The sequence below is a fragment of the Antennarius striatus genome, chromosome 21 (assembly GCF_040054535.1).
Source record: "Antennarius striatus isolate MH-2024 chromosome 21, ASM4005453v1, whole genome shotgun sequence".
In the NCBI taxonomy this organism is placed as follows: Eukaryota; Metazoa; Chordata; class Actinopteri; order Lophiiformes; family Antennariidae; genus Antennarius; species Antennarius striatus.
The window spans coordinates 17458323-17601433 of NC_090796.1; the positions used below are offsets into that span (position 1 = coordinate 17458323).

Consider the following 143111-nt stretch of genomic DNA (forward strand, 5'->3'; position numbering starts at 1 on the left):
TTTAATGAGACGTGCATCTAAAGCAGTCATATATCAGTTTGATGAGGACAGGTCGGTAATTGTGCTCACAGGCGATCAATCAAGATCAGCCTGTTGGTCATAATTGGCTCATTGAGATCGACTTATTGATCGTTTTTATTCAGGCTTCTTGTGATTGGAGTTTTCCCATCCTGCCATGTCTTCCTCATCTTCATCCCTACTCCACCTGATGACCTCATGTTCCTGACAACTACTGGGCTTCTAGACTGGTCGGTTATGGGATGGTTTATCATGTAACACAAATTCCTGGACCTTTTTTTCAACAGCACAGTAAATATTCCAGTGTTTGAGTGAAACCGAGAGCTTTTTTTAACACCGTGATGAATGACTCATGTGGAAATCTGCCATTATTTGACAGCGGCGGACACATCTTCCTCCTGGGCATCAGAGATAAGGTGGATTATTTTACATCTCTACGGTGGCGGCGACGTCGTTCCTTTTCTGGTGTCGAGACTCAATCGAGAGAATTTTATACTCCCAATCATTTGATACAGTAAAGTACCTGTCTGACCCAAATGAAGGTGTGATACTTTATGGCCTTCCAGACGTCAGACAGCCGTGGAGATTGGTTTGCAGAAATATGATGAGGGGGCATAAACCGGCTGAACTCACCGTCCTTTTTGGAAAAGAGCTTTTTGACTTATGGCTGTTTTTTCAACAGGACCATTAATCCACTTTTCACAGGAATCTTTATTCCTGAGCCAGATAAAGCGTCCCATCCAAACTACCCTTTTTAATCAAGCTGCTCTAATTGGTCTTCACAAGGCTAACAGGGTTGACTACCAGTATCCTTCAGTACCTTTAATATTCTGTCGTCTGAGGGAACAAAAATGTTATTTCAGGTGTAAAAATAAATCACTAATTGGGTTCTAATAGGAGATTGGGATCAGCTGGAAAAACGTTTCGTCCAAATCAGAGCTTGCTTTTTCCTCATTTCTGAAGTGTCATGAATGCAGCACATGACCGACACCTTTTAATGATGTCTGCGGTGATGCTTTAGCGCTGGAACGAAACTCAAACAAAGTCTCTGCGACCTCAGCAGGTTCATCCAGAGGGTTCTTTACGTTATGTGGTGCTTTTGATTCAAACGATCACAGCCAGACTGCTTTTTTAGTCGATACCCTCTCTGGCTCCTCTTGGGTGGTCTCTCAAGTAGACGTTCTGTGTGCCTACCTCCGGCGTGACGGCCATTGTACAACGCCGACAGACCACGACAGCGAGGCGTACACTCCTGAGGAGACAACCACAAAAACACTCTGAAGCTTGAATCCTTTGGCGTCTGCCGCCCTCCTTTAAAGAGACGGTTAAATATGAGTCAGCTGTTCTGTGCTCAGGACTCCGACAACAGCTTTAATTCCTCTGCCTCCCCCTCCTTTGCTTAGAAAGGGGGCTTTGTGCCTGTAGGGCCCCCATCAGTTACCTGCTGACAGGCCGAGCATGACTGATGAGCTGCCCGAGGCGTCACAGTATACTTTGTCAGCTGCTCATAATTTATACATCTTATCTCCGTCAGAACAAAAGACAGAGCGCGGCTTTATGGAAATGAAAACACAGACTTGTTTAGACTCCATCATGTGGAGTGAAGTGGAGTGATCCCACCGATAGCTGCTTCTCCCTGGAAGCAGAGCGAGGAGCTCCACACCCATTCCGTCGCCCACACCTTGACTCTGTGAGTGTTTTGTGGTGACCCTGAGCGGAGCAGAGGACCCACTCTGGTTGTGTGTCCGTAGGTGGTGGGTGACGTTTTTTATTCAGGGTCACATCGGTTCCGGGTCAGGGTAGCTCTCACGAGGAGCGAAAGCTTTCACCCTGACCTTGAGTCAGTTTTTTCAGGTGAGTTGGATGGTCGGTTGGTTGGTCGGCTGTTTGTCTGGTTGGCTGTTTGAGTGGTTGTTGATGAAAGAACAGACGTGGGCCACCAGCAAAGTTTAGTGCAGATGGTTATCAAGGGACAACTCCGATCCTTTGTGGAGGTGTGTGTTCACCAACGTGCCATTCTTGTTGTTTTTGTTGCCTATATCCACAAATGTAAAGCATGGTTGCCTAAATTGTTCAGTGGAGAGAGCTAGCTTAGCATAGAGACAGGAGTAGCTTTAATTGTTTTTCACCAAAAATGAGGCCAGCTCCCTCCAGCTTTAATGCTATGCTAAGCTAACCATGTGCTTTTTTGTTCTCTAATAACAACCTGGTGATTTACACCTACAACAAGCCACAAAATATAAAATTCTCAGAAATAAAAAAAAAAGAAATTCCTAATTTAAGAATGAAGTCAAAAAGTTTGAGCAAAATTTTTGCCATGGCAACACTGAACAGAAAATGGTCAGCACGCACACATCTACTAAATGCAGTTGAAATGCTGACTTTACAAGTTGGTGGAGCTCGTGTTGAAGTAGTTACCCACAATGAATTTGTTCTCACCTTCACCCTGCAGAAATGTTTGCCCAGGTTTGTTTCAGCTGCTTCCTGCCCCCTAGTGGTCAATTTTAGCATTAATAACATTCAAAACCAAAGAAGTCAACTGTTACCCAGTTTATTGATACAGTTAAAATCTATCTTCCACAAAGCAAACTAAGATGAATGAATGGAAATCTGGCTTTCTAAACCATTGGAAATATCCTAAAATACACATTAGCAGTACATGTGATGGCAGTCGATACATCATAATAAATGGGATATTGATGTAAACCATGTGGAAGACACTGCAGAGAAAGGCCATTTATCACTGCCAATGGAGAACGCCCCTGCTAATGGTGGAGTTCTCTCCAAACGCTGTGCTTTGGTCTGTGATATTGAGAGTGATTCATTCACTGACTCATCCTCAACTACTTTGTCAGATTCCAATTGTCCTGCCAACTCTTTTTGTTTTGGTTTTCACATGGCCTTGAACAAAACGTGGGATACGCAGCGATTGACGCCACTGCCAAAACACATCCTGCCTTTGTTTCGCGTTGGATTTTGTGCCTCGTCTGTAATGAGATCCTCAGACGGCAACGGCATTCGTGGCCTATGGGCTAATGGTTACAAAAGCAGGAGTGAAAACACAATATTAACATTTTGCACGACCAAACTTTTTGTTTCCACCTTCGTAGAGGTTCTGCAAATTATATTTGCTTTGTCTTTGCTGAATTTTCTGTCCTTCCTCGCTCTGAGGTGAGAATGAATAACAAAGATGTAGCTCTTGCAATGAGAGAGCAGCGCGATGAAGGACTGCATTATCCAGCTTCCCCCCCCCCCCCCTCAAGACCTCTTTTTGTGTTTTATCTGAGACAGCTCATTATATGCTGCGGGAGTCTTCGTACAGTTTCCTGGTTCAGAGCTGTAACAAGCGAGCTGGTTGCAGCTATCAAGCAGAGGAATGAGCTGATATCTAAACTGTTCTGCTGATATCCATATCTTCGTGGGGATTCTATTCATCCGTGCATTCGGAGCTGGCCGGGCAGTGGATCATTTGCACCCCAGTGACAAGTACATCATCATCCGCCTGTAACCTTAGCTTCAAGAGACGATGCGGGCTTTGTTCTCCGCCAGGCTCACTTGGGGATGTTTGGCAGTGCGCTGATAGATATGATTATCCTTAATGTCAGTGCATAGCACCATCCCTGATAACAGATTCTCTCTGTAGAATCCACCCTGCTTATCTCGGTGCCGTGTTGTAAGGCGGCGGCTGCCTTTCTGTGTGAGGAGATGCAGAGCAGACATTTTTTTTAAGAGTTTGTCCGATGCGCAATTCAAGAGGAATGTTTACGGGAAAGACTTGCATATGAAATTACTCTGAAATGTACAAAAAAAACATTAAACAGTTCACCCACAAATACAAAATTCATACATCATCTACAAAAATCCACATCTGATGGGAAGCTTGGTAAAGTTTCTTAGTTTGCAAATTATTTCTTGAGATTGCAGACTAAGAAATCATTTGTGGAGATACTTTGGTGTCGAGCCCCGACATCGAAGTATCTTTTAATTCAATCTAAATGTACAAGCTGAAAAAGGACAACTCCTCTTGTGAAAATAGATTTAATTCTGCAAGATTCAAAGTTTGGTTTGGATTTGCCACACATTGTGCACACACGTAATCCCCAACCCACTAAATACATCTGATTTACTTGTTGAAATCCTTGAAGAATCCATTAAATTATAACCTGCATGTCATTGTTAAATACTCAACCAATCAGCAAGAACTGTTATCCTCCTGCAACACCGTTTGTTTCTATGTTAGGAGGAGACACGAGTCATCCTCACTTGACGGTCGTGATGGGGTGGAGGATGGGTGTTGACGCTGTCGCCGTGGTAAAGGGGACGAGGAGGAGGCCCAAAGGGGAGGAGAGGATCCTCTTCAGCTCCACTCAGCAGCTCCGTGATGAGCCTGCAGGAGAGGACTGTGTCTGCAGATTAGAGCCAGGAGATGAGACGGGAACCTGCAGGGAGGGGGGCACAGACCTGGGAATGCCAGCTGCCAGACAGTTCACTGTGTGCAACACATGTCTCTCAGCACCCACTGTTCCCCTATGCAAAGCCCCCTTCACCATTAAGATGACAGAACAGTTCATATCCTGCACCGGGATGATAGATATGACATATCTATGAAAACCCTGTTTGTCTTCCACAGGTGTATGAGACCTTTTATTCTCCCAGCAGACAGCGCACACGGCACTTTTCGACACTCTTTTCCCTGATAGTGATTTGGCATGCAGATGGTATCAAAGGGGAGATCTTTCCCATGCAATTATGGTAGAAAATAAAGGTGATGAGGTGTGTCAGACAAAAGAAAGCAAGGGATCAAAAGGGCTGGAATGAAAGCTGGTAACAATAAAGGCACAAGCTTCTGAACGCCACGACGTGAGTGAGTCGGCAAATAACCTTAGTGTCTTTATTCAAGTTCTTTCATCGCTTTAAGTCTCCTGATCACAAAGTGATTTCAAATGAACAATCAGGAAATATCCACAACTTTTAACCAATGAAATCTCCATTTGCGTTGGCTTTTTGCTCTTGATTAGCACTGAAACCGGACTGCACCGTCCAAATGAGTCAATGCCACCAATCAAACGACCTCACGCTGGCTTGTGAGCGCAGCCCGGTGTAAAACCTGTTGGTGTAACGCGTGATTGATCGACACGAGTGGGTGTCGCAGTTTGATGAATAAAATGAGTGTTTGCACCATCAGAAAGCCCGAGTGTGTTTCTGCTGTGTGGTTTCTCTCTCGCTGTCAGAGTCGGCGAGTAATTGGTCATGAGCCAAAGCCGATTCTGTACTTTTCATCTTTTAAATCCTAATAATGCATGATTGTTCTCTGTAATCTCTCTTTCATCTCCACGATGGCATTAGAAAGGGAGATTTGTTGGCCGGGCAGCCCCATGCCATGCTCACAGGCTGAGCCCTCGACTGGATTTATCCACTGTTGTTATGACTAAAGCTCTGTGGATTACCAGCTGAGAGCTCACCTATCCTTCCTGTTTCCTACAAGTGAGACTCAAAAAATGTGCCACTCCTCAAAGTGGTGAGAGTAACGACAGGTCGTTGTGTTCTTCTTCTCCTTTGAACTCAAACTTGTCACTTTCTGTAATTTGGAGCCAAAATCTTCACCTGCTGAAATAAGGGATTATGATGACGGACAGATTATAGCGGGCTGGCCACCCGGCCGTCCCCCCCTTTTCATCCACTCCCTAACCCTACCGGTGATTTAGCACCTCACCCGGGCAAAATGAGGGAATTGAATTTATTCTCAGCCTTTATGCAGCGGAGCACGTCCCAATTCATCAACAGGCATGTCCTCCCTGAAAGGGCAGAGGAAGTTCATAGTCAGCAAATAGTTACTTATTTATGAGATAAGATTCAGATGGTGGTAACAAACCGGCTCCAGCGCCGCGATGCTCCATGTACGTTGCATTAAAATCGACCTCGCACCCGATTCGCATTTAAATATGTAGTTTTTATTTAATGGATTTATGAATTCTGTTGGTGCTGAAACAGTGGAGTGGCTGGCCTCTAGTAAACCTACCTACCCCCCCTCAAAAATAGTAAAGTCCTTAAAGGGTTGATAGGTTTTCGACTGATGCTTAGCAACAGCATTCCTGCGCCTTAAGTAGCAGTAAGCCCTTCACTGCACCCTTTGATGTGGCTGTCAAGGCAGATTTATTTCCTGCTAACACATTGTCTTCTTGTCCACATACATAAAGGGATGAAAGGAGGTGATGTTTACACTCTTTTAGTCGTAATTAAATTGTGTTGCTCATGATTTTTCAGGTGATGTGAGACATACATGTTGGCGGATCGTAGGGGGAGGTCTGACAAAGCGGCTTAATTTGATTTGACCAGCTGACATTCATTCATTTGAAAACAGGCTCCTTTAAGGTCGGCTGTTGTTCACGGTGGCCACGGAAATAGAGTTTTAGTCGTTTGCTTTAGTCGTGTCGACGTACTGGAATAAGCCTGATGAGAACATGATGATGATGAAGATGATGGGACGACATCGATGGCATTTATCACCAGCTGCCATGAAAAGAACATGAAATATTGTCGAGGAAAAAGATAAAAGTTTTCTTTAAAAATGTGAAAATGAGCAAAATCTTGGCATTTTGCACACAAAAAAGTGTAACGGAGCTGTCTAGTAGCTGGCTCCCTCCTAATGGACCCATCTAGTAGCTGGCTCCCTCGTAATGGGCCCATCTAATAGCTGGCTCCCTCCTGATGGACCTATCTACTATATTGTAACGTGACGCTGCAGACGGTCCTTGCTACTTTCTTGGAGCCTCTGGTGGACGTCTTGTTGGACGTCCTTCGCGCCGCCGTCTCTGGCGACCTCTGGACGGTGTCATCACCCACGCATGGGACCCAGGCAGCTGGAGGAGCGCTTAGTGTTTAGTCCTCGTCTGCATGTCTGTAGAATGGATGTCCGAGATGTCCGTGGCAACGCACCAGGAGCTTCCCAGAAGGCCTCACTAGCAGCGAACCTCCTGTCTTCAAGTCCGTCTTTGTTTGTGTGGAAAATAAGGAGGTTTATCTGATCTGAATCACTGTTTTATGTCTAAATCTGGAGCAGGACCGTGAGATAATAAGTTTTATTCCATTGTATCTGCAACTTGTTACCCAGAAAGTTTTTCAGTTTAAGGCAACAGGGGGCAAAAAAACTAATATTACTGGTTCTAGTGTATTTATCTGGATGCTACGTGATACCATGCATATGCAGAATATAAGTTTAAAATTACTTATACTTGTGGTTTCATCCTAAACCAGAGAAATATATCTGCAGCCACCAGATGTTCAGCTTCTCCTACTTCCTGGAAATCTGGTGGATGAAACCAGAGAGGTGGAACCGAGTTTACTAATCTGCCGTTAAACAGAATAAATGAACCAAATAAAACCAAAAAAGGTTGTTCTTACCAGGTTCACATTCGCTGTTGCTTCATTAAGGCTGGAGTTGGCGGCGATGGCGACACGAGAGAAAGTACGTTCTCCGTCTCAGAGCTCCTCACATGAAATGGTCCCAAATGATCAAACGTTCATGGTCTTATTATCGTCATGAATTAAAATCAGCTGATGAAATCCAGATTTTGGATCCTAGAGTGACACCAACACCCGAGGGAACGGTTGTGGAGGATGATTCAAGGGGCCCACAGCTGGCTGGGGGCCCCGGAACATGCCAAACACAGATAGTCAGAGATGCTATTGAGCTGTTCTCAATGCCGGTTTATTGACGAGCATCAACAGGTCTGGGTTTTATCTTAGCATCTAAACAGACAGCTACTGAAATGCTATCTGCTTTAAAACAAAGCAGGTGTATGGCATTTCGCTCCGGAGCAATCCTAGTTTGTGGTTCAGGTCATCAGATACAGTTTGTTATTCACATCGTCTCCTCCGTCTCCCGGGAGTTCCTTCAAGTTTGAAACACTATCACATATTTCACTGACAGACAATCTTATCCCAAATCCAAGGCCTTGATATATCACTGTGAGAATTTCTGCGTCTGCAGAGAAATGGTTTCTTCATTCTCTCCGATAATAACTTTGATCCCTGACAGCGAGCCGAGCCCGGCCTCCTGAATTTCTCTGAAATGCGAGGATGTTCTCTTTGCGTGAGAAAAGAGAGGGAAACATCATGACAGCTGGAAACGAGTGAGCGTCGTCTTTATTGTTTCTCACGTCACCAAACAAACACAAGTGTTTCTCAGAAACGACAAAGCTGATGTACCGTCAGAACACTTGTCCACCCTTCTATGTTAGCGCCGTTAGCCTCGGAGCTGGTGGCCCAGTGATGACGTGACCAGGACCTAGCTAGGAGCTACAGCACCTTGCACTTCCTCCAGCTTCCTGCTAGCTGCCGCTAACTGCTAGCTGTCTTTTACATCTCCTGGTTGTTATCTCCCACCGATAGCGTCATGAAAGCGTCACGCCCGTCTCATCCTGACCATTCATTGACTTGGTGTTGCACAGAAATTGATTTCTGTTAATTCCTCAGCTGCTGGCTCAGAGGCAGAAAAACAATTCCTCAAAGGCACTAAAACGGCCCTACCCTGATCAGGCTGCGGAAAACTGGCTTCTCGCCACTTTCACTTGCTGACTTTGGCTGTCAGACAGCCTATTTCTCAAGCTTTTCCTTGTGTTACAGCTCTTCCTGCCAACCAGAGGGTGAAACTGCAGGACAAAAAAATTAAAAAATGCTGGAAGTTACCACAGAGGAACTCGTTTAGGTGTTTGACGTAATCGTGTTTCTCTTGGCCTCGGTTCAGGTCGAACTTCATCTTTAACGTGTGACGATTCACCGCTGACTCTCCGGCGGGTCGACGGCCGAAGACGATCTGGTATCCCAGTGGGATTCACTGGTAAAGCGCCGCAGCTCAACGGCACTGGGCTGTGGACCCCGCCACAATAAAAGCTCTTGTTTGGAGACATCTCGTTCTCAGTTGGGACATCCCCAGTAATTTCTCACCGCTAACAAAGCTGCCTGCTGCCTTCTGTGCTGAGATTTAGGTCTATTTGAAAGTGCTGCTCATGCATGCAAACAAGGAGGTGCTACGAAACGCTGGCCTTTGTGTGGGGGACAATAGCATCTCCACCACTGGGGAACAGCTTGGAGCCCCATAGAAGTGGCATTACTTTCATGTCAAGTGACACTGAAGGCAATAGAGTGACCAACATTCAGGCCTTTCTCCTGTCGGCTCTTTGAGAGCTGCTGGATCGAGACCCTATTCCATATTCTTTGAAAGCGGCGCCAAGCTTTGATCAGAATTTACGTTGGAGCATAAGACTGGTAGCGCCTGCAAGGTAATCCCACGTTTGACGCAACAACACAAGCAAAAGCGTTTGTGTTTCCTCTGCGGTTGTGTAATTCATAACCAAAGCACCGACTGGCCTTTTATTACCAGACATGAGACCCATTCATAACCCAGCAGCGCGCCTGAAAGCACTTTGTTTTCACACATCAGCCGAAGCGGCGGGATCAATCACGTTGATCCAACGCCCTGACTGATGCTTCTCATCCGTCACACACCGGAGAGCATTGTTCCGTTCTCAGATGCTTTTCTTTTCCACCTGTTTCAGGTTGTAGAGACATTTAACACACATTCAATGGAAACACGTTGTTAGGAGTAAACCCGTTCTCGATTAAACGTCAGTGGTCCCCCCAAAAAATACAGCAAAATAAAAATCACGTCAGTTTACGTCATTTTACTCAACTTCATGTCTGTCTGCCACAAATATTGGAATCATAAAATCACTAGTAAATCGTTGAAAGCACATAATATCATGTTAATGTACAAAAAATCTGAATAAAACATAATATATCATTAGCCTTAGCAACCCCTGTGACCCACAATGAGGGAGAAGCAGCTGAGGTTGAGACAAAGACATTTTCTCTGTGCTATAAAAAAATAAAAAAATAAAATAATATAAAAAAATATAATAGATTGGTATTAACCAAATATTGTCAAAAATGCATTCATTAATAAAGTTCAGTACAGAACTGGTTACCTACAGTTTAGTCTGGAGACGAGTTCATTCACTGAAAAAAAAATTCAACTGATGATATAAGCCGAGGTTTAGCTGTAAAATTCCTTTTCTTCTGTATTCAACTGAAAGCGTAAAGGAACAGTTCACCCAAGAATGGGTGCCAGCATCAAGAAGAAGCATACTAACTCATTTAGCTTAGCAGCTGTAATCACTATTCACACTGTTATGAAGGGATAAATGTATTTTAAAATGAGTGGAATTTCATTTCAATTTGGATTAATTTATAATAAACACATATAATGAATTCTGCGTCTTCTTCAGTTGGGGTGTTGACGCTCCAGAAATGTTTAGAGCCATGAAGACAAGCAGGTAGAGCCTTAAATCAATCATATTTTTCGAGGTGAACTCTCAGAAATTTAAATTTTTTTATCCAGAGCTCCAGTTTTCACAAAGAAAAAGAATACGTTTGGAGTTTTTCCAGCCTAATTAGAGTGAAGGACGGCTGGGGTGGAGGCACAGGAAAGATTAGAGGGACTAAGAGACAGACGGGTGAAGGTATGGAGAAAGAAGTCAAAGGGGGGGACTCAACTGTTTGATCAGCACACAAGGGGGGAGGCTGAGAGGCCCTTGATGCTGATAGTGGGCAGCGGTTTAACCCCCGTGGTGATTGACACTCCTGCCACTCAGCTGTGGGCTGGGGCGGGGGTCGCACACAGAGAGGCCTGTTCCTGGCTTTGCATTTGCATCCTCCGCCCGTGGGTGGTTGTGTTAATAATATGGCAACTGGGAAGATTAATTGTGGACAAGCAGCAGGATTACGAGGGTCTTTGTGGGAGCAAAGGGAGCACTGGGAGGGAAAGGCCTGTGATCTGTGAGGCTGAGAGGAAATTAGTCAGGGCAGGCTGGAGCTGCCTTTTAACGGCGTACCTAAGGAAATGAAAGCCGTGTGCAAAGAGGATATTGAAATAAGTAGGCAGAAAATTGTTGACATTCTTGAGAGGCTAATATCGTTAATATTCATGGCGCGAACCGCTACATACAAAATCATAACAGAGAGGAAACATTCTGAATTCTGATTTCACTTGTATTTTCTATTAGGACAAAAAAAAGTGGCTCCTATGAGTAAAAGATATAGAAAAGAGCTCCGGTGTCTCGTAACTGGCGTCGTCCAGTTAGGAGAAATCACAAGACTTGAGTTGAGCCTCTCCTGTTCCTTAAGGATCTCATGCCACCTGTTGGATTATCTTCACATGACACACAAACCCACACAGGTACTTCCTGACCCTCCTCTGACCTCGTCCTCACCACGTTTTATGGAAATGAAAGGATTTTATCCAATGCTACTTGAGAGCGGCCCACACCCTGGATCTTCTGACGAGAGCTTCCTGCCGGATTGACGCTGAAAACCTCAGGATCATCCCTTCTCGACCTCCTCGCCCACATCGACGTTTGGCTGCTTTCACATCAGTAATCATTAAAGGAAATAGGTACGCGTCTGGGCATCGGAGCCTCTAAATTAAAATACTGCTGGGTTTTTTCTTTACAAAGGGAGAGAAATCATGAAAAATGGCCTGTCAGGGCGAGTTTCCCAAACCGGATGACGAATCCGAGCGGCTGGCGGGGGACTTTCCCACCAGAAACACCAGACTTAATAGTTGTTAATTAAATTTAATTGTTCACAAAGCATGAAAAACAAAGTGCTGCTTAAACAGGAAGGCTGCAGCGTTGACTTATTCAAAGAGAGATGGTTGTTTACCTGCTTATTCTTGATTAATTTCAGACGCATTAACCGTCTCCAGTCAGAAAATGATCTACGGTTTCATTTAAATGAGCTCCATGAGGGAACAAATGTGCTCTTTATTAATAATACCGGTCATTCACATGCATGATGTGATGCTACGGCGTTCTCTCCTCCACCTATGAGCATTTCCAGACTTCAGCGTCTGCCTGCAAGGATATACAGTCACAAATGTGTGTGTGACGACGCTTTGAAATAGATTCCTAATACGCCGAGCCGCTGTGATTTGTGGTCTCAGAGGTCGGCATCTGAGATGAATTCTTGTATTTCAAGTGCATTTTTTTTGTCGTGCCAAGATGTTGCACCAGTCATTATTTCCCTGGGTTTTGTGAAGCACCGTCATTCATCAGGGAGATTTATTGGCAGATGGACCGCCAGATGTTTTGAGTATCTTTCACAGCAAGACGGAGGGGATGTTTTAAAAGTTAGGCTGAAGACGTTTGGAGTTTTCCAGGAGAAACATGTGCGCCGGATTTGGTTTGAGTTGTTATCCTGATACTTAATCCTAATTAAGTAAAATCCAAAAACTCTGTTTCACGGCGTCTGGCTTGATCGTCTCTCTGGTTTGTGTCGTAACAGAGCTGCCTCCTTCACAGCATGGTGAGGCTGCTCTCCAGCTCTGAAGGCTCCATCCACTCACATCACAAACATTAAGGAGATTGATATCACAGCTCACGCATCCAAAAAGGTCTGCTGAGCTCCGCCAGAACGTCCCACAATCCTCCACCAAGTTCCATGGAGTATTTCTAGCACAATCAGCAGAAAAACGATAACAGTTAAATTGCTAAAGATAAGATGGGAGACAAACAGGAAGTCATGTGATGTAGAAGGCGAAGGCGCCGCTCAGTAGTTTGATTCACATCCGTCGGCACAATCCATCCTGTCTTAATCGATTTAACCGATCATTATTGACGATAAAGCTCCGCTAACGTTAGCATTTCTCCTTTAAAAGCAATTAAATGAACGTAATCGAGTCGTTTTGTGGCCTCCTGACATGACACAACTTAAACCACAGAAAAATAAAGATGTCCACATGAATGTAATGAGGTGAGTATTCCTATTCAACCTTAACAAGCCTGCTGCTTTTTTTTCCCATTTGGGATGAAGGATATTTAAGCAGGACGTTAAATAACTCTTCTCCGCTGCAGCTAATAGAGTTCAGACCAGTAATATTCATTGGAATAAGTGAATGCATATTATATTAATCGATCTCTGAAGCAATAGATCCTGACGGTGTCAGAGGGAAGTGAACATCTGACCTCTGTGATGAGATAATAAAGCATCGGGAAGAGAACAGATCGTGGTGTTTGATTCGATTCTTCTCTTTGGAGGTAAACGTCGGCCTCAGAGGAGGCGAAACAGAAGAAATAACCTCGGCGTCGGAGATAAGAAGCCACGGGGCCCGCTTTTTGTTGTCGCTAACTAAATGTGACATTTGGGCATTTGAGCCGCTTCTTACGGAAATTTGTATTTGAACAACTGGCTGTTTCCATCCGGCGCCTGGTGAATGAGCAGAAACAGCTTTGTCGCGGCGCTTCTAGTGGATGTATCCATAAATTATCATCAGAGCCGGCTGCTGTTATTGCAGCGCTCAGCCCCGCTTCGCATTGAGTTTCAGCTCATGCTCCTCTCTCCCCTCATATCTCAGCTGCGACTTTGTCACGCAGCCAAGCACGTAATACGCTCTGAGCTCTGTATCATGTCCAATTATAATTAGCTTTGTCAGGCCTGAGCCCTACAACCCTCATGCAGATAATATGATAATATGTCTTCATAACCAAGTGACCTTACACGCGCAATATTTCTCCCCTTCTTTAGATTGCATGTCAATAAAGTAATGGAGTCTGGGAGGCGCTGGCGGGGGGAGATTTAGATGATTGGGCTCTCAGGTGCACTGATGTATAACCGTTATTATTTTACCTGTCTGACTTGTATACACAGCTGGGCGCAGCATGGCGGCGACCGGGGGAGCGCGCCGCGCTTTCAGGGAGACGCCTTAGTTAATAAGCCTTTAATCCGTGGTTAAAGCTCACCGCCGAGGGACGGCGTCTCCGTCTGTCTGCATAGAGAGCAGAAATAATGAGTCCTGTGATGAAAGGCCGTCGTCAGAGGTGTGACAGCGACGACACTCGTCCCATCGATTATTTGGAGTGTCAGGAGGATCGGACGGTTGACAGCCGCTGCAGAAAAGTGAGGTTGTTAGTCAATCCTCATCCATCCAGCCTCTTTCCTGATCCTCCAGGCTTGCGATGGGGGGGCTGGAGGGTAGACGTAGGAGCAGAGGTGGGCTGCAGACACACCACTGCTAACAACGTAAGACACGTCTGACAATCAGCTGATGTTAAAGGAGCATTTCTTGACTGGTGTCGCCAACGACGACCAACACTTCCTGTCTGTCCGACTCGAAAACGCCTGTTTTCATCCGGCGGATCTGGATTAAAGTCCAGGTTTCAGGATTATTTCATCTCGTATGAAAGAAAACGTGCAGGAAAGTTACCTTCAGCTGACGTTTATGTGTTTACCTGACACAAATACATCTGTCCTGGACTAACAAACAAGTAAACAAACAAGTAAACATTTGGACAACTGCATTGAGGATGTCAGCACCTTCACATTAAATTAACTAATTTGCGCAAACAGAGTCAATCTTCAAACCGATGAGGACTAAGTCATTCGTTTAAGCAGCCGTGAAGCTTCACCATGTCATAACCGTGGGCTCGTCTTCGTCGTGAGGCTCATGGGCGGCGACGGGTGCAGCCATGCGGACGCCGTGCGTCGCTCTCGCAGCAGAGGTCGCCTGCAACACCCAGCACATCCACGTATTTGTAATCGCTGCTGCGTCGGCGCCCTGGTGTCGGTAGAAACTACCGGACCAGAGACTCTTTCAGAGAACGACGACAGCGACTTTCTGACAGGCCAAGGTTTCACTAACACTGACGCAACGTAATGAGGGAGCCAGAGGTGAGGCCCGTCGCTGCACGTCGGAGCCCATCTCCCTGAGTGATTGATGTGTTCCAGTCAAATGAAACGGCGGGCTGAGTGATATGACACTTGTCTCGCTGTGACACGCGTGTTTGCTGCTAACGGTTATTGGTGTTGATGGGCCGCGCTCCACTCAGCAAGGCAGGCACAGTTATTTTGATCCCTTGTTCTTTTATTTCTGTCCCCCTCTTCCCTGTTTTCTGTCTCCTTGCCACATCACATTACAGTTTGGAGATGGAGGCCGGACCCTCAGGTGTTTGCTTATTAAGCAGCAGGAGTGGAGATGAAAGTAATAACGGGGACCAGACAGCCGGGTGGGCATCCAGCGTCTCAGGTGGGAAGTGACATCAGGGGTGTTTCGGGTGAAAGCAGGGCGAGCTAATGTGGCTAAAATATACAGAGATACGAGTTTAATCCGTTCTGAGCTGTAAGTCAAATGACATTCCTCATTTAAAATCATTTCAAATCATTCCAGCTTTCTAAAAAAGCCCCAAACCTCCAAATTATGAAAAAAAAATGGACGCTCCGTCTCTTCAGCTTTGGTCATAATTAAAAGAAAGTTGCTTTTACAGTTTTACTTGGTAAAAATTCAGACTTAAAATCGTATCTTAAAAGTGTTCTTGGCTCCACCTCTCGGTCTGGATCCACTCTGTCATTGGACGGTTTCCTCCTCGGCACTCGCCCCTCACTTCCCCCCTGGTTTCACGCTAATCTGTCAAGTAGTTTGATTACATTATGGGCATCTTTCCAGCCTGTTATCTTGTTGCCGTGACGCCGGAGCATCCTTCATGTCAGTAACCGTGCATCAAACACGAACGTTCTAATGACTAATAATTGGATTAAATTGGTTCCAGATTGATCGACATGAGATTCACTTCTTTGGCACCAAGTCTGGGGACCTTAGCGGTTTTTTGTTTTGTTTTCGCTCCGTCATAGATTGCGGACGTGGGCGATGCTGGTCACATGATGGCCGCCATCAGGCGCTCCCCGCCTCTGGTCTCAGTGACAGCTTTCATTATTGGAGGCCACAGAATAGTTCCCAACTGATAAAAGCATATCACACCGCGGAGGAAATTGAATTCTGGAGGACATAAATTCTGACTGTGAGCGCTGGTAGTCAGAAGCTAATTTAAGGAAGATTAAATTAATTTCAATGACATCCATTCTATCTTGACGAAGTCGCTGCATAATATAATGCAGCTCTGTTGCCTTGAGATAAGAGGATCGTCTTTCTGACTGGGCACAGCAGCAGCCGAGGATCGAGCCCTAATCCCATTGCTGCAACCTTTTTCACCGAACATCACGGAGGATACAGAGTGTCTGACAACCATTATTCACTAAGGGGATTTTAAAAGTCTTTCACTTAAGTGTGATAATTTAATTGACTGCTGACCCAAAGCCTCAGGACACAACAAGCCGTCACACTCAGCCGGCTCAGCTCTCGTCTTCAGTCGCACTTCCTGTTCCCCGTTTCCTCTCCAGACGCCGGTGATGTTACACGAAGAAATCAAAGCATGTGTCGATCCAACCGTCCATCCATCCTCATCACCATGGGGAGGGGGTTCAAACATATGATGTCCTGCATCACTGCTGACCCGTCAACTCAGAGCGATCAATCCAAATCCATCCATCCCGTAAGGATCCACTTCACTTCCTGTTCTTTATTAGCATTAATTCTGTAACTTCATTCAGAATCTGATGCATATGTTCTTCTATTTATATCTGGAAAATAAACATCTTCCTGAGGTTCGCTGCCCAAATCCCATAAATGAGAGTTAAATGTTCTGCAACACTTGTTAAAGAAATCAAGCTTTGAAAATGACTTTTTATTGAATGGCAGCATCCAATAAAAGCTGCAATCAGTATCAGTGGAAACACTTTCTTCATGTAATCACATTATATATTTAACAGGAATAAACCGGCAGCAGGTTGACTACATTAAACAGTCAATTATTTATTTCTATTTCACAGATAAATTAATGTAGGCTAACAAGAAAAAGTCTTACATTTCATCCATAATCCTCGCAGCACGTCGTCTATGGGGTGTTTCTGGTGAAAAATGGCCTTTTCTCTCAGCGCTGAGTCCTTGTGGTTGAGCTGCATCAGCGGCTAATGAATCGCAGATGAAAGCTGACGTAAATTAATCTCCCAGAAGTCCCTGAGTAATATGGAAACCATTTAAAACTTTAATCAATAACCCTGAACTTAGAAGCGTGCGAGCGCTGCACTTGTTTGGTCACAATAAACAGAAAGCAGACTGTAGCCTCCTGTAAATCACGGTGACAGGCTGAGTCGCGCTAAATCACTGCGAGTGAAAAATAAATGTCTGCATAACTTTATCAGCTGGGCCTCCATGTTTCCTTTGGGAACAGCAGAAACAACAGTGGAAATGAATCATTTATCATCCAAACTAATACCTCAGCCCATTATATCACTGCTTTAGGATAATCAATGATGAAAAATGTGTTGTGTATAAATACTGAGCAGGTCAAGCTAACATCTCACCAAGTATAAAACTCCTGGGTAGCATTGAAAGCTACGCTGGCATAACTTTTTAACTTCATACATTTAAATAATGAGGACGTGCACATCCGCGTCAGAAAATAGTTTCCAGACTGTGTGAATGTTACATGCATTACATTTTACATCACCATGAGCTCATCGGTAGTTCCACTCCACCCAGGATGCACACATGACGGTGATGTCACCACGATGATGTCACTTCACTCCAACACCACCTAAATCTGGAATCACGTTTGTCATCGTTTAAGGGTTGTCGAGTGGACTTGGGCTTTCCTGTTGTTGATTTTCTATCATTCGATGTGTGAAGTGACGCTGCAGTATCTCAGCTACCTGTGGGGGGCAGTGTCACATCTGTACCCCTGTTACAAAACCACAACCCTGATCGAGTTTATGATCTGGATCAGGATCCGGTTGTGCCTGATGTCTAGTCCCTGATTTCAGCGATAGCTGGACTGTAAGTTCTTAATTAAAGACAAATAAAACCACAGATGATTGAAATCATATATAAAACAATAATAACTAAAATCAGTCAAATACAGTCACACTAAAACATATAGCCTCTTATTTGTCAATCCAAACACATTATATATATTTATGGATGTCATTTATCACTGTAGAGGACACTTCTCTGAATTAAATTATCATTTTTGGCTTCTGCTCGGTGATGAAACCATTAGCACCGACCCGACTCTTGCTGATTGCTCTGCTAGCTCAACGCTAGCTTCCGCGCCAAACGTCTGTGTTTGGGCGTAACGCCTGTCGACGCCATAATGACCCCGGAGAGCCAAAAGCCATTTGAACCTAAATCTGTTGAGCGGGTGAGGTTTTGTTCTCGTGAACATCGTCTTGAATGACTTCCATGAGGAAGACGGTTCCGCGCAGGAAGCCTCGTTTAATATCCGTCCTGTTGTTACATCATTAACAAACAAGGAGGTGTTATTATTATTATTTACCCTCTTCGCACCCCTCAGCCTAAATTGCTTCCATGCTTCTGTGATTGTAGACAGACGCCCTTGGAAGTGAGATAAGTGTTCCCTCTTCCTGTCGTAACCTGACAGCGTTTTCTTGCCCTCCTGCTCTTCCTCTTCCTCCCCCTCCTCATAAACCTTCATCCTCCTCGCCGCCTCAGACAGATGATGTGTGGCTGTGAGTCCTGCCTTCCTCTCATCCCTCTCTCTTTCTCCCATCATCCCTTTCCTGCACTCCATCTTTGTTGTGTGTAACCTACGCTCACCAGCTGTGCAGGGAGCCCCAGAGTGTATTTACGCTGAGCTGCACTTTATCACACGCAGACGCACCGCTGACGACTGCGCCGGGGGCGCCGTCCGGCCTCCCCGCCTCCGGCCATACTGTTTTTTACCGTTTTGGTTTTTTTTGCACTGGTGCGCTGCTGCCTGCTTCCTTTGCGCCGCCCTGCTGGAGGCGGTGGGGTGACCCGTTAGCGGCCAAAATGAAATCATTCGTTCATCCGATATTAAAATATTTCCTGCATGTTTGACCTGCAGCGGCTCCCTCCGTCCTCTGATTGGGTCCTGGGGGTCTTCTGCATCCTATCAGGGCGTGTCCCTCCCCTCACCCCCCCTCTCTGAGCACATCCACGCCCTAACATCCTCCTCCAGTGCGGATCTTGATGCGAGGTGACAGCTCCTCACACTTCAGTGTTCGGATCACCTCAAGTAGCTCAGATATCGGGAAAAATGAGCACACTTCCCGCTGCGGTGACCAAATGTAGATTGACTGGGGGTGTCCGCGGGCCGCCGCGCCCCCGCCCGCCCCGTCCTGACAGAACAGGCCTGCTGGTGACTCCACATAAGAGAGAGAGTCTGGAGACACATCAGAGGGGAGCGCTGGCGTCAGATAGCGGCGGGGGGGTGCAGGTGGTGGTGGGGGTGTCGGGGAGCGAACGCTTTGAAGCCATCGGAGGTGATGTCACGTTCGCTTACACTCAAGGGGGGTGTTTGAATATGCCGGCCACTAATACGGCACCAGTATCTCTGTCCTCATCTCTGTTTCCTGTCACTCGGTACAATCCGGGCTCGTCTCCTCGCCTCCTGACGATGTCCTTTCACATCACGTTACCGCGCAGCCGGCGCCGCAGTCAGCACGCCGTCACTCAGACGCTTTGTCTGAACGTCAGGCCATTCACCGCGTTAATGCACTCTTCTTTTTAGAAGGGACGCCATCAGGAGGAAACGCCTGATCTGATCTGCATCCTCTGGAGCCACTGGCCGCACAAATATGCATCAAAACATCAGCCGGCTTTTTATCCTGAGCGCACACACACAAATGTTCCCCCCCGGTTTGTGCGTAAGCATCAAAAACAAAAAAAGATGAGCGACTGTAACGCAGCAACGTGATTTTCCTCTGATCATGAAGTGTATGTTAGCGTCACGCTTCATCCAGACGTATTCTGAAGGTTAGACGAGGAGAATTGTTTACGTCCTGTCTGATGCTAACCAGAGCCGCCGCTAATGGATTCCTGTCATGTGTGGAATTATGATTTATGGAGTGAAAGCAGTGGGTTTTTTATCTTTGCAGCTGTGTTTACACACAGGTTGTGTGTCTGTTTGCTGCATCTCCATTCTTTTTCAGTTCATCCTGTCGGTCGCTCAGGGAAGATGGAATCAGCCGTGGCTCCGCGGCCCTCCGGTGTCTCCTGCCTGACTCTCCTGGCCTTGTCAAGTCCTCCTTCAATCTGGGAGTCTGAGCAGTCGCGTGGAGGTTGACATGATTGCCTTTAAGCAGCCCCTCTTAGCCGGTGACACACAGCTGCAGCCAGGCACCTCTTCTGACAGTAAGAGCACCATGATGGATTGCCTTGCCAAAACTGCTGATCAAAGAAGGTCAGAGGTCAGGTGTGTGTCTGGCTGCACGAGGCTTGTGCAATCACCAGAGACGCTTCTGCTCGGCGTCCGGCTGAACTTTTATTCCTCCACTTGAGTTGCAGTAATTATGTTATTTATTACCAAGACTTGATCAGATCATAAAACCGATGTAGGGAATCTTTGCCGGTGTTTGAATCCTATTTCCTTCTCCAGGCTGCGGCGCTCTGCTGAAAAGAGCAGACATGTAAAAGTTTCTGACATGTGTCGCACAAGCATCGAGACGCCGCCGCTGATGTAGGCGGAGCTGACAGCATCCCGCCATCCGAGATGGCCGTGGGACATTCCAAGTTTGGTAGGTGTCAGCTCGCATTGGCGTCAGGACGTCCTAAGTGAAGTCTGAATATGTAAACAGCATCATTAAAGTGAAAATGTTCTTCCTGTTTCCTTCACTCTCCTCCGAATGCTGGGATGGGGAATTAATCCTGATCTGGATTCAACAAATTCTGATCCAGACTGACCTGAGATCGGATTGAAATGGATTCAGTGAGCAGTCAAAATGATCTTCTGAAGTTCCTGATCCAGATTCCTCCTGATTCTGGGGGCAGGAGTCACATGATCATCATCATCCAATCAGGGACTGTGATTTAACAGATCTAGAGTTTACACAGAAAACCTTTGAGAGGAGGATGGAATGTGAAAGATTCCATTCCATTTTTATAATTTATTCCATCTTCTCGGGATCAGGAACACTCATGTGATTTATGGTGGATTCCGTTTCCTTCAGTCCACCTGATTCAGGATGAAATGAAGCGGGGTCTGAAGATCCTGTCTGGCGAGGAGGTTTTTGCGGTGGAGGTGACTAAGGAGTCTTATTTCTGGGCCAGACTCACATTAGTGACATTTATCACTGAGAGGGAAGATGGTATAATTAGCTTGTCAGTCTACTTTAGGCTGAGCAGGCTCTCCTGGTGAAGAGGGATGGACTGCGAGCCCAAGGAGCCGACAGCCAGTCGATAATGTGGCAATTAATGTCATAAATAATTCTAAAGCCAATTATATTAAAATGGACCTCACCCCCTAAAACAGCACTTTATTCCCTATCATTTTATGATGTATTCAGTATCAAACAGCAGGAGCACATTTCCTTTACGTCTACATATGGCCGACATATGGCGGGGCCATAATGTGAGGCATAAAAACGAGACGGGCCGCGTCGGAGATTTATCTGTTGATTTAGTTTGCTTTTGACTTACGAGCGTCTTCCTTATTGCTAAAACATCACCTGTGGTAAAAGGCAAACACAAAGTGTGAAACCACTTTTAATCAAAACGGTATTGCCTCGGCATCGTGAGCGATATAAACCATCTTAAAGAATGCGAGTCATTTAACAGCAGTAGCGGTTGAATATATCAAGCGCTCCTCCTGGCCTTGGGAGGGTCAAGCCCGGTGTGATATATGAGGAAGTGATGGCTGAAGGTCGTGTCAGCTTCTTCTGCATAATGTATGAGTCCTGTAACTCTCTGACTCCAATCTTCTGAACCTTGGAATGAAAATTTTACTAAGTAAATCAGCCGGCATGCTGGCATTTCTATTAACCTCCAGTGTGGAGCTGACAGAAACATGAATCACAGTAAATAATATCTTGCAAATTGTAAATCATGTTTACAACTCGGGCTGAGAAGTCATATTTCGGGGTGGTGCCATCTGTTTGCTGTATGGTACCGCTAATTTCTTTGCACAGAAGCAACAGAGAGGCTGTTTAAATGTGGAAAATTGCAATAAAGCACCGCAGAAATGGAAAGAGAAGCTCCTCTGCTACCAGAATTTACGTCTCCACGTCAAATTGTGTTGGGTTGGGTTTTTTTTAAATCAAACTGTTTCCTAGTCGTGCTATCATGTTATCTTACAGGTTAGTTTTTGATTCCAATGAAGGTTCCCACTTAAAAGACCAAAACAGCCGAGAGCTGTGATTTATGCATGCATGGAGTGAAACAAAAGGAAGGGAAATGTTGACCTTTACAGGGAACATAAAGGGTCAACGCGGCAACCGTGCCTCACGGGCAAATTGCCTTTCTGAGCCGGCAATCTGTCCTTACAACAGGGGTGAAAACCTTATCTTTTGCCATTTATTTTCTTCTGGTCGACATGAGGAGAGGCGCTGCACAGGTCACCTCGCGGGGAAGAACAACAGGAACAAATAAAGTGATGGAGAAAAGTTTCTCCAGATTTATATCAAATTCAGAGAAATATTCAAGAATTTGTTTGAGGCGCTGCGTGCGAGGCTACGAGCTCCCCTGCCCCGCTTCATTTCTGTATCAAAGGGTAAACTAATGCAAAATGTATATGGCCCTTGGCACAAAGGATGGTGCTGCGCTCGGTACAGGAAGATATGTGTGCTAAAAGCTGGAAACATCTGTGTAAACACATGGCCTTTTTCCAACGTTGTAGACAATGTTCTCATAGCCTTAAGATAGATGTCCAAGGCAATATACCTTGCCCCGGGGCCATGCTGGAATGGCTTTGAACATCTGAAAAACCTTGAGCTTCAAGCAATATCCACTTTCAATATTCCAGCCTGACAGCGAAGCAGGGAAGATTTCAACCCGTGGCTTCTCTTTGTTGTTCTCTGGTTTTGATCGATGGGACCAGTTGTTCCCAATGTTTTGAAAAATGATGAAAAATACACGAGTTTTAATGATGCAGTTAAATCTGCTGCTTTTTTCTGTTTCTGCTTTCAGATTTAGAGATTTGGGGTTTTTTTAAATCGTGTTTGGAAAAAGCAAAAAAAAACAAAACCCAAAAAACCCAAAACAACAGATACCTTTGTTGTTGTTGTTTAATTCTGTTAATAGCCCAAGGTAAAGATTTATCTGCTCTTGTCAATTTACCTCAGCCTCAGCACCAAGGTCACTTTTTCCTTGCCTGGCCCACAGGATTAAATTGTCATGTCACTCTAATAGGCAGCACAGGGAATCATTAGTCCAGCTCAGCTGCCTGACTGATAGGCATTTCAGTCCAATCATGGGAGTGTGCCGCCACGGGCCAGCCGGTATCGACACTGTGTCAGGCCTGAGCGGGGACGCCTTAATCAGCGAGGACACTCTCAGCATTGATTTGACAAGCTGCCGTAATGACCCCCTTGTTTTGGTAAAGGATCGCTGTTTATCCAGGCTGGCATTGATGCACTCGGAGTGCTGCATTGTCATGGAAACCATGATCACCAGCCAGGCCGGTTCTGAAGGGACCCGGGGTTTGGTGGGGACGTGAAGAACCCCTGTTCTTATTACAATTCAGTCAGGTTTCACCCACAAAACCAGTGTGAACAGGTCAACACAAGAGGGAATCTCATCTAAACCCTCATAAATAACAGAAATATATTTAAACTGTTAGGGAACTGGTCCTGCATTTATATTATTATGTGTTATTTTTAGTGCTGTTCCATGTGGATCAACCATAAATCTGTTTACGCCCCTGCTGGTGTTTCTGTTCTTTCAATTTCATTCCTGTTCTTTCAATTTCTTCTTCTATTGAATTAGATGCTAACCGCTACCAGCTACCCAACTTTCCCATTGGTTGGTTGTATTCGAAACGCTATCAAACATCTTTTTGTTATTGATCCTTTACCATCCCTCATTATCATAGCATCTCTCATCCTCTCTATTGCTATGCCTTTAGCCAACTTCCAGCTAATTAACCAGCTAATTTAGCCTGAGGATACCGAAGATTATCGTCAATTTTTAATCAGAATTTTTTTTCTAAACAACGTGGATATTTGTTGATCTGATCAACTAAATCAGTCCTTTTCTGTTTCAGCCTTCATATTGCTATTAATAATAATCTTTCTCATTACATTCCTCCTTAAAATTTTTATTAAAGACCCAATAAAAATGTCCAACTATTGGCTCAGTTGAACAATAAGAGTTTATGGTGTGTTCGGGTGCCGTCGGAGACGCCGCCGCCGGCACTCAACCAGGCTTCTCTGGGAGGTGTTAGCACGCCAATAATATTAACAGACCGACGGCCTCCCACAATGCCAAGGCGTGTAAAATCATTAAGGATGAACACGACGGACCCCTCCATCCAGGAGGTGAGAACATGGGCGAACCGACGCGTCACATGATCAGGAAAACATTCCAGAACGCCGTAGAACACAATACATCAGCTTTTAATCTGTGAAAATACAAAATAATATCATGTACAATTTATGTACAAGACTATTTGTACAAGACAATAAACTGTGTTTATTATTGGGTGTTAGAAATGTTGATTTAGCACTGTCATCGTATCCAACGTGCTAAAGTAAAACCACAAAATAATACAAACTAGACTGAAAAGCTGAGCATGTGCCAACCCCAAAGTAATTCTAAAACATCTGCCAAACAGGAACACACTAGAAAGAAATATTGTACATTAAGATTTACACCTTACATTAAAAGCACATATACAGCAACGGGTCGGTTAAAAAATAGCTTTAAGACTTTGACTTGGTTTCCAGTTGCCTCCAGGGAAACACAGAGAGATGTTGAGGGAAGGATGGTTTCTGGGATGGATGGAGTCTGGTTCTGAAGCCTCTTCTCGCAGTAGTGGGTCTTCTGGAGTCCTCCGTTTGGCTTCAGCACTGCCTGCCACATCACCGGCGCCGGGGCCGCCGGGCTGGACGGTCCCCGCGCCGGTGAAAATGTCACAACCCGTCTTCCGATTTACGACGTAAATCCTAGGCTCGACTGACGCATCCGTTCTTTCTCAGTAAGGATTTCACGGCGGTCACGTTCCCCTTCGCTGATCCTGATCTAAAGTGACAACAGTGCCAATGTAGCTGTGTTGTATTGTTCCAACACGATGATAAATGGCATACAAACTGAAAGAGATGTGAACACACTGGATATTGATCATCTAGAAAAGCCAAACCCTCGATAGAGCTGTTTTTTTTTATGTGATTATGGCGTTTAGATTGGTCGTGGAGCACAAACGAGCTCATGTGGCCTCCAGGACCATCCTGTGTCAGGCAGTGCTTCCAGCCAAAGGAGGACATGAAGAAGCCCACTTCATGCGATACGTGGCTTCTGACATTCAACATTCATTCATTCACCTACAGGCTTTTCTTACGGCATCAGCTGTTATGCTCTGTCGCAAACTGGGAGGTTTTTGGCTGCATTCTCAGCAAAAAAACAGCTCTATCATATTTGGCTGTGGACAATTTTACCCCCGGAGAAACTGCACCGGTAGCGAAAAGCTGTACTTCATGAGATGTCTCGGGTTTTTGGACGCTGCAACCAAATGGCGACGTGAACATTTACAACAGAAGAAAAGGCAAAGATATGACAAATAGAAGTGGATAAGAGATAAGGCTGGAGCCAGACGCCATTTACACATGGACACTGGCCTTGTTAACGTCACAAATGTTGTGAATTAGCTCCAAATGGCAAAGAGAGTCTGTCGCTGACGCTGCCATCGTGGTGGGATACGCGTTAAACGTACTGTACACAATGACGGGATGTAAAAGCAGTAGAAGAAGAAGTCGTTCATCCGTGGATAAAAAGGCAACTTTTACAGTTGATCCAGTCGTTTTGTTTCCCGATCGATCGATCGCCGCTCAACACGAGTCGTGCAAACTGATATGGGAGTAGCTGCGGCGGTGATTGTTTTCACGTACGACTCGAGGTTAGCTTCCTGCGGCGGCCAATGAGGAAAGCAGTCTGATGGTTTGCAGAAGAGAAGCTCAGCACTCGTCCTCCGCTTCTCTGATGGGGGGGATCAAGCTGCTCGTGGATTTATGTTGACTGACGTGGTTGACGGCGAGAGTATTCACAGGCTTGGTCTGGACGGTCCTCAGGTGGGCTTTGTCCGGCTCATCTGTAAACCACGTCTTTTCTGAGGGGGGGGAGACAAAAAGGAGGGACACGAGGCAGGAAGTCAAAAACAATTTCAAGACATTAGGAAGAGAGTTTACACTCAAGGGATTCAGAAGACGCACGCTCGGAGGTCGTGTTTTGTGAAGATAGCACAGATTTGTTCTTTATTTACAGTTTGTCATGTGACACAACTGGAGGATAAAACAAATGTGTGTGGACACAGTGAACTATAGAGAACCTCTATTCTCATGTCTCAGTGGAGCTGACCTCACAATCCACCTTTGCTACCATCACTTATTACTTGACACTTTTTCACAACATCCTCCAACTGTTGTCATAGTTACCGTCGAACATTGACATGATGCTTCCCCGACCTCACATAGTTGTATTCATGTCATAAAGGACGTACAAAAGTACGTTGGCGTTGATGGATGGGAGCATCCGTTTACATACGTAGAGGAAGCGTTTTTAAAATCCCTTGAGAGTAAAAATCAAACATCATAGAAAGAAACAGTGACTTTATTTTAAAAATTCTGAGATGTTTTGTTTTAAGCGCCAGCTTCGTCTTCGACTCCTGTAACACCACTCATCTCACTATCCTGCCGTTGAAGCATGCTGATTGGTTGGTGAGCAGACATGCAGAAAACCAGATGAAGTCTGCTGTCATAGTTGACAAATTAAAAGTTAACACTTTTAACTTATAATAATTCAGACTCTGGAAGTTTCTGGGGGGCTTCAGGCTTTTGGCTTGATGCAACTTTTCTTATGGAGGATAATATCTCACTATTGATTCATCCACTTGGCAGTGTCCATGTTCATACATTTTTATCAAGTTGACTTAAGATTGCGGTGCTACACATGCACCAGTGAAAACAAGTTGCCAATATTAAAACTTCACTCGATATAGAATAAAGTGCATCAAACCATCGTGTTGCAATAACTCTCTCTACAGTGAAATGCACCACGTAGGTCAGAACCATGCAGTTCTGATGCAGTCACTCGGAAACACGGAACTACTTGGCTTTCATTCAGGGGGCAAAATGTCAGAAAGGACACGACCGTGTTCGATGCATTATTTAACATCATGCATAATCATTCACTTCCATACCTTGGCTCACTCTATTCATCCTTGTTGCACTTTGGGAAAAGAGAGTAGTACACTAGATGTAAGCTAAATATGAAACACTAGCACAACGGCTAAAAGAAAATGCACAGCATGATGATCAGAGGTATGAAAACTGCTGATGCTCTGGATGCAGATTAGAGCCGGGTGCAACCAATGGCTGAAAATAAATGAAAAAAAGCATGTACCTTCACTGATACGCATGGAGCTACTATCGCATATGTAAAGCAGCCATATCGCGTCCATGCCCGCCGCCAAAGCAAGTGGAAGGAGGGTGTTCAAGGTGTAATTCATGCATGCAGTTACCAGATGTGTTATGTCTAAGAGTTTTCAGCAACTTAAAGCAGAGGTAAAATCATTTCTGTGCATGAGTTTGTGGAGCAGAAATTTTAACTTCAGGTAGGTGCTGATTACTAACCATAGAATGCTTGTAGTGTTCATTCAGCAGCTGTTCAAAGGGAGCTCATTCATGTTTTTGAATGAACAATGAAAGAATATTAAATATTTTCCCATAGCAACAATATTATATTATATAAGTGCATGGAGAATGCATACCTGCGCCAATCCTCCAAAATCCTTTAAACACATTAAAACGGGCAAAAAGAATTGACGGCTGCTTGAACTGGATAATGAGTTAAACCATTTAATTCATCCAGGGATCGGTCTTTTGTGTTTCCAACAAGTCTGGCTCCACCAAAATGTAGAAATGTCCTTGTTTGGTGAAATCCAGGACTATTTCTCTGCATTTACGTTGATAATGCACTATTATTTGCTTCTTTGACATGAGCACACAACACATCATTTTGTAGAGAATGTAAAAACACATGCACTTATGTAGGCTGTACTAAAAACTGGCAATCCTCCACAATAATAACAATAACACAATGTAATGGATCTATATTAACACTTTAAATGACTTAAATACCTTCACACAAGTAATACTTTATTTCAACATCTTAAGTTCCCAGGGTTGCCTTTATGTGTATAAACAACCAATGGCGTGCAATACACGTGTTGTACATACGTACAACGCCGCTTTGTAAACAAAATAACATGGTAACAACCATCACTTACCATCCTCGCTGCTCGTCAGCTGACCTCGTCCTCCACTCTGAGGGGGAGGAGCTTCCTGATCTCCTCCTGCTGTCTGTTTTTGATTGTATTTCTCTGAGTTAACTCCTAATTGTTGTAGCTGCTTTTTCTTAAATTTCAGGCTGTGTGAAAGATACTAAGAGGTTGTCTGTTGATTTGGATGTTAGAATTGAATAATTGTTCTTGGCATAAACTATAGGCATCAAATTTCTCCCCCTAAAAATATTTCAGTTAAAAAAAAGGCTCCCAGGATTCAGGGTTTATGGTTCCTCCCAGGAAAAACAGAAGCCCTTTGTGTAGTTGCTGTATTTGTCCGTTATACAACGATGTGGTCCTACTCCAACCACATTCAACTGTAGTGTTTGAAACTTTGAAAAAAACTAAGACATCCCAGTAATAGACATTCACATTCATACAAATACACACACATCATCTGCAAAAGGACACACCAGACAAAAACGTTTGCAGGCACTGTTGACGTACAGAGATGGTCAGACAGCTTTAGAGGGGCACATACTTTTGTTTGTCCCTGCTTTTGGTGCGGTTGGTGCGGTTGGTGCGGTTGGTGGTCGGGATGGAGTGGGCGGAGGAGCTCTTTTTGCTGGAGGAATGTGACGAATGTGACGAATGGGAGAGGCTGGTTCGAGACTGGCCAGCGTTGTGGTCAAACTGCATCAGGCAGAATATCAGGTCTGAGGGAACCAGCTCGAATGCATACGGTGGGTTGGTGATGACATACCTGGAAGACCAACATCAGGACAGGATTGTGAATCTAAAGCACTTTGTGTTAGTTTTGCATGTTTTGATCTGTACCCACCGTTTGGTGCATTGGCTTTGGGTGTTCAGGTGTGCATCTCGTAATCGGTAGATGCCAAAGCACAGCATGTTGTACGTCTTCAGGGCTTTGCAAAACAGGTCACCATAACAGCCGCCATCCTGAAAGACAAGAAAAAAATTCAGTTAATATGTTACTCAGTAGTTCTAGCTTTCAAAAAACATAAATACCACTCATGGCTGAACCTAACCAACCATAATCCACCAGGGCAACAATTACTAGTCAATCAGAGGCTGAGTGACATGGGTCATGACACCTGGTATGTTGAATGACACGGTCAATTTAACTGAAGATTTTTTGTAATTAATCACAAGTTAATTGTGATTAATCATGAACTATCAGAGTCTATTATTGTGATTGTACACAGACATGAAGTTAGCCTCAGGCGACAGTGGCTTACCCCCAGGTCGGCAAAGGGTCCGTCGTATAAGGCCAGCTGCGCCACGCGGCACCTGTCCCTGTTCGCCAGCGTCTGTGGCGTGCTGTAGCCACCCCGTAGGGCATTCTCTTCTGCTAACAGCCCCTCCAGCTCCGGCGTCGCCCCGCCTGTTACCAGCGTCCGGATCAGGGTGAGGATATTATCATTGAAGTATGTCTGAAGGAATGAATTTAGACATGAGAATCTTTCATGAAAGCCAAAGTCTGCTCTGTTGTGTTGTGCCGTGAAGGAACACGTACACAATGCACACGTTGATACCAACCCGGCTTTGTCTTAAAACATTGGAACCATTGGTTCTATCGACTGCATGTTCAGCCCCATGATAGACTTCCCTTTGATGATTCTTTAATCCCAGCACATTAGTGTTGTGTGGACACTTCCTCTGCAGTCTTTTGTCACGCTCTGCAGTGACATCTCACTTGGTCGCTGACAACACTATTGACTAAAATGATGGATGGGGCTGTCCATTAGGTAGCATTACCTTTGTCTAGACTCCAGTGCACTTGAAGACAGCTTTGTTCTAACCTCGCTCACAGGCGGACGGGTGAAGGCATCTCAAGTACTACAAGTCCTAGGCTTGTCATGTGTTGTTTTAACATCAGCAGAGAGAACAGACATTATTGGTTAGAGCTGCTCTGCTTCCTGTTCTGTCTGACTTACAGCGCTCATCAAGGAATCCAGGACACTGACTGCGAAGGCCGTCCCACAGGCAAAGGGCTGAGTGAGGTATAACTCTGTGTCCGGGTCGTCATCGTCGTCTTGGTCCAGGAACTGAACATTCGAGTCGTTCACTGCGAGGGGAAACATGTAATCTTCATTATTATGTTAAATTTCTCCACTGCCATCTAGATCTCAAGGGATTGTTCTGAAAATAGATGGATTGTGTGCTCAAAAAAGCATCAGGCAAATAGTTGAGGACAAAGAGGTACAGTGATTGTGCACAACAATCAGTAGCAGCAGATATGGACTGTATTAGAAATCTCCTTAATTTCCTGTTTCCGAATTGAAAAACCTGTTGATTTTTATTTTGAATGTCTGGTACAGGCCTTGTGGCCAACTTGCCTCTGCCCACATTCCATATCCAGGCCATTCATGCACACTCATGACATCATGCATATTGTCCAACCCCCCCAGAAGTCAGTATCAGTAGCACCAATATGTCATTGTTTGTCTTGTAAATCCAAGACAGAACCTCCAATTACTTGCACTTGCACGTCAAAACAAATGAAAGTATCTCATTGCCCCAGAACCTTCTTTGAAGATGTCTTTGAGCACAAAAACACATGCAGTAGCTGGAAGAAAGTAATGATGTAAAATTTAGTTGGAGAACTGCTACGTCTGCGAGGACAGAAGTAAATGTCAGTCATATCAACGTGGCTGAGATGAAAGAAAGGCACGGGCCGCAGAATTTGATCCGACAGAAGATGCTGCAAAAACAGCCACGAGGACTTTAGAGGGATCAAAGGCCTTGCAATTCTTAGAAAAATAAAAGGGAAAATTTTGCTTTGTGATCAGGGGCCAAAACAAGACAGGCAATTTCATCCAGAACCGAGGGTGAAATGTGCTCAAAGTGATGCCATGGGAATGGACTGAGCCTCTTGTGCAGTGAGAGAAATCAAAAGGAAGCTGATATGAAGGCAGCAGCGGTTACAACACTGCAGTACAGGACAGAGGCACTTCTTACCCAGCTCTGTTATCATTTGTATGCTGGTCCCACTGCTTTTATCCTGACTGAATGAAATCACTGGCAGTATTTTGCCTGGCTTTGCTAATGGTGCTAGACAAGTGTTGAGGAGAAACAGTTACGGGAGCAAGTCAGCAAGGGACAAACACATAAATACTCCACTTTTATCTCATCAATCAGTTCACCATTAGCTGCTAGCTGTCACCAAACTACTGGTAAAACTATCTGCTCTTTAGTTTAGTCTAAGTGCACTGATAAATGTCCTAGCATCCTGTCTTTTTAATCTTATGAACCTGAATTAACATGCAACTCCAGAGCTACACATCCAGCATACCGAGTTCTGTTATGATGGGAATATTTGCCCCGGTGGTGACAGACGTCTGCCTTACTAATCCATGGACCGGACTGTTTTCAGGAGAGGATCTGTCCATTCCTGGAGGCGTGAAACCTGATTGGGCATAAAGCACACATTCAACAGATTAGCTGTGAGGCTAAAGCACCACAAGATCCTGCATTAGCCCATACTGTATATAATAGATGTGATGTAATACTGGAAAAGTGTTTTAGATGCACTCAAAAAGAAACTCCAGTCCAGAGCCATGAAATAGAAGAAGACTGAATCCAAATTGAATTGACATTCCTTGCTTTCTGCAGAATGACAAGTAAGCACATTAAATCAGCAATGCTTATGTATTATACATAGGCCATGTTTTGACATCCATCACTTACAGCTGACTCAGGCGAACTCGAGGTCATACATGTATTAGAGAAATAATGACATTGGCTGGGAGTTTTCTTTTTCTCCTCGGGTCAAATGGTTTCTAAGAGCATTCCTGTCAGTGCAGTAGGATGACCATCATGTAGAGCTTCCGTCGCTTTTTCACTCATAAATTATACATACATCATTTCACAAATACTGGAAAACAGATACATGCAGGGCAGGTAAGGTATTCTCTTGTTGCCACCAATTAGTCTTGAAAAGAAAGCAGTTGTTACGGTAACCTGAGGAAGAGTCAGTTGGGTTTACTGTCAAACGCTTTGACACCAGGTCAGCCAGGCGGCATCCGGTGAGGGATATTCTTTGTGCCAGGGCCCTGTCCCTCCCAGGCGGAGCATTGAACTATGATAGGGCGCTCCTTACCTTGGGAATTAGCCTGCAAGACTCCGATGCTGTCGTCAAACTGCATGGATTTGATGTTGAGCGACGCCAAGATGCATTCCTTGTCCTGCAGTGATGCATCATCAATGTTGTTCTGATTGGCTGACAGGATGACACACATGTCACAGAGGTTGATGTTGACGGCCCTCAGATCCGCCCGACTCAACGGCGTGCCCTTTGAAGAGAAGCCAAGGAGAACATTGGTTATCTCAGCTGAGATAACAAATCTCAGTCTTCCTCCAATGAAGACCAGCTTCAGTGTGGTTGTTCTTGTTGGGGCATCTTCTTCACCCCACCCTCGCTGAATTAATTTGGATGTTTGCTGTCGTCACACTTACTGGTAAAATGGAGACTTTGGGAAAGTTGTGAAGCGTTTCCCACTCCCGTTTCAGATACTCCAGTGAGCCGACGAACACGATGTGCTTCAGCTCGTGGTAGTGGAAGTTGCTGGCCCTCAGAGGCATGACGAAGTTTCGTAAACCGATCAATGCCGACTTCACGTCACCGAATATGCACACGACCACGTGACCGCTCAGCACGGTCATGGCCGCCTCGCTGCGGGTCTGAGGAGGAAAGAAATGTGATGTTAGTGCTTTCTCTCCTTCTGGTGACGAGAGAAATCCATCAAGCTGTTCATGACTGTGAGAGTGAAACATGGCACACAAGAAATGTTCTATACACAGGGCCCCCATAAAGCAAATGACATGTCCAACACCTCATTACGGAGTGTTTAAGTGCCCTGTCAACCTATGATGGCGCTATGTGACACGACACATCTGTCACTGGGGGAGGGGAGTGCCAGGGACCAATGACGTGAGAGGAGCGTAGCGGCAGAACCCACCAGGATGACCTTCTCGATGTCTTTGGACGGGCACCAGTGGAACATCCCCGTGGAGTCGTATTTCTTCACGTTCTCGTCCATACTCTCAATCTGCTCGTTCCCCGGGATGAGGAGGGGGTCGTGTCTGCTTGAACAGAGGGGGGAGGGGGGAGACGCTGTGAATCAAATAGACTCCTTCTTTTCATTTCAACTAATAAAGTAAAATGATGTGCTTTTAAATCCATTTTTAGAGGCTGGGAGACAGAATCCTCCAGGTAGTAGAGTTTCGTACTGTCATATAGATTCTGTTTTGTTTGGCATCATTCATTTTGTGCACAGCCTATTAAAAACAGAATCCCTTGAGGATCAGCGGTACCCATCCTGATTAAATATAATAATAATAATTCACGCAGCAGAGACAATTAAGATGGTTTAAAACAACTAACATGAGGAAAATCAGTTAACCGAATGAGCACAAAATGAAAAACAAACAATCATGACCGATCATGACGACGTCCAAAGCATTTATCAATAGAATATTTATGGATCTCAAAAGAAATTAGGAGGTAGCTTTCCTCCTTTTCTCCCTGACTGCTCGTTGCTGTCGGCAGACATCTGCTGGAATGCCAACTAAACTGCCATGTCATCAAGCGGAGCGACATCGGCGGCGGCAGCCAGGCGGAAGGAGATGGCAGCGACACACTGCGATGACTGGCACCAGCGCCGAGCTACAAGAACGCCCCCTTAACGTATAGAGCATCGGACGGCGTAATGAAAGCTATAACAGAACACACTTTAAATATTTTTAAATATATTGTATTTGCTTTTCAAGTGAAGGGCATTAATATGTAAACTACCCCCCAACACTGACCGTAGGAGGTCAGACGGATGGAGTCTGGTCCTAAAGAGAAGTATCACATGATCGTATCATCACCAGATGATGGGCAAAGGAAGGAGCTTTATGAGGGTGGAGTTAAACACCATCAGGTCCAGGGGCTTGTAGTCCTCCCCCTCAAAATAAAACTCCATTTGCACTAAATGGACCCTGTCAGATTCAGATCAGAGCTGATCTCCTGTGAAACCAGACAGACTTCAGTCTCTGTCAAAAACATTTTAAATGCTGCGGGTCCTGGTAAGAAGGGCGTCTCTTTAATCCGATGCGAGCGCTTTAAAGGAACGCTCCTCTAAGTAACATGTTAGCTATGCATGACGGTGTCAGGGGGAGCCGCGTCCCTCAGGCTCTAAAGACACCAAAGCCAAAAAAGCCTGCCTTGGGCTCTTTTACCCCGAGGCAAGACCTGGATGTCCTTTCAAGAAGACAGGGAGGGGGAGGAGGAGGAAACGTCTTCTTCTGGTTAGCAGTCCGTTAGCAGAATCACAAAAAGTACTGGATAAAGTTTTGATGGAAGCGTGGGCCTCGTCTGGGATCCTTGAACCCCAACCCTCAACCGGACAGTCATTTTCTAGTTTCAAGAACTTTGAGATAGGGTTTAATTTCATTAAAAGTGAATTTGAGTGTTTTTTTTTTTCTTTTGAGGTGAAAATTTCATTTCAGCAGGACTTACGATAACAAAGTACGAGGGCGCAACCCGACCTCTGTGGCTGGGCAACGCTCCAAAACTCAAATATATCTAATTTAAAAATGTAAGAATAATCCTCACATTTACCAGAAAACCTTTCACATTCTTAACTTGATGAACTGTTGTTATTCCGTCTCCTGTAAATCAACACAAAGAGGTAAAGTCTCAGTCTCTTGTCGTGTTTTGCGTCACCGGCTCGCGTTCGGCTCTTAAATTCACTTTCCAATAAGAGTGAAAGCATTTAGTGGTTTTACACCTCGGCTAAATATTTCATCAGAAGTGGAATGTTTCAGCGCTCGCTCAGCGGAGCTGCTGTCACGGCGGTTTGTCCTTGTGGAGATGACTGGTGAGGCAGAGCTCTGCCAAGATAGCTATCGCTCACTGTCAGCCATGACGGCCTGTCACCATCCTGCACTGCCAATTGCCTCGGCGGCGTGGCGGCAGGCGTGACGCGGATGTCACGGCGTGGTCCGATGTGACCGAATGCATTGTGACATCCCACAATTAGATGTGTCTTTGACCCATCAAGGAGCCCGTGGAAATGGTGTTAATTTCATCGAGGTCGTCGTTGCTGAGTCCCAGACAGGACCTGTTAGTTTCCTGAAGCGGCTCTGCCTCCGCAGCCGAACGCTTTCCTCCTTTGTGTTCCATTAGACGGAGCAGAGGCGTATGCGGGTGTCATTCCTGTTCAGCGCGCTTCTAAACATTCAAGATGATCAGCAGCATAATTCACTACTTTAGTGGTAAGATGACATGTTTGACAAGACTTCACGCGTCACGGCCACAAAACATAAAGCCAGGTGTTTTCCCGAGGAGCTCGCTGACAGCTGAGAGAGACGTAAAGTAGAAGCTAAACATGCATATTATGTAAATTTTCCGTTTCAGCGTGGCTGCGGTAGCCGAGTGCAGCGGTGCAGGAGCGGAGAGGACGGCCAAGTCTTTGAAAATCCTCCTCATCATGCAAACTGACAAAGGCTTGCTCTTCAAAACCCACAGCCAATCTGTTGATCATTACTTATTTACAAAGGCCTTGAGGCCGCAGGTCCTGTAAAAACACATTTGATATAGTATACACCCAGATGTTTTTTTTTCTCCGCGTGTTGCAATGAAGTATCCCCGAGGCTACGGCAGCGAATCCCTCTCCAGCTCGTCTGCTGCCTACACGCTGGATGAAATAACACATCCACCTGTATTGTGGAGTGTATTAGCATGACAAGTAGATGGATGGGTTCAGCGGGCTGGTATTTAGCTGGTGGCTATAGCATCAGAGAGCCTGCTTTTGTTACCCAGGAGTCCGGAGATGACCCGCAGCGGTTCAACTCTGGCTCCACTTTGAACCAAATCAAACGGATCAAACGCCCACCTGAAGCAGCAGAGGCCATAGATCAGAAGGGAAAGATGCACACACGGCGCCTTTTATGGTTGTTTGTATAATTTATTACGTAGGTTTAAACAATGCAGACGATTGTAGGTTTAATTTTTAAATGTCAAACGAATAGCAGCCACATTAGCGGTGGGCTCATCAAGTCATCTGTCCGTTTCAATCCAATTCCGTCCATACAATTCCACTTCGTATACATAAGCCTGCTTACTGACGACGGTTTTTAATGACGATGACTCTCCCCATCATCGTCCCTGTAATGGCCCCTTGTTGAATAACATTGTTATCCTCAGTCAAAATCAATGAGCGTCGATTTAATTTCACGGGACAAGATAAAAGCAAGGTAGCATTTGAACTCGCCTTTCATTGTGATGATACATATCATCTGTGGCCTTACGTGCAGGAAAGAGCATAGAGGGATCCGACAATAGATGAATGGCCCTGGGCTATCTATCCTTTAGAGCCTCTCAGCTCGCTGCTGCTGTCATTAGTGCCAGGCCTGTTTAGGAGCTGCAGACTGCGGTTGTCACTTGAAACCTCGTGGCAAAGCGTCGTTCTGCAAGTCTGACAGGTTCACCTCCGAAACGGGACCACACAAACACGATCTTTAAAGTTGAACCGGAGTGAGAAATGTCGTTTTAATTTAAACTCGCCTCCCTTTCCAGTTTAAACCAATAACATTACTTGGCTTCTTAGCAGCACAGAGCTAGCATTAGCATCCCACATCAAAAAGACAAATTAAGCTGGTCGTGTTGAAGCTGGATCTTATTTTCTAGTTTCAGAGATTCTTGAGGAACAAGTTTTATTCGTGCATTACTGAATCATAACAAAATTTATTGTCCTGAAATAAAAATCTACACCAGGAATGGGCAAACTATGGCCCGCGGGCCATGTATGGCCCATTAGACTTCATAATCCAGCCCGCCAAACTTTTTTAAACAATATAATTAAATGTAGTTATTACCATATTGCATTATTTTGAATTTATATAATGATTTTTTGATGTCATTTGCATTAATACAAATAAACACTAGTCACATTTTAGGACAAGACAAGAGAGGTGATGGAGTCTCCTGTATTCAGAGAGCTTTATGAGTTGGTCATGCAGCTAACAGAAACAGCATTCCTACCTCATTATCTTTGGAGAGGAGTTTGGAGAGTTTCTCATGCCTCCATTGCCCCCTTTTTTTTTAGGCGATAGCGCCAGCTGTTGGTCCTCTTCAACTGCAAGAGAAAGCAACAGCGTGAGGGAAGCGAATCATCGGAAGACGTGCAGAAGTCCAAACGTTAGAAGGATGACACGGCACGACAGGAGGTCAGTGAACTCAGAGCTAATGGAAGATTGGAAATGTTTGCACGGCACAACAGGAAACATGTGATCGATGCCGGCTTGATTGTATGGAGATGCAGACATGCAACAGTGTCATCATCAACCATCACGCCAGTGGCTTTAAAACACATCAACACATTTATGCTGGTATCATGTGAGCAGAGAGGATACTCTGATTTCAAATCCCCTGTTAGTTTATTCCCCCAGCCTTGGATAGAGTCTCTTTCGGCCATGCTAATCACTCACATTAGTCTCATTTAATTAAGGACATAACCTATAAACAACATTATAAATAAGGCGTCTTCATGCCAATATTGGCTCCAGCCTAGATTGCTGGTCTTTCTTCATCTTGGAAGTGACGCCATTGGCTCATATAATTAGTTTGGTTCTTGTGCCAGAGTGATTTATGTACAGCTGAGATGCCCCTTGGACATTGTCTCCATCACCGCACGAAGCTCCACCGAGCTCTTCACGGGGAACGGGTTTTACCCTGGAGTAAAGTAATCAGGAAAATATTTTCACGAGCTAATATCGCAGCCGACGAGAAGAACTCTGTGGCAGCTGTTAAAATAAACAAGCGGCAATAAATGTGATTTTGCTAATTGCATTTTAATAGTCGTTGTTTACAGTCGGAATGGCTTGTTACAGGTCATAGGGAATATATTTTAAAGCTGCAAACGGTTCTTCATAATGAAATTAAAAAGTCAAAGACCTCGCTCCTCTGCAGATGTGCTGCTAGCATGTCCAAGAGTGACACCATAATGGAAAATGTTGAAGTATGGGGGGCTTCCTGCGGAGAGGGGATGCTCCAACACACTGGCCTTTCACATCTTGCTTGGCCTGTTCAATATTTAATGTTTCGCAGCTGACAGCTGCACACACTGGGTCATTAGTAAGGAATGCTACACATGCAACCACTCCAGCCTGGCAAGCCCATGCTTCGGTTGTGCTGTCGTTGAGCTCAGGCCTGCCAAACACGCCAAAGGGAGGTGGGTGGGTGTGTGGGGGGAGCAGCCCTTACGGTTCCTGTAACTGAGCGTGGCGTTGCTGGAGTGGCTGGGGCGGTATCTGTACTTCACTGGGAGGCTTCGTGCCCTCTGGAGCCGGCTGCTGGATTCCAGTGGACCCGGCTGGCCCAGGTCCCCGGAACCGACGAAGTTCAGCCTCAGCGCCGACGGCAACAGGCTTCCCTTGCGGTTGTTAACTAGTGGGACAGACACCGCGGCGACTCCGCTACGAGGCCCCCTAGTGGCCGGGCTGTGGTTCGGTTTGGAGGAGTTGTTTTGATACGGGGACGGCGGGGCTAGGGGACCGTCTGGGTGAAGAGGGGTCAAGATTAGCTTCTGTTCAACGGAATCCTGATCATTCAAGTCAGAATAAATATATTCCATCGCTCTAACTCAAAGTTAAGCACCTAAACTAGAAGTTGTAAACGTCCAACGGGTGTGAAACAGCGTGTCTTCGTAATCCTCTGGGAATCGTGTGTGTGTGTGTGTGTGTGTGTTTATGTGAAATTCTTGCATTGTGATTTGAACGGCCTTTGTGTTAATAAAAGATCTTATAATTAAAGAGCAATCGGTGCTTTTTGGGGACTGATCCGTTCTGGCACAAGAATGCTAATAACTGAATAATTTCATAAAAAACTCTTTTCTATTAAATAACACTGAAGCACTTGGTCCAGCGACCAATCAAATGCTGGATTGCCACTCGCTGTGATATTTATAATAAACATGAATTAATAAATATCTTTCCAGGTGTTCCAGCGACTGTTAACCTAAAACAACCAGGAGGCAGCGACGTGAATGGACAACCGCTGGCTGCTCCGTGATGCCTGATGAGGAGGAGCTGGTCAGTATTTGAGCTCTGAGCTCCATTAGAGGTGAAACTGGTGAAGATAAGATGTTAAAACAGACAAGAGGAACCAGAGGGAAAGAGTTCTTGTTACTCTGAAGAATGGCTAGGGGCTAAAACCGGAGAAGGGAGATGATTATTTCAACCGTCAGCTGTCGAGCAGATTATCCTCCCTGCTTCAGACCTCCTCTCTTCATCTGCCCCGTGTCCAACACGCTGCAATTCTCCACGACAACATGTTGTGGCAGTTCTGCTGCCGATCACGGATCCCGACCCACAGAGGAAAATATTACACCCTTCGTTTTAAATTCCTCCTGTCTGAATCTCTATTAGAACGTCCTGAATGCATTCACTCCGGATTAATTCCCCCTGTGCTCAATGAAGCTGTAGCGCCATCTACTGCTGAGTCAGAATCCCCCCCACCCCTCGTCTGTACACTATAATGATGGATGATGATGGACAGGTTGGGGCAATGAGCAGCAAACAGTGAAATACATCAGGTTAGAGACGGCGATGGGTGGAGGGGAGAAAAAGAGAGAGAGAAACTTACTTGACTTGATATATCCATTATAGCTATTTTTAGCTGAGGAGAATATAGAGACAGATGAGAGGTTAGAGGTTGTAAGAGAAGCAAATCATCAACGGCAAGCGGCAGGTTGTCTTAAGGCGCTTTAATATCTGAGCGGTGCCTGAAGGCAGCACGAGCAAAGCGTGAGAACTCAAACACTGGTCAGGTAGGAGCGTTAGTATCAGCCATCCAGTCAGTAAAGCATCATCATCTTCACCTCCTGAACACAAACAGTCAGTCTGGTTCCTGACCCGGGACCCCGCCCGCTACGTTTAGAAAGTGGTCCTAGAGTTTTTGCATAATCAGGGAGGAAAATAGAACGCTGTAAAGAAGTCAGGTGTTATTCTTTCTTAAAATGTCAGAAACTAGAATGACGCCCATTTCAGTTTTTACTTAATTCAGAAAAAATTATATTCATATAAAATATCAGGTGGGCGTCGGCTTTAAATGGCTGGCTTTGATTCGCTATTAAAATAAATAAAATTGTGGGAGGAGCCACAAATGCTGCATTTTCATGTATAACCCTAGAAATAAATGCAGATTCGATTGATTTAATTTGAATTTATAATTGCAGATCTGTCAATGCAGTGATTATTACTTGTTTTTATTCATGTCATTAAATTCTGAGCTGCAGCCATTAAAATATCATCTAGAAATCTTCTGGCGTGTGGCTGGAGACTGTTCTTAAATCAGTAACATATTTATTCCTGCTCTTCTTCTGCGCTGTCACACTCGACCTGCACAGGTACTTCCTGTGAGGCCACACGTGCTCATTACTACCTTATTCCAGCCCCGTGCTCATAATAAAGGTCATGCATTGAGCTCAAGGCAGGACAGTGACAGCAGTGTTCAAACAGGGACCTTGCTGGTCCTGGCATCTGTCGCCTGCAATCGGGGGGGCGCGAGCAGAGTCGCAGGACTAACAGGCTAGCATCTGTCCCGCAACAAGAGAGGAGGAGAGGGGCGGGGCGCTGGGCTGCCTGGTGGTTAGGAACTGTCAGGCTGAGTTTCATGACAACCGGTAGCACTCCAAAAATGAAAATGCAAACATAATTTCCATGTCAGGGCGTATAAGGCCTCGCTCCGTGCACCTCCTGCGCCGCGTCGACAGCGACTCCGGCTCCAGCTCGGCCTGCCAGGCGACGCTCACAGCAGCGCGCGAGCCTGGAAGACGTGTCGAGGGGTGGAAATGCCCAGCGATGCTCGACTACACAGGATGGTGTTTGATCAAGGAGCGTTCTCTAAAAGTGTGTGACAGTCTGCAGCAAATTCTATCAACGCCCTGCGCGCTTTCCCATGATGCATCAGTGTGATTTAACACGGCCTGCAGCTCAGGGGGGAACAACACGAACATGAAGGATCCACGCGATCCAGAGTGATCCAGCACCACTTCATACTCTGAATTCTCCTGCATACATCCCGGTTCTATTCCCCTTCCTGTCATCTTATCGTAGGATTTCATCGGCAGCACGAGACTCGACACTCGGAGCTTCTCTCCTGGCGGTGAATTTGTTTTAGAGATTTTACACCCCGTGGTGGTTCAAGTGTTTGATCCTAATTTAATGAAATCAGTACATTAACCTCAATATGTAGCGCTGCCCTCAGGAAATCCCCCCAGGTGCTCTCAAAACTGCCCTTTTTAATCGTCGGTGGCATTTATTTGTATAAATATTTCAAATCCTATCCTCCTCGCCCCTTTCTGGATGCTGTGCATTCAAGATTCTACACATTATTTAGCTTCCCCTCTCCAGTGACACGCCTATCAACACTAATCATTTAAAGAGATGCTGATTCTCCACCAGCTTTACGTTCTCCTAGTGAGGTCACTGGATGGAGGGGGGCGGGGCACCTCGGAACACATTTAGCATTAATGATCCGATTTGCAGCTAAAACAGTCAACCGGCTTTCTCAGGCATCGCCTCCAGAAGCAACAACACAAGCCAAGCCACATCCATATCCACGACAGCACGCACACACACTGCACGGTTAGCACGTTTAGCACGGCGTCGGCTACGAACACTGAAGAGCACGTGTCATGGCGACAACTTACAGGCACGTAAAGTGGCTGAGCAATCATTAACAGAGACAGCAGAGAGTGGGATGTCGCGTTGAGGGGACTCCGTGTTACAACGTACATTAACCGGCATGCACGAGCAGTCCCGCTCTGAGCGGCCGCAATCAAAACAACATGCCAGTCTCATTTTCTTGTAGGCGGCCGTCTTGGCTACAGTCACGGGTCGAGATGAGAGGAGAGGAAGAGCAGGTTAATGTCGAGGGTCGCTCTGGAGGAAGAGTGGACAAAGGCAAAGACAGGGCACAGAGGAAGGCTGCTGCTGGTCAGGACAGCGTGCAAATATCAGATTAGTGTCTCGGTTCGTTCACTTTAGGGTCATTTCAGGGGGAAATATCACACGGTGCTGGAGTCATGTGGCTCTAGGTCAGAAACGGTTCCAGCACTTCATGTAACAGAAACTCCCTCTTGATTTTCTGGCTTTACAGGTACCTTTCACCTCAGGAAGACCCCTGCCGTGTTACTGCATGTCTGCTGCATGGCTGCAACCTGTTAAAAGGCCCTGCGGTGTTCTAATCCCAGCTGAAGCAAAGGTAATAAATAAACTAGTTTTCTGGACTCAAGTAAATCTATAAAACATCCAAATCAGACAGGAACAAATAATTCCTCTCCAAAAAAAACTCTCAATTTAATTCACAATTCTGCAAAGAAAATTTTGTCTTGTTTGGGTTTGTGTCCAGAGATTAGAAATATTGCAGGGCTGCAGTGACACCTGGTGGTCATGTGGAGCACTGCATACAACGAATTTAAAAATTCACTACTCACATTTGTTTATTCTCCCTGATCGGGTTTTTGGGAAATATCAATGAGTTTCTGCCACTTTCAACAAGTTAAATGTCTTTAACTTTATAAGACCTTCATGACTGAAATTAAAGATTTAAAATTAAAATTAATCCACACCAGCAGAAACAATGTGAATGAATATCAGGTTACTTGAAAACTAAATCAATTTAATTTATTTATGTCATGTTGAGACACGACAGAAGCCTTTAAATGATTCTCAAACCTTTGTAAACAGTTTTTAGAGCCTTTACAGCAGCATTTTGAAGAATAATAGAGCTACACCCAGAATCTAGATTCCCCTTTTTCTGTTTTTTAACTTGAGTAAATTAAAATTATCATTACAAATATCAGATAATTTTCTCCAGGAATCCATATTGGTGGTTTTTTAATCCCTTGATTGTTTTTTAATCTTCAGATTTGCTTTTTTTGAATCTTTTAAAATAATATTGAGCACCAGAATCATTTCTAAAGTCACATTTTTTTTCTCATTTTGAAAGTGACATGCACATTACAACGGGAGGGGTGGGGGGGTTCCAGGCAGCATTGACCCCTCTACATGCAGCAGGCTGTTTTCAGATCCATGTTACTCACAATATGACACTATAAAGGGAATATTAAAGGAAGTGTGTCCCGAGCAGCAGGAAGAGAATACATCAAATGTTAGGATTATCTGTAACACAAATGAAACAAGCAACACGTGATGTTTTCACAGTCAGAGACGTCATCTATCCTCCTGCCTGTGCTGTTAACAGCACAAAGCTATCAGATCCACTGCAACACAGCATCCACACACACAAACCCACAGAACACACACTGAGGCTGTGTTCACAGGTGTTGCGGCGCTTCGGTTCTCACTTCTCTGTTTGCAGAGCAGGTGAAAATCACATGGAGAACTGGAGGTGTTTTAAACAGCCAGGAATTCTCTCCATCCTCTGATCGTGAGCAAAAATTCCTGAAAGAATCAGTTCACCCAAACCTCCAGTTCACACGCGTGTGCGTCCACACTGACATAACTCATAATAATTTAATAATATGAGCCTTTCATGAAGAAGCAGTAGCAGCCAATCGGCTACAGGCGCTTTCCTGAACTGGATTATAATTTTAGATATTTTAATCTTGAGGTTTCAAAACCTAATCTCAAAGTTGTTTTGATGATTTCTATTTACCTTAAAACCAAAATATGCTCACAGAAACTTTCCACACCTCTAGAGATGAACAGTCGGTGGCGCTAGAGGCTAATTTAACTCTCCACCAGATGATGTCATAAAATAGTGATGAGATGTTTCACCAGCTGTTTCTGTCCTGATCAGGCTTCAGAACGGTAAGCTGAGAACAGAATCTCTCATTCAGTAGAAAAACATCAGCCAGTAAAAAGGAAACGATCCAGTAATGGGAACCAGTGGAGCCGTTTGGGGGAAGAGACTCCTAATGAGGAGGGAAACTGGGAGCACACCAGTTTGATTTGGTGCCACAAAGATATCCAGTGGCCTTTCTTCACACACAAGTGATGGGTTTGAATAATGAATGCAGGAACTAAGTGGTTTGGACACATGTGGGTCAGGTAAACACAGCATCCCATCGTCAGACTGACGTCAGTTACGGTTTCTAACACAGCTCCTTACCTTTCTTGCATCCGCATTTCTTGATCCGTTTGGGGTCAGTGATGTCATCGTGGCAGGCTTTGCAGTAAAACAGAGCCCTGTGGAAGAGAAGTGACGTTCAGGCGCCTCCAAAGCTTTCTAGAATTTTATCTCTGGTCTAAAACAAGCTAACAACTAGCGACAGCACTTAGAAACCTGGTAACACACAGAAGGAGGATTTTTTAATTAGTTCAAATGGGAACAAGTAACAGACACATTCATGTGGAATTAATAACAGTTAAACCTCAGCTTACGTGGTTAATCGGTTCCAGGAGACGCAACGTAAGTTGGATGAACTCGTCTCCAGGCTAAACTGAAAAGAACTGTTCCCTGTTCTGTAATGAACTTTATTTAAGAATGCATTGTAATAATATTTGATTAATATAAATCTATCTTCATATAGTAGAAAGAAAACAATTCCATTTGTCGTCTTCATCCTGCTCTTCCTCATTGTGGGTCACGGGGGTTGCCATGGGCTAATAACATGATGATGTATGTTTTATTCTCATTTATTCTACAGTAACATGATATTATATCATTAAATCACTAGTTTACTGGTGATTTAATGATTCCACTATTTGTGGCAGACAGACGTCAAGGGGAGTAAAATAACGTAAACTTGACTTTTATTTATTTTTTGTTTTTTTTAACTAATACATAATTAAGAACTGAAATTAAGAGGTAAGCCAGACAGGCTCAGAATTAACCAATCAGATGACGCCTTGGTTGTTCCTACGTTTTATAAGCGTAGATGAAAATGCTGAATGACGTGACGGCCAATGAACTGGAAAACCCAACTTTGCTTTCTGATGTCACTCGTTACCTTTTGACTTCTTTGGCGTCACTGGCGATGAAGAAGCCCAGCGTTCCCTCCTGCATCTTCACGTGGTTTCCGGGGTTGATCAAAGTGCTGCAAAGATTTATCAAATGATCAGAAGTTACGTGAGAGTTCTGCACCAATCTCCTGCCACAATGCATGATGGGATCAGGGTGAACCCACCTGCTCTCCCTCTGGTCGGACTTGTACTCGATAGCGATCAGCAGTAGCTTTAGCTTCACGTAGCAGAGCCTGCAAAGAATGAAAGGAAAACAACATTCTAGCTACGTGACTCTTTTTCCAAACCTTTTCTGATTCATCCTAGTTTTTCTGAGACTTTAAATAATTCAACAGTTAAAAATGAAATTTATTCAGAGTATTAAATCGTTCTTGAGAAGTGGCTGGTAAATGTATGGATGTGTTATTATAAACCTGAATCACACCATCTCAAGGTCACATTTATTAGTCATTCTAATTATTATCACTATGGTGATTCTGTTACTGGTTCAAAAATCAAACTTAAAACCCTCTAAAATAAAAACAGCTGCCATAGAAACCTAATTCTTTAAGGATGACCCATAATTCTAAATTTAAAGTTGATATTCTTACTCGCAAATTACTGGGAAGGACAAGCCCACGAAGGCACTGGACAGGTACTCAGTGTACATCTCATTGGCGACGCCCTCCAGGTAATACTTCTGCCAGGTGTCCTCTTCGATCTAGAACCAAGAGCGCAGAAAGCTTCTTGACACGTTTAATTTCTTCTTGTCTCTTCTGTGTTCATTCCAGGAGCACAGATGGAAGAGTCGTACCTTGATGAAGGACCTCATGGAGAAAAGGTTGGCCAGCATGGTGGAGAGGCCCTGAGCCAGGCAGCTCTGGGCGATGAAACCCAGCTTCAGCTCGGCCAGACAGATGGCGTCGTCGCCCTCCTTCCAGGTCCAGCTTGGAATGTTCAGAAGGTGGGCCTGAAGGTGGGGGGCAAGCAGAGCCGCATGCGAGCTTTGACCGAAAAAGCATCTTCAGAACGACTGACGGAGGAAACACCTTAAAGGTTCTTCTCAGGTGAGAACGTCAGGGAAAACGTGATCCAATAAAAGCTCAAAATAAATAACATTGACAACTAAATCCATCAGTTGATCTATATTGTAGTTAAAAGAACAGATTTACTTGTTTGTATTTACCTTATTGTGGTACTGCAGCATCTGAGTGATGATTCTGATCTTTGGATGGTAGTTCTTGATGGAGATCACCCTGGTTCAGTGAAAAAAGTTTTTTTTCCAGGCATCAGACATAAAACCATCCGTCAGCCATGAGAAATCTCCCTAAAAGTCCTTCTCTCTGATTGTGTTGCATTTGAGTGACAGGACATGTTTTAGAAAAGCTCATCCAAAAGTTACCACATCAAATATTAACCACACAACAATCCCCGAAATGCATTACAATCAGAGCAGCCCCCCCCACCCCACCCCACCCATGCTACAAAACAACGACAAACCTCATGATGTTGGAGGCGTCCTCAGCGTCGGGGTCAGCGCAGTATTTGTTGGCGAGGATTAAACAGGCGTCAGCTGATTCGATCTGTAAACAAACAGAAAATCATCCAATCAGAGGCGGCGTAAGGCGGGCCCTTCGATGACTCAGAGGGACCAGGAACCCTGAGGGCTGAATCTGGAGCAGCTGGACTAGATGCTGGTCCAGATGCTTCTGAGTCAGCCTCATCAGGATGAACTAGTCGAGCCCAGAGGAGGCGTTACCTTCACGCGGGCCAGGTCATGTGGGTTGAGCACCGACCCCTGGTAGAACTCCACCTGGGTGAAGTGACGCTTGAACAAGGCTTCCAGCTCAAGATTAGGGGAAATACTGAGAGAACAAAAGAGAGGCTCTTCAATCTGAGGAGGAAGACGTCCTCTGAGGAGACAACAGTGTTCTCTTTCACAATAAAATGCACTTTTCCTACTTACTTATGGAGAAAAACAATTTCTACATTGACATCGTCCCTGTCCTTGTGTAGGAAGTCTTTTAGAAAGTTGGACACACTCTCAAGCGTTATGTGGCCACACACCACGATGTGCCTGGAAAACGAGGTGCAGAAGGAAAGTAAAACCAAAACATTCAGCCTCTATTGCTTCATCGTCTTCGTCCTGAAACCAAAAAAGGTGAGATGAGGGCAATGATGGATGTGAGAAGTAATGAGGAAGGCCTGACGTTCCTGTCGTGAACGAGCCGCTCGGAGAGCAGCCAGGATTTCAGGATCAGGTTATAAAGGGTCAGAGATGATGAAATCAGCTCACAGTCGATCTCCACTTCCCTCACATCACAGATCCTTCATGAAAGAAACCCTCTGCAGAGTGTGTGTGTGTGTGTGCACGGTTTATTGGTCAGATAGACTATCAGTCAGTTTGTGGTAACCAAATCAAACTAGAACAGATTAAACAGCACATTTATGAAATACTGAAGTCTAAAACCACTCTAATCCCTTCAGTAACATGAAATCATTTCTCTTACTCTGAAACTCAGTTTCAGAATAAAAGCACCACCTACTACAGTACAGACACAGATTTGGAGTATTTGCTCATAACTACGGATAATTCTGTCCAGCTAATGATAAAATAAAGCATTAAAAATAAATGTGCATTATTATTATTTACATATTTAACATATTTAAACATAACAAACACAAAATTATAAGAGACGGACAAAAAACATGACAAGATGAGTTGTTTTAATAAACCAACAAAAGAAGCAAAGATTTGGCTTTTTAGTGCTAGAAGCGAGAAGTAGTTTGTTTGGAGGCATCCATCTCTAGAAACGCCGCAGAGCTTCGGACGCAGACGCCTGAGTGTTAAAGTCATTTTAGAAAAGACGCTCTTTTATTTTATCGCCTGGATTAGATGAGAAGATGGAGGTCTGACGGATGACTCGTCTGCAGAGCTGGAGCCAGCCAGGTTCAACAACAACAACAATTATTTACAACCCTGCACTGCTTGTCGGACACCATCTTTCAACAAGGGTGACAGAGTGGCTGTCGTGGTCGTTACTGGCCGACGCCCATCTGTACACCCATTGGTGTGCTGGGTTTACAACAGGGTGTGGCCTGGCGCGGAGTTCCTACGTTGCTGTATTAACAAACATGGACTAAGGTCAAGGGAGCAGTGTTTCACAGACCAGCTCTACGATGACATCAGCGCTGACATCATCTAAAGATCTTTTCATCCACTCACCTGGAGAAATTATTAGATCCAATGTACAGCTGTAATGCATTTTTACATAAAGATACATGCTAAACTAAGCTAAGCTAATCGTCTCCTGGATGTAGCTACACGTTTATTCTTAAGAGCATCGATCTTCTCATCCAACTCCGGGCTAAAAGGTTTAAATAGTTTCTCAGAGTCTCCGATCTGGTGGACCCAGGACTCGGTTCGGTCCTGAGGGTGTAGGTCGGACTGAAGACGAAGGCCAAGAATGCACGAAGCAAAGCGAAGACAAAACACGGCCACAAACATTTTTCTACAAGAGAAAAACTCAATTCAAGCAAGAAGCAAGCGATGACACACGGCACTGGATGTGTGAGCGCTTCATCGAGACCGAAATTATTGTGTTGTCAATTTTTATCCTAAATTCACAATAATTATCGTTCACCTTCCAAATACCAGACACACACACACACACACACACACACACACACACACACACACACACACACACACATAGTTTAAAGGTAACTGGTGAGATGTATTGGCAGAGGTGACTAAATCCTTTGATTGGATATTTCTTTTATTTTTCCTGTATAACCATGTGAGGGAGGGGTGAACACAACGACACTTGATACACAAACACAAATGTATTTTGACAATAAGCAGCAAAACATGTAGGATTTTTATCTGATGCTCCAGGTAGAATAACTGACACACACGTCTCTTATTATCTGTCTATTAGGATTGTTTGGGGAGGAGTGATGAGAAGCTGCACATGCAGTGCTCCCACCAGGAGAGGGCGCTACAGTCCAGTAAAGGTGAGCTCCATTACAAATTTATTTAGAAATAAAGGTGTACCACAGGGAGAATGGAGGAGGGATCTTTTTAGGGGGAACTGAGCTCCCTCAGTGGAAGTTTGTGTTTTCTGAGTGTTTTAAATAGTTATTTTTATTTAACCAGGAAAAGTCACGCCTGTCCCTAAGCAAACATTTAGATTGTGTATATAGGGTCCTATAACATAATTACAGTTTTTAGTCTAGTGAAAAAATCCTACATGTCATCTGATGATCAACAAAACATTAGAACACGACGACACTGCAAAAACATCGTCGAGCATCAGCTTTAATGTCAGGTGCCATCACACACGCTCAGAATCTCCAGATTATAATCTCTTCAATCTGAAACACCAATGACAAGACTAGAAATGAGTGTTTCATCGCACGCGACGGGATCTCATTAAGAGTCTCGTGTCGGAGGGAGCATGAACACACCGCCTCTTGAACTGTAGAAGCAGCTGTGTGATGTAAACAAAGTGGAACCAAAAGCGTTGTCATAGCGATGGATAAAAAGGAAAAAAAGATGTGAAGAATTGATCAACGTGGGTTGTTGAGTAGCTAATCCTAACTGTCGCTTAACTGTTTTGGGATGATGTGAAAGTACAGGTAAACCTCAACCTCGTCGTTTTAAGTAACATGTTTTTTCTATCATATGTTCGTTTTCAAAAAAATACACGGAAAAATAAATTTTACAAATACTGGAATTGTAAAATCACTAGTAATCGTTAAAAGCATATCATATCATTATCAATATTTTTAGGCTCTCAAGGTCCAAATGTCTCAAAACAAATGAAAAAAGACGGGCGGTGAGCTTTAAAGGTAGGAGAAGTTCTAAAAAAAAAAGTTCTAGGAGTATTTGAACCACGGCCTGGAAAGCAATTTAAAATGTATTCATTTGTTTTTGTCTTAAAAACAGACATTAGGACTGGACGACATCGTAAATCACAGGCTGAGATGTTTTTGCAGTGTAGCAGCAAACATTCGCTCACAACGCTGACAGCACACAGTCAAAGCAGCGATCGGTTCTGCACATGAATCAAGGCCCAGTTCTTCAGTCACCGTGTGACTTGAGTGACATCACTACATCTCAGATGACATCATCACGTCTGAGGCTACAACCACTTGAGTCACACAAAACCACACCAGGAAAAGTTTGCCGTTCTGGATCGTTTGTTTGACTTACTTTCTGCCTCTGGTCGAGTTATAACTCCCGCCATATTTCTTCCGATTTAGGATGAGAGCAGCAATTTCTGGCACGTAGCGAGCAAACATGGCCTACATGCATGGAAAAGACAAAGAAAAGGGCATGCAGAGAAGGCTCTACTGCGGCGGAGGCAGCACAGCCTCCTTGAATACTTACTTTCTCCCATTAACAGCACTATAGGAACCACCATATTTCTTGCGGTTTCCTATTAACTCTATGATTTCAGGGACGTAGCTTGCAAACATGGCCTAAGGAAGAGATAGGAGACAGAAGAAGAGACTAAAAAATAGAAAAGCAAAGGAGAGCAGGTCCTTTCATTTGTGTCAGGATCATACGTGAAGTCAACGTGGCCACGTGGATGGAAATGAAATGGAAACCGTCAGACCGATATTTACGGGTATTTGGAGGAATAAAGGAGAGAAATGAAGCTCGTGAGCGTTTTGTGGATCTGTGACAGAAAATAAAAGTCAGAGGAATATAGAGAAGCCTTATGCGCCATGTTTCATCCAACAAACACGCGTCAGGTTGATTTGAGCAGCGCTGACAAATGGATGGCAGAAGTGAACTCTAAAGCAGCATCGCTTTTTGTTTTACGCTGTAGGATTTATTGTAGCATGTTTAATAAAAACACCATGAGAAGCAGATTATGGATTATAATTTAATGAAAGGAGTCCGTTAGTCTTCGGTTAATAGTAACTGTAATAATTATTAACTCCTCTCATGTTTGTTTTATCTTAACTTTCTCTCTCACTCGTTCTGGGTTTCAGAAACTGGCTGTTTAACCGTGACGCTCACGCTGACCTTCCCTCGCTGTGGAGGTGAGTTGACCTTAAAGTCTTCTGCCTCGTCTTAAAGTGTCTCACATACTTAAGGTGTTAAAGATGAAGTTTAAAATCCATTTGAGTCGTAGAACTTTAGTCGTGGTCGGTGCATTCTGATGAGGCGATTCAAGGACATCTAAAAGTCTCTTCGACCCTGTGATATTACGGGATGTCGGGGCGCTGCTAATCCAGTCCTGAGTAATACTTTATGATCCGGATAACGGCGTCCTCCAAACGATCTTTGTCTCCGTCCTTTATCAGGAGACTCTGGCAAATCCCAGAGAGGATGTTTTCTATTATTATTCCACAAAATATCTGCTTCCTGTTTAATATTAGTGAGTCTGATAACTTCGCTGCATCCATTAAGCCAGGCTTTAATAAATCACCCCTGTCTGGCTGTGTTTGTTGGAGGGGGGGGGGGGGTTAAACCACAAAATACGTAAAAGTTCTACATGTGACAACAGAATCAGGAAATAAGACAATAAAACAACAACATGCAACATCCAGCCGTCTCCTGGGACCGGATCACACCTGTACAGGTAGCAGGGGGGGTTTAAGGTGGAAGAAGAGGGATTTTTACCAAACCACCGAGGATGAAGAAGACCATGAACAGACGGCCCAGAGTGGTTTTAGCGTAAACGTCTCCGTAGCCAACGGTAGACATGGTGACCATAAGTAAGTAGACACATTCCCAGTAGGAAAGCGCCTGGGAATTTTGGAAGTTTTCCCATGGATCCCCTGAGTTTTCCACCTGGAACAGAGGAAGAACATTGGTAACCACAACCAGGAGAAAGTCTTTGATTACAAAACGTGACGCTCCGCCGTCTCACCAAATGAATGAAGCCCGCTGCCGTTAGCCATGTGCTAATGAAGATGGAACACAGGTTCACCAGCTTGATGGAGTTACTGTTCAAAAAAGAAGAACCAGAAGTAAGACATGAAAACAGGCTGTTGAAAAGGAAAAAGAAATCAATAACACTGTGAAAAGCTGCTGCATTTAATTAGAAGTTCAGTTTTCATTTAATTTCTACAGAACGGATGCCATTAAACTATATAAATATATTTATATAGACTAATGTAGATTTAAATGCATGCATTATCGTGCATCCCTGCATGAGTGCCGTTCTGTCTTTAGGTCTGAGCCAATGAGATTATGCTAAAAGAACTTCCTGACATCTGTGCAAAAAGCTTTGGTTCTAAGCGGCGAGGCGTCAAACGGAAAGCCGCCTCAATGTCAGACTTTATCAGACGGATCATACAACACAACACGCTACAGAACATACAGCGTATTCATGCTGCATTACATGCAAAGAAGGGAAGAAATATTCACTCACCTTGTTTTCAGAATATTCAAAAACTGTAATATTTCTGAGAACTGTATCAGCCTTAAGGCCCTTAAAAACCTCAAGCCTGTGAGGAAGAAAACATAAATGAGTTACTTCAAGATGGTTTAAAAAACAACAGCGTTCAGCAAACGCATCATCGGACGTACCTTTAATACTTTCATCCATGTTTGGCAACTTCATTGGATTCATATTGATTAAAAAATGTAATATTAAGTCTCTAATTTCATTAAAATCAAACAAGCTCAGCAATAGATTTCTGCTGGTCAGCCCTCAGCAGCGTTATTGACCCGATTGGCTCCCGACATGGACGAGATGAAAACCAGGATTAGAGGCAGGTGGACGCCGCCACGCCATCGATTCAGCAAACAGACGTGACGTCAAATCCAGATTTAGAACGCATTTAACGGAAGAATGAACAGATTCTGCTTCCAGAACACCTCAACCTGACATGTTTAAAATGTTCACACCCGCCGCAGTAAAACGACCCGTTCCAAAGCCAAACCGCACAAACCAGCGGCGTCACAGGAACCACTCAGCTGGAGAAAGGGAAGTAAATAATCTTTTCTAAAGCGACGTGTCTTTTCAAAGCTCACGTCTCGTTTCTAGTGAGCGTTTGCCAGATGGGTGACGTAAAACAAATCCTGAACCTGCTCCGGCTGACACGGCCCAAAGCCTCCGGACATGCCAGTTTTAGCGGAGATTCCCCTCCGATCACACGCCCTGCAGGTCTTACCCCAGTAGGAGATCACGTGGAAACACGCGCCCAGGTTGTACCAGATGCTGTCCTGGTCTTTCTCGCTTGCGTGGCCGTGACCCATCCTGACCCGGTAGCCCTTCTGGAAGAGCTCCCCGGTGGATTTCCTGCGCCTTCTTGTGTTGGAGACCGTCTGGGTGTGCGTCCCCCCATCCGGCCCTCTGTACACCAGCATCTTAGTGGGAATCATGTCTGGAGGTGAATGTCTGTCTTGGCTGTCCGGCTCTCGACTAAACCCACCGTCACGCTGGCAGCAGCCGACAGGTTGGCATCTTTTTTTTTTTTTTTTCAGAATGTGATTTCAGACCTTCATAGCATCCTCCCAGAGATGAGGCGTGTTCGGCCAGCTTAGAGCAAACCCTTTTCCCATCAGGATATTAGAGTTTAAGCTCCTTTAGGATTCATTCAGGGAAACGAAGAGGCCAGGCGGGTCTGTCCGTCAGCTGGCTCCACATCCCATAACCCCCCAACTGCTCTTCACAAACCAAATTTCATCCTCTAATCTTGGACGGGAACAGCCTGTGTCTTTGTCCCGTCGTGATGCGGACAGCCGGGAATGTTGAGTGTGGAAAAAAGACTCGCTCGGGCAACAAGAGTGTTTTTGTGTGGATTTAAAATCATTACAATAATCCCAAAATTAATCACAGTTGATGCAAAAGCTGCTTTTTGTTGTCGAGGCTACAATTAAAAGTGCAGCTTAAAAACAAGGCAGAAAAAAAACACAGAAACTGATGGAAAGTCTAGGAAGATGCGAGTGTGAAGATTATCAGATTATTACATTTAAATTTGCAGAAATTCTCATTTTTCCTCACTAGATTGTTTCATTTGAATCATTTATGCTGAAAGAAAAATAGAGAAAAGCATGAAAACTACATTTTAATTTATCCAAATGTTGAATCGTTTCCTATAAATTTAATCTGCATTAAATTCAGATTCAGATTAAATCCAATAACCTTAGATTATAACTCCAGGACTCTGAGTTTGATGAAATTAAAGGGAAGGAAGACTGATCAGAGACGTTCCAGTCAGTTCTGCCTCAAAGAGTTATTTTAATCTGTCAAGTTTTTCAAGTTTGGATCATTCTGTTTACTTTTTAAAAACAATTGAGAAAGAAAAAACGTCCTCCGGCATGACGGTGATGTAAACGGTCAAACCGTCATGAAAGATAACCTCCAGCGATCAGAACATGCAAAAATCACACCTGATGTTCCCATGATGACAGCTTCAGTTGGATTCAAACAGCCTGGAGGTAAAAACAGCCTGCAAACAACAAACTGACTCCTGACTGGGAGTCACTTTCCTCCCCTCTAAAGTACACCCTGTTTCCCCTCCATTCATCATCCGGCAGACGATTAACTTCTGACATTTAGTTTCAATTTAACGCTAAAAGCCACTTCCTGTTTCCGAAACCACCAAGACAAGAATCTCTTATCTGGGAAGTGATGTTCTTCTGAAACACATTCATCTCCTGTCAGACGAATGTTCCGCTTCTTTTCACACCTGCAGTAAAAATCGATGCTCAGCTTTATCATTTATTCACTGGGTGAGCCGTTGGTAAAAACTAGCCCAACAGTCAATAAGCGGCTCATCCGACGTTACCGATCGATGCAGGTTACGCTGTTTTCCACAGGAAAACGTGGATGCATGCATCAGTAAATCAACCTGCAGCGGGAATGAGTGTGTGTGTGTGTGTGTGTGTGTGTGTGTGTGTGTGTGTGTGTGTGTGTGTGTGTGTGTGTGTCTGCAGCAGCATTTGTATTTCAGTAAGCACAAGAAGTGAGCAACAACACAAAGAGAGCAACACCTACACATGAAGCAGCAACACAAACCAACGGCGTGCTCTGCAGCGTAACACGACCACGGACGGTCTGCTGAGGAGTGATGGCGTTAGCGACAGTCGCTCTGGAGGAGGCTGACGCTCTGAGAGCTCCACTGATTATCTCTGATCTCTGTTTGACGTGTTATACGTTCATATTTGATCCATTGTTAATTATTTAGAGGGAAACGTTTGTGCAGGACGGCATCTGTGCAGGAAAAAAAGACTAAACAAAGTAAAAGCAGAAGCACCAGAGGATCAAGAAACACCTCGTTTGGTATTTGATAGACTGATTGACCAGAATAATAAAATAATTTCAATCCACCAGTGACGGATTGCCCACAGTGATGTGAACACTAAACACACTCAGACGTCATTCACTAGCGCGGCCACTAGATGGCACCAGCAGCCAGCGCTACCTCCCCCTACCTTTATAATAATTGGAGGAAACACCCAACGTTATGCAACTAGAAAATAAAGACAGCAGGTTCTGGTGATGTTCCTCAACAACAACAACAGAAAGATCCCCAAACCCTCACGGAGATCTCCGGTGAGGAGCGTCACACACAAGCAGACAATCTGATGCAAAATTTCATAATGATAGTGAGGTCATTCACACAGTTTGGCGCTCAGATTATCAGGCGTGTCCGCTAGCAGCTGCCACACCCGTTGAATCCACTAGTGGGCGCCGCGACTTCTGAATAGAAGCTTCAGAGCATCCTTACCGAGCCAGCTCCTGTTCAGGTACACCGACACAAACACCGGAGGAACCGTGAAGAAGTCCACCACCGAGTTGACCTCCAGCCAGAACCACAGCTTGTCATTGGCTGCGATAAACTGTGGAGGGTGAGGGTCAAAGGTCAGATTGTTAAAGACAGCAGGCCGTAAATAAAGGTTGAGCTTCACTCACGCGGAGGCCGAAGTACAGCAAGAAGAAGATATTGAAGGCCATGTCGATCTGCAGCGTGAAGTCTTTGTAGAAGTTCTGACAGGACTCGATGGGACTGAAGGAGAAATAAAACTGTTAAAGGTGTGGAAAGAATTCAACAAGAAATATTTAATCAACAAGTAATTAGAGCAAGAGTTGCATTCTTCTACTCCTAAACTGGATTTCCAAAACAAGAGGAACTGATTTTTTTTTTCTGAAAGTGCAACAGCTGCTATCTTCAATTGTTTCTGTGGAGGAAGGACATGCAGTCATCATCACTCAGGCAGCAACTCATCCAGGTTCCTCATTAACCCTTAAATCACCGTCTGAAGCAACATCACATAATGAGAATGATCGTCTCCTGGACGGAGAGGCGGGGCCAGGCGGTCGCTTAAGGGTTAAACGCATGCATTGAGGTTGGGTTTGATGAGTTCAGGCATTCATAGCAAATTCTAGCAAAGCAGCGAAATCTCACCCTCGAAACGCTTGTTTCTGCACAAAGAGCTCAAATAAAGAGAAATAAACCAGGTAAATGTGGGGGGACAGGTTAGTGGAGGGGGGTCAGAAATATGAAAGAAAAGCACATATAAGGTGTGATAATTAATGCTCATAAATAAAGTATTTTAATGTGACCGACTGGAACCGGTCTAATAGATGAGAAGTGTCAGGAGTTAAATCAGGAGGTTATTATCCTCGCATCTCTTGAGGCTCGCTTTCATTTGTTCGTCTTCTTCCCGCCTCCTCCTCTCAGCAGCAACAATCTCCTCTCCTCTGTTTTTAATACCAATCGGATTAAAACCGATAGCTTTCGTTATGTAAAGAAAAAAAATCTAATAACCTGTGAGAACGCCGTCCTCGTGGAGTTTATCACAATAAAAAGGGATTATTTTGGCCTCCTCTGAGGCACGGCGGCGACGGCCGATGGATCTTCTGGATAACAAGATGAAGACTCATTGCTTCCATAAAGCTGCTAATACCATGAAAAATAGTAATGGGGCAATTCTCAGGTTTGAACACCTCGTGATTCACACATATGTGCAGCTGGATACAAATCTGGTTAAAAAAAAAGACATCCTGACATGTAGGATAGCTCTGCCCTCATTGGCTGTAACGATGCACCTCCCACACAAATCCCTGCCGTAGCCGGTGACAGGCCTACAGTGGAAGCAGAGCAGCAGCGCTAAATAATTGAGTTCCAGTAGACCTGGTTTGGAGGAGGACTGAGGCTGTTGTGGATCACAGCCCCGCCTGCAGCTGCTCCGATATCAGACTGACATCAAACAGAACGAGACGCAGACGTGATGTCTGCCGGTTCTGCACCTGACTGGACCCGCATCGGCTCCACCCGGCATCTTACGTTCAGGCAGGCAGCCAACCAATGTCTGCATGTTCTGTGTTCTGTGCCCCAGATGCATCACAGAAATAATCAGCACCAGAATTAGAAGCTTTCTGGCCTCTTTTTTTAGGTTTTTGGGTTTCTAGACCACAAACTCTCGTTGCCAAAACACGGCATGAAGGCGTGTGATGGATTCATCTTCACTGGGAGGACAGAAAAACCACAGCTCACCCATTAGCTACGTGTTTACAGCTCAATGTGGTATTTGCTGTTGCCCCCTAGTGGCCAGATTGACTCTGTTTTAACGCTGCTGAGATGGAACACGGAGTCCAGACCGGTCTAGGTTCATCCATACGAAGCGAACCCCCCCCCCCCCCCCTCTGGGACTTTATGGCCAGCTTCAGCTCCTCTGTGTGGATCTGAGAGTCGCTTCCAGCCGGGTCAGCCTGCCCATCACGCACCAGCCTCAGCAGCCCCACAGGACTAATTACAGGAAGCGCTGTATCTATTACAGTCTGCTGCCGCCAAGAGAGCAGCTAACCGCTGCTCTCAGGCTTTAAGTACTGGATGAGAAGTGGTGGGAAAATTCAGTCTGAACACAAGAAAAATGAAGTAGGACGAAGACCCTGGAGGGACGGATATGAACGTAAGTAGTGAGGCAGGTGCTGCAGCATCAGTCCTCATTGTTTATTCAACAGCCGCCCCTTCATGTCATGAAAAGGTTAACGATGGTGGTCAGAGGTCACCCTTCATCAGGTGAAAAGCTATCAGCGGCCCTTACAAGGGTCCTGAGAGCGGGACGCCACAGATGGCACCGGTGAGGATGTAACTCTACCTGAGCTGCTCTGGTTAATGAAACGAGACCATCGGAGCAAGCCGAGCCTCCAGCGCGGCGTGCTCTTAGGGAATAACCAATCAGCTGAGCAGCTGCCCCAGCGGCTCCATGTAAACCTTCATCCTCTGCTTCTTAACGGCCGTCCTGGTCGAGCCCCCCACCCCCACCCCCCACATCATCAAGCTAGAAGCGTCTTCCGCTTCCTCCCGTGTGACGACTGACGACGATTGTTTTCCAGCAGGAACTCGGGCCTTTCCGGCCCGTCTGACGGGCAGTGATTAAACAAATTTCATCAGCGAGGACTGTTTGTCACCAGTGACCTCAAAGCGGCCGCCTCGCCAAATCGCCAGCGAGGACATGTTCTCAAAAAGCTTACACGGAGCACAAATTACTGCTAATAGCGCCGCAGTATAGAAATAAGAGGATTTACGCTGTTTCTGAGGCTAATAGAAGTCAGGCCTTCCTGAATGAAACCAGCAGGATGTTCATTTCATCTCCACTGCTCAGGCTATCTCATCTTTTGGGTTTGGACAAAACTTGGGCGGCCTATGAACCTGGGCGACCCGGTTAACGTGAGCTAAAAGCACGGGTTCAGGAAGTGAACCCATGTCTTCAGGACTCGGAGGAGGAGTCAGCTGGAAAATTACCCATTATAATTCTGTCCTTGATTTGTTTTAAAGAACTTTCCCTATATTTCTAGGGATTTCCCCTAAGCACCCAAAAACAAGTTGATTTCCACAAATCTGTCGGGACCAGGTGGAACACGAGGGATCGCCCTATTTTATACTCTGGCCCGTATAACAGACGGAAGGTTTAATTCATTTTCCCTGAGGGAAAACAGACGAGCTGAAGGATTCTGGGAAGAGGAAATCAAAGTGGGTTCATGGGTGTTAACGTTCACGCGCCAACAGCTGATCTTCAGTTAGTCGGTCAGTGGTTTCAAACCGCAGACGTTAATCCAGAGTTGGTTCTGAGTCAGAGCAGCTGATGTATGACATATATACTCACTCGGAGGAGTCAATGAAGTAGATAACAAGCGCTCCGATGCTGAGAGCGAACACCAGCACCACCTGGAAGGAACAGAAAGGAGACGTTTGATTCAGTGTTCATCCAGGATAAAATTATCCAGAATAGAAATGTACGTTTATATGAAGTCAAGACCAGAAACGTGGTTCTTGTGGTGTTCTCTGCAGTTTATAGACAGGACCGTCTATAGACAGGTACAGCTTTAAAACAGGTGCGGTTTATGTTCAGGTGTAGTCAATAGTCCGGAAATTATGGTAATCTTAATCTACCTTATATGTGAAAGTTACCACAAATTAAATAAATAAACGTATGAAATGAACAAAGGCACAGATGGAGATTTATTTTCAAAGTTGCTTGAACAAATGGAGACGTTTAAATCTGTCAGAATGCGGGGTCTTTATTTTAAGGGGAACAAATGTGACGGCAGCAGCGTCTCCTCTCCCTCAGTCGTGTTCTCTGGAGCTGCGACAGACCTTGATGAAGCTGCTGGATCCGTGTTACATAAACCAGAAAGGACGAGTAGCAGTTTGGATCGGCAGCGTCGCCAACACTCATCCGTTACTGCACATTTGGCGGTGTAAATAAATACGCAGGAGCCTGGCTCATGGAGTCAGCTGGCAGCAGAGGAGTGGGCGAGGCGACAGAACCACGCTTCAGCTTTCACCGACACCAACGAAGAAGAAGGACGCGGCGGCAGGGGAGACGCCGCCGAGTAGAAGTCAGCCTGGAGGAGCGGATGGGAGGAGCAGGGGGAGCTGGGTAATAATAAACATGAGATCCAGAGGTGTTAGCGAACAGAGGAGGAGACGTCAGGTGACAGCTCAGGTGAAACCTGGAGGATGAAGAGGAGCTGAATAAAGAAGAGGAATGATCTGAACGTCTGGAGGGGGGAGGACTTCCTGTTGAGTCAAAGAAGTTTTTAATCATTTTTAATAAAGGACGTCAAACGATGCAACAACCAAACATCAGGGCCGATGAAGACGAGGGCGAGGGGACGACCCCACCTGGTCTTCATCCAGTGAGAAATGACACAATGGCCGTCCTGAACAAGACGCCAGCCGCCATCCATAATGAATGAGCCCGGCCCAATTCATTTCCATGATGTGAAATCGTATTGTCAACCCGCAACCACCGCCGGCTCCCTAATGACAAAGAGCGCCGCATCCATTTTTAATGGACGCCTCTTCTCTGAGAGCCACAAAAAAAAAAAGCCTGTTTCCCTCCAAACGGTCCTGGTTTAGGAACTGGAAACGGTCCCGACGGCGGCGTGACCCTGAAGGCATCTCGCCGCCGCCGGAGGACGATTCAGACAGCGGTAAATAAAACCCGGAGGTGGCAGGAATTCATCCGTCATCTCAATCACATCCGTATCTTCAGCCGCGGCGTCCGTCTGCTGACAGGTGGCTCCGCCCACGAGACACATCCAGATTGGTCTCAGAGACGAGCAACTGCTGCATGATGGGATACTAACGCTCCTCGTGAGCAGAAAACACACTTGTTGTCATTCATTTGTGATGTTTTGATGTGTTAATAATCTCAGGGTGTGACCTCACGCCCAGGTGGGCGGTTCCCTCCTGACCGGCTGAGCAGCTGATGCTGATTGACAAAAGTTCTGAGACGGACTCACCTGGATCCACGATTTGAAGGTTTCTTTTCGTGACCCCTGACCTATGCTTCCCCCAACACTTACGGAGATTCAGGTGTGGCCATTACCCGCCTCTCCAAGGGGGCGGGGTCATGTTATTTTGGGTGGCAGCATCTAAAACAGGGTTGCGAGGGTCCCCGGGTCGGTGTGTTCCTCTACCCTTGACGCCTGTCATCGATGGGATGCCACAGATTTCATCACATCCCGTTCAGACGCTGACAGGAGCACACGCCTCCACGTGGAACGCCGTCCTGCAGCGGCGAGCTGCCGGCTGACCTCAGGACGCCCTGAACCCCACAGGGTCCATCCGTCTGTCCTCGAGAGCCACTCCGGTGGATTTGACATTTTGGACACACAAGAGACTGCAATAAAAATCAATGTGGCTTCCTGGAGCTGAATAGAGCAATTACAGCTGAGTGGACGCCGCGTTCTCCTTCAGATTTCTATCTCAGAACCAGGAACCCGGTTTGAAAGCGAGGGACGCTCGCTGAATGCTGATCAGGAGTCAGACGGCGTGCGCATCCGAGGACGCTTTAATTCCCTGGATTATTCTATTACTTTAATAATCGTCCTTCGAATGATGACAGAACGCTCGCCGTGATGAAACCTGAGGGACACCTTCATCATAACTCCTCACCGACCAGACGTCTCTGCCCGTCGTCCGGGGCAACGGCGGCCCTGACTAAAGCAGGCGGTGGATGTTTGGGACGCTTGGCGTGAACAGCTGACGTTTGTCATGTGACGTGACGCCACAACCTCAAGCTGTTGTTGTTGTTGTTGTTGACAGCTCAGGGTAACCGAAGCGTCGCCGCCACCCCTGACCTCCTGACGACCTCTCAGAGACTGAACCGTCTGTTTGGAACCGGGGCGAGAACCGAAGATAGACGCACACACGACCAGCAGGGGGGGTCGTCCTGATGGCGTTGCTAGGAACCAGTTGTGAATGAGACATCTGGTCTTTTCTGATTGGATGAGACAATCATTAAACAGCTATTTTGTGTGTCAAACCTACGGCGGCGAGAAGTTTGCTATAGATTCTACCTACAGATTTGAGCTTGAGTTTATTTCTCCGTACTGCATGAATTGCAATAATATGAGTTTGGGTTTCATTCATGGACTCCAAATCCTGCTAGTTGATGAAAAGGAATTCATGTATGTTTAAAAGAAAATAAAAACTTTAAAACAATCTGCACAGAATTATTTACGTCCCGACTCGCAAACGTTGAAGACAGTGAATAGAAAAATCTTCTTTAAATTCGTTGTGGTCTAATGCCCGGCGTCAATCAATGCCGATAAAACCTGTATTTAGCAGCAGATTGATATGAAGTCAATATTATGTTTCACCTGCTCCAGAAATCAATTAATGTAGCTTTAAGTTGACTTAACCGTGACTCATGGGCGATGGATCCACAGGGTTAAAGCACAAAATGAAATATTTACTGTGATCTTCGGGGCATTTTTTAAAAATTTTATTACGAAAAGAAGAGAGGAGCCCGTGGGCTGAGATGATGTGAATTCATCAGATCTGCTTGAATCTAAACCTCTCTGGCAGGAAGTGTGAAATGAGTCATCACGGGATACGATAACAATCAGATTGCATAATGGCTGGCGGTATTGACGACAGCAGCAGCAGGGCGATGAACGTTATACAAGCTGCAGACGTGTTTGCTGTGAAATTGGCTCATGTGTGTCACTCAGATCATGCCTATATTTTTTTGGTCACCAGTGATTCACGACCGAAGAAAAGCTGAAGGACAAGGAGCTCGAACGTCCGGCGGGCTGAGGGGTCGAACGTCCGGCGGGCTGAGGGGTCACGACCCGACGGAGGCCGTCCTCCACCGTCCTGTTTGCCAGAGAGACGAGCAGCGAGGTCAAACCTGGAGGTACTTCAGAGTAAAAGTCATAGAAATAGAAACGTGGGATTTGATCCCTGACTGAGACAACAGCTGGCTGAATTCCTGAGGACAGGTGTCCCATTGGCCACGCCCACCTGCACTTCTTCCTTAAAAAAAAGGAGCATCGCAGATATCTTTGCCGATCAAACACTTTTTGCTCAGCAAAATCTGTTGTTGCTATGACAACAGTAAACCCTGTTTGTTTACACTGATGTTCAAATCAGCTGTTAGACGCTGATGTTTGGGTGTAATTGTGCAGCTGATCCGATGACATGGGGAGATATTAGATTTCATGGCACCAATATAAACTGGGAATCCCTAACTGGGTGTAATATTTCCTGCACTGGATTGTTTCCCGGGACCGAAACGTTGTCCTGACGTCATCGGAGGTCGTGCTTTCTGAACTATGACCCTCAGAGTAAAAGCGTTCGGTGGGCTTAGAGGAATAAAGGCAGATTATTTCTTTGTCCTCATGGCAGGGGGAATAGCTGCCGCCCACGGTTATGGGACCGCAGCAATTTTCCCAATCACGCTCCTACATGATTTGGAAAAAAATTCCAGAAATGTCTCTCAGGTTGATCCGGAAATCCAGGGCCTTTTCTTGTCTTTAATGTCAGAGCGGCGCCTCTCCTGGTATTTAACAGTCAATTAAGAGTTATTATTTATCATCAGTCTGAATCTGAGCTTCCGGTAGAACAATCCTCTCCCCTGCAGGATCAGAACTTTGTTTTTGATAATTAAAAGCGGACTCCATTCCGGTTCCTGCAGCAGCTCATTAGGAGGTTGTGCTTGGAGCTTTTCACCATCGCAACGCGACCACAGGGCGCTGCCGAGGGAACGGGAACACGTTCCACAAACGCTAAACACCGGGGACGTCACGTCACGGAAAGGACAACAAGCCTGTGTGGAAACCTTTCAACACAACATCTGGTTTCCTCCTCTAAACGCTCACGGATTGTTTTATGACATGGCCTTCCACTTAAACGTGAGATTAGGATTATTGTTTTTATTTACATGCAACCGTCTCCACTGGTGGACACCACCCACACGGATGTCATCCTGCTGCACGGAGGGTGGATGTAGATGAATTCCTATTTTATTATTTTGGAGGCACAGCTGAGAGATTGTGACAGAAAATAATGAAATTAAAGTCATTAAATTCAATTAACACACATCTAAGTGTGCAACATCTAAATGTCTGGATCCATTTCCATCCCAGAATGCAATGGTTTCTTCAAAACACCCCCCCCTCGCCCTTGCAGGCCCTCCCATCAAATGTAGTGCTAATGCAATGCAACCATCAGGGGGATGTTGTGTTTAGGTGCAGTGACGCGACGGGGAAACGGGGCGGTCTCAGTGGAGGTTGGGTCTGGTCTTTATATTTAGTCTGCCTCAGATGATGAGGGAATATGATAACAGGCTAATGATATCATTATTAGCTTTCTGTTAGCACACACTCTGTGGTGATGAAAACAGCAGGTCCAAAATAAGCGCTGAACTTTCTGCAGCAGCTGCGCCGCGGATGACAGAACACGTTTGATGCACGTTGACTCTCAGTGATGCTCTGCGAAGGCGACATGTGCAAAGATTAAAAATACCTCATGCATGTTTTTTGGAGGAAAGGGACGTGAACAGAGTCCCTGAACGCACCAGAGGAAAATGTTGCTATAACGAAGCGCTGCCCCGAGACGGGAGCCTGGCCTGGGGGACGCGCCTGCAGGGACTCCACAGCTGATCACACTTCCTGATTCATCCGGCGACCCGACGTCAACACGCCGCGCTCTAATCTGTGCTGCTCAGTGAACTTCAAAACACACAGCGTGGATTAACAGGCTCCTGCAGCGCTCTGCCGGGAATCCGAAACACAGAAAAAGATTCTTCAGCATGCTGGAAGGAAAGGAGTGGGTTCAAGGGTTTGTGAGCGAATGTTGTTGACAGGGATGAGCTCATCAGGCGGGGGAAACGCAACGCAACCCGCTGCGCTGTCAAAACACACGCTGGTTATTCTCTAAAGACGTCTACGTACACGAGAACAGCAGCAGGGGGGGGGAGAGGAGGCTGGGATCACAGCGTGGGGAAGACCACAGGTTTTCATCACCACAAACTTTCTACAGTCAAGACTTCATATCACCAAATGATGAAATATCATCCGAACAATGATCTGATGTCTCCAATCAACGACGTCTGCCCCTCCCCAAAGACATGAGACGTTTAGTAAAGTAATGAATGGTTTGATATAGAGTTTGAAATTTGTCACTGCTTTGGTATCATAACTCATTACACTGAGATGCTGAGTCGCTCTGATGAGAAAGTGTCTGAATATCATGACTCATCGGATGATTTGTAAGACTTCTTTATTGGGAGGTGAACAGAGTCCAGGATGCTCAGATCGGAGACCGGATCTCGTTCTTTACCACGTGTTGGTGGATGGATACAACATCAGTGAGACCGGATCTCGTTCTTTACCACGTGTTGGTGGATGGATACGACATCAGTGAGACCGGATCTCGTTCTTTACCACGTGTTGGTGGATGGATACGACATCAGTGAGGCCGGATCTCGTTCTTTACCGCGTGTTGGTGGATGGATACGACATCAGTGAGGCCGGATCTCGTTCTTTACCACGTGTTGGTGGATGGATACGACATCAGTGAGGCCGGATCTCGTTCTTTACCGCGTGTTGGTGGATGGATACGACATCAGTGAGGCCGGATCTCGTTCTTTACCGCGTGTTGGTGGATGGATACGACATCAGTGAGGCCGGATCTCGTTCTTTACCGCGTGTTGGTGGATGGATACGACATCAGTGAGGCCGGATCTCGTTCTTTACCGCGTGTTGGTGGATGGATACGACATCAGTGAGGCCGGATCTCGTTCTTGACCGCGTGTTGGTGGATGGATACGACATCAGTGAGGCCGGATCTCGTTCTTTACCGCGTGTTGGTGGATGGATACGACATCAGTGAGGCCGGATCTCGTTCTTTACCGCGTGTTGGTGGATGGATACGACATCAGTGAGGCCGGATCTCGTTCTTTACCGCGTGTTGGTGGATGGATACGACATCAGTGAGGCCGGATCTCGTTCTTTACCGCGTGTTGGTGGATGGATACGACATCAGTGAGGCCGGATCTCGTTCTTTACCGCGTGTTGGTGGATGGATACGACATCAGTGAGGCCGGATCTCGTTCTTTACCACGTGTTGGTGGATGGATACGACATCAGTGAGGCCGGATCTCGTTCTTTACCGCGTGTTGGTGGATGGATACGACATCAGTGAGGCCGGATCTCGTTCTTTACCGCGTGTTGGTGGATGGATACGACATCAGTGAGGCCGGATCTCGTTCTTGACCGCGTGTTGGTGGATGGATACGACATCAGTGAGGCCGGATCTCGTTCTTTACCGCGTGTTGGTGGATGGATACGACATCAGTGAGGCCGGATCTCGTTCTTTACCGCGTGTTGGTGGATGGATACGACATCAGTGAGGCCGGATCTCGTTCTTTACCGCGTGTTGGTGGATGGATACGACATCAGTGAGGCCGGATCTCGCTCTCGTTGGTGGAGTAAAGACGTAGCTTGTGTGTTCTCTTGACTTTTGCGTTTCTTTTTATTCTTTATTATTGTTTACGTAACTTGTATGTAATTAATTATACAAAGGTAAAGTCTGCATGTCTATTGGTTGATAAAAAATGTTGGGGTTTTTTCATAATTTAGGGGTTTTACAGCTTTTTCACTTGGCTGAAATGGATTAAAATTATTATTTTAAATGGGGAAATGTTTGACATTGGAGTTCAGTCACAGAACGTACTAAACTTGTATCTCCAGGTTCTACTGTAGGTTCTACTGTAGGTTCTACTGTACTTTAAACTGTCTCTACATCCTGTGAGCAGCTGGTGAATGATGGCGGTGAACAGCCTGATGCCTAGCATCCAGTCTTTCTCCATATTGCACACATATTTAAAAAATGATGCAGGTTAAAGCACTCAGAAACCAAACCCTCCCATAACGCCTTGGCAGCTGCACACGAGTGCTCAGTTTGTGTTTCATGTTGTGTAGGATGGACTGTAACTACCCGACGCCTGAAACCCGACCCCCTGTTTGTTTGACACGGGTCACGGTACACAGCGAGCGACCCGATCCGCCGCGTTCACTCTAAGCTGTGAAAACAACCGCTACCCTTGAACACATCTATTTTCCCGTCGGACTCCTGCTCCCTGGTTCGGTCCCGACCCTACCGGACCAGAACGGACCGGTTCCATCATGAAGAGACTTATTCTGCTGGCACCGGGGCCATTATTCAGCTTTTAAAAACCCACAATCGAAACACACAGCTCAGTCGCACAAATCCCTCGGCAGCTCAGCCTTGATTTAAAGTCATCCTGGAAGCAGCCCAAACGCTCTCACCGCTCCGGCTGGGAGGGGATGGATGTGTCTCCCCAGGCCTCTCACCGGCCGCCTCTGAAATATGAGGCGGAAATTCGCTGAGAACATAAAATTAAGGGTATAAAAACGATGCCAGTCATCCACGTGACGACTTGCCCGTCCTGCAGCTCTCTGGAGATGAGAGAAAATCTGCCCTGCACCATCCATGGAAATAGAAATTCCCATCCTGTTGTCACCTTAGTCATGTTTCGCAGAAGAAGTCAGAGGCAGCATTTATTTTAAGGGTGGAGGAGATGCAGGATGCATGAAGTCAGCAGCAGGAAGAACAACAAAGAGAACAACCAATGGACAAAAACAGCTTTTCAGAGTCTCCAAGACCTCCGATGCTCAAAAAAATGTTAGCGAGCTTTCCAATTCCTTTCGTTGCTCAGGATGCTAAAATGCTAAAATGATTCAGAACTTTTTGATAAAAGTTGTAAACGGTCATGTGACCAGTTCATAAAAATCCTTATTATCATCCTTTAACCAAATCCTAACTTTCTCCAACGGCTTGAACATTAATTAAATGGAATAAATGAATGAATTTCTATTCCATTCAAAGCTGCAAAATTACCTTTCTGCCTGAGGGAAAGAAAAACTGTGAGTTTGATGATTGTTAAAGAAATTAGTGACGGTTGAGAAATTCATAATACCCCTCATCAATTGGAGTTTTGGGTGCAGCAAGAATACTCCCTCTTCCTCGCTCTGAATGGAACGCCCCTCCAGAAATTACACCCCACCGACCTGCTGAAACCTGCTGAGCATGCAGACAAGTCAAATAAATCAAATACTGTACTTGGAGAAATAGTTTCTTACGATCGTTTTAAGTGTTTAAAAGCTGTGTTCTTAAACACCGTATGAAGTCATGTTGACATTTACAGCTCAGAAAATGATTCAGCTCATAAAAGAGAAAAGTCGGACAAAGATCCACCTCAGCTGCTTTGTGAGGCCTGAGCTAAAACATACAACATGCGAGCTAACGTGCACACAAAGCTAATATGCTAATGTTTGTTTGAAGTCCTGTGGAAAGAAGGCGAAATATTCTGCAGATTGTGACACTCAAGTGAAGACAGGAAATTGCCTTAAGTCATTTATAGAGCAGCAAAATGACTTCAGGAGATGTGAACAGGATGCTTGTTTGCTTATGCTGAGCAGACGCAGCAAAAATAGGAGATGCCAACAAGGTGCTAATTCACTAATGCTAAGCAGATGCATCAAAAATGACTTCAGGACATGCTAACAAGAGGCTTGTTTGCTAATGCTAAGCAGATGCAGCAAAAACAGGAGATGCCAACAAGGTGCTAACTTGCTAATGCTAAGCAGATGCAACAAGAATGACTTCAGGACATGCTAACGAGGACATGCTAACAAGGAAATTGCCTGAAATCAATTATAGAGCAGCAAAATGACTTCAGGACATGCTAACAAGAGGCTTGTTTGCTAATGCTAAGCAGATGCAAAATTAAAGGTTTCGGTGTGTACAACGTTGGTTATTGTAGTGCATCCTGTTAGCATGCTGCTAACAGGATGCACTACAATTTCTGGTTTGGAGTCGATGAGTTTAGAGGAGTGAGAGGAACGGGACGCGCTACAGCTGCTTTTAAAAATATAGACCTTATCGAGTCTTTTTACAGCCTGGGGTTCATTCAGTTTTATTTTCATTTTAAACACGAATTTGAGATATACAAAAAATTTTTTTTTGCTTCATAAAATAAATTTTCTACGTTAATGATAACGTCACAGTATGGTGTCTGAGGGCGTCAGAAGCAGCATCAGGCTCACGTCATTTCTTTTCTGGGGCGCGGCAGCTGCTGCCACCCGAAAATAGAGGAAGACTTGGGGGCAGGCGGGTGAGGGGGCGGGTGAGGGGGCGGGTGACGCCCCGTGTTGTCGAGGGTGTTGCTCTTTGTTCTGCGGTGAAAGTCACACGACCCTCTTGGCAGTCACGCCCACAGTGTCCCATTGGCGCCGGCACCCGGGTAGAATATCCGTTACGTCGAACCCGTCACGAAGCCGGTCATCATCCGTCACGATAAATCAGCAGGAAGATGAAGGTGAACCTCCATCACCTTCATCGCCTCCAAACACACCTCTGCTGTCGTCACTCCCCTCCTCTCTTCCCCCTGAATTCACTCTCATCAGACAAAAAGCTTTTCCGTGTCGTGGCACCACCGCTCACCGAGGAGGAGGAGGAGAAAGAGGGAGGAGCAGGAGGAGGAGTCGAGTTGATGATAATGCCCCTCTGGTCCACTAGTGATTTGGTTCGGAGCTCTTTCCTCTCGTCGCCAATTCACCAACATCAGACGGACGACCTCTTGACCCCAGATGACCCTGAATCAGCAGCACTTCTTACTTGACAACTGCTGCTGCTGCTGATGATGATGGTGATAATGGCGATGATGATGATGATGTCTTCAGATGCCATCTGCACATAATCACGATAAACTCATTGACTCTCTGTGAATCAGAGATGGATGATGGAAGAAGAAACCACTTTAATGTCTCTGGTCAAGAAGAACAAGTCGTTCTGTGTTCCTGCAGTTTGACCCGTTCAGATTAATTTAATCAGATTATCTACAAAATAAAATGTGATATGAAGATTATCACTGAATGTCTTTAAAAAAGTGCAAAAATAGTTGACATTTAAGCAGTAAGAAGACAAACTTAGTGGATTCTAGTTTCCATGAATTTTTGGACTCAAACTTCTATGCCTGTTTTTCCGGGCGGAGGGATCGGATCAGAATTAATAGCTCTGCGCCCCCCAGACCCCCCTCTGGGGCCAAACCTACGTAGGATAAATGTCACTCAGCGGGGTCTCCTCATTTAGGAGACAATGTTTCCCCCAGCGACCAGCAGACTCCTCCGTCTCTCTCGTCTACATTTTGATGATTCCGATCCCGAGGGAGGAGGACAAGAAATAGACGCGTGACATTAGCGGGGAGCTGCCGGCGCCGCTGGCTGGGGCACAAGCTGCCACCACCTGCCCCGCCGGTGTCAGGAGGTGTGTTTGTTTTGACGCGAGCAAACAGTCATGTGATGACATTTTCGGTGAATGGAAGGCGGGCCTGGTTCATGGAAACGCCACCGATGAGCCCGACCTGAAGGGAACCGTCCTGGTCCGACATGAAGCTTTTGTGTTCCAGACGCCTGCAGGTTTGGAGGTCGTCAGGACGTGTCCTTCCACCAATCAAATAGTCCCACCGGCGGGGTTGCTCTTCTACAAATGCCTGCAATGCAAGACCAGTCGGGCAAATGAACATCAGGCATCGGCGCCGTCCTCAGGGCCGCATGCACCTGTTTGTCACTCAGCATCCACAACGAGAGGCGGGTGTCGCTATCAGCTCGAATATCAACACCCCCCCCATATTATTGAAAAGAGAGTTTATGGAGTTCAGTGAGGGTGAAAAAAGTCTCAAATGTCATTCAGGCGATGCTTTAAAAACGTTCGGTTCAATCTCGGGAACAGAAAGGACGCAGGTGAGGATGTGGGAGGAGCAGCTCACCCCCCCTCCCCATACTCAAATAGAAAATAATACGAACACCCCCCCCACTCTGGTTTAATCCGTCTCATGCTCTCTCTGATGGCCTGGAAAAACGCTTTAATGCCCCCCCGGAACAGGCTGACATAGAAAACACACATCTGCCCGGCTTAGGTAAGCTGCAGTTACCATGGTAACAGACGGGCTAAACAGTCGCGTGTCAAGTCAGCGCTGAGACGGGGCGTTTAACCGACACACACACACAGCTGATGAAGCGTCGGTGGCGGTTGAGGTGACGTCACGCCTCCGTTGCCGGTGAGTCGCCGTCACCGCTGACGGGCGGCGCCGCAAGCCGAGTTCAGCCTGAGTCATCATGTGACGTTTGGAGGAAGGTGAAGAAAATGTTCCGTTTTTAGCCCAAACTAGTGTTAATCAGTCGCTAACGGCAACACACATCATCACAAAACAACATGTGTTTACAGCGCGCCTCATCTGCTGCTCTCCAACAGGATCCAGGCGGTTCCTTCCTGGACCGCCCCCCCAGCGCCCATGATTAACAGCCTCCACACAGATGCTGATGCTGCACAATGTTTAAGGGGGGGGGCGTGCCCCAATCACTGAGTACCCAACACCGAGCCAAGCTTGGCGTGGCGCTCCCCCCACACCGCACGGCTAAACGCTAAGGCTAATCATCAAGAACATCACTGACCCCCCGCACCTGCAACCTGAGATCCAACCTTAGCCCCGCCCCCCAGCTGACTAACAGGATGAGTTCAACCCCGACGTCTCGCCGTCAGGAGGATGCTCAGCGGTGGTGGTGATCGGCGTCACGCTTCGCCTCACCGGTCGGATGACGGATGGACTCACCAGGACTCTTCCTGTCAGCGTCTGGGCCGAGATCATGACCCCCGCCCAGTCCTTGACCGACGTCATCCAGCCCACCTCGCTGGCTGCCGCGTCATCCTTGTCGGTGCGCTTGATGCCATCGCCCGCGGTGATCCGGAGGACCTCCTGCAAGGGGGGGAGGGGCAGAAGGTCAGAGGGGAACAGGAAGCAGCCGTTAAATCAGCTGGAAGGACTAGTTTAGAACTAAAACTAGTTTAGAGCTAGTTTTAGTTACAAACGGGTGAATGTTGACCCGCTGGGGTCACCGACACCAAAACAGAACCACCTCGGCTTCGATCCAGTTTGATGCAGATCCCCAACAAGGAGCACGTCATCGACACGCAAAGACAACCCATCGAGAAAATCATGTGGTGTGTGGTTAGCTACATGCTAGGTGTGTGGTTAGCCCCGTGCTAGGTGTGTGGTTAGCCCCGTGCTAGTCTCATTGCTGAGACCAGCTGTAAGTCAGCAGAGAGCAGCACAGCGCCACCTACAGGACGTTTCTCTGAAGGAGGCAAAAATAAAATGTTTCCGAACTCAAACCTGCAGCTTTAAAAACACGAATGCGTCGTTTTCGTGTGAAGCGGCTCCTCTGAAGCTAACCCACGCATTCACGCTCACATGCATACAGTAAACACTCAAAGAACAGCTGAGAGACTCCAGGAGCGTCGCCATGGCAGCCAAGGAGCTCCTGGTGTTCCTGCTCCACTGACTGTCAGCTGGCTGGCTGACTGCCTGTCTGTCTGCTTGTCTGTCTGTCTGCCTGTCTACAGAGACTGATTCACAGGAAACCAGACAGATGCTGAGGTTAGCCTCCAGGCTAACCGCCTCCACCTTCACGGTGTCACTCGTCTTCCTCGGAGGTCTTCCTCCTGCAGCTCCTCATGGGAGATCACAAAAACTTCCTCACACTTTACACGCTTTCCATTCGCACGTGTGTCACGCATGAGACCGCCGCAGCCCTTTCTGTCACCGCCCGACACCTGACCGGTAAATCAGCTAGCGTGTGTTTGTGCGAAGACCTTCTGGCAGCCGGCCGCCAAACGAGTGCTGAGCTTCCTCTCCTCCGTCTGTCAAGTTAATATTTATTCTGAATTAAAGTTTAATGGGGTAAGAAAGAGTTAGAAAGAAGCAGAAAAACATCCTGCTTCAATTAAATCTCCTTAAGTAATAAATAAACGTTCAATTTTAATTAAAATAAACAAATTAAAGGGTCTGTTGGAACTAATTTCTTTATGTTTTAAACTTATATTCTTTCAAAGCAGCTCTGGTTTAAAATTAAAACTTGATGTCGTAACAATTCCCTCTCGCGCCGGTACCGTCTCCGTTATTATTGCTAACGGCCGGCTACACACACAAATTCAATCATGTTCAGAGATTAATCCGGGGGGGGGGTGTTGGGGGAGCAGCAGACGATACTGTGGCTCTAACCTGATAACAGAACAACATGTCAGCTTCAGTTAGAGGCAGGGGCAGCGACGGCGACCAGAGACGACCTCAGGAGGCATTTGCAGCTTTTGTGTCGCGAGTTTTATTTTGTATGAAGAAACGTTGCAGTGAAAAAGTTTTAAAAAAAACAACAATAACAAAAAATAACCAAAAGCAAAACTTTTCAGGCTCCAAAGAGTTCAACCAACCAGAAACAAGTGAAGCGATTAAAAAAGACGCACACGTAGGTGTTTGCTTTGCTGTTTGTTTGACTTCAGGTTCCTGTAGTTTCCTCTCACTGGGTGCATGCTAATGCTGTTAGCTCAGTAGCTAGGAGGGCGGTTGTGACCTCAGTTAAAACACTATAAAAACAAACTAAAGGGAAGCTATGAGAACTCCTGAACCCACTGAGTCGTCCTCGCTGCCGCTGATGCGTTCGGGTCTAAAGGGAACCATTAGATAAGTTTAATTGGCGTCATGCTGGGATGCAGCACATCTGAACCACGACGACGCTTCTCATGTCAGAGATATTATTAATTCATGGCGCGCTTCTTTCCAATTATTCTTAAAAAAGGGTCGCTGCTGATTTCATCTGAAGGTCACATGCAGGGAGATGAAAAGCCGCCTTTGACATTTAAATTTCTTTCCGCCCGATGGACGTCGACTTGGTCCCATCATGGAGGATGGATCTCCTGTTTAATGAAAATACATTTTTAATAACCAGAAACATATTCATTACATCCAATCAGGCACAACATCCTGCAGTTGTCACGGTGATCGATCGTCCCAGCCTCCAAATTTAGGTTCCATCGTGTCGTCTAAATCTTCCCAACACCAGAGGTCGTCAATCATCGCCGGTCGCCGCCGTGACCGTCCGACCGGCGTTAAACCGGAACACGAGGCTCACGACGCAAAAAAAGATTTAATTAGAGACAAATGTAGAATCTAGTTAGTGAGGAATCAGGAATATCTGCAGCTTGATCTGGTTCTGATTTGTGTCCAATCAATCAATCAATCAATCAGTCACAGTAAGTTATTTTTGCTGATCATTGTTCCGATCATTTAATTAGTTGATCGTCATGATAGCGATGGCTTCACCAGTAGCCAATCAGACCTACAGCTGAATGATTATGATTATTGAAGTCCGGACAGACGCAATGCATTCTGGGATGCGAGGTCTAGTTTACATCCAGGCATACTTCCCATACCCGACGCCCTGCAGGACACCGCGTCCCCGGCGTGACATCACATCCTGGGGCTAAATCCGGCTCAGACGTGAGGACATGAATGAAGACGGGGCTAAAAGCGGAGGCGTGAGCGGCGACTCACCTGTTCAGGAACATTATCACCAACCGTTTCAGATACAGGGAGCGTGGACAGCACGCGGTTCAAACATCCAGCAGAGACAGTTATTAAACATGAACGGTTGTCATGTTGTTGGACGTCCTGACTGATGATGAAGATGCAGCGCGCCGCGCCCGTTAGCATCATTAGCTGCTAATCACACAGTGGAACAGACGTTAACTGGAATACGTGATTATAAAAGGATAAAAGGTCTGGATGTTAATTAAACAATGCTGCCTTCAGGTACTTCCGCTTCTGAGGTCACATTTAATCAGTGGTGCATTCAGGTGCTCCTGGCTGCAGATGGCATGAAATGGAAACTAATTTGTGTGTTCGATGATGATTTCAGATGTTGTTCTGCCGGCGTCTCGTCTGTTCCAACTTTCAGACTCATAATTATTGCCGTTCGAATGTGTTCATCCCCATAATTGCAGTATTTCAGAAAGCACTTGAAAGCACCACGAGAAGCCAGGACACTGAGTCTCTGTCAGGAGATGGATTCAGATGAAGGAACGGATCTGTTCCCAGATTGACGCCAACACCACCCTCATTGTTCCCGTCCCCAGAACCAAACCCCCAAACGCAGGAGGTCACACAGGGCTGACGGTCAGTGAACGCCCCACGGAGGGGGAAAACCAGCCAGAGGAGGAAACAGATTATCAGCCCCATCATCAACAAAGCTCTGAGCTCCATGTTGGGGTGGTTAATGACATGCACAGACTGGGGAGGGGGGGTGTTCCTCCAACAACCTGCCACATCTCTCCTGCATAACACAGATTTACTCCCAGAATGAAATCCTTTGCTTGCTAGTTGCTTAGCAACAAAAACACTGATTCACCCGATACGGGCCTGATGCTGCATTTCTGACACTTTGGTCGGGTTCCTGAATGAGGAGGAGTTCCAGCAGCAGTGGCAGGAGTCTGAAGCTCAGCAGCTGAAACGGACTGCTAGCAGGAGAGAAACAGGTTAGCCTTCTGCTAACAAACAGGTTAGGTCACAAGTGTGACATCATCGACTGAGGTGTGAAATGACCAGGCCTGAGTGTGAACACAACGTGCAGACAGAACAACCCTGCATCTCTGGATGGGGCAGATGTTTGTCTGTTAGCAGGACGACTCAAGGACCGTCCATGATGGGGGATCACAGGGACTTTGGTGGAGATAATGCCACTCCAGTATCAGGGGGGTGGGTTTGCCCCCCTAGAACTTTCTGCCTAGGATCGCCCCTCCAGCCCAGACCAATAGAACAAACCCAGCAGTGGATTCGTCTTTAATTAGGAACCTATTTAATAAACACAGTGGAGATATTTCTGTTCACGTCCTGAAATGACCAGACCTGCTTTCTTTTTGGCATTACCACGGCAACAGACCATCCTCAGATACTTGGGAATTCTCCACAGGAGGATGATGAAGAGACCCCCGAAGAAGGTGACCATGTAGGAGGCGTGGAAAAGCCACCACAACCTCAGGTCGTCAACGCCACAGGGCACTTCTGGTGAGAACGGGACGATCACGTCCAACTCAGATGCGTAGTGGAAGGGGTCAAGGTCGGGTCTCGCCATGTTGGTGGGTCACCTGAAGTCTCAACGGGATCAGGCGCTCTGGGGGGCTCCGTGTGGACGAGTGCATGGACGGATCTGGTTTGAGTCTCGTCATGTGGTGATGCTCTTATGGGTATGGATGTTGACCACTATGGATCAAAGCCCTCATTGTTCCCGTCCCCAGAACCAAACCCCTGAACACAGGAGGTCATGAGGACCCCCCCCACCGGATGAACCAGTGGCGCCTCACACAAACAAGTCCCTTCAATGAGACCACTGTGAGGGTGGAGATGACCCGTCTCTGGGCCGGTCATCCTTCACCAGATGTCCCAGACAGAAAACAGAACCTCCAGAGCTCACGGGTCACACAGGGGGCTGGGGGGGGGGGCAGTCAGAGGAGGAAACAGATTATCAGCCCCATCATCAACAAAGCTCTGAGCTCCATGTTGGGGTGGTTAATGACATGCACTGACTGGGGGGGGGTGTTCCTCCAACAACCTGCCACATCTCTCCTGCATAACACAGATTTACTCCCAGAATGAAATCCTTTGCTTGCTAGTTGCTTAGCAACAAAAATACTGATTCACCCGATACGGGCCTGACGCTGCATTTCTGACACTTTGGTCGGGTTCCTGAATGAGGAGGAGTTCCAGCAGCAGTGGCAGGAGTCTGAAGCTCAGCAGCTGAAACGGACTGCTAGCAGGAGAGAAACAGGTTAGCCTTCTGCTAACAAACCATTAGCCTCAGCACACCCCCACAGGTATGATGGCTGGTGCTCCATAGGAGTTGTTCCCACCAAATCAAGAGTGAAGAGAAATAAAAGAGTACAGAGTATACCAGGAGCATTCCTGATTGGGCGCTTCAGATGCACTGTCTCAAGGCATGCTGGGTAATGCACCTGGGGGCTGATCCTGAGCTCTTCCAATGAAAAGAAGCTTTACGTTAAAACATGAATGAAGCTTTTATTTAAAGTACAAATTTCCATTTTGATTTAAATAACTCATTTATAGTTTTGTAAATAATGCCTGAGGGGGGGGGGGGCTCCTATAGGCTTTCCACACAAACAGAACGGGTAGAACCGGCCCGGTTTAGCAGGATGAATGGAAGCTCCCTGCTGTTAACAGAGACCCACTTAGAGGTTTAGTAGTTTTAGTGTGATTACAGCAAAGTGAGTGGAAACCAGAGAGAAACTCGATCACAGCCTGATCCAGATCCAGATCATGGATCTGGATCCTGTGTCACCTCTTCATCTAGATCCTGAAGAAAACTAACAATTGTGAATTTTGTAAATAACTTTTTAAAGTGGTGATGAGACCAGATCCAGATTCCGTGTTCCTGGTCAAGGAGTCACATGATCATCAGCCAATCTGAGGACTGGGACATGTTTGATCTGAGCAGCTTTGGTGGAGATAATGCCACCTGAGTGTGTGTGTGTGTGTGTTGGGGGGGGGGCTTTGCCCCCATAGCGCCTCTAGGAACGCCCCTGCTGCCCAGACCAATAGAATCCCTTCGTTTCTGAGTGACACGACCCCAGCAGTGAATTCATCTTAAATTAGGAGCCTTCTTCTTCTTTTCCTTTCAGCTTTTCCCTTCAGGGGTCTCCACAGCCAATCAGCTGCCTCCATCTAACCCTGTCTTCTCATCCTCTTCTCTCACACCAACTACCTTCATGTCCTCTTTCACTACATCCATAAACCTCCTCTTTGGTCTTCCTCTAGGCCTCCTGCCTGGCAGTTCAGAACTCAGCATCCTTCTACCAATATATTCACTATCTCTCCTCTGGACATGTCCAAACCATCTCAGTCTGGCCTCTCTGACTTTATCTCCAGAACCTCTAACATGTGCTGTCCCTCTGATGGACTCATTCCTGATCCTATCCATCCTGGTCACTCCCAGAGAGAACCTCAGCATCTTCATCTCTGCTACCTCCAGCTCTGTCTCCTGTCTTTTCCTCAGGGACACTGTCTCTAGACCAAACAACATCGCTGGTCTCACCACAGTTTTGTACACCTTTCCTTTCATTTTAGCTGAAACTCTTCTATCACACATCACACCTGACACTTTCCTCCACCCGTTCCATCCTGCCTGGACACGCTTCTTCACCTCTTTTCCACACTCTCCATTGCTCTGGACTGTTGACCCTAAGTACTTCAAATCCTCCACCTTCTTGATCTCTTCTCCCTGTAACCTCACTCTTCCACTTGGGTCCCTCTCATTCACACACATGTACTCTGTCTTACTGCGGCTAACCTTCATTCCTCTCCTTTCCAGGACAAACCTCCACCTCTCTAGCTTCTCCTCCACCTGTTCCCTGCTCTCACTGCAGATCACAATGTCATCTGCAAACATCATAGTCCATGGAGATTCCTGTCTAACCTCGTCTGTCAGCCTGTCCATCACCATAGCAACAAGAAGGGGCTCAGAGCTGATCCCTGATGCAGTCCCACCTCCACCTTGAACTGCTCTGTCACACCTACACACACCTCACCACTGTCTTACAGTCCTCATACATGTCCTGCACCGCTCTAACATACTTCTCTGCCACTCCAGACTTCCTCATGAAAATACCACAGTTCCTCTCTGGACACCCTGTCATCAGCTTTCTCCAGATCTACAAAAACACAATGCAGCTCCCTCTGGCCTGTTAGATAAATAAAGCCGGGACATATTCGTGTTCCTGAACCCCCCCCGTGGGGAATGAGATGACCGGACCCACCTTCTTTTTGGCGTTACAGTGGCAGCAGACCGTCCACAGGTACTTGAGAGTTCTCCACAGGAGGATGATGAAGAGCCCCCCGAAGAAAGTGACCATGGAGGAGGCGAGGAAAGCCCACCACATCCTCTGGCCGTTGCTGTCGCAAGGCACATCCGGTGAGAACGGGATGATCACGTTCATCTTGGAGATGTGGATGGACGGATCCGGATTGAATCTCTCCCTGTTTTTCGACATTCTGGTCACCTGCCAGTCTCCACCCACAGCTCAAGCGGGATTCAGGCGCTCCGGGGAGCCGCAGCCAGCGCCCTGTGATGCCCCAGCGGCTCAGCCATGTGAAGTCAGCCCCCTCCGGCTCCTCATCCAGCAGGAAAAGTGGGGGGAAAAACTTCTGGCGAAATCAGGTGCGCGCCCTGCGATGCGCTCTCACGGCGTCAACCTTTGCGTTAAAATCACATCCCAGCGTAAACTCCTCGCGATGTTCCGCAGCCACCCCCCGCTCCCCTCCTTTCCCTCCCCACAGACGGACAAACTCAATCACTGTAGAACCGATTCAGCTCCCGGTCCTCAGCAGCGATGGAGTCCCCGCCAGCTCGCAGCTTCCAGCGGCTCCGCGGCGCGCTGTTGAATGCTCCCCCCGCGCGTAAAGCTCTCCGCTCGGATCGATATCCTTCAGGGAGACGCCGTCGGGGAACGAAAGTGTCGGTTTCGTGAGCCGAGAGGCGGATCGGAGCCCCGGTTGTTGCGTTCCGGCTGCCGTCCGTCGCTCCCAGTTGTGCGGAGATGGAGCCGCAGATTTACAGGTAGAGGGGGCGGAGCCAGCCGCGGCAGACGTCGATGCTTATCTGGATGTCGGGTTATTTATAGGCCGCTTCATCAATTTTTGATCGCTGAACTTACAGCCGCCGTGCCGTCAGTACGGTCGTTATTTTCCTCCCCGTATTGGTGCCTTGAGATGTTTTTATTACCGGTTAAAGTGACTTTCTCACCGGTTTACAGTCAAATCACCTGTAAAGACATCACATTCCAGACAGAAGCAGGAAACTTTCCCACGAGGTGATTTTCAAACATAAACCCTCCTGTTTGAAAACTGATAAATCGATAAGTTTAAGAAAAAGGTTTAACGCTAATAAATGATCTTGGTCGAACGCGTCTCACCTGCGGATGCAGAACACGCCCCCTAGTGGAGGAAAGATGCAACGATCACTGAAACCAAATCACAGAGGGTGATCGATTGATCAGTTTTGAAACTAAAATACTATCGATTTAGTTTGGAACCAGATTTTTTTATAAGTCATAACCTCCTCTGTTCTGTCCTTTAAATCACCCCTAAAAGACTTTTTCTGTCTGGTTTTAAAGAACACATGAAACTAAGACAACTTTTATTTATTCATTTCTACAAAGTTTAAGTCTAAATATCAAAATAGCATTTATATATTTTCAGCCAAAGGAAAACAGACACAAATTCGGCAGTGATATTTATTTTAAAGAAATATTAACCTTCATTAGGAGAAAATCTGACCTAAAGAGTTTCATCCAACTTGAAATGTTGACAGCGGCTAAAAATCCAAGATGTACGTGTGAAAGCGTCTGACAGTGAATATCCCTTCTTAAAAATCCACCCATCAAACTTTCTGCATAATTAATTACGTTAATCAATCTAACCACTATTGATTAGATTTTTCTTTGCTTGGCACAGAATTATTTCTGAGGAGTGAAAGAGGAAAAACAAAGTGGACAGCAGCCGGATGAAAACAGAAAACAAACTGGACCCAGCTCCTCTATAAATAAGAACATTAATCCACCTATTAACTGACTTCTGGAACAAAAAAACAACTATCTTTACTTGATTAGATAAATTAAATGGCGAGGGGAAACGAAGACAGAATAAAACATAAATATAGAGAAGGGAGCGTCTTCATCGCTGCGGCCTCATGTGGTCCGACACGGCTGTGGGACTAAAGGAAAACTTCACCACAAAATAAAACCTCCAGAAGTGTAGAAGAGGAATTTAAAAGAGTTCTAGTGGATCTGAGGGGAGTAAAACATTCAAGTATTAAACACTAGTGTAAACAGGTCTAATGGTGGTACAGTACATCACTAATGTAGTGGTGATCGACACGAGTCCGCCTGGACCTGCCCCTCTCGTCTGATTGGCTGCGTGAGAACTTTTGTGTCTCCGGGTGGCGTTCCTACGGCACTTCGTCTGGAATCCACAGCACCTTACTCTGCTCCTGATCCACGATGGTCACGATCTGAGTGCAAATGTAGGAGACGCTGCCCCCCTGGACCACGCCTGCAAGGCACAAGCAGCCAATCAGATTCCTCTGAGCGTAGACTCAGGACCAATGGGAATCGACGTAACACCCACCTGTGAAGAAGCGGCTGAACTCCTGCTCCACCTTCTGCGCCGCCTCGAACTGCTCCTTGGAATGTTTCTGGGAGAGCTTCTCCCTCAGGTAGAGGGGGTCCCTCTGCTCCCTGGAGACACCATCAATACCAGAACCAATCAGAACCCGCGTCACATCCCATTGAGACGGTCAGCGTGTTCCTGCTCCCGTGGCGCTTCACATCATTCCCATTCTCTGACTCTTAACTAAAAGGAGGAAATCGAGTCCTGTTGCCCCCCTGCTGGAGGCGCCGCACCTCCTGCTTCTACTAATGATCTGTGGGTGCTTCTGGTTAATGGAGGCGTTCGAGGCTCTTGCTCCCCCCTACTGTAAAGATGGTTTTATGTGCCAGTCGGATCCGAGCCGCAGCTCGTCTCCTAAACGTTCCTCCTGGTTTCACACAGAGAGGAAACACCTGAAGTTTCCTCTACAGGAAGTGACTAAAACTGTCCTTTAAACCCCTCCCACTGCAAAGAACAAGTCATGTGACCTCAGTCTTCATCAGTCCCATCGGCTGAGGAGAAATCAGGAAACAGCTTGAGCTCCTGTCGGTCGCTGCAGTAGGCGGCCGGTGGGAGGTGTGTGTGTGTGTGTGTGTGTGTGTGTGTGTAGGCGGCGGGCGGGTCGGTGAGCGTTCCAACCACCCACGCCACAAAACACAACCAACCCCCTCTGCCCATCCCCCCCCCCCCGGGACAGCTGGCACTCAACTGATGACAGCAGAGAATTAACAGGACTCAATCTCCTTAGTGTGTGTGTGTGTGTGTGTGTGTGTGTGTGTGTGTGTGATGCTGGAGGTTCTGCAGGTTTAATCTTCTGCTGCGATTAGAAATGAAACAGCAGACGTCCCGTCAGCTGATCAGAGCCGATGATCAGATCAGGTGATTAATTAGCTTTTAGCATCGATACGATGCTGAACAGATTTTCAGGTGAGTAAAAATCACTTTGGAGTTTCCAGATGAACGGTTTCCTGTTGTTTGTTTGTTTGTTTGTTTGTTCATTGCAGTAAACAAACACACTGAATTCTCACTTGATCTGCTTGGCGTTCTTGTAGCGGATGAAGATGACGATGGGGTAGATGTGGACGCTGTGGAGGCGCTCGATGGCGTGAGGAGCGATGTCCAGTAAACAGTGGGAGTCCTGAGGAGGAGGAAGGGTGAGAAGAGCAAAACAGGAAGTGGGGTAGGTGCGTGGGGCGGGGCGGCGTTACCTTCTCCGTGATCTCTTTGATGGAGGCGACGGTCGTCACGTCAAAATGCCCACTCCTGCGTTTGTAGTCGATGAAGACGCCGTCCTTCACACCGCGCTCTATGGCCTGCTGGGAGGCCTTCATGATCTCTGAGGGGGGGAGGGGGGGGGCAGGCGTTAGCATCGTTAGCTCCTTACCACTGGTGGGACCCCCCGCCCCCCCTGCAGGAGCTCACCGGGGAGGCAGCGGCAGAACTTGTCCGGGTTCTCCTTCACCAGCAGGTCCTTACTGGCCTCCACCAGCGGGCCCAGTACCAGCACCGGCCTGGGGGAGGCGCCCTCCACCCTCTGGACCCGCTGGTACATCAGGCTGCCCCCATCTGAGGAAGAGGAGGAGGAGGCTGGTGTTTAATATCTGCTCACCCTTTATTCCCGCCCCCGCCGCTGTGGGGGGGTCCTGACCTTCAGGGAGGGGCAGCGAGTCGGTGCTGATGGCGTCCAGGACCGTCAGCTCCTTCCCGTCTCTGGAGCCGCTGCGTTTGTGCTTCAGCCTCCGGCGGAAGAAGGACCGGCGGGCGGCGGCGGCCGACAGGCTCCTGCCGGCGGCGCCGTCGTCCCTCATGTCAGCGGCACCGTGCCTCCTGTAGAACTCCTGGTCCGTCCTGGGGGAGACAGAGCAGCGCTGTATGAAGACGGGGGGGGGGTTGGTGAGCCACCGTCATCGGGCAGGTGAGCGGCCGCCTCACAGGTATCTGCTGGGGATCTGCCCCCTCCCCAGCCGCTGCCCCTTCTCGTCCAGCTGCCACGCCGTCCAGCAGCCGAAGCCCCCCCCGGCCAGCGTGTCCTCCACGTACAGGATGTCGTCTTTGTTGAAGCTCAGCTCCTGCTCTGCCTCCGCCACCCGCTCGTACAGCGCCCTGAGGGTCACGGGAAGCTGTAGTCACGACGACGACCTCGCCGTACCGGAGCCAGACGAGCGGTTCAGGTACCTGATGTAAAAGCCGTCGCCGTCACGCCCCCTGATGGCCGACACGTCGTCCACACAGTGCTGCACCTTGAAGGTGATCGTCTCCGCGGGCTTCAGCATCTCCAGGTACGCCTCCTCCTTCGTCTTGTGCTTCATGCTGACGCCGTTAAACTGAAAACACAAAGTCACATGACTCAGTGGCCTCCTCACCTCCCTCGTCTTCCTCACCTTCCTCTTTCCGTACCTCCAGGATCAGATCTCCAGGCTGCAGACCCAAGGGACCCCCGGCGGGGCTGTCATCCTCCAGACTCTCCACGAAGACGCCGGTGAGGTTCCCTCCACAGATCTGGACCCCCAGCTCCCCCTGGACCCTCTTCAGCCGCACCAGGCGGGGCTCAGCAGCCCGTTGGGGGGTCAAACCGAAGAACCTGCAGGGGAAAGTTTGAGTGTCGGCTGCGGCAACGCAGACCGTGAACGTCTGTGACGTCACACCTGAAGGAGGCGTGGGGGCTGGTGGCGGGGGTCGTGTGTTTGGACGGCGGCGTCGCGGCGCCCTCGTCCTGCTCGCTCAGCGTGTCGTCCGGGGTGGTGGCACCGCTGTCCAGGGGGGTCGGCCGGTTGCTGATGGACTCCAAACGAGACCTGAAAAGGACAAAAAACCTTCAGCTCCTTCCTGAAGCGGAGACCTATCCGGTCCCTGATTGGTTCTGCCCTCACCCTAAGTGGGCGTGGCTACCCGGCTGGAACATGTGTGGGTTGTACTGCGCCAAAATAGTGACGGTGTCACACTGCTGACCGATGACCAGCCGCGCCTGCTGCTCGTTGGCGTTCCGGAGGTTGATCCCGTTGAACTGCAAACGGTTGGCGTTCATCAGGAGCAGTGAGAACAGCGCCATCGTGTGGTGGAACGTGGGCGGGCCTACCTCCAGCAGCTGGTCCCCGTACTCCAGACGGGCCTGGTGAGCGATGCTGCCCGCCGTCACCTTGGAGACGAACACGCCGCCATTCTCCCCGCTGACGATGGAGATGCCCAGTGGCTCCACCCCCTTCTGCACCGTCACGTGCCGAGGCTCCTCCACGTACGGCCTGACGGGAGGAGAGGAGGTGAGGCCGACGCCCCCCCGGGGGGGCGGCACCTGCGTGAATAACTAGCCTACCCATCCTTCCGCCGGTCGCCCACCGGGGCGGGGCTGACGGATATCCTGTGCTGGGTGGAGACGGAGCCGTGCGATTGGCTGCTGCTGAAGGACGACGCGTCCAGGTGGACGGGGGACATCGGCGGCGTCGGGCTGCTGCACTCCGAGCGAGAGAGGGAGCCTGGATGGGGGGTGGGGGACACACGCGTGAGTTCTGATGGCGAACCGATGATGTCGCTAACGCTAACACCTACCTCTGTCGGACCCGGTGGAGCGGGGGTAACGGGTCGGGGGGATCTTGATGCGCTCTGTCCGAAACTGTAACGTGGAGGAACCTGAACGCCAAAAACAGAGTAGAAGAGTCCCTTTACTGGAACTCAAGAACAAAATATCAGATCAGTCGCTAACGAAGCTACAAACCACCCCGAAACGGTTTTAACCACATTCACACTTCCTGTCGCCTCCAGTTTCCTGGTACAGCAGCACCTCCAGATACCAGTTTAATGCGTTCCATCCTTGTAAAAAAAAGCCCCAAACCTCCTAAATTATATATAATTAATTATACACAGGTTTTTTAATAAATGATAAAGAATGTAAAAGAAAGTCCTGAGAACACAGGAGCGTCTGTACTCCACCAACCAGACCCAGATCCGGTCTCACATGTTGTGTTTTGACTCGTATCTCAACCAGCTGGTCTCTGGAGGTCCTCCTGCTCTGACTCCACCTCTAGTTCTACTGCAGCGGGTGTGAAACACAGAAGGCCCCTGATTGGTCACTGCTGGCCTTGGTTGAGTGTGATTGGCTGCTTAATGATCGCTATGCAACCAGTCAGGTCCAGCTGTTAGCATCAAACGTGATGCATCAGTCGTGGTCGCGTCTGAGTCGTGATTGGACGAGGGCTCCTACCCAGTCTGGCGCTGGGGGGCAGTGAGTTGGTGTTCTGCGTCTCCGGCGGGTCTCCGGGGCGTTTGTGGCTGAGGTCCAGGCTGAGGTGACCCTGATGCTGGGGGCTGCAGGGGGAGGACAGGCTTCAGTAAGTCACATGACAATAGGTCACATGTTCTGAACCTGATGTCTGAATGCAGGTGTAGCACCTGGGGTGTGGGTGTGGGGGGGCCCCGGGAGCTGGGGGGCTGCTGGTCTGGACCTCGTGGCTCCAGGCGGTGTAGACCGGGTTCCTCATCACGGCCGTCACGGCGGGACAGGGGGCCAGACCTCTGTGGGCGGGGTCTGGAGGTGAACACAGGAGGTGTTCTATGGGACCGGTCTGTGTGGGAGGTGAACCTGTACCCCCCCCAGTGGAACTGGACTCTGACTTACGCGCGGCGCCGTATCCCGGGGCGACCGACATGCTGTAGCGGTTGGTCCTCATGGGGGAGAAGCGCCGCAGGTCGGGAGGCTCGGGGGAGTGTTCGTCGGTGGAGTAGCTCTGCACCTGTGAGGTGAGCAGACAGCTGGTGACCCGGCGGCGCCACACGCCCCCCCCCCACACACACACACACACACACACCCGGAGGCGCGGCGCTTACCTGCATGGGGACGGGGATGTGTAGCGGCGTCACGTTCCGCCGCAGCGCCGGTGCCGATTTGGGCCGGAACCTCCTCTTAGCCCGCTCCTCCGCCCGCCGGCGACCCCCCTCCCCCTCGGGTTTCTTGGCCTCGCCTGGAGGAGCGCCAGCAAACCGACGACCCGCCTCCCCCCGGTCCCGAGCCGGGGAGGGCGGCGGCGTGCCGGTGGTGATGGTGGAGTCGGACGCCGAGCTGCCCTGCTGCCGATGCTTGAACCTGAAGGAGTCGCTCCTGGCTGGCGGGGTGGGCGGAGCCTGGGCCGACTCGGACAAGGAGCTCTGGGGGGAGTGTCTGGGTAGCTGAGACAGAGACAGGTAGTCCAGCTTGGGGGGCGCGTCGGGCCTCCTGAAGACGTTCACGTCGAAGATGGACTTCCTGTGTTTGATCCTCTTGTAGATGGACAGCTGGGTGACCTCCGGGGGCGGGGTGCCGCCAATCACCTTCGGCCATGTTCCCCCGCTGGGCTTCGCCAGCTCGCCGCCTGCAGGCGGGCTGCAGTCGGGGTGAAGGGGCGCAAAGGTGAAGGGGCGGCGGTGGAGCTCCGGCCTCCTGCAGCAGAGCTCTGGGGGGGGCTCCGGGGGGCCCCGGGAGGAGGACAGGGAGCAGGCGTGCAGGGAGCCGTTGGAGAACGGCTGCCGGTGGCGAACACCGCTGTCCGGGGCGTCGACGCCCTCCTGAAGCACCTCCTCGCCCCGCTCGCAGCTGCACACCTCCGTCTGCGTGGAGCCGTTGTTGTTGGAGCTCCTGCAGCTGCGCGCGTGGAGCTCACAGGGCGGGGGGCGCGACGTCTTCTCCGACTCCCTCAGAGCCTCAAACAGACTCTGACCCGAACAGCTCTGGTGGAGGAACTGGGGAGGAACGGAGAGACGTCAGTAACACAGGAAACAGTCCCAGAGGTGTTTGCTGCTGATCTACAGGGACTCCTAGGATGATAAAATGCTTCAGTCTGTTAACACGTCATTCCTTCAGGTCCTGTCAGCTCTTCTAGATCAGACCGAGGTCTTCACCTTCATCAGGGAGATGCTGACGGAGTCACAGCAGCTCCTCAGCAGAGACTCGCACTCAGACAGTGACTTGTTGTCCAACGTGATCCCGTTAATCTGAGGGGGACAGAACAAACGTCAGCTCGTGTTCCGTGGTGGTGCAGTTCCTCCTGTGGACAGCAGGGGCCACCAGAGGCCTTCAACAAACATGCGTCCTGTGGTTTTAGGGGGGGTACTCACCGCTAACACTCTGTCCCCCACAGTCAGGCTACAGTCTCTGGCGGCCGGCCCCCCAGGAGTCAACGAGGCGACAAACACTCCGCTTTCCAGCCCGATACCGCAGTCTGAGGGGCGGGGCAGGAAACAGTGTCACAACTTTGATCACACATGCCTGTCAATGACATCATCAAATGCTGATTGGTTCTAATGCCCACCTTTGTGTCCCGCCAGGTTTATCTGGATGGGAGTGACGATCCGGCCCCCCAGCGACTTCTTCCTGCGCACCACCATGTTGATCACACCCTCGCCGCTCAGCACCGCCTTGATCACCTGCTTCCTGTCCTTGTTGGTCAGGTCCACGTCATTGATTTTCAACAACCAATCGTTCACCCTGAACAGGAAGTGATCGACGTGACACCTCCACACCAACAACAACAACAGGTCAGTCAGACGTTTGTTACCTCAGTCTTCCTTCAGCTACACTTCCTTTGTCCACCTTACTGACAAATATGCCGCAGTCTCCTGGTAGATACGGATCATTGACCCCCTCAGCGATGTCGAACCCCAGAGCCTTCAGATCCATATCCTGGGACAGAAAACACTTTGTTACTCGTGGACGGAACAGTTGGTCCGCTGTCCGCCGTCCGTAACCGTTTCTACCCGCTGCTTCTCGATTTCCACCACTTCCGTCTCCCACTCCATGGAGTCGGTGTCGATGGCCGAGTCGTGAGAACTGTGAGCCATCAGCTGACGGAACCTCGCCTCCTTTTCCAGCTGGTCCTCCATCTTTTCTCTGTAGAAAGGAGAACAACCAGGTAACACTTCAGGAGTTTTAATGGAGGGAAGTCCCTTAAAAAGGCCTCTGAGGGTAAATCCACTGCAGCAGTGACCTCTTTCCTCCACCAGGGGGCACCAGAGGTCTGTACACGCTCTAACTTCAGAAGTAAAGGCAGAGGAGGCGTGGCTCACTTCAGTTCTTTGAGTTCCCGCGCCGCGTCGTTCTTCTGTTTCCTGGTGTCGTCCAGGTTCCTCAGAGCGTCGGCCAGGTCGCTGACGGCCCGGTCCCGCTCTCGCCTCAGGTTGTCACACAGCGTCCTGTCGGGTTCACAACGTTCAGGCTGTGTTCACCAGCATGCAGCGTGAAAATCAGCGGCTCCTCACCGAACGCTCTCCCTCTCCCCTACGATCTTGTCGCGCTCCTGGAAGGCCCAGTCGCGCCGACACTTGGCCACCTCGGCCTCCTGCAGGGCCTCCTTCAGCTCCTGGGACACGGCTTCGTTCTGCTTCCTCAGAGCCTCCATCTCCTTGGTGGCGCGCTCCATGTCCAGAGTGGCACAGTCCTGTTTCTGCAGGGAGAGTGAACCAGTGGGGGGGGGTTCTTTATTTTGCGACACGCTTCAAACCACAGCAATAAATCATACATTTAATACAGCTGATGGATAAATGCAGATTTACAGAGGAAACAAACTAAAAACCTCAAATCCACCAGCATCACGCTGAAAGTGCTGTAAAGATGTGTGTTCTGGTAACTTAAGGTGAAGTGACGGTGTTTTAAAGTGGGTCAGATGTGAAGCATCTGCCCCAGCGGAGGGCGACTTCCCTCAGACTTCCCCTGAGCTCTCGTCTGGCTTCATTTCTGCAGCGCTGCAGTTCCTTCAGAGCCTTTTCTCTGTAATTACAGGCAATTTCCTAATGCAGGAATCTGAGCGCTTTGCAATTAATCTGTGATTTCTCAGCGAAATCGATGTGTGGAAAACCCACCAGCTGCTGGAAAAAGCCTGCATGAGATGAGATGAGGGGATTATGGTGAGGGAATGAATCCGTGGCCGTCTGTCTACCTGTCTGGCCTGGTAATACTCGCGCAGCAGCTGGTCCCTCTGGATGATGGCCTCCGTCCTCTCCTTGCGGGCCACGTCCCTCTCCTCGCGGACCGTCTCCATGTCCCTGCAGGCCTGGCTCAGCTCCTTCTGGGCCTCGGCCTTGTCCTTCACCTCGTGGCAGTACTTCTCCAGCAGCTCGTTCTTCTCGCAGATGGCCCGGTCCCGGTCCACCAGCGCCGACGACAGCTCCTTCATGCAGATCCAACCAGAGTTAAACGTCACTGAAGATAATTTACGTTTAAGTTTGAGGAGGATTTTATTTTAACTCCCAATGACGTCTACATTCCCTCAGTGAAATTCAGGCTCCTAATGACGGGAGTCAGCTGGCAGCTAATGAGTTAACAAGTCATCTAGATTTTTATTCCACTATCAAGAAGAAGGCACCAAAGATGAAAACTGTCAGTGTTTACTCCCCTGAAGTTTTTAGTCGATAAAATATTAATGAACTTCATCAGAAAGCTTTCACCGCGGACGGGTTTAAAACAACACAGACACTAAATCATGACTCCTGTTTCCTGTGTTCCTTTAGAAACGTGACTAAACTCTTGTCAAGCAGATTTGTCACCGTGGACACGCCCTCTGCTGACAGAGGGCGTGGCCTCTGAACGACATGTGCTGCTAGGTAGGTCAACACGGGTATGGAGGTGGATTCTGGTCGGTCCTGTCTGGCGGCGCGTGAACACGCTCGCCTAAGACGGGGGGGCGTGTCTCCAGGATTTAGAATATGGCGTCAACACGTTTCAAAACAAGCCCCCCATCTTCCCCTGTGGTTGCTATGGAGACGTGGGTTTGTTCTCACCTGACGCAGCGCCTCCAGCTCCTCGGTGGCCACCCGTCTTTCTGAGGAGGTGTTCTTTAGCTTGGCCTCGGCCGCCTCCAGCCCCGTCTGGAGGCGGTCCACCTCCTTGATCACCTGATCCCTCTCGCTCATGATGAGCCGGTACTCGTGGATGACCGAGTCCCGCTCCTCCCTGCACTTCTCGCCGTCCTTGGCCGCCCTGAGCTGCTGGGTCTTCAGCCGCGTGACCTCGGACTGCAGCCGCTCCATCTCCCGCTGCAGCTCCTTGTTGTGGGACGCCGCCTTGGAGAGCTCCTGCTGCGTGGAGTCGAACCTGTTTGAACGATGGGATCAACAGATGGTTAAAGCCGTCGGCATCATGACCCAGCTTCTACCTGCCAGGTAAACCTTCGCCTGCCTTGGGTTCACAGCGTCCCGCACGTCTGACCTTGTCTCCTGTTAATCATTAGCTCTTTACGACGGCGACTTCCTGCCTCACCTGCGTACGGACGAGGAGTACTGCTGCTGGAGGTGCGCGGCGGCGTCCCTCTGCTGCAGCAGCACATCCAGCTGCTTCTGCAGCCTCTGGTTCTCCTCCTCCGTCTGGTCCAGGCGGCTCAGGTCGGCGTTGTGTCCCGCCGTCTTCTCGTTGTAGAGCTTCCTCAGAGCCTCGTAGTCGCTCTTCATGGCCTCCAGCTTGTCCACCGCCGTGTCGTACAGCTTGTTGAGGACGTCGGATGAGCCCCCCCTCATCACCTGGGGACAATATCAGGCCGGAGGTCATTGAGGTCAACGCCGCCTCGTGTGATCTCGTGACACAGATGCAAGCAGACGACCATAAAGCTTTAGAGCAATAAAACGAGACGGATTAAGAAGTCTGGGTCTGCTAACGTTAGCCTGAAATGCTAACACTTTCTGTGGGTCAATCAGGGACATCTCATGTTTGCAATCTTTTTTTTTTTTTCTTTTTTTTTTGCGTTTTTATGATGTTCAAAGGAAACATCAGTTTCCTGGTTCTGATAATCAGAACCATTCAAAAAATCTTTCATCAGCAGAAACAAATATTTGATTTGAACCCAAACAACTCTTTTCGTTAGTGCAGGGTTCAGCTCGTTGGCGCGGATCTCCACCGCGGGAGGATTCAAACTTCTAACTTCACGTCAAATCAAACTGAAAGTCCGGCCTGAAAGAAATCAGGTTTATTGTAGAACAGAGCGTCAGGAGGAGACGTCAGGAAACGTTTCCCGTAGGAGGAAGTCCTGCCTGCGCCCCGACCCTGACAGGAAGTTCGGACGACTTTGCATCGTCTGTCTGATTTGAGGAAACGTTTTGATCGACGCATCTCGTCTGACCGCTTTCAGAAGGCGGAGCCTCAGACGGGCTGAAGGCCGCCGCCTGGTGTACCTGATGGTGCAGCATCCTCATGTCGGCCACCTCCCTCTGGTCGTCGCTGTGCAGTCGCCTCAGCTCGTCGCAGGCCTGCTTGACGCGGGCGTGCTCCCGCAGCAGCTGCATGTTGTCCTGTCGCACCGCCTCCAGCTCCTCGCCCTGCTGGGCGTGTTCGCCCGACAGGCGGCTGTGCAGCATGCTGGGGACCAATCACAGGAGGCGGCGGCCATGTGTGACATCAGCATCACAAACGTCAGGAGAAAGTTCTCACAGTGAAGAAGACACCAGTGTTTGCTCAAACACGTCCCTTATTGGTTTAGCGTTAATCACTCATGCAAACACTCTTTTACGTTCTTCTTTCCCATGAGGCTCGGAGCTCGACCTGAACAACGACTCGTATCTTTTTAATTCGCCTCAGAAAAAAAGCCACGACGATATGGAGCTCGGATATTTAGGGGAATCAGTTCTGTGGTTCAGGTTTACTTGTAAGTAAATAAACAGTCCAGAGGCTACAGCGTTAGCCTTTAGCCTTAGCTAGAGCTTCTCTCTACGGAATCAAGAGCTACTCCACCACTCAGAAGGTTTGAGTCACCACTAGCAGCAGAGTCCTCCATGCTAACTGAAGGCGCCGCCGCCGTGCTAAGTGGCTAACTGATCTCAGGTCAGCGGTCTGGAGGCGGCGCTGAATGAAGCCCCTCGTGAGCACGCAGCTTTGAGGAGGAGGAGGCTTAAACGTGGCTTTAATCCTTCATCTGTCTGTTTGCATGGGGGCCAGATGTCGGGTCCCTACACTCTGGAGACAGTATGGCATCACCCCCCCCACACAGAACGAACTCCCCAGGAGAATTACTACTAAGTATAGAAACATATTTCTTGATGAAATGAAAATCGATGACGAGGGTCGACTCATCGGCTTTAAAGGCTTCATCCCAAAACAAAGTCCTGCTCCACGCAATCTGCTGCTAATGTGGGATTGGTGGTGGGGGGTGTGCGTGGTGGGGGGGGGGTTGCTGTGGGTTTTCCACTCACTGGTAGAAGTCGGCCTTCTTCACGGCCTCCTCGCACCGCTTCAGGCTGCTGCTGTGCTGGTTCTGCAGGGCCTGCAGGTCCGCCATGGCCTTCATGCACTGCAGCTTCAGATGCTCGTAGTCGTGACCCGCTTTAGAGTTTGGTCTGTTTCACAGAGGGGAGGGGGGATGGGGGGGGGCAAACAGACTTTTAAGACGCCACATGGGAGGATGAGAGCAGCAGCAGCGAGATCGACATCGCTCCAACTTTGTGCCGACGGGAACGCGAGGGAGGCGTCATTAAAACTGCATGTCGCCCCTGGTTTTACACAGAGCAGAGGATTCTGGGACAATTTAGCTAAAAGCTTCTCCTGGGTGTAGTACAGGTAGTCCTCAATATACGAACACAATTGGTTCTGAGAGGTGGTTTGTAAGTTGAATGGTTCATTAATCGTTAGATTTCAATCTCTAATCTCCATTTGAGGTCATTTAAATGTCATTACCACTCAATACTCAAGTAATCTCATTACTATTCTAAATACTAGAGTTCTATTCCCTCAGACTGACCAGAAATAATTACAGGACATTAGAACAACACAGAATAAATAAAATCCAGGTTTCGAGTTCAGTCGCTCTGATTATACGTCAGTTTAAAAAAATAAAAATCAAGTTTAGGTTGTTTCTCTGGATTAACGTCTGTCCACCACAAATACTGGACTCTAAAATCACTAGGAAACCGTTAAAAGCAGATGTGACTGTATAATAAATCAGAACAAAAACATGTAATCATATTAAAATACGGATGTATAGTTCCAATATCTATCGTTAAGCATTACTCGTGATTCACATGATCGTTTTAATCCAGATTAGTTTACGGCAAACTTTAATCCTGATAATTTAATCCTTGAGGAGAAGAAGAAGAAAACACTTGAAGGAACTCTCCACCAGTTTTTAAGAACATCAACAACAACAGTCAGTCACTGTTGATGACCCACTGTAGCATTAGCATGTAGCTTTAGAGTCAGCTGTTGATGCTGATCTGTTGTATCTCTGAATGTTCGTAGGTTGAGGACTTCCCGTATTGGCTGCTCTGGGAAACGGGTTCAGAGGTCGGGACACTACCTGCAGTCGTCGAAGGTGGTGCCGGGCGAGGATAGGGCGAGGCGCTTCCGCAGCTCGTCCCTCTCGCGGGTCACCTGTCTGAGCTGGAACAGGACCGTCTCCATCTTCTCGTCCAGCTGGGGGGCCAGCGGGGGGGAGGAGGCTGGACCAGGCGTACCTGCGTGAGTCAGCATTTCAACAGTGGCAAAGGGGCGTTCAGTGGGCTCACGTGACGGACACCATCTCTGACTCCTGTGGGTCACCTGGTCTGACAGGGAACCAATCGCACGCAGTGCCTCGTCGCTGCAGGACCAATAATCTGCAGCTCAGCCAGTACCCACAGGAGGAGTTCACGGGGCAGGAATCCCCTCAGAGGGTAACTAAATGGAAACAGCTCCGTCTTTGTGCTTGTTGGGGGAGCAGGGCTTTAAACCCTTCACATCTGTGTAATCACTTGCATGTGCTCAGGCTGGGGGGTGTTATCTGTCTAAAGGAGCAGTTCACCACATATCTGTTAAAGTTCTCTGAGTTCACCAAACATTTGTGGTGCTTCATTCAGCGCTGCCACAACAGACTCAGCTGAACCTGACATCACATCCAAAAAGTCTGTAGGCGTTTCTCAGACGAGGTGCATTTAGCAGATTTAGCATTGATGCTAAATGCACCCTCTTGGTACTGCCATCATTTTACACCTGGTACCATTTATCAAAGAGATAATCACTAAAACCTTTTCATTTTTGCACCTTGTGCTTTCTCCTTTTTTCATCCTGCCATCATTAGCGTTAGCATCAGACGTTACACGTTTGTGCTTAAATCTAAATACTAAACTCACACCAGCAGTTAGCTCAAATGTGGCTCGAAATGTAAAAAGCAAACACAAGAAGAAGAGGAGGAGGAGGAGGAAGCAGCCAATCACGAGCTCCAGACTCACCTAAGCTGCTGAGCGAGCTGCTGCTCTCCGAGTCCGTGGGCATGGTGGACAGGATGCTGTAGGTGGAACCTGCAGGGGACAGAACGGTCAGCTGAGCCGGGGCCACGTTCTGATGGGGGGCTTTGTGCTCCACATCAAGGCTCCGAGGCTTCGGTTACAGTCGGGGGCTTTTCCTGCACAAAGGCCAGCTGGAGCCACAATGAGGAGGGAATTCCCCAACTTGAAGGGACGGGGCCCCAAAGAAGGAGTCGCCTCTGAGGGCCTCCTTTATCTTCCTGTGACAACACGGAGCCTCAGATATATGGACGTCATGAAGGATGGAGGACGGCGAGAACGTTTAGAAAATATCTGGATATAAACATCAAAAGTTACCTCTCAAAGAAACTAATATTTATGGACACACTAGTTTAGAATTTATTAATAGTTTCACTGTTATATTATCAATTATGTCATTAAATTAAATAATCCAACTAAATAATAGAATTTTTAAAATATATTTTAATAAAATCAAACAGCAAAATAAAAATAAAATATAAAATTAACTAAAGCCAAATTAAATAAAACAAAAAATGATAATTTACATTTCAAAATTAGTAAAAATTAATTTAAAAAAAAACGATAATTAGATGAACTAAAAAGATCCAATTAAAAAGAAATGAGATAAATTAACTTCTTAAATCTGCGACACTTTTAACGGGCCGTCTGGTCGCGCTGCTCCGGGACGAGGACTTAAATCAGGGACTTGAAGCCGTGACGTAATGCCGGACAAGAAAAACGGTTCTGTTTACCCTCGTCTACTCGTGTGAATCAACCCCCGGCTGGCGGCGCTCCAGTTCGCCAGAGGCGGCGATGAGTGTGATGAAGGCTGGAGGCGGCCCAGCCGACACGGCTCGCCCCACTTTTTCCCAGCAAGGATTGAAAGAAAGAAAAAAAAAAGATGTGCCTCAGGAACCGGGGCATCCCATGGATCAAGCTCTCTTTGTTCTCGCTCTAGCTTAAGTTTCCCATGATTCCTTTAGAGCGGAGAGCGCCTCAGCGGCGGAGGATCCCCGTCACAGCTCGCTCTGGGGAAGTCATGTGACCTGGACCTCGCCGCGGGTCTGACCCTCATTGGGGTTGATCTGAAGCTGCGGCGACTTGGAGTTCTTGAGGTTTATTAAACTGAGCGTCTATACGGCTCTGATTGATTCAAGAGGAGGTCAGAGGTCACGCTGTTGTTCTGTTGTTGTTGTTTACAGTTTTGCGAGCAGAGATTAGAACAACGCGTAAACAAAAAGGTGTCGAACGCGACGCCCTGTGGAACGTCACACGTCGCTGAAAAGGTTCGTAGCCCAGCGATGAGTCCATTCGGCTAATTTTAGCACATCTGTCACTGAAGCGCTCGCTGGTTAACTTTATTTCATTTCTGCCACGCCCCTCCGCCATGCCCCGCCCCCTCCTTTGTGAAAGGGGTGGGGCTTGGTCAGCCAGTGTTTATCATTTTAAACCCGGGCTGCGGTGACGTTCTGCTGGGAACGGCCCTTCCTTTGAAGCGCAGCGGAGGAACCGGTCCGCCCGGTCGCCAAACGCAACTCAGCCCATGTGCGTCCCATGGGAGGAGCCACAGCATCACATGACTGCAGGCGGCCAATCGCTGCTCGGCTTCAGACAGCATTATGTGCAATGTGCTGCAAAAATGTTCGAGGAGGGGACTCGCTCTGCAGCGTAGCTTCTTATAAATAATGAGGATGGAATAAATGCATAATTAACACCTCGCCGTTCAGAGTACGAAACGCACAGGCATGGCGGCGGCGGCGCTCAGGGGGCGGAGCCTGATTCTGTACCAGAAGCCTGCAGGCTCAACGCCACAGCGTCCAGGACCTAAAGAGACGGGTTGGTATTTATTCACATGAAATATTTATGAGCCAACAGGTTTGGAAAGAGAAGAGAATTAAACCGGAGTTTGATCGATGTCACGTTTAGAAAGGATCTTTGTTAGCTCCGCCCCTCTGGTTTGTTTGTTTGTCAGCAGGATCAGACAAAGTACCACACGACTCAATGGAGGGATTAAGTTCTGGCTGGGAAATAAAAGTTAAATGTCATTGTTGTTTGGAATCTAAACTTTGTGAGTGAACATTTTGTCTCCAGGGGAACCAATCAGGACTGAGGCAGGAGGAGGAGGCGGAGCCTGAAGTTCTGCTAAATGAAGGAAACTCAACTCATATTTCGTTTAATTTTCCTCTGAAATAAAGAAATCCCTCAACCTTCTGTCACACTTTAAACGGGTCAGGATCTGGGTGGGTGTGGTCAGGAATGAATCAGCCAATCAGAACGAGGTCCATGTTCATCATCAGAGGAACACTTCCTGACGAGCCACTTCTGAACTCATCCATACTCTGATCAGAAAGTGATCAGATTCTGAACATTAACTCAGAATCAGTTTAAAGTAACTTTCAACAGATAAAAGTTTTCTGGTTGTTTTGGGGGGGGGGGGTATTCTCCACTACGTCATCACCACTTTGCGTCTGTTTGACAATGACAGTCCGGTTATCGATCGACTCTAGGCATGATCATTTTTATTGATCATCCGAGCCTTTTTAGACCCATTAAAAGATTTTTGGGGGGATGGGGGGGTCACGCAGTGGGAACAAGCGGAGTAGTGTGACTGTAAATAAGTATCAGGTCACATGACCGTGTCCCCCACCCCCACCCTCACCAGGTAGTCATATGGTCAATCACACACACCCCTCCGGTCGGTCCTGGCCCCATTAGGACCGGTTCTTACCGGTCGGGTCCACCGGTCCGGTTCCGGTCAGCAGTACCGACAGCTCGGGGTGCGTCTCCCCCAGGGCCGAGCAGAAGTCCTGGAAGCGGTCGGTGTCCTTCCGGAGCAGCACCCCCAGCAGCAGCTCCACTTTCTGCGGGTCGGACGAGCAGCTGCGCCCCAGCTCCAGGCGCTCCGCCGGGCTCAGGGTCCCGCGGTGAGCCAGGAGGTCCAGCAGCCGGTCCGGGTCGCGGAGCGACTCCACCAAGTTCCGGGAACACTTGTCCAACAGGTCGCGGTGCTTCGGCTCCATGTCGTCCGGCAGAAGTTCCTTCACTGCGGCTCCCGGAGCGGAGCCCCCTCGGCCCGGACGGGACGGACTTCAGTCCGCATCGAAGGACGAGGAGCCATGTTTGTTGACGGTCCGTCCCCCCCGCCTCCGCTCCCTCCTCCCGGAACAAGACGAGTCCGCCTCCGTTAAGCAGGACGTGTGGGGGGCGGACGGGTCCCGGAGTCTCTCCACATTACAAACTCCGTCCGAACTCCGCCATGAGTGAGCGCGCCAGACGCGCGCGCCCTGTGCCGCTCTCACTTCCGCCCACTGGACATTTAAGGTAAAGGGGCGGGGCTTACGCGGAGACGCACCTGGCTCCCCGTCCTTAAAAACACACATTAAAGTGTGTTTGTGGCTTTTAGGAGTGAACACAAACTTTTGTTGTTTGTTTGTTTGTTTGTTTTGCTCGTTGTTTTGTGTTTGTTGCGTCACTTGCAGGTTGACAATGACGCAATCCTGATTTGTTGATCCTTTTCTCTCCACCATCGGCGCTCATGTTTGTGACGTCACCGGGTCTGATTTCGGAACACGAGAACGTGGATCCGAACTGGAAGTCGTTCCGTTCACACGGAGCTAGAGAACCGGATTAACCTGAATCGGATTAACTTTTCCTGATAACTTCTTCACCACAAATAACTGATCGATTTATAACCGATCGATTGCGTCACGGGGGTGGGTAGGGGGGTCAGACACCTGACCGCTCACGTAGATCTACATCAGGGGCCTCCAAACCTTTTCCTGTAAGGGCCACATGACTTCTCTGATGGGGGGCCGGAGTCAGTTTGTAACAGAAATCACAGGAGTGACTAAATGTATTGTCTCCCAGGAGACCACACATTACCAAATATTAATTTATTAATGTCATTAATAATTGATCTCGATCTCAGGGGTTTTCAGGAGTTTCGTGTGTGAAAAGGTTTTCAGGTAAAGGTGCTGCCAGGTGTGGACACGGCGTGTTTTAATGTCAGGCTGCGTGTTATTTTTGGAGGGACTGTTATTGAGACTGGCCGCATCCGGCCCGCGGGCCTCGGTTCGGGGACCACTGATATACGTCATCCAGCTGCTGACAAACCTTGGATTTTAAATTCAAATTAAACCGGACTCAGATTTTTATTTCAATTCTTACAACCTCACTGATCATTTATCGATTGGTGATCACCTGTGGTTGGTTATCACCCCACGTCCACGCGCCTGCTCCTCGTCCCGTCGCGTCCTCCATCAGATCTACGAGGATGAGATCGATACCCTGACAAACACGTGGTCTAAAAAGCAGGTGATGACGTCACCCAGAGCTGCAGAGTGGATTACTATTCGAACGTTTCCCGTCATTCTACATACATTCTGTTCACCTAATCCTGTCATTTATTTAAATGTGTTCCAATTTAAAGCGGGATTATGTTCCACGTGACCAAACGTCACCTGGAATCAATCATCAGTTATTTCTTCTATCAGGAAACAACTGACTTCCACAACCTGTGTGTGTGTGTGTGTGTGTGTGTGTGTGTGTGTGTGTGTGTGTGTGTGTGTGTGTGTGTGTGTGTGTGTGTGTGTGTGTGTGTGTGTGCGTGTGTGTGTGTGTCCCAGCTATCAGCGCCTCGTGTTAATTATTAAAGCTCCTCCTGAAAGCAGGATCGGGGGAGCGTTCCGGTTCGTCTCCGAGAATAAAAGTTAAGTGGGAGCCCCCACTACCCCCACCCCACCCCCCCAAGTTTCCTCGTGACCTATATATATTTCACTGAACCCACTCTCGGCTCCACAGAGAGGAGAAACACACAAATACCAACATGAAGAATTCATGCGCTCCCCATCATTTCAGGACGTCGTGTCTTCATGCAGAGTCTCTTTATAGCCCTGAGCAGAGGCGAAGGAACCGGGGGGGTGGGGGCGACGTGTCCCCTCCATTATTGGAGACACCCAAAAATTACAGAAAAATATTAGATTTTGAAATCTTTAACTCACGTGGTTTCATTAATAAAGCGGAAGACAGCGTCACGTCATTGGCCCGCCCCCTCCCTCACCGGTTCTGAGGGTGAGGCGGGACACAGCACCAGACGGTCCAAAGACACAAACTGTCTAGAACGACAGTTTGTGGACAGTAACCTACAGCTTCTCTCTGCTGTAGGTTACTCACAGTGATCGTGTAGTGGTTTGTGTTTAATTACAATAACATTATACGGCTAAAATAATCACATTCAACATCCACATCCAGTCAGGTGTATTAGTACATCTGAGTGGCAAAGTAATGTCCCCATCTGGGGATCAATAAAGTATACTTTCTTTTCTTTTTTAGTAAATAACAGCCAACCTAACTCCATACTGCGGTGCTCTGCTGCCACCCTCTGGAGGTCATGGAACATAGCAGGAACCCTCGAACAAATCCGATCACAATGAAGAACATTCTAGGACATATTCTACACTCAAGGTGAGCTGAAATATAATAAGAAATATAAAATCGTGAAATCATCATGAAATATCAGAAAGATGTGTTTTCACATGTTTGGGCAAACACGCATTAGTTCCGTCGATTAAAATTATTTTAATAGTCACCACCGGAAGCTGTTGACAATACCACGACGTCTAACTTTATGTCATATTTTTGTAGTTACCCACTATGTCCACAGGAGGGCATTAACATTAAACATCTTCCAAGAACGTAGAATAACATTGACGCGACTTCCGAAATAACTTTGTTATTTATATCTGTTAAACAGAACAGTTTAACAGATATAAAGCTAAGACATTCAACGTTACTGTTACGGTTCTTTCGTGTTTTTTACTGCCTGTGGGTCTGAGAGGACTGTAATTTCATCCGTGCTGTATGTCGTGCATTTGACAATAAAGTTGACTTTGACTTTGATGTTTGTCTTAAGGCTTTTGTTGATGTTGTACTTAAAGCATACCGGTACTTGTGTTAATTTAATTTGAGTTTTTTACACTATATTTAAAGAAACACACAGTGATATTTGAGTTATTAGCTTATGTAAAGTAACATTAAAATGATTTTCTGAGTTTTAATTAGAATACTTCATCCAGACGCATTGGCATCGTGTTACATCTGCATCAAATGAAAATTAAGCATTTGCAGTTTCTCACTTTGGCCACTAGAGGGATCAAAAGCATTTACCGTCAAGAGCCTTCTGGATATTTTATCAGCAATGGAGTTTAACACGTCTTACTATTTGAAATGTATAGAATCTTAAAACTGCTTGAAATGCTAACTAGCATTAGCCCCCTCCCCTTCCCGTCAGAGTTCCCTAAAGGTAAAGTAGATGATTGTTCGTCTGATTTCGGACACGAAAACTGAGTAAAATTAAAATGTGTAATACGGCTACTGACCACAGGAGGGCAGCGTCACTAATATGTGTTCATGTCCGGTGGTCTCTCAAAATAAAAGCATCAAACGAACAGGAAATATTCATTCATTCGTTCATTTTCACAACCGATTTATCCGCTGCCGCGCGTCGGGGGGGCAGGAAATATATTGGATTCAACTTCACCAGAAAAGTACGACCAAAAACTGGTGACGAGTTTTAATGTCTTTACATCCTTTTTGAACGATTGTTACCGTCCAAATAAAGAGGTGTAGGGAGTTTTTAGAGAGGAGATTCATATAGTGTCAAAATCTGTTAGATTCTTGTATAGAAGTGTTCAAATTAAGGGTTAAATCTACGGGTCAAAACAAAGAAGAATGTTCAAACATTTTCAAATAAAGCAGAAGTTAGTCCAGTCAAAGTGTCCACTGTCTGGTGGGTCTGAAAACATGCACATAGCTGAGTTAAATCGATCATCGGTATGATGGAGGGTGAGGGGACACACCCAGGTGGTCATTGTAGTGGGGAATTGGTTCTCAACCTGGTTACATAAACATTTTGGTCGTGTTTCCTCCACCTGTTTTACTTTGGGACGCGTTCCATTTCTTCCTTCACAGTGAGGATGAAGAAGAGTCTTGATGTCGTGATATTCTGGTCCCTCTTCAGGGCTGTGAACCCCATAAATACAAGTTCCAAACCAAATCACAACAGAGGAATGTTTAGCTCAGAGAGATGAGAGGAGAAACTCAGATCTGAGGTTATGGGTTCAAATCCCAGCTGTTGCCTTTAGGTTTGCTCCACAGTTTTGTGAATAATAAATACAACATCCAACTACTTTCTGTGTGTTGTCAGATAGCTCAGCACTGTTACAGTGCTGAACAGGTGTTCAAACATTATAGGTTCAAATCCCACTCTTCCCATTATTTTTTTCAGCTGTTTCCTAAATAACAAAGAAAAGGTGTGAGTGTGAAGGAACCTGTTACTACAACGTAAAGTTAAGAATGTTGGAAGAAACAACTTCTGTCATTATAGCCGCCACCAACCAGTGAAGGTCAGATGAGGAAATAGCAGCAAAAAGGTAGGATCAAGTTTTTGGGAAGAACAACCTGTAATGTGATAAATAGAAAACACACTGCTGGACCAGGTTTCTCAGTCAGGTGGGCCATGGACACACACGGGGACACGTCCTCTTAGCACCGTAATAATAATCGATAATCAACGATGGAGAGTTACGAACGGACAGGAAACGGTTTCTCCTTTTACACACAGAGGGAGAGATCGATCAAAGATCCTTAACTCTCGAAAACCTCAATTTTGTGGGTTTTGAGAGTTAAGGATCTTTGATCGATCTCTCACTCCATCAACAATAAACAGTGTTGGTCGGGACACAGGCTCCAACAACAGCATGCCAGCTTCTCTCTGCTGTAGGTTACTCACAGTGATCGTGTAGTGGTTTGTGTTTAATTACAATAACATTATACGGCTAAAATAATCACATTCAACATTCACATCCAGTCAGGTGTATTAATAAATCACAGCCAATCTAACTCCATACTGCGGTGCTCTGCTGCCACCCTCTGGAGGTCATGGAACATAGCAGGAACCTTTTAACATGATGAACAAACAAATCCGATCACAATGACGAACATTTCAGGACATATTCTACACTCAAGGTGAGCTGAAATGTTATATGAAATATAAAATCGTGAAATCATCATGAAATGTCAAGATGATGTGTTTTGACATGGGTGGTAAACACGCATTAGTTCCGTCGATTAAAATTATTTTGATAGTCGCAACCGGAAGCTCCTGACAATGTAACGACGTCTAACTTTATGTCAATGTTTTTGTAGTTACCCATTACGTCCACTAGAGGGTATCACCATTGAAAATCCTTCAAGAACGTAGAATAACATTATTGACACGTCTTCCGAAATAAATGTCGTGTGGTTTTCCACAGAACAGTTTAACAGATATAAAGCTAAGACATTTAACGTTACTATTACGGTTCTTTCGTGTTTTTTACTGCCTGTGGGTCTGAGAGGACTGTAATTTCATCTGTGCTGTATGTCGTGCATTTGACAATAAAGTTGACTTTGACTTTGATGTTTGTCTTAAGGCTTGTGGTGATGTTGTACTTAAAGCATACCGGTACTTGTGTTAATTTAATGGCATATAGCTATGTATTGTTACTGTTGTAGTTACTCAGTATGGCCACAGGAGCAGGAAGTGGGTTTGAGTACATTTACCCGATGTCAGGGCTCGGATATGAATTCAGCATGCACGTCTAATTTTGCTTGTATTGTCTTTCCTTTAAATGTTTTTGTGTCTTTGTGGTTTTGTGTTCTTTTTGGTTTTTCAAGTTCACCTCAGGAGTCACATCCTTTAATTGTTGGTTTAACCTATCCAACAATCAAGAATGTTGCACGTTATCATGATAATTATCCATTTATGGGCCATGGACACACACGGGGATATGTCCTCTTAGCACTGTAATAATAATCAATAATTAACTATCAATGATGGAGAGTTCCGAACACAGAGAGGACGTTAACAACGGATAGGAAACGGTTTCTCCTTTTACACAGAGTGAGATATCGATCAAAGATCTTTAACTCTCGAAAGCCTCAATTTTGTGGGTTTTGAGAGTTAAGGATCTTTGATCGATCTCTCACTCAATCAAGTATAAACAGTGTTGGTCGGGACACAGGCTCCAACAACAGCATGCCAGCTTCTCTCTGCTGTAGGTTACTCACAGTGATCCATTTAGTGGTTTGTGTTTAATTACAATAACATTATACGGCTAAAATAATCATAATCACGATGCATTGGCATCGTGTTACATGTGCATCAAATGAAAATTAAGCATTTGCAGTTTCTCACTTTGGCCACTAGAGGGATCAAAAGCATTTACCGTCAAGAGCCTTCTGGATATTTTATCAGCAAATGAGTTTAACACGTCTTACTATTTGAAATGTATAGAATCTTAAAACTGCTTGAAATGCTAAATAGCATTAGCCCCCTCCCCTTCTCGTTACAGTTCCCTAAAGGTAAAGTAGATGATTGTTCGTCTGGGTTTGGAAACGAAAACTGAGTAAAATTAAAATGTGTAATACGGCTACTGACCACAGGAGGGCAGCGTCACTAATATGTGTTCATGTCCGGTGGTCTCTCAAAATAAAAGCATCAAACGAACAGGAAATATTCATTCATTCGTTCATTCATTTTCACAACCGATTTATCCGCTGCCGCGCGTCGGGGGGGGCAGGAATATATTGGATTCAACTTCACCAGAAAAGTACGACCAAAAACTGGTGACGAGTTTTAATGTTTTTACATCCTTTTTGAACGATTGTTACCGTCCAAATAAAGAGGTGTAGGGAGATTTTAGAGAGGAGATTCATAAAGTGTCCAAATCTGTTAGATTCTGTATAGAAGTGTTCAAATTAAGGGTTAAATCTACGGGTCAAAACAAAGAAGAATGTTCAAACATTTTCAAATAAAGCAGAAGTTAGTCCAGTCAAAGTGTCCACTGTCTGGTGGGTCTGAAAACATGCACATAGCTGAGTTAAATCGATCATCGGTATGAAGGAGGGTGAGGGGACACGCCCAGGTGGTCATTGTAGTGGGGAATTGGTTCTCAACCTGGTTACATAAACATTTTGGTCGTGTTTCCTCCACCTGTTTTACTTTGGGACGCATTCCATTTCTTCCTTCACAGTGAGGATGAAGAAGAGTCTTGATGTCGTGATATTCTGGTCCCTCTTCAGGGCTGTGAACCCCATAAATACAAGTTCCAAACCAAATCACAGCAGAGGAATATTTAGCTCAGAGAGATGAGAGGAGGAACTCAGATCTGAGGTTATGGGTTCAAAACCCAGCTTTTGCCTTTAGGTTTGCTCCACAGTTTTGAGAATAATAAATACAACATCCAACTACTTTCTGTGTGTTGTCAGATAGCTCAGCACTGTTACAGTGTTGAACAGGTGTTCACACATTATAGGTTCAAATCCCACTCCTCCCATTATTTTTTTCAGCTGTTTCCTAAATAACAAAGAAAAGGTGTGAGTGTGAAGGAACCTGTTACTACAACGTAAAGTTAAGAATGTTGGAAGAAACAACTTCTGTCATTATAGCCGCCACCAACCAATGAAGGTCAGATGAGGAAATAGCAGCAAAAAGCTAGGATCAAGTTTTTGGGAAGAACAACCTGTAATGTGATAAATAGAAAACACACTGCTGGACCAGGTTTCTCAGTCAGGTTAGCCACGGAGACACACGGGGACACGTCCTCTTAGCACCGTAATAATAATCAATAATCAATGATGGAGAGTTACGAACGGACAGGAAACGGTTTCTCCTTTTACACATAGAGTGAGATATCGATCAAAGATCCTTAACTCTCGAAAACCTCAATTTTGTGGGTTTTGAGAGTTAAGGATCTTTGATCGATCTCTCACTCCATCAACAATAAACAGTGTTGGTCGGGACACAGGCTCCAACAACAGCATGCCAGCTTCTCTCTGCTGTAGGTTACTCACAGTGATCGTGTAGTGGTTTGTGTTTAATTACAATAACATTATACGGCTAAAATAATCATAATCACTACGCATTGGCATCGTGTTACATCTGCATCAAATGAAAATAAAGCATTTGCAGTTCCTCACTTTGGCCACAAGAGGGATCAAAAGCATTTACCGTCAAGAGCCTTCTGGATATTTTATCAGCAATGTTTTGAAATGTATACAATCGTAGAAGTGTTTGAAATGCTAACTAGCATTGGACCCCATATCCTTTCCCGTCAGACTTTCTTAACCAATGAAGGTCAGATGAGGAAATAGCAGCAAAAAGGTAGGATCAAGTTTTTGGGAAGAACAACCTGTAATGTGATAAATAGAAAACACTGCTGGACCAGGTTTCTCAGTCAGGTGGGCCACGGACACACACGGGGACACGCCCTCTTAGCACCGTAATAATAATCAATAATCATTGATGGAGAGTTCCGAACACAGAGAGGGCGTTAACAACGGACAGGAAACGGTTTCTCCTTTTACACACAGAGTGAGATATCGATCAAAGATCCTCAACTCTCGAAAGCCTCAATTTTGTGGGTTTTGAGAGTTAAGGATCTTTGATCGATCTCTCACTCCATCAAGAATAAACAGTGTTGGTCGGGACACAGGCTCCAACAACAGCATGCCAGCTTCTCTCTGCTGTAGGTTACTCACAGTGATCCATTTAGTGGTTTGTGTTTAATTACAATAACATTATACGGCTAAAATAATCATAATCACGATGCATTGGCATCGTGTTACATGTGCATCAAATGAAAATTAAGCATTTGCAGTTTCTCACTTTGGCCACTAGAGGGATCAAAAGCATTTACCGTCAAGAGCCTTCTGAATATTTTATCAGCAAATGAGTTTAACATGTCTTACTATTTGAAATGTATAGAATCTTAAAACTGCTTGAAATGCTAAATAGCATTAGCCCCCTCCCCTTCTCGTTACAGTTCCCTAAAGGTAAAGTAGATGATTGTTCGTCTGGGTTTGGAAACGAAAACTGAGTAAAATTAAAATGTGTAATACGGCTACTGACCACAGGAGGGCAGCGTCACTAATATGTGTTCATGTCCGGTGGTCTCTCAAAATAAAAGCATCAAACGAACAGGAAATATTCATTCATTCGTTCATTCATTTTCACAACCGATTTATCCGCTGCCGCGCGTCGGGGGGGGCAGTAATATATTGGATTCAACTTCACCAGAAAAGTACGACCAAAAACTGGTGACGAGTTTTAATGTTTTTACATCCTTTTTGAACGATTGTTACCGTCCAAATAAAGAGGTGTAGGGAGATTTTAGAGAGGAGATTCATAAAGTGTCCAAATCTGTTAGATGCTGTATAGAAGTGTTCAAATTAAGGGTTAAATCTACGGGTCAAAACAAAGAAGAATGTTCAAACATTTTCAAATAAAGCAGAAGTTAGTCCAGTCAAAGTGTCCACTGTCTGGTGGGTCTGAAAACATGCACATAGCTGAGTTAAATCGATCATCGGTATGAAGGAGGGTGAGGGGACACGCCCAGGTGGTCATTGTAGTGGGGAATTGGTTCTCAACCTGGTTACATAAACATTTTGGTCGTGTTTCCTCCACCTGTTTTACTTTGGGACGCGTTCCATTTCTTCCTTCACAGTGAGGATGAAGAAGAGTCTTGATGTCGTGATATTCTGGTCCCTCTTCAGGGCTGTGAACCCCATAAATACAAGTTCCAAACCAAATCACAGCAGAGGAAAATTTAGCTCAGAGAGATGAGAGGAGGAACTCAGATCTGAGGTTATGGGTTCAAATCCCAGCTTCTGCCTTTAGGTTTGCTCCACAGTTTTGTGAATAATAAATACACCATCCAACTACTTTCTGTGTGTTGTCAGATAGCTCAGCACTGTTACAGTGTTGAACAGGTGTTCACACATTATAGGTTCAAATCCCACTCCTCCCATTATTTTTTTCAGCTGTTTCCTAAATAACAAAGAAAAGGTGTGAGTGTGAAGGAACCTGTTACTACAACGTAAAGTTAAGAATGTTGGAAGAAACAACTTCTGTCATTATAGCCGCCACCAACCAATGAAGGTCAGATGAGGAAATAGCAGCAAAAAGGTAGGATCAAGTTTTTGGGAAGAACAACCTGTAATGTGATAAATAGAAAACACACTGCTGGACCAGGTTTCTCAGTCAGGTGGGCCACGGAGACACACGGGGACACGTCCTCTTAGCACCGTAATAATAATCAATAATCAATGATGGAGAGTTACGAACGGACAGGAAACGGTTTCTCCTTTTACACATAGAGTGAGATATCGATCAAAGATCCTTAACTCTCGAAAACCTCAATTTTGTGGGTTTTGAGAGTTAAGGATCTTTGATCGATCTCTCACTCCATCAACAATAAACAGTGTTGGTCGGGACACAGGCTCCAACAACAGCATGCCAGCTTCTCTCTGCTGTAGGTTACTCACAGTGATCGTGTAGTGGTTTGTGTTTAATTACAATAACATTATACGGCTAAAATAATCATAATCACTACGCATTGGCATCGTGTTACATCTGCATCAAATGAAAATAAAGCATTTGCAGTTCCTCACTTTGGCCACAAGAGGGATCAAAAGCATTTACCGTCAAGAGCCTTCTGGATATTTTATCAGCAATGTTTTGAAATGTATACAATCGTAGAAGTGTTTGAAATGCTAACTAGCATTGGACCCCATATCCTTTCCCGTCAGACTTTCTTAACCAATGAAGGTCAGATGAGGAAATAGCAGCAAAAAGGTAGGATCAAGTTTTTGGGAAGAACAACCTGTAATGTGATAAATAGAAAACACTGCTGGACCAGGTTTCTCAGTCAGGTGGGCCACGGACACACACGGGGACACGCCCTCTTAGCACCGTAATAATAATCAATAATCATTGATGGAGAGTTCCGAACACAGAGAGGGCGTTAACAACGGACAGGAAACCGTTTCTCCTTTTACACACAGAGTGAGATATCGATCAAAGATCCTCAACTCTCGAAAGCCTCAATTTTGTGGGTTTTGAGAGTTAAGGATCTTTGATCGATCTCTCACTCCATCAACAATAAACAGTGTTGGTCGGGACACAGGCTCCAACAACAGCATGCCAGCTTCTCTCTGCTGTAGGTTACTCACAGTGATCCATTTAGTGGTTTGTGTTTAATTACAATAACATTATACGGCTAAAATAATCATAATCACGATGCATTGGCATCGTGTTACATGTGCATCAAATGAAAATTAAGCATTTGCAGTTTCTCACTTTGGCCACTAGAGGGATCAAAAGCATTTACCGTCAAGAGCCTTCTGAATATTTTATCAGCAAATGAGTTTAACATGTCTTACTATTTGAAATGTATAGAATCTTAAAACTGCTTGAAATGCTAAATAGCATTAGCCCCCTCCCCTTCTCGTTACAGTTCCCTAAAGGTAAAGTAGATGATTGTTCGTCTGGGTTTGGAAACGAAAACTGAGTAAAATTAAAATGTGTAATACGGCTACTGACCACAGGAGGGCAGCGTCACTAATATGTGTTCATGTCCGGTGGTCTCTCAAAATAAAAGCATCAAACGAACAGGAAATATTCATTCATTCGTTCATTCATTTTCACAACCGATTTATCCGCTGCCGCGCGTCGGGGGTGGCAGGAATATATTGGATTCAATTTCCCCAGAAAAGTACGACCAAAAACTGGTGACGAGTTTTAATGTTTTTACATCCTTTTTGAACGATTGTTACCGTCCAAATAAAGAGGTGTAGGGAGTTTTTAGAGAGGAGATTCATAAAGTGTCAAAATCTGTTAGATTCTGTATAGAAGTGTTCAAATTAAGGGTTAAATCTACGGGTCAAAACAAAGAAGAATGTTCAAACATTTTCAAATAAAGCAGAAGTTAGTCCAGTCAAAGTGTCCACTGTCTGGTGGGTCTGAAAACATGCACATAGCTGAGTTAAATCGATCATCGGTATGAAGGAGGGTGAGGGGACACACCCAGGGGGTCATTGTAGTGGGGAATTGGTTCTCAACCTGGTTACATAAACATTTTGGTCGTGTTTCCTCCACCTGTTTTACTTTGGGACGCATTCCATTTCTTCCTTCACAGTGAGGATGAAGAAGAGTCTTGATGTCGTGATATTCTGGTCCCTCTTCAGGGCTGTGAACCCCATAAATACAAGTTCCAAACCAAATCACAGCAGAGGAATATTTAGCTCAGAGAGATGAGAGGAGGAACTCAGATCTGAGGTTATGGGTTCAAAACCCAGCTTTTGCCTTTAGGTTTGCTCCACAGTTTTGAGAATAATAAATACAACATCCAACTACTTTCTGTGTGTTGTCAGATAGCTCAGCACTGTTACAGTGTTGAACAGGTGTTCACACATTATAGGTTCAAATCCCACTCCTCCCATTATTTTTTTCAGCTGTTTCCTAAATAACAAAGAAAAGGTGTGAGTGTGAAGGAACCTGTTACTACAACGTAAAGTTAAGAATGTTGGAAGAAACAACTTCTGTCATTATAGCCGCCACCAACCAATGAAGGTCAGATGAGGAAATAGCAGCAAAAAGGTAGGATCAAGTTTTTGGGAAGAACAACCTGTAATGTGATAAATAGAAAACACACTGCTGGACCAGGTTTCTCAGTCAGGTTAGCCACGGAGACACACGGGGACACGTCCTCTTAGCACCGTAATAATAATCAATAATCAATGATGGAGAGTTACGAACGGACAGGAAACGGTTTCTCCTTTTACACATAGAGTGAGATATCGATCAAAGATCCTTAACTCTCGAAAACCTCAATTTTGTGGGTTTTGAGAGTTAAGGATCTTTGATCGATCTCTCACTCCATCAACAATAAACAGTGTTGGTCGGGACACAGGCTCCAACAACAGCATGCCAGCTTCTCTCTGCTGTAGGTTACTCACAGTGATCGTGTAGTGGTTTGTGTTTAATTACAATAACATTATACGGCTAAAATAATCACATTAAACATTCACATCCAGTCAGATGTATTAATAAATCACAGCCAACCTAACTTCATACTGCGGTGCTCTGCTGCCACCCTCTGGAGGTCATGGAACATAGCAGGAACCTTTTAACATGATGAACAAACAAATCCGATCACAATGACGAACATTTCAGGACATATTCTACATTCAAGGTGAGCTGAAATGTTATATGAAATATAAAATCGTGAAATCATCATGATATGTCAAGATGATGTGTTTTGACATGGGTGGTAAACACGCATTAGTTCCGTCGATTAAAATTATTTTGATAGTCGCAACCGGAAGCTCCTGACAATGTAACGACGTCTAACTTTATGTCAATGTTTTTGTAGTTACCCATTACGTCCACTAGAGGGTATCACCATTGAAAATCCTTCAAGAACGTAGAATAACATTATTGACACGTCTTCCGAAATAAATGTCGTGTGGTTTTCCACAGAACAGTTTAACAGATATAAAGCTAAGACATTTAACGTTACTATTACGGTTCTTTCGTGTTTTTTACTGCCTGTGGGTCTGAGAGGACTGTAATTTCATCTGTGCTGTATGTCGTGCATTTGACAATAAAGTTGACTTTGACTTTGATGTTTGTCTTAAGGCTTGTGGTGATGTTGTACTTAAAGCATACCGGTACTTGTGTTAATTTAATGGCATATAGCTATGTATTGTTACTGTTGTAGTTACTCAGTATGGCCACAGGAGCAGGAAGTGGGTTTGAGTACATTTACCCGATGTCAGGGCTCGGATAGGAATTCAGCATGCACGTCTAATTTTGCTTGTATTGTCTTTCCTTTAAATGTTTTTGTGTCTTTGTGGTTTTGTGTTCTTTTTGGTTTTTCAAGTTCACCTCAGGAGTCACATCCTTTAATTGTTGGTTTAACCTATCCAACAATCAAGAATGTTGCACGTTATCATGATAATTATCCATTTATGGGCCATGGACACACACGGGGATACGTCCTCTTAGCACTGTAATAATAATCAATAATTAACTATCAATGATGGAGAGTTCCGAACACAGAGAGGGCGTTAACAACGGATAGGAAACGGTTTCTCCTTTTACACACAGAGTGAGATATCGATCAAAGATCCTTAACTCTCGAAAGCCTCAATTTTGTGGGTTTTGAGAGTTAAGGATCTTTGATCGATCTCTCACTCCATCAAGAATAAACAGTGTTGGTCGGGACACAGGCTCCAACAACAGCATGCCATTTTCTCTCTGCTGTAGGTTACTCACAGTGATCCATTTAGTGGTTTGTGTTTAATTACAATAACATTATACGGCTAAAATAATCATAATCACGATGCATTGGCATCGTGTTACATGTGCATCAAATGAAAATTAAGCATTTGCAGTTTCTCACTTTGGCCACTAGAGGGATCAAAAGCATTTACCGTCAAGAGCCTTCTGGATATTTTATCAGCAAATGAGTTTAACACGTCTTACTATTTGAAATGTATAGAATCTTAAAACTGCTTGAAATGCTAAATAGCATTAGCCCCCTCCCCTTCTCGTTACAGTTCCCTAAAGGTAAAGTAGATGATTGTTCGTCTGGGTTTGGAAACGAAAACTGAGTAAAATTAAAATGTGTAATACGGCTACTGACCACAGGAGGGCAGCGTCACTAATATGTGTTCATGTCCGGTGGTCTCTCAAAATAAAAGCATCAAACGAACAGGAAATATTCATTCATTCGTTCATTCATTTTCACAACCGATTTATCCGCTGCCGCGCGTCGGGGGGGGCAGTAATATATTGGATTCAACTTCACCAGAAAAGTACGACCAAAAACTGGTGACGAGTTTTAATGTCTTTACATCCTTTTTGAACGATTGTTACCGTCCAAATAAAGAGGTGTAGGGAGATTTTAGAGAGGAGATTCATAAAGTGTCCAAATCTGTTAGATGCTGTATAGAAGTGTTCAAATTAAGGGTTAAATCTACGGGTCAAAACAAAGAAGAATGTTCAAACATTTTCAAATAAAGCAGAAGTTAGTCCAGTCAAAGTGTCCACTGTCTGGTGGGTCTGAAAACATGCACATAGCTGAGTTAAATCGATCATCGGTATGAAGGAGGGTGAGGGGACACACCCAGGGGGTCATTGTAGTGGGGAATTGGTTCTCAACCTGGTTACATAAACATTTTGGTCGTGTTTCCTCCACCTGTTTTACTTTGGGACGCGTTCCATTTCTTCCTTCACAGTGAGGATGAAGAAGAGTCTTGATGTCGTGATATTCTGGTCCCTCTTCAGGGCTGTGAACCCCATAAATACAAGTTCCAAACCAAATCACAGCAGAGGAATATTTAGCTCAGAGAGATGAGAGGAGGAACTCAGATCTGAGGTTATGGGTTCAAAACCCAGCTTTTGCCTTTAGGTTTGCTCCACAGTTTTGAGAATAATAAATACAACATCCAACTACTTTCTGTGTGTTGTCAGATAGCTCAGCACTGTTACAGTGTTGAACAGGTGTTCACACATTATAGGTTCAAATCCCACTCCTCCCATTATTTTTTTCAGCTGTTTCCTAAATAACAAAGAAAAGGTGTGAGTGTGAAGGAACCTGTTACTACAACGTAAAGTTAAGAATGTTGGAAGAAACAACTTCTGTCATTATAGCCGCCACCAACCAATGAAGGTCAGATGAGGAAATAGCAGCAAAAAGGTAGGATCAAGTTTTTGGGAAGAACAACCTGTAATGTGATAAATAGAAAACACACTGCTGGACCAGGTTTCTCAGTCAGGTTAGCCACGGAGACACACGGGGACACGTCCTCTTAGCACCGTAATAATAATCAATAATCAATGATGGAGAGTTACGAACGGACAGGAAACGGTTTCTCCTTTTACACATAGAGTGAGATATCGATCAAAGATCCTTAACTCTCGAAAACCTCAATTTTGTGGGTTTTGAGAGTTAAGGATCTTTGATCGATCTCTCACTCCATCAACAATAAACAGTGTTGGTCGGGACACAGGCTCCAACAACAGCATGCCAGCTTCTCTCTGCTGTAGGTTACTCACAGTGATCGTGTAGTGGTTTGTGTTTAATTACAATAACATTATACGGCTAAAATAATCACATTCAACATTCACATCCAGTCAGATGTATTAATAAAGCACAGCCAATCTAACTCCATACTGCGGTGCTCTGCTGCCACCCTCTGGAGGTCATGGAACATAGCAGGAACCTTTTAACATGATGAACAAACAAATCCGATCACAATGACGAACATTTCAGGACATATTCTACATTCAAGGTGAGCTGAAATGTTATATGAAATATAAAATCGTGAAATCATCATGATATGTCAAGATGATGTGTTTTGACATGGGTGGTAAACACGCATTAGTTCCGTCGATTAAAATTATTTTGATAGTCGCAACCGGAAGCTCCTGACAATGTAACGACGTCTAACTTTATGTCAATGTTTTTGTAGTTACCCATTACGTCCACTAGAGGGTATCACCATTGAAAATCCTTCAAGAACGTAGAATAACATTATTGACACGTCTTCCGAAATAAATGTCGTGTGGTTTTCCACAGAACAGTTTAACAGATATAAAGCTAAGACATTTAACGTTACTATTACGGTTCTTTCGTGTTTTTTACTGCCTGTGGGTCTGAGAGGACTGTAATTTCATCTGTGCTGTATGTCGTGCATTTGACAATAAAGTTGACTTTGACTTTGATGTTTGTCTTAAGGCTTGTGGTGATGTTGTACTTAAAGCATACCGGTACTTGTGTTAATTTAATGGCATATAGCTATGTACAGTATTGTTACTGTTGTAGTTACTCAGTATGGCCACAGGAGCAGGAAGTGGGTTTGAGTACATTTACCCGATGTCAGGGCTCGGATAGGAATTCAGCATGCACGTCTAATTTTGCTTGTATTGTCTTTCCTTTAAATGTTTTTGTGTCTTTGTGGTTTTGTGTTCTTTTTGGTTTTTCAAGTTCACCTCAGGAGTCACATCCTTTAATTGTTGGTTTAACCTATCCAACAATCAAGAATGTTGCACGTTATCATGATAATTATCCATTTATGGGCCATGGACACACACGGGGATACGTCCTCTTAGCACTGTAATAATAATCAATAATTAACTATCAATGATGGAGAGTTCCGAACACAGAGAGGGCGTTAACAACGGATAGGAAACGGTTTCTCCTTTTACACACAGAGTGAGATATCGATCAAAGATCCTTAACTCTCGAAAGCCTCAATTTTGTGGGTTTTGAGAGTTAAGGATCTTTGATCGATCTCTCACTCCATCAAGAATAAACAGTGTTGGTCGGGACACAGGCTCCAACAACAGCATGCCAGCTTCTCTCTGCTGTAGGTTACTCACAGTGATCCATTTAGTGGTTTGTGTTTAATTACAATAACATTATACGGCTAAAATAATCATAATCACGATGCATTGGCATCGTGTTACATGTGCATCAAATGAAAATTAAGCATTTGCAGTTTCTCACTTTGGCCACTAGAGGGATCAAAAGCATTTACCGTCAAGAGCCTTCTGGATATTTTATCAGCAAATGAGTTTAACACGTCTTACTATTTGAAATGTATAGAATCTTAAAACTGCTTGAAATGCTAAATAGCATTAGCCCCCTCCCCTTCTCGTTACAGTTCCCTAAAGGTAAAGTAGATGATTGTTCGTCTGGGTTTGGAAACGAAAACTGAGTAAAATTAAAATGTGTAATACGGCTACTGACCACAGGAGGGCAGCGTCACTAATATGTGTTCATGTCCGGTGGTCTCTCAAAATAAAAGCATCAAACGAACAGGAAATATTCATTCATTCGTTCATTCATTTTCACAACCGATTTATCCGCTGCCGCGCGTCGGGGCGGCAGTAATATATTGGATTCAACTTCACCAGAAAAGTACGACCAAAAACTGGTGACGAGTTTTAATGTCTTTACATCCTTTTTGAACGATTGTTACCGTCCAAATAAAGAGGTGTAGGGAGATTTTAGAGAGGAGATTCATAAAGTGTCCAAATCTGTTAGATTCTGTATAGAAGTGTTCAAATTAAGGGTTAAATCTACGGGTCAAAACAAAGAAGAATGTTCAAACATTTTCAAATAAAGCAGAAGTTAGTCCAGTCAAAGTGTCCACTGTCTGGTGGGTCTGAAAACATGCACATAGCTGAGTTAAATCGATCATCGGTATGAAGGAGGGTGAGGGGACACGCCCAGGTGGTCATTGTAGTGGGGAATTGGTTCTCAACCTGGTTACATAAACATTTTGGTCGTGTTTCCTCCACCTGTTTTACTTTGGGACGCATTCCATTTCTTCCTTCACAGTGAGGATGAAGAAGAGTCTTGATGTCGTGATATTCTGGTCCCTCTTCAGGGCTGTGAACCCCATAAATACAAGTTCCAAACCAAATCACAGCAGAGGAAAATTTAGTCAGAGAGATGAGAGGAGGAACTCAGATCTGAGGTTATGGGTTCAAAATCCCAGCTTCTGCCTTTAGGTTTGCTCCACAGTTTTGTGAATAATAAATACACCATCCAACTACTTTCTGTGTGTTGTCAGATAGCTCAGCACTGTTACAGTGTTGAACAGGTGTTCACACATTATAGGTTCAAATCCCACTCCTCCCATTATTTTTTTCAGCTGTTTCCTAAATAACAAAGAAAAGGTGTGAGTGTGAAGGAACCTGTTACTACAACGTAAAGTTAAGAATGTTGGAAGAAACAACTTCTGTCATTATAGCCGCCACCAACCAATGAAGGTCAGATGAGGAAATAGCAGCAAAAAGGTAGGATCAAGTTTTTGGGAAGAACAACCTGTAATGTGATAAATAGAAAACACACTGCTGGACCAGGTTTCTCAGTCAGGTTAGCCACGGAGACACACGGGGACACGTCCTCTTAGCACCGTAATAATAATCAATAATCAATGATGGAGAGTTACGAACGGACAGGAAACGGTTTCTCCTTTTACACATAGAGTGAGATATCGATCAAAGATCCTTAACTCTCGAAAACCTCAATTTTGTGGGTTTTGAGAGTTAAGGATCTTTGATCGATCTCTCACTCCATCAACAATAAACAGTGTTGGTCGGGACACAGGCTCCAACAACAGCATGCCAGCTTCTCTCTGCTGTAGGTTACTCACAGTGATCGTGTAGTGGTTTGTGTTTAATTACAATAACATTATACGGCTAAAATAATCACATTCAACATTCACATCCAGTCAGATGTATTAATAAATCACAGCCAATCTAACTCCATACTGCGGTGCTCTGCTGCCACCCTCTGGAAGTCATGGAACATAGCAGGAACCTTTTAACATGATGAACAAACAAATCCGATCACAATGACGAACATTTCAGGACATATTCTACATTCAAGGTGAGCTGAAATGTTATATGAAATATAAAATCGTGAAATCATCATGATATGTCAAGATGATGTGTTTTGACATGGGTGGTAAACACGCATTAGTTCCGTCGATTAAAATTATTTTGATAGTCGCAACCGGAAGCTCCTGACAATGTAACGACGTCTAACTTTATGTCAATGTTTTTGTAGTTACCCACTACGTCCACTAGAGGGTATCACCATTGAAAATCCTTCAAGAACGTAGAATAACATTATTGACACGTCTTCCGAAATAAATGTCGTGTGGTTTTCCACAGAACAGTTTAACAGATATAAAGCTAAGACATTTAACGTTACTATTACGGTTCTTTCGTGTTTTTTACTGCCTGTGGGTCTGAGAGGACTGTAATTTCATCTGTGCTGTATGTCGTGCATTTGACAATAAAGTTGACTTTGACTTTGATGTTTGTCTTAAGGCTTGTGGTGATGTTGTACTTAAAGCATACCGGTACTTGTGTTAATTTAATGGCATATAGCTATGTATTGTTACTGTTGTAGTTACTCAGTATGGCCACAGGAGCAGGAAGTGGGTTTGAGTACATTTACCCGATGTCAGGGCTCGGATATGAATTCAGCATGCACGTCTAATTTTGCTTGTATTGTCTTTCCTTTAAATGTTTTTGTGTCTTTGTGGTTTTGTGTTCTTTTTGGTTTTTCAAGTTCACCTCAGGAGTCACATCCTTTAATTGTTGGTTTAACCTATCCAACAATCAAGAATGTTGCACGTTATCATGATAATTATCCATTTATGGGCCATGGACACACACGGGGATACGTCCTCTTAGCACTGTAATAATAATCAATAATTAACTATCAATGATGGAGAGTTCCGAACACAGAGAGGGCGTTAACAACGGATAGGAAACGGTTTCTCCTTTTACACACAGAGTGAGATATCGATCAAAGATCCTTAACTCTCGAAAGCCTCAATTTTGTGGGTTTTGAGAGTTAAGGATCTTTGATCGATCTCTCACTCCATCAAGAATAAACAGTGTTGGTCGGGACACAGGCTCCAACAACAGCATGCCAGCTTCTCTCTGCTGTAGGTTACTCACAGTGATCCATTTAGTGGTTTGTGTTTAATTACAATAACATTATACGGCTAAAATAATCATAATCACGATGCATTGGCATCGTGTTACATGTGCATCAAATGAAAATTAAGCATTTGCAGTTTCTCACTTTGGCCACTAGAGGGATCAAAAGCATTTACCGTCAAGAGCCTTCTGGATATTTTATCAGCAAATGAGTTTAACACGTCTTACTATTTGAAATGTATAGAATCTTAAAACTGCTTGAAATGCTAAATAGCATTAGCCCCCTCCCCTTCTCGTTACAGTTCCCTAAAGGTAAAGTAGATGATTGTTCGTCTGGGTTTGGAAACGAAAACTGAGTAAAATTAAAATGTGTAATACGGCTACTGACCACAGGAGGGCAGCGTCACTAATATGTGTTCATGTCCGGTGGTCTCTCAAAATAAAAGCATCAAACGAACAGGAAATATTCATTCATTCGTTCATTCATTTTCACAACCGATTTATCCGCTGCCGCGCGTCGGGGGGGGCAGTAATATATTGGATTCAACTTCACCAGAAAAGTACGACCAAAAACTGGTGACGAGTTTTAATGTTTTTACATCCTTTCTGAACGATTGTTACCGTCCAAATAAAGAGGTGTAGGGAGATTTTAGAGAGGAGATTCATAAAGTGTCCAAATCTGTTAGATGCTGTATAGAAGTGTTCAAATTAAGGGTTAAATCTACGGGTCAAAACAAAGAAGAATGTTCAAACATTTTCAAATAAAGCAGAAGTTAGTCCAGTCAAAGTGTCCACTGTCTGGTGGGTCTGAAAACATGCACATAGCTGAGTTAAATCGATCATCGGTATGAAGGAGGGTGAGGGGACACGCCCAGGTGGTCATTGTAGTGGGGAATTGGTTCTCAACCTGGTTACATAAACATTTTGGTCGTGTTTCCTCCACCTGTTTTACTTTGGGACGCATTCCATTTCTTCCTTCACAGTGAGGATGAAGAAGAGTCTTGATGTCGTGATATTCTGGTCCCTCTTCAGGGCTGTGAACCCCATAAATACAAGTTCCAAACCAAATCACAGCAGAGGAATGTTTAGCTCAGAGAGATGAGAGGAGAAACTCAGATCTGAGGTTATGGGTTCAAATCCCAGCTTTTGCCTTTAGGTTTTCTCCACAGTTTTGTGAATAATAAATACACCATCCAACTACTTTCTGTGTGTTGTCAGATAGCTCAGCCTGTTACAGTGCTGAACAGGTGTTCACACATTATAGGTTCATATCCCACTCCTCCCATTATTTTTTTCAGCTGTTTCCTAAATAACAAAGAAAAGGTGTGAGTGTGAAGGAACCTGTTACTACAACGTAAAGTTAAGAATGTTGGAAGAAACAACTTCTGTCATTATAGCCGCCACCAACCAATGAAGGTCAGATGAGGAAATAGCAGCAAAAAGGTAGGATCAAGTTTTTGGGAAGAACAACCTGTAATGTGATAAATAGAAAACACACTGCTGGACCAGGTTTCTCAGTCAGGTGGGCCATGGACACACACGGGGACACGTCCTCTTAGCACCGTAATAATAATCAATAATCAATGATGGAGAGTTACGAACGGACAGGAAACGGTTTCTCCTTTTACACACAGAGTGAGAGATCGATCAAAGATCCTTAACTCTCAAACGCCTCAATTTTGTGGGTTTTGAGAGTTAAGGATCTTTGATCGATCTCTCACTCCATCAACAATAAACAGTGTTGGTCGGGACACAGGCTCCAACAACAGCATGCCAGCTTCTCTCTGCTGTAGGTTACTCACAGTGATCGTGTAGTGGTTTGTGTTTAATTACAATAACATTATACGGCTAAAATAATCACATTCAACATTCACATCCAGTCACATGTATTAATAAATCACAGCCAACCTAACTCCATACTGCGGTGCTCTGCTGCCACCCTCTGGAGGTCATGGAACATAGCAGGAACCCTCTAACAAATGATGAACTCATATCCGATCACAATGACGAACATTCAAGGACATATTCTACACTCAAGGTGAGCTGAAATGTTATATGAAATCATCATGAAATATCAGGATGATGTGTTTTGACATGGGTGGTGAACGCGTAAAGTTCCGCCTATTAAATTTATTTTGATAATCTCAACCGGAAGCTGTTGACGATGTAACAAACGTCTAACTTTATGTCATATTTTTGTAGTTACCCACTATGTCCACTAGAGGGCATCAAGATTAAAGATCCTTCAAGAACGTAGAATAACATTGGCAAGTCTTCCGAAATAACTTTGTTATTTATATCTGTTAAACAGAACAGTTTAACAGATATTAAGCTAAGACATTTAACGTTACTATTACGGTTCTTTCGTGTTTTTTACTGCCTGTGGGTCTGAGAGGACTGTAATTTCATCTGTGCTGTATGTCGTGCATTTGACAATAAAGTTGATTTTGACTTTGATGTTTGTCTTAAGGCTTGTGGTGATGTTGTACTTAAAGCATACCGGTACTTGTGTTAATTTAATGGCATATAGCTATGTATTGTTACTGTTGTAGTTACTCAGTATGGCCACAGGAGCAGGAAGTGGGTTTGAGTACATTTACCCGATGTCAGGGCTCGGATAGGAATTCAGCATGCACGTCTAATTTTGCTTGTATTGTCGTTATGTCTTGTTCTTTGTGTTTTTGTGTTGTTTTTGGTTTTTCGGTTCATCTCAGGAGTCACATCCTTTAATTGTTGGTTTTACCTATTCAAATAGTATTATTGGTGTTGCAGGAAGTGACCTCGGGGTGGCAGGACATGCTGGGGAGTGTTGAGGGTGGAGTTTAGGGCTTTTAACCTGTCTGTGTATGTCCTCCTGGTGTGTGTAATGAAGTGTTTTCAGTAAAGCAAGCCTCACGAAACGTACCTCCTGACTTTGTTTCTTTTTCTGTTAATATCCCAAAGATATTACACCTATCCAACAATCAAGAATGTTGTACGTTTAAATGATAATTCTCCATTTACATCGAACCGAAAGCGTCCCATGCACTCCAACTTTGAAGGAAATATTTTAATTCGTTTCATTTTAAAAAGTTTGCCTTCAATCAAGTAAAAAAAAACACATAGTGATATTTGATTTTCTGAAGTTTTATTTAGAATACTGTATTTCATACAGGTGCATTGGCATCGTGTTACATCTGCATCAAATGAAAATGAAGTATTTGCAGTTCCTCACTTTGACCACAAGAGGGATCAAAGGCATTTACCGTCAAAAGCCTTCTGGATATTTTATCGGCAATGGAGTTTAACATGTCTTACTATTTGAAATGTATACTTGAAGTGCTAGCTAGCATTATACCCCTCCCCTTCTCGTTAGAGTTCCCTAAAGGTAAAGTAGATGATTGTTCGTCTGGGTTTGGAGACGAAAACTGAGTAAAATTAAAATGTGTAATACGGCTACTGACCACAGGAGGGCAGCGTCCACCGGAGGTGGTCTCCCTCCGCTCCCCTTTTTTGAATGGACGGAGTTAAATGAATAGCTTGCGTTGATATACATGCTTGACACTTGAATATTTCTTCGTCTGTTTCTTTGAGTCATAAAGTTTATATATTTATTCATCCACCAGTTCTGGGTCCGACCGGGACGCGCTGCCCCCTGGTGACCCACACGTCCCGGTCCTCTCGTCTGTCCTGGAGTTGTTCTGCTCATAAACGTGTTGATCAACGCACTGATGCGGTTACATGTGGATGGAGAGTTTTTTCGTAAATGCTGTCAAGCGGACGCGTTTTTCTTTCTATGCGGGGTGAAAAAAGTTGCGTTTTCAAAAGATCCGGCACCCTGTGGCCAGGGCCCGGGTTTATTAAAGTCATTAGTGTTAACGGCTGAAACCCTCCACTACTAGACTAATACTAATACTAAACGTCTGACAGATCCACACACGTCAGTCAAAATGAACAGAACGTTTATTACACTAATACAGGATATTACAAAAACAACTATTACTTTTCACATATCAGCACACAGGGACCGTACGGCGGACGAAGCATTGGGAGTCGGTTTCATCCTTCCTGAAACACAGCCTTCAAGCCTTCAAGGACTCAACGGGTTCGTTCACAAAGGTTTTCCTTCATCTTCTTAGTTCTCCAGCAACACCAGGAGCTGAACTCACGGCTACACCTGAACGGCCTGTGATTCTACAGGAGCTGAGGGTTCAGAACCAGGGATGCTCCACAGGAAACACTGGACAGGAAGTCCTGCATCCCAGAACCCCTCTGTAACGACCTGCTTCACTTGTAACCAGACAAATCCCTCAAAGTAACTTTGGTTTCTTGACAACTGTCCCCTCAGTGGATTTCAAAATATATTAGATCTGGACTTTAACAAGTAAACTTAAGTGCAAAGAAAAAAACTGATTAAACAACCAACAAAAAGCTTGTTTTATTTTAAGGTTAATAAAAAAAGTCACGTTGCTGGATTTGGATGCAGGAGTGAAATGTGCTTTGAATCCTGCCGTCTGTTCTGACGACCAACTGGTTGGTTTTAAGTACCCAATGCTGGAGTGTGCAGCGGTCTGGCTCCTCGTTCACAACGTCATAAGTTACACAAACAACTAAATATCCCCAAAATGTGAAAATATACTTCCCCTTTTCTTCATAACACTAAACTTCTACCCTGATCCCTCATTCAGAAGTTCTGTCCACAAACGTCTGCCCAGCTCCTGCAGGGCGGCTGACTGGGGAGTGACTAACTGGTGTGCAGCGCTGCCCCCTGCTAGGGGCTTCCCATCCCACGATGCAGGGGCTACATGGACATGTGCTCAGGCAGCACGTAGGAGATGTCGTCCCACGGGTGGCGGTACAAACCCTGCTTCAGCCTCTTCTGGTCCAGGTAATGTCCTGATGGGGACAGACACGCGTTAGCCCCCCCGGCCCAACACTCAGACCGTCTCCCCCTGAAGGACTCACCGATGAAGCCCATGCTGCGCCCGAGGACGAAGATCCCGTTCAGGGCACCGATCTCCACAAACTCGTCCGCCTCGTCTCTGAAACAGAAACGCTCCAGTGGAGTCAGGACGGAACGCGTGCTAAGCTAGCGTTAGCGCTGCAGTACAACACGATGCGCTTCCTGACTCGCACCAACACCAGTGAAAGGGAATGCAATGGGTTTTCATGGAGGTGTGTGAAGAGCCCTTCTCACCGCGTGAAGCCGCCACACGTCCTGAGCAGGTCCACGAAGGCAACGCCAATGAACCCGTCCACGTTGAGGATCAGGTTGGGTTTCTGGGGGGAGAATCAGACCCATGATGCCCGGCGGCTGAAACACTCATCGTACCATACGTTTGGAGTCGTCTCCTCGGTACCTTGGAGGTGGTGATCTTCTCAACGTCCAGGGCGTAGTCCAGCAGCTGGGTGGAGGTGAAATGCTGCTTCACAAAGTCCTTCAGGATCTGCACACGCATGTCGGGGTTGTTGACCTGGAAACAGACGGGGTGAACCCGTCAGACTCTGATGGGAGAAGTCTTTACGTCAGACGAGAAGAGCCGCCTACCGACTTGACCCTGTGGCCGATGCCCATGATCAGCTTGCCGTCCTTCTTCATCTTGTTGACGAACTCCATCGGGAGCATGCCGCTGTCGAACGCCTTGCTGAACTGCTTGGCAGCGGCGTCCAGAGCACCTCCGAAGCGGTCGCCCTGAAATGGAATCAAGAAAAAGCGTTTGAGGCGAAGAGGCGGCTCGGCCGGCGGCGGCGGCTCGGCCGGAGGCGGCGGTACTGACGATGGTGAGCAGGCCGGAGGTGAGGCTGGAGATGAGGTCTTTTCCCGCTCGAGCGCAGACGATGGTGTTGTGAGCGCCGGAGACGGCCGGCCCGTGGTCGGCGGTCACCATCAGACACATCTCGATGAACTGGCAGGCGTAGCGCGGCAGCCTACAAGAAAAACACACAGCTGAGGACAGAAAGCCACCCGTCAGCAGGCCGCGCTTCTGTGTCGTCATGCCAACCTGCGCTGGAACCAGAGCAGACCCAGCACGCCCCCCAAACCCATCTCCTCCTTGAAGACCTCTGTGATGGGCATCCCAGCGTAGATCAGCTCCTGGCCTCGCTCGTCACAGATGCTGGTCATGAAGGACGCCGGTTTACGGATCAGACCCAGCTCCTGGTGGAGCACAGAGGAACACGTCATTACTGGACTAGACTTTATGATATTTAGGAAAAAAACAGTTTTAACTGCCCCTATAGTTTTATTCTGTTGGATTCATCCACACCTTAAAGAACGGTCTGATGTTAAACCGCTCCGGGGAGCAAAAAAGCAGTAAGCCCCAACATTAATATTCATGTTGGGGTTTACTGTGGGGGCGTGCCTTACCCTGGCCCAGGAGTAATCCATCGGTACCGTTGGGGGAGGCACCTCCTGGGCAGGAACGATGGTACCGTTGGCCACCAGTTCATCGTAAACAGTTCTGTTTGAAAGCAGCGTCAGTTGAAAACCACGACATCACCACCACCACCTGTGGAACGCCGAGTTCCTCACCTGATGACGTTTCCCAGCTCATCAAAGCTCTTGGGTACGTAAGCCCCCGCGTCCCTCAGGGCCTGGTTCTTGGCCAGCGCCGTCTCAGAGGCCTGGTTGGCACAGGCGCCGGCGTGACCGAACTGGACCTGAAGGCGGCGACACAAGTTGAGCTGTGATGTCATGTTAAATAAAACACAACACTGAGTTGAAGCTGAAGTGATGTGGGGGTCAAAGGTCATTCTGTTTGCTTCACTAGTGATGAACTACTGAAGGACAGGAGGAACCCAGACAGAACCTCAGAGGAGAACATGGTGGCACAGGTCCCGATGCACCAGCACACCACAGGTTTGGTGATCCTGCCCTCGATGATGCCCTGACAGATCCTGTATTCCTCTGTGCCTCCAATCTGGGGGAACGATGGGAGACGATAAATATACATGGAAATAGTCAAAAACCTTCAAATCCAAGTACAAAACATGGACCAAGCTCCTCCCACCTCTCCCAGCACCACGATCATCTCAACCCCTGGCGTGTCCTGGTACCGCAGGACGTGGTCCATGAAGGTGGAGCCAGGATACCTGGAAGAGGAGCACCACAACCTCAGGGCTCGGCCTCCACCAGACGATGATGTGCGTCTGCGGGTGGATGCGATCGTACCTGTCGCCGCCGATGGCCACGCCCTCATAGACGCCATCCGTGGTGCGGGAGATGATGTTGTTCAGCTCATTGGACATGCCCCCCGAGCGCGACACATACGCCACGCTACCGGGACGATACAGCTTGGAGGCCAGGATGTTGTCCAGCATGCCGCCGGTGTTACCGATCTTAAAGCAGCCCGGCTTGATGCCTCCGACCTGGACAGGAAGAAACCAGATGACCCCCCCGTGTGACCTGACGTACGCTGATGAATACTAGACGACAGTCCCGGCTGGTGAAACAAAGACGTACGGTCGCAGGGCCGATGATGGTCACGCCTTTCTCGTCAGCCACCTTGATCATCTTCCTGGTCTGAGCTTCAGGGATGCCCTCAGCGATGATGGAGATGGTGCGGATCTGAAGGTGGAAGGAGGACAACATGAGTCACTCATGGACACAAGTCAGAAACACAACAGGACACATTTAGGTCTGTATCGCTGAGTTACGTATAAAAAACAAGTTAGATCCTGGTTCCAGGGCCTCCGTCCTCTACCTGAGGGAACTGCATGGCCTCCATCGTGCTGTCAAAGGCTGAGCGTAACGAAGCAAAGCTGATCAGGACGTCCACCTCCGGGTGCTTCTTCGTGGCGTCGGCCATGTTCTTGTAGACCGGCAGCAGGATCTCCTTGTGGCCCCAGTAGAACTTCTGCTTGTGATCGCCACTGGGGAGAAGAAGGACAGGAAGTAACATCTCTCTAGGTTCAAGACTCTTTTTACGTCTCCAGATTGTTCAGGTTTGGCTTCCTGTTAGAAACAAGACTGACGACTGGATCTCTGGCCGGACGGACGTGTGATGGGGGCACCTACGTGAAGGGGTAGACCACGGGGGCACCTACGTGAAGGGGTAGACCACGGGGGCACCTACGTGAAGGGGTAGACCACGGGGGCACCTACGTGAAGGGGTAGACCACGGGGGCACCTACGTGAAGGGGTAGACCACGGGGGCACCTACGTGAAGGGGTAGACCACGGGGGCACCTACGTGAAGGGGTAGACCACGGGGGCACCTACGTGAAGGGGTAGACCACGGGGGCACCTACGTGAAGGAGTAGACCATGTGGGCACCTACGTGAAGGGGTAGACCATGGCGGCCACAGAGGGCTCGTCCCGAGAACACACGTAGTCGAAGTCCATCATTCCCTGGACGGCGCGGGTCTGCATGCCCCAGATGATGGCCTTGGTTTGCTTCCTGAACAGCGTGGTGGCTTTGGCTGCGGGGGGGGGAGAGAAGGAGGTGAGCTGGGAGACGACACAGCAGACAGGAGGAGCAGGAAACAGCAGGAAGGAGGAGCAGCTCAGGACAGAGGCAGGAAGTGGTGAGAACACTTCAACATCACTTCCTGTTGACACGGCAACCAATTCATCACAGTTGGGTTAAACTCAGACGCCACACATCGGTCACAGCGTGTTACTGAGTCCATTCTGTGTCCACATCCAGGCCAAAATGCTCAGTCTGGGGGCGACACCGGTAAATCAGCACCAGTGGGAGATCTGGAATGACTTTAGAAATCTTGTGGCCATTTTTCAAAACCTCTTCACTCGTGCGTTAGTGACCCATCACCCCCCAGTGTTAACGTGTTTCCAACAGGGTGAGGAAATGATGCATGACCTGCAGGGATCGTGGTGCAGATTTAAGCTGCGTTCACATCACAGCCTCACTGTTCCTGTTTGATTCCGTTTGTAGGGCCCCGCCCCATCTGACCACCTGTTCTCTGGTTATACCTGTCGGTGCTGATGACATCAGCAGCACTCGACATGTTTGGATGGAAAAACACTGGATTAGTCCTTCAGGTCACGTGACCAGCATCAGATTCAGCCTGCTGATGTGAACGCAGCCTGAGTCGTACCAAACACATGCAGCTACGTCAGATAGGAGGCAACAGGGCTCAAACGGGAGGTAACCCCCCCTTATAAGAAGCAGGACAGTGGGACGGTGAACTTGGATGCAGGGAAAAGTGCAGAGAAGGCAGAAGCCGGGTGCAGTCACACCCTTCCATACCTCCGCTGCAGCCTGGAGAGGCCCCCACCTCTGAGGGACCAAACAGACGAGCACAAAGAAGAGGAGAGACCAGTGAGTGCATCTTCAATCAGCACGACTCAGCACGACTCAGGTCTGTCAGCGTCACGGAAACACGGCAGGAAGTCAAGCGGAGCGCAGCAGCTACTGAGCACGCCTCCACACGGCTGTGAACACCCCCAACATGAAGACTATCTCTACCACCAACTAACAGTCAGCCTGAAACCCCCTCCCTCCTCCTGGAGGAAACACAACCCCCCCCCAGCCGCGGTTAGTCTGTCAGCGCGTACAGGACTGAAGCTCACGTCAGACCCACGCCTTTCTACACAGATCAGACCATGAGGAAGAAACTGCTGCAGAGGGGGTGGGCAAGCAAGTGAAGTGTGGGCGTGTCACACCTGCTGCTTACCTGTCCAATCGTCTGTGACCACATTCTTCTGCGGCCACAGAACAGAATGAAGACCGTCTTAGAGAGACGACCGCGAAAAGGTGAGAGGAGGAGGGAGAGAGAAGATTAAAACGCAGAGTAGGAGAGAGTGTGTGGAGGGGGGGTACAGGATGCAAGGAGTCATCTGGGGGTGCCTGGTTACCTGGTGGAGGGCCTGCTTTGGGTTTTTTGGCGGGGGAGACCTCAGTGGGACTCCTGGGTTCAGAGAAGGAGGCGGTCCTGGTGGCAGCTGGAGTCTGACACACACACACACACACACACACACGTTAATGAAATGAACGTGGTTGACCCCGCTCCACGACTGAGGCTCCTGATGAACGCACCATTGGACCGCTGCTGGCATTGAGCAGGAAGTTGGCGGTGTGCGCGTCCATCGGGGGCTGGTTCGGGATTGGCCGGTGGCCCAGCGCCATGCCGACGATGGCCGTCATGTGGGTCTCTGTGCCGAAGACGTGGATGGGGATCCCGGTGGTCTTACCTGAAAACCAAGACCCCACCACTTCAGAAAGGTTTCTACGTGGCGTTAACGCCTTCACACGTGTTCACGGAGCCAATCACCACGATTCCCTCCACTCACCGACTTCCCCCATCACCCTCAACCCCTCCTGGTAGTTGGGCCCCCCACGGCGGACAAAGATGGTGACCTCGTGCTCCTTCAGGGGACCCTGATAGTCTTTGATGGCCCTGACGATGCCCTGCAGAGACAGACAGGACATCTCTACCATCTAGGAATGTATTTCCATTTAAAATCCATCAATATTTAAAGAGCTAAAAAAACCCTCGTGATCGTTAACATTTGTAGCTTTAAATGGTTTATGTGGGGCATCAAGTTTCACTGAGGAATGAACTGCAGACATTCCTCCCCCACACGAGCAGGACTTCCCCCCCAGTCCCAAAAACAAGAGACAACATTCTGTTGGAGGGGTTTTAAGTTTCGTCTTCCGTGAAATGCGTCACCTTGAATGTCGCTGCTACGTTGGTGAAGTTGGCAATGCTCCCCCCGACGATCAGCACCTTCCCTGAAGGACAGAGCAGAGGTGACAACCAGGGGGGGGACAGACATGTGACACCCGCACCGGCGTGGTCTGGTCACAGCCATGACGAGCGTTACTGGCAGCGCTCAGGGACGCCCTGTGACCGACTAAAAGGGGAGCCAGGAGGTCACAGGGGAGCAGAGTTTCCATGCTGCCCCCCATCCACCGCCCCGTTTGGCGGACACGTCCCTGTGATGTCAGCCCGACTCACCCTGAGGGTGTTTCTCCCGGGTCATGAGAGACAGAATGGTCTTGGCGTAGTCGTAGGTCTGCTGCTCGCTGGGCGCCCCGGAGTACTCGCCGTAGTTGGCCAGCTCGTCCACCCCACCCAGGTCACAGATGGTGTCGCTGAGGGGGAGGGAATACCACCGTCAAACTGATTCCACTGCCAACACAGCTTCACGCAAGAAGACGGCACACCTGTAGACCACTGAAGCTCCTCCCCCAGCCACCATGGTCCAGATCCTTCCACGAGGGTTCAGCAGGGTCAGCTTCAGGCTGGCGCCGCTCTTAGCATCCAGATCGGCGATGTACGCCTCCTGCAACGGGACCAACCAGAACAACCGATCCGTTTTGGGACCTGTAGACGGCAGCGCTACATCTCTACTCCTGTCTGGACCAGGATCCCCAGGTCTCACCTCTGGATACGCTTCTCTGCCGAAGGGCGGAGGAAACTCCACGTCTCCCCACTTAGCCTTGCAGATGTAATCGGCGGTGGCGTCGATCTTGGCTGCCATGTCGAGAACATACACTCCATCTTTGTTGACAACTGGTTGAAAGAACAGAAGCAGAGTTAGTGATTAATTTGCTTTTATTCTGATATCAGTGATATGCCGTCATATGAAACCTGTTCTAGTGAAGGATACAGGCCGTACCTAAAGGATTAATCTCAAGGTAGGTGAAGTACAGATCCTCGTACAAGTTGAAGAGACCCACTAAGAAACTGGACAGGACTCTAAGAAAGAAATGCAGATTAAATCAGGCGTATATTTAAGGGTTAACATGTGATTTCACATCAGATTAGATCAGACATAGCTCTAGCTCCTCTTTAGCTCCACCCTCTTTGACTCTTCCCTCAGCAGAGTAACGAGAGAAATGGAACGCTACTCGTCCCGTCATCACTAGATCAGTCACACGACGGTTAAGAATCATGTCGACGTCCCTTGAAAACGTGAAAGTCTTCTCTAGTTGTGTGACCGTGTTGACAGAGCAGGACAGGAGCGTCTCTTCTACCGTCTGCTTTGGGAGAACTTTCTGTTGACACTGATAAACCAACAGGATTCACATTTGTGAAGTCGCAGCTGTGACGGTAGATGTGAACGCTCTCTGAATGATGGGATGTCATGTAACCCAACCAGAGCAGACTCAACAGGCTTCAGGAACAACAAGGGTCACATGATCTTCTACAACTCATCATGTGACCTTCCAGAGGAACAAAACCAGGATAAACTGGTGAAGTGTGTCCGTACTCCTTCTTGTCTTCAGGAACGTGTGTGAGGAGCTCCTCTCTGACTTGGTCCTCCCTCAGCTTGTCGTCCACGGCTACCATCAGCCTCTGGGCCTTGGCGTCCACGTCTCCGATGTCCACTCCCCCCTCGTGATGGAAGAGCACATGGTCGCCCTCACGCGTAGCATAAATACACACATAATACTCCTCCTCCTGGTGGTCCACAAGGACAAACAAACACATTCCTGTTACCCATCAAGGAATCAATAAGTGATTATTAAAGCAAAGGACAACAGCTGCAGACATCACCTGTGTGTGTGGAACAAAAGGCTCGACGAGGAAGTTCCTCAGCACACCTTTAGCCTTTCCCACCTGGAGGAGACACACCACCACGTCAGTGCAACAAGACACGATTATTCTATGCAACGACTTGTGATAGTTGACAATCTCTCAGGTCAAATGAAGAGGACGACTCAATCCACACGACACACAGCGTCATTCTCTCTGATCGTCTCAAAGCTAACGACGAGCCACACATCTAAGTGCTAACGTGTAGTCGACTAACAGTGGTCTCTTTCATGAGGCGGGACTTCAGCCATTCTCTGACGCCTTGCAGGTCCAGGTCGACGCCCACCAGGCCAAGCTTCCCTCGACGCTTGATGAGTTGATCTGGCTTCACCACGAGCCGCTGCAGTGGAAGACAGAGCGGACGCAAGTCGAGCAAAAGATGCACCTAACAGTGAATTCATGTCGTAGTGCATTGTGTAGAACAGTCCTGATCAATACTCCTGATCAGGACCAAAAACCGATCAGGAAAATACCTCCGTCAAGAGCCAGGGGTGCTCCTGGGTGAGGCGGGCCCAGTCTGTGTCGGCGCTGACGTTGGCATACCGGAAGCGGTTCTGCAGGGCCGCCGAGGTGCAGAGGTGCTTAAACAGGAACTCCTTTCCTGTCTGCTCGGAGATGGCTTTCGCCGACATGGCAGCGCTGGACAGCCGAGTACCTGGAGGAAAGGAAGAGGAGGCCGTTATCACGGAAACATGGATGCTTTCAGACAACTGGGGTCACACCAGCCTCGTTCAATCAGGCTTTTCCTTTGTATTTACATCATTGAGCTGAAATATCCCAGTAATAACAGGGGTTTTGTGCTCACTGACACCAAGCTACCCAGAATCCTCCGCCTCCGGATCTGGCACCTATAACAGGTCACATTTTATTCTTGACTTGTTGCCAGCAACACTTATCTATGCCTCAGGTTTCCACAGCGACGCATTCTTTATTCTTTGATAAAGTGTTCCAGCATTCCCACCTTGCTGAATATTTATCCGACACACTTGACTGGATAAAGGTTCTGTTCCCAGATCCACAGATAAGGACACACCCGGACCCTGTGCTGTTCAAGCTTTACAGTTTATCAGAAGCCCGAACAAACGCCTTCATTCATCAGACAGAAAGCATTCTGTCTAAGCCAGCTGCTGGAGCACGCACAGATTCAACAGTGGTGCCTTCAATTACTCTGTTACAGCCCCAAACCAGAGGGCGGTTCTAGACGCTCGCACGTAGCACAAGGATCAGTTCAACAGGTTATGGTGGTGATCCCAATCACCATCTGGATCCACAATGTTTCAAAGGATATAAATAAAAAGAAGCTTTCATGTTCCAGGAGTCACACGATGAGTTCCAGTCAATCAGGGCGCTGATAGTTTAAAATGTATTAACATGCTAGCAGGGGTCTTGCCTCTCTGTATGATTTCTCGTTTTAATAAATAATTTTTTAAAAAACGGTTCCTCACACGAGTGTCTAAACAAAGAACATTTTGTTGCGCTGCTGGTCCTCGCATTCCACTTCTAAACATCTCCATGTGTTGTCAGACCTGCTCAGCAAACCCATCAAAAACACACACTTGTTGATCAAGTTTCCTTTGGCCTTGTGCCTGCAGCCCAACCTGTTGCCAGACTCAAACAGCTCTGATAGCACGCATCCTATCTCTTATGTGCAACTGATAAAACTTTATGGTGGCTTACATCAACTACTGAAATGTAAGCTTAGTGTTGGCTGCGTCTACATCAGCTGCAGAACTTCAACACAGCAATGTGCCGGTCATATCTAAACTGGTGTGGATTTAGCTTAGCAGGCTAGCCGGTCATGCTTCTAGGGGCAGATGTCCCAGTATTTATCTCGCCATAATCCTGGAGTCTCGGCCGTGTCTGAAGAAACTACCATAGAACGAGCATAACAGGGTGCACTGATTCTGTCCTATGTGGACCTTCATATCCAACTTATGGTCACGTGACTGAATGAGAACAGTCAGAACTCTTCTTACATGTGAAAATCTGGTAAGACACAAGAATGAAGTGCACAACTAGATGTGCTCTACAAAAGGAGAAAATGTGAACCTGCACATTGTGACACAAACCTTATGAAATCATGAGTTAAACACCACTGAGAACAACAAGATGGATTCTGAGAAAGTGAACGCTGCCTTTGAGAGAACAGGTGTGGTTGGTGTGGAAACAGACCTGTCAGGGAGACATGTCTGCTATCATGTGTGTTACTAAAGGGTACGAATATTTTTATTCTGGAAACTTATAAATCAGTCCAGTTTTATGCTTTAGCGCCATAACTGCTAAACTACACCGCTGGCAGGGCGGCACCACCTGTGGGTCCTGAGGGGAGTCTGATGGGCATCTCACGGTTAGACCAGTACCAGTGGATGAAACGCCCAGCATTCCCAGTATGGAATAAAAGGCTGATTTTTAACCGGATCGGCGTGAGAAGGTCAGCGAAATGTAAGAAGCCACGACGGAACAAATTGATCAAGGAGGAATAGTTCGCTAAAGTCAAGTTAGCCTTGTGATTAATTTATTAATTAGTTATTAGAATAGCTGTATTGTTTCCAAACAGGTCTATTCTTGTGCATTAGCACAAGCTGTTCCTTCACCGACAGGATGACACGACCGATCTTGGACTCAGGCATTCGCTAACCTGAAAGTCCGGGCTGACTAGCTAACTTGTAGCCGCACATCAGCGCTAGCAAACCCGCTAGAGAAGCTAGCTAAAGTTAGCGTTAAAGTTACCTCGTCAGTGACAGGAGCACGTCGGCGACGAACCGGAGACGTTTTCTGGTGAGGAATGACTCGGCAAAGTTCCGTCAGCAGAGTCTTCTTCTGTCAGCCGCCTCCTCACGCCAGTCCCGTCTCACCATAATCTGGCGACCGATTGCACATCGTAGCCGCGGCCTGATTGGTTTAAATTTGATCACGTGTTTACGTCACTTCCGATCCATAAAACCATAACAGGAAGCAGTTAATCAAACTAATATGAAGTGGATGTCTGATGAGCGGAATAAAAACATAAAAATATGAACACCGATGTGTGAAAATTATTTAGTGTTATAACATCTTTCGTTTTTAACAAAGGGAAAAAAATCCTAAAAAGTAACAGAAAATATAAGCGTCAAAAGTAAAACTACACTATTCCTTAAAAGCTGTTAAATATATAATAACACATTTATATCATTATTATTAATGATAGCACACGGCACCATCACAATTTACTTAGTAACATCCACTGCATCCGGATCCTCACCAAAAATCAATCTGGATTATTTCTTTAAAAAATAAAAGGGGACAACTTTTATCCACATTATCTCAGATGGTGTTTGTGTTTCTGTCACTTATGTTAGCATAGTGTCTAGATAACATCACACCCTGAAAATAAATATTTAGATGGTGCAGATCTGAATAAAGGCTGCACCAACTGGTCTGCTCCGAACACTCATTTGTTACATCACAATTTATGGATTACAGAAAACTACCAACATCACAGTGTTGATTAAAGACTTACACTGTCTGGATCACATTTAATTCATAAATGAGACCCATCATTCTTCAAAGATGTACTGTATAACTTAATTTCATGGATTCATTCATTTCTTCACTAAATATGGTGAATACTTTTCAAATGATGTCTTAACTGACAGGTGAGACGTAGCCTCCTGGGTAGAGGTAAAAATCCATTTGTCATTAAAATGATTAAAACTAGCAAAGCTGTCTATTATTCCCTTTTCTGTACCAAAGGTATAATAATTGATTTAAGTACAGTACTTTATTTTTCTCTTCCTGAAAGCTGAAAAAAAGCTGATATGAATATCCAGAGAGATGTCAGACGGGAGCTTTTATTTTCCAAATAAGAAAAGAGTTTTGTCTATACTGTGACATTTTCCTAAAAACAGAGCAGTGACACAAATATGAATGAATCTCCTGCCTACTTTCTGCTGCTCTTTAAAACAGGTGGGAAGCAGGATGAGGGCTTCACTGACTGACCTAGTGGAGGAGGATGAATAACACACTTTTCCAGATGTGGTTTTTCCTCAGAAAGAGGCTAAACGAATAAAAAGGTCCTTTCCAGAACGGCTCTTTCATGTAAAGGAGTATGTTTGTCTCTGACCAGGTCACAATGTCCAGGACAATAAATATAAGAAGGCAAAGGAAGACTATAGAAGAACAATTTATGGACACAAAACAATGGACATTCGAGTTAAATATACAGCGCAGCACAAGGAAAAGGAAACCCTGCACGTTTATATTTGGCTGCCAGTAAAACGTGGACACAGACCAGAGCTGTCCCCGTCAGGCTGTCCTGAGGTCAGTTTGACGTTGAACTTCGACTCCCCTACATGGACATGCAATCTCACGATGAGGTTCTAAAATATAAACCGCGAATCCTAGCATGTCCATTCCTGACTTTTGATCACCTTCATGGAGTTTGAGGTGGTTTTACAATATTTGAGCTCCTTAATTTACAACATTAACTCCAGCCTGAAGCCTCTGAATCTTCCTTCCCAGTGTTTGTGGGCATCGGTGTAACGAGCCGCAACTGCAATGATGGCAAATGGGGAGAATTTATTTGCAGGACGCTCAGGAGAATGAGTCTTATGATGTCCATTTAGTCCACTGCAGGGACGCACGCCTTCATCCCCCTCAGGCTCCTCTGCTTTAGCCAAACTGAAAAAAGAAGTTTCCAGGCCCAGCGTCTAGAAGGCAAGGCAAAAAACAGGAATTCATTCCTTCAACTGGTTCCTTCAGGCTTCACAACAGTTGAAGACATTTAAAGCGAGGGAAAACAAACCTGGACTGGAGTCGAAGCTGAATCCGCCACCTTGACCGCCAAAGAAAGCCCTGAAGATGTTGTTGGCATCAAAGTCTGGATAGAAAGAAAAGGCAGAAGCAGATCAGCTGGAAGAACGAGACATGAAACCCACCGTTTGCTTAACTATACAGAACACATCAAACAGTTTCTTGTGTTTCACACGAGTGAAGCTGCTTCCTTTAAGTCGTCAGCAGGACTGTAAGACAAGAATCAAGCTGATTCCTGATCAACATGTATGATACCAGATGTCACTAGAAGCGTCTGGAGATCGTGCCTGATGGGATGAACATTTCCATCCTCCTAGGAGGAACTCTGAGTTCGTCCACGATACAAACACAATTAAAGGGATTGCATAATGGACAAACGGAAATAATTCCACTCATCTGTGATACAGAATAACTTCTTCTCCCCCTCCCCCAGACCAAAAGCAGCAGCTCACCTCGTGCATCGAAGCCGCTGTCGTTGTCCAGGTCGTGTCCGTTGTCGTAGCGAACCTTCTTCTTGGGGTCGGAGAGCACGGTGAAAGCTTCACCCACCTCCTTGAACTTCTTCTCCTCCTCCTTCTGCACCTCTGGTGTGGCGGCACTATGGCGGTCTGAGGGCAACGGCACAACAGAGGGGATGAACACACATCCGATAACACCAACATCGGCCCCTGGAGTAGGGTGGGATCTGGACTACCTGGGTGGTGCATGAGGGCCCGCTTGCGGTAGGCCTTCTTGATCTCGTCCTCGGTGGCGTTCTTGCCGACTCCCAGCACCTTGTAGTAATCTTTTCTCTTGCTCTTCTTCAGCTCCAGCTGCGCCGCCTTCAGCAGCTGCTTGTGATCTAGAGGGACAAACAGGAAATACCATTACAGTGAACACGTGAACCCACGACCAGTTAGCAGCTAAACGAAAGCACAGCTTACCCGATGTCTTTTCTGTCTGGTAAACCTTCTCATAGTCCCGTACCGCCTCCTCGTACTGCTCTGTGTCCATGTAACTATGGCAACACAAGGTCAGCATTTAGAGGGCTGGTGAACAATAAGAGGAAATGATGAGTGCTCCCATTAGAACTCACCACTGAGCTCGTCTTAAGTAGGCCTTGATGTAGGATTCGTCTAGCTTGATGGCACTGGTGCAGTCGTCGATGGCTTGATTACGTTTGTTCAGCTGTTGAGGAGGAAGAATTTGAGTTGATGGATCCTGCGTTAGCTTGAAGAGCAAAACCCAACCTGTGGTGACTGTCGTGTCGGCGTGTCCGTTACCTTCACTCCGGCCGTGGCCCTGTTGCAGTAGAGTTTGGCGTTGGTCTTGATGTTGTTGGGGTCCACCGTCAGAGCTTCGGTGTACAGCTGGTAGGCAGCCTCATAGCTGCTGCTCTTGAACGCCTGGTTGCCTTCCTCTTTCTTAGCTTTAAGTGCTTTTGCATTCTGTTTTTGGAAGAGAACAAGGGTTTGTGTCATTACTTGAAAAATGTTTATTCAAAGTTAAGGTAGTTTAGCATTTATTGAACCATGTGTTTGCCATGCTTAAGTGTGTCATCACACAATAAAGAAAGCACATTTTACTAAAGCCCCAGGTTTCACAAAAAGAAAGAAAACAGTAAAAACGTTAGAGCAGCGCTACAGGCGGATCAGCTGATCCCAGAGACAGTGCCGTTTGTGTTTTCAGTGTTTACTTTAGTTTACTTCTAATTAAATATATTCCACTAAGTTTCCTCATCTCTTCTAATCCTTTTCTTAAAACCATTTTTAAATCCATTGTTCCCCTGCTGATCTGGCTGACACTGTCAAGAAAATGAGTCAGAGCGCTCCCTGCTGTTGTGGTAGGTAAAATCAGGGCATTTTTGAGATCCTGGATGTGAAGTTATTTATTTTCAGGATTTTCCAATCATGTAGATAAATAAGACAAACTGATGAGCCTACCCTGCAGGCTAGCCGGGCCTTTTCGTGGTCGGGCGCCATCCTCAGAGCCTGGACGAAGAACTGGACGGCTTTATCGATGCAGTCCTCGTAGTAGAGACACAGGCCTCGGACGTAGAGAGCATCAGCATTCGTGGAATCCATTCGCAGGATGTCACTAAAATAAATATATAAATAGATTAGTCAATAAAGACATACTATATACAGTATACTTATATACTGTATATAGACAGATAAAATTGAGTTTCAAAAGATACAGTACTGTTAATCTGCACACCACACCTGTTAGCGAGCTAATAGAGCACACCCTACATAATAACAGTGACACATAGACTGGCTGTGAGTACCTGGCCACAGACTGGGCCTCTGGATAGCGTCCCATCAAAGCTAGACACTCAGCCTTCAGGATTTTGAAGCGATGGCAGGCAGATGCCACAGATAAGGCTCGATCCATACAGAACACCACCTGAGCAAACACACAGGTAAGAAATGCTGAACTTCAGGTCAGACGAACTGCTCGAAGTGTAAATATCCCTTCAACAGCTTCTTAAACTCAATATTAGTTTAAACTTAATATTTAAATCAACTCTGGCAGTCACTGATTTCTTCAACTCCTTGGTTCTGCACAATATATTAACCCTAGTACGATGTCAGATGTTTCTGAGAGCAGATTAGCTGATCACCTCGCAAATCATCTAAGAAAAGTTCCGAAACTAAATGGAATGACTGTGATTTACCTTTCTGAAGTCCCGCTTCTCAAAGCCAAAATCTGCCATCCGCTCAAACTCCAGGAGGGTCTCAGCAGTCTTGTTCTAAAACATAACAATCCTCCATCAGCACCACTCAAGGTAATCGATTCAGGCTTTCGCTCAGAGATTCAATAAAAATGTTAAAATAAAAACATTCAGGTGATCCCCACCTCCTGCTGAGCCTCCCTGTTGCTGGGCTCCATCTCCAGAACCTTCTGGAAGCAGCGACTGGCTGCCATGGCGTTTCCTAACGACAGGTGGCATTTGCCCTCACGCAGGTGACCCTGTGGGTTGAAAGACCGACCTCTGGTTTAAAATCAGTCAAACCACATAACTATGGTGATCTGATCACTACTGGGTCCATAGATCACACTTCTCCAAAAAAGTCACGAGAAAAACATTTTTTTAACACAAAGACAGAAATAACTACATATAGAAGTGTTTCTAAACTACAAGAAGGTCTTAAAATAAAACATCTGTCATCCATTTAACATCAGATCATGCAGGATCACAGAATAACACAGGAATGAACGGCACCTTTTCGGCGTGTAGTGCTGAGAACAAAGGCGTTCTAGATGCAACAACCTGTCAAACTCACCTTCATGAAGCAGTCATCCAGTCGAACTGCCTGCTGGGAATCCTCCAGAGCCTCCCGAAAACGACACAGCATCATGAGGGTGGCGGCCCTGTTACCATAATAACTGGCATTTTGAGGGCATGCATCTTGAGGGAAATAGAAATGAAAAAATAACAAAAACAAATGGAAAATCATACAGGAACCTGGGATGTGTGGCGATTTGTAGAGAAATTAGAGAAGATTCACAGAGGAAAGATGTTGGTGGTGACCTCACCGATGGCCTTAGTGTAGCAATTAAAAGCCTCGGAGTAGGCCTTCTGGCTGTAGAATAGGTTTCCTTGTTCTTTGAAGGCGTCAGCCTGACTGTAGGACCAGAGACACAACCCAAAGTTAAGGTTTAACAGGTGAATACATTCAACAAAGATAACACTGTAACGAGGACACAGTTGATAATGTTACAGTGTCAAAGGAGCAAAACATCAGTCCGAAAACATTTCATTTGAACTTGTTTTACTTTTAGACAAGGTGTAAAAAGATCAGATAAATCCATCATTTATGAAATTCTACCCTGAACCATATAAAGTATAAAACAGGAGAAGTGAACAGAAATCGACAGTTTCCCGGCTAACAAATGTTCCGTCTCCATCCCAGCAGCTAGCTAAGTCTGGTTAGCCTGTGCGACTGCTGATCGGGCGAGGCTCGTGAGGGAATAGCAGAAATAATCGAACGATTATCGATTATTTTCACGCCACAGATGTAGCGCAACGTCACACCGCGTATAGATAAAGGTTTACCGCTCCATCTCCTCCACATTGCCGATTTTGGCCTCTGTGTCAACCGGTACGTCGATGTCAACAGCCGCCATTTTTTCTGGAAAGGGCGATCGTGATGTGACGTCATTTCCGAGTGCTGCTGCCCTGGAGATTATTTTTATTTTTTAACGATTTATTCTTCTTTACGTTTGGGGAAAATAGCTCACTAATTTACAAATACTGTAATAACTATCTGTATTATTATAATAATTATTTGTGACGGTCATTTTTTTTTTCACCAACATTCGAATGCAAAAAAAATGTAGTAAATTGCGTCCCGAACGAACTACAGTTTTCTTTATGGAACCTTTGAATGTCAACACGGAAAGAGAAAAAAATAAAAAATAAAATAAATGTTAGCTGTTCGGTTATTCATCACACCAACAATTAAAGGACAAAATTCTTTACACCTTAAATTACAGTGTTTAATTTCGATAAACCTTAAATAAACTCATAAATCGTTTAAGTAAGACTTAATTTAATAATTTCATTGAATTTTTCACTCAAGGAGGTGGAGACTAAAATAAATGTATTCTGGATAGATCATATATCAATATGTGATATGGATCAGAACATATCATATTCTAATCCACGAAGACAGAATGTAAAGGAACAGACACCAGGTTGATGCAGTCAACTGTCCGATTACAGATTAAACATAAATCAGCTCTGGGGTCAGATACGACTGCAGTGAGATGGGTGGTGTCAGTCGAAGCTGGGGGGCTGGTCTGAGTCTTATCAGCAGAGCCGCTCCGCTCCTCGATAGGAGAACCTCTGCTTCACCCTCAGATAGGAGCTGACCCCACAGAGACACCTCCTGTGTTCCGCCCTTCATCACTCTGCTTCCTCTTCCTCCAGATTTCTGTCTCTCCAGACTAAAATGTTTGATTTTATATACGATACTAAAGAATATGTTTAACTTTTATGAACGAAAAGCAATAATCAACTCATGAAACCCATAGTCAAATAGCCCACATGCTGATTCCCTCATTAACGTGATCACACAACCCCTAAATCACAAACAACAACAAACACAATATTTATACCATCATTATTAGAGTTATTCTCCAAAAACCCTGTGAGAAATAATCAGACACACAAAGACACAGACAGACTCAAGGTAACTTTTTCTACTGCAGTGTTTTATTGAATAGTTAAAGTAGGGGTTACAGATCATCAAACAAGATCATCGTCACAGGTGTAACAGGAACCTCAAGTTATATGTCAATGATTAACTATGATATATGTGAGAGATTAATGAAGAATTAATGAAACAATAATGAAGCAATGATAATAAGGACCATTACCATACTCCTTCAAAATACCTCTAAATTGGTTCATGGCTCTTACAGCATGACTAATGTCAAATACTCTTTGCTTTAGTTTCTTCAAATGAATAAAACATAGAAAACATTCAGAACAGAAACAAAAACAGTCTTTGATTGTGAACATGTCTGTTATCTTAATTTATCATACCAATAATTAATGTGATCAGTGATTTTGTGCTGAAACAAAAATCCAGTGACAAAGTAAAAAAAACAGTGAAGGAGGGTTCATTTGGCATTTCCACCAAAACATTTAAGACATGGTTGTGTTTGATAATATTGGGAATTTGATCAATGTTTAATCTTTACCTCTTTTCTGCATAATAGAGAAATACCACAAAAATTGATTACTAAGCATTTTGTCTCCTTCATCAAACCTGTTTTTGGTGAGTATTAAGATCTAATTATTAGGATTAGGAGTATTAGTTCCAGCATAAACGTAGCAGGATTTGTTGAAGGGTTCAGTTTGAATATTTGAGTAAAAAAAAGAGTAAAATTATATATTATTTTTCTCACAATGTTAAAGCCTGGTAGTCATTAAAAAAATCAGTTTTAGAAATAAAGTTTTTTTTCACTTTTGCTTTTCACGCAGAAGTTTTGTTTTACTTTAATTAATTTATTCTGGAACCGGCACCAAGCTGACAGAACCTTCACACATTTCAGTAATATCTGTCTCTTTTATTCATTAACTTTTGATTGTTTTTTATTCATTGACATTTTATTCAGGTGTGATCCCCAGAATGATATGGAAAACCCAGAAGAGAGGTCTCGGGAGTGGATCAAAGGCATTGGAACAGGCTTCAATGCAGCCGGGCTGCTGCGTGTCGCAGGTGAAGCCGCTCCGATTGTTGAAACTGATGACAGCGAGAACAAAGCGGAAAAAAATGAAGACACCGAGCCAGATCTTGCCCACATACGTGAAGTGGTTGTAGATTTCTTCCCATAGCCGACTTGAGAAACTCCAACTCATGGTGGTGGGGCAGCGACAGACAAAACACAGCTGGTTATGTTCACCTGTGAAGAGTCAGATTATTATTATTTAGAACAGGGGTATTTAATTAAAGGTCACAGAGATCCACTAATTAAAATTTCCTCTTAGTAAAAGGTCCAAACCCAAGTCCAGTTATAGCTGGCCCCCATGTCAACGTTTCCATTTATTATCAATTTTCAATGCAGGATATGTTTAAATGAGAGCACAGGTCTTTTACCATAAATAAAAGCTAGACCCAGGTGAATAAATTTAAAGCCTTAATGTAAGACTGAAGAACAGACAAACCTCAGAATTAAAAATAAAGTGCAAAGATAGCAGAATGATCCTTTTTGCTCCTAAATTAAAGACATCCCAGCTGAAAGAACTGAAGGCTTCAAGTAAAAAAGCATTAACATGTTCACAAAGCATAAATAAAAAGTGGTTCTTTCAGGGGAAAAATATAAGAGAGCTTTCTCAATGAGAGAAACATGCATGTGACCGGAACCCCAGTAATTTACACTCAGTCTACCAGAATTCAACATGACTCCTCTGCAGTAATTGTTTTGTGGCTCCTGTCAGGTTTGATTTTAGTTTGACAGTTTCAGATTGCCGACCCCTAAATACTCAGATCTCTTTTGTTTTTTGAAATTTTAATGATCGAACAATGTCAGAATAAAATATACACACAATATACAGGATCCCTGGATGATAATGATGATAATCAGGTATTCACTCCTGTTTTTACCCAAATCATCAGGACATTTGGTAGAAAATAACAGTTGGATTCAGCAGCATTGACTATTTAAAGCACACAAGGCTACAGTAAATTGATCAGGTATCAGTGAAAGCAGCCACAACTTCCTGGAATAAAATCTACATCAAGACGGAGCTGGAATTGGGGCGTATCCTGCTGTTCCAGCATAAACGTAGCAGGACTTGTTGAAGGGTTCAGTTTGAATGTTTGGACCTGAAGGTAATTCTGTCTTAGCTCAGGGGCCGCATCCCATATTTGAAGACCCAATGTCGCAGCAATATAAAAAGGCCACCTGCCATCATTTATTGAGGATCCTTTCAGACCCACTCAGAACGTTTGATGACTCCATACTTGCTGCTGCTGCTGCTGCTGCCTCCATTTGCAGTCTTACTTGAACTTTGTTTTGAACCCTGGCTGTATTTGCGTTCACACTGAGACTTGTTGTGGTCGCTGCACCGACCGTCAGCCTCTGGCCTGTTCTGAAGCTGACCATTATGAACACCTCTGGGAACGTCTCCCATGTGTCCTTTGCACAGGTTCTCGTCATTATCGGCGTACTGCTGGCGCTCCTCTTTGGCGATGTTTAGGTCGTTCTGCCGGCATGTGATGTTGGCGTTGGTGAGGTCGGTGATGGGCAGGGGTTGCTCTGTGGCTTCACTAGGAGACATGACAACAATGTTGTACCCGGGTGGAGCTGATGTTGTGTTCCAAGAAAAAGCGTAACTCTTGTAATCCTCGCTGTTCAGTCCTTCATTTAGAGCTCCCTGCTTGAGCCCATTAAAGTCTTCATCGGGCAGCTTCGTGCGCCGTGAGCGTACGATCCTACACATGGTACTGATGCCCAGGTGCAGCATCTCCCATATGTTGAGGGCCAGACAAAGCAGGGAGACCGTGTACATGATGATGAGGAAGATGGTTTTCTCCGTGGGCCGGGACACGAAGCAGTCGACGCTGTGAGGGCAGGGAGTGATCGAGCACATGAAGGTACTGGGCACAGCAAACCCATACAGGATGTACTGTCCACACAGGAAGCCCACCTCCAGCACGAATCGCACAATCAGATGGAGGACGTAGATCCGCATCAGTCCATCCTCTTTGATACGTTGGTGGCCATCGTGACGCACCTTGGCCTTATCTTTTCCATCTTCACTTCCCTTTGCTGGTCCGCCACCGTCACACTCCACCTCTGCCAACTCATAGATCATGGGGTCTTCC

General features: G+C 46.2%; 5 protein-coding genes across 15 annotated transcripts in view; all 5 read right to left on the minus strand.

Annotated features, from left to right (window-relative positions):
* Window positions 1–24260: 24260 nt before the first annotated feature.
* On the minus strand, window positions 24261–79341 carry LOC137588162 (calcium-activated potassium channel subunit alpha-1a-like). Of its 8 annotated transcripts, none has more exons than XM_068305041.1 (31): window positions 78591–79341; window positions 71545–71688; window positions 59218–59279; window positions 56021–56114; window positions 55836–55947; window positions 52529–52604; window positions 52025–52100; window positions 51775–51945; window positions 50353–50444; window positions 47101–47211; window positions 46894–46999; window positions 46635–46717; window positions 46321–46390; window positions 45949–46104; window positions 45746–45855; window positions 45320–45388; window positions 45143–45229; window positions 44302–44378; window positions 41876–42049; window positions 39808–39840; window positions 37207–37300; window positions 33137–33260; window positions 32634–32858; window positions 32278–32470; window positions 31471–31584; window positions 31137–31229; window positions 30113–30243; window positions 29414–29608; window positions 28996–29114; window positions 28696–28917; window positions 24261–25982 (listed from the first exon to the last, which is right to left on the minus strand). In XM_068305041.1, exons 1-31 carry the CDS (start codon window positions 78822–78824, stop codon window positions 25961–25963), a joined length of 3669 nt encoding a protein of 1222 aa, XP_068161142.1. In that variant the 5' UTR covers window positions 78825–79341; the 3' UTR covers window positions 24261–25960. The 8 variants fall into 8 exon arrangements, with proteins under 8 accessions (XP_068161142.1, XP_068161141.1, XP_068161144.1 ...); XM_068305040.1 differs by lacking the exon at window positions 50353–50444 and adding an exon at window positions 50530–50621; XM_068305043.1 differs by lacking the exons at window positions 41876–42049; window positions 50353–50444 and adding an exon at window positions 50530–50621.
* A 688-nt stretch (window positions 79342–80029) lies between these two features.
* Window positions 80030–97449, minus strand: LOC137588161 (disks large homolog 5-like). Its single transcript, XM_068305039.1, has 33 exons — window positions 96890–97449; window positions 94126–94194; window positions 93216–93372; window positions 92116–92259; window positions 91102–91285; window positions 90197–90453; window positions 89719–90031; window positions 88878–89108; window positions 88201–88385; window positions 88009–88134; window positions 87700–87832; window positions 87501–87625; window positions 87255–87430; window positions 87061–87164; window positions 86845–86937; window positions 85798–86685; window positions 85589–85703; window positions 85363–85498; window positions 85175–85278; window positions 84523–84603; window positions 84290–84449; window positions 84056–84218; window positions 83850–83983; window positions 83625–83774; window positions 83377–83560; window positions 83155–83303; window positions 82912–83082; window positions 82628–82827; window positions 82402–82545; window positions 82188–82315; window positions 82008–82117; window positions 80959–81068; window positions 80030–80883 (listed from the first exon to the last, which is right to left on the minus strand). Exons 1-33 carry the CDS (start codon window positions 97179–97181, stop codon window positions 80780–80782), a joined length of 5820 nt encoding a protein of 1939 aa, XP_068161140.1. The 5' UTR covers window positions 97182–97449; the 3' UTR covers window positions 80030–80779.
* A 23992-nt stretch (window positions 97450–121441) lies between these two features.
* LOC137588276 (ATP-citrate synthase) lies at window positions 121442–132884 on the minus strand. Of its 4 annotated transcripts, XM_068305240.1 has the most exons (30): window positions 132730–132884; window positions 130473–130654; window positions 130217–130339; window positions 129961–130023; window positions 129674–129864; window positions 129080–129159; window positions 128843–128973; window positions 128625–128743; window positions 128416–128552; window positions 128128–128189; window positions 127748–127865; window positions 127494–127648; window positions 127313–127406; window positions 127132–127188; window positions 126705–126734; window positions 125775–125916; window positions 125200–125368; window positions 124959–125063; window positions 124668–124864; window positions 124507–124588; window positions 124306–124416; window positions 124029–124156; window positions 123864–123957; window positions 123499–123653; window positions 123274–123424; window positions 123045–123188; window positions 122857–122970; window positions 122694–122776; window positions 122462–122538; window positions 121442–122392 (listed from the first exon to the last, which is right to left on the minus strand). In XM_068305240.1, the coding sequence occupies exons 2-30, from the start codon at window positions 130629–130631 to the stop codon at window positions 122298–122300; spliced, it is 3366 nt and encodes a 1121-aa protein (XP_068161341.1). In that variant the 5' UTR covers window positions 130632–130654; window positions 132730–132884; the 3' UTR covers window positions 121442–122297. The 4 variants fall into 4 exon arrangements, with proteins under 4 accessions (XP_068161341.1, XP_068161343.1, XP_068161342.1 ...); XM_068305242.1 differs by lacking the exon at window positions 127132–127188; XM_068305241.1 differs by lacking the exon at window positions 126705–126734.
* A 1261-nt stretch (window positions 132885–134145) lies between these two features.
* On the minus strand, window positions 134146–138920 carry LOC137588257 (dnaJ homolog subfamily C member 7-like). Its single transcript, XM_068305208.1, has 14 exons — window positions 138830–138920; window positions 138310–138398; window positions 138057–138181; window positions 137629–137742; window positions 137447–137521; window positions 137057–137175; window positions 136713–136866; window positions 136053–136217; window positions 135866–135957; window positions 135714–135787; window positions 135485–135631; window positions 135243–135398; window positions 134783–134857; window positions 134146–134687 (listed from the first exon to the last, which is right to left on the minus strand). Exons 1-14 carry the CDS (start codon window positions 138898–138900, stop codon window positions 134650–134652), a joined length of 1494 nt encoding a protein of 497 aa, XP_068161309.1. The 5' UTR covers window positions 138901–138920; the 3' UTR covers window positions 134146–134649.
* Window positions 138921–142045: 3125 nt separating this feature from the next.
* LOC137588361 (gap junction gamma-1 protein-like) overlaps window positions 142046–143111 on the minus strand; it is a 2679-nt gene continuing 1613 nt past the window's right edge. Inside the window, exon 2 of the mRNA XM_068305410.1 lies at window positions 142046–143111. This exon is cut by the window's right edge and continues 467 nt beyond it. Within this exon, the coding sequence (XP_068161511.1) occupies window positions 142214–143111 (898 nt within the window). The 3' untranslated portion in view covers window positions 142046–142213.

Excerpts from the sequence above, each read along its gene's own strand:
- LOC137588162 (XM_068305041.1), bottom strand. The coding sequence starts at position 78,824 with ATGTCGAAAAACAGGGAGAGATTCAATCCGGATCCGTCCATCCACATC. Across the intron at positions 51,946-52,024 it reads CAGCGGGCTTCATTCATTTG|GTGGAAAACTCAGGGGATCC; the intron begins GTGAGACGGCGG and ends CCTCTGTTCCAG. Across the intron at positions 47,000-47,100 it reads GAAATTGTTTTTCTCCATAA|TATTTCCCCTAATCTTGAGC; the intron begins GTAAGTAGGAAA and ends TTGTTCTCTCAG.
- LOC137588161 (XM_068305039.1), bottom strand. The coding sequence starts at position 97,181 with ATGGAGCCGAAGCACCGCGACCTGTTGGACAAGTGTTCCCGGAACTTG. Across the intron at positions 90,032-90,196 it reads TACTCCTCGTCCGTACGCAG|GTTCGACTCCACGCAGCAGG; the intron begins GTGAGGCAGGAA and ends TCGTTCAAACAG. Across the intron at positions 87,626-87,699 it reads TGGAAATCGAGAAGCAGCGG|GATATGGATCTGAAGGCTCT; the intron begins GTAGAAACGGTT and ends TTTCTGTCCCAG.
- LOC137588276 (XM_068305240.1), bottom strand. The coding sequence starts at position 130,631 with ATGTCGGCGAAAGCCATCTCCGAGCAGACAGGAAAGGAGTTCCTGTTT. Across the intron at positions 129,865-129,960 it reads CTTTTGTTCCACACACACAG|GAGGAGGAGTATTATGTGTG; the intron begins GTGATGTCTGCA and ends GTGGACCACCAG. Across the intron at positions 124,417-124,506 it reads TGATCGTGGTGCTGGGAGAG|ATTGGAGGCACAGAGGAATA; the intron begins GTGGGAGGAGCT and ends TCGTTCCCCCAG.
- LOC137588257 (XM_068305208.1), bottom strand. The coding sequence starts at position 138,900 with ATGGCGGCTGTTGACATCGACGTACCGGTTGACACAGAGGCCAAAATC. Across the intron at positions 137,743-138,056 it reads TGGATGACTGCTTCATGAAG|GGTCACCTGCGTGAGGGCAA; the intron begins GTGAGTTTGACA and ends TTCAACCCACAG. Across the intron at positions 137,522-137,628 it reads ACAGGGAGGCTCAGCAGGAG|AACAAGACTGCTGAGACCCT; the intron begins GTGGGGATCACC and ends GTTATGTTTTAG.